Here is a 144,179-nt window from a genome sequence, read left to right as displayed (position 1 = left end):
CATCCGCAAGCAAGTGCGGATGCGGTGCGATTTTCACGCATGGGTTCTAGGTGACAGTCTATTCACTGTATTATTTTCCCTTATAACATGGTTATAAGGGAAAATAATAGCATTCTGACTACAGAATGCATAGTATAATAGTGCTGGAGGGGGTTAAAAAAAATAAAGTTAACTCACCTTATCCTCTTGTTCGCGTAGTTCGTTCCCGGTCTGTTCTTTGCTAGCTGTGGGCTTGGGCTAAAGGACCTTTGATGACGTCAGATCACATGCTCCATCACCATGGTGATGGACCATGTGATTGGAGCATGTGATCTGACGTCACCACAGGTCATTCAGCCCAAGCACACAGCTAGCAAAGAACAGACCGAGAACGAACTACGCGAACAAGAGGATAAGGTGAGTTAACTTTTTTTTTTTTTTTAACCCCCTCCAGCACTATTATACAAAGCATTCTGTAGTCAGAATGCTATTATTTTCCCTTATAACCATGTTATAAGGGAAAATAATACAATCTTCAGAACATCAATCCCAAGCCCGAACTTCTGTGAAGAACTTCGGGTTTGGGTACCAAACATGCGCGATTTTTCTCACGCAAATGCAAAACGCATGACAATGTTTTGCACTTGCGCGGAAAAATCGCGCAGTTTCCCGCAACGCACCCGCCTCTTATCCGGGCAAAAAACATGACGCCCGTGTGAAAGAGGCCTAATGATTTGTAAAGTGGTAGGACTATGTTCTCATCACGGGCATCTATGCCCCTTTTTAAGCAACCCATTATCTTATTGGCCTTGGCAGCAGCTGCCTGACACTGGTTTTTGCAGCTTAGTTTGCTGTTTATTAAAATTCCTAGATCCTTTTCCATGTCAGTGTTACCGAGTATTTTACCATTTAGTATGTACGGGTGACTTGCATTATTCCTTCCCATGTGCATAACTTTACATTTGTCAGTGTTAAACCTTATCTGCCCAAGCCTCCAATCTATCCAGATCCCTCTGTAGTATACTGTCCTCTTCAGTATTAATTACTTTACACAGTTTAGTGTCATCTGCAAAAATTGTTATTTTACTATGCAAGCCTTCTACAAGATCATTAATAAATATATTGAAGAGAATAGGGCCCAATACTGACCCCTGAGGTACTCCACTAGTGACAGTGACCCAATCTGAGTGTGTACCGTTAATAACCACCCTCTGTTTTCTATCACTCCGCCAGTTACTTGCCAACATACAGACGTTTTCTCCCAGTCCGAGCATTCTCATTTTATATACTGACCTTTTATGTGGTACAGTGTCAAATGCTTTGGAGAAGTCCAGATACACGACATCCATTGATTCGATGCTGTCAAGTCTAGAACTTACCTCCTCATAGAAACTGATTAAATTAGTTTGCCATGACCGATCCCTCATGAAGCCATGCTGATATGGCGTTATTTGCTTATTTCCATTGAGATTCTCTAACTTACCATCTCTCGGAAAACCTTCAAACTGTTTACCCACAACAGATGTTAAACTTACCGGCCTATAGTTTCCAGGCTCTGTTTTTGGACCCTTTTTGAATATTGGCACCACATTTGCCATGCGCCAATCCTGTGGGACATTCCCTGTCAGTATAGAGTCTGCAAATATCAGAAATAAGGGTCTGGCTATGACATTACTTAATTCCCTTAGGATACGGGGGTGTATGACATCCAGTCCTGGCGATTTGTCTATTTTAATATTTTTTAAGTCGCTGTGGTAAATACAAGTTGTACATAGGTAATGCAGTATACTGTAAGTGATTACTATACAGTTATATCTACTTACTTACAAGTGACAAACTATATAATGAGAATTATTTCCATTTGCTTTTCTTCTGTATCCAACACAGACCACCATGATGACTTCTTTCAGCCACAACTTCTTCCTTGCTCTCCAGCCCCTCCCCACCTTTTTCCCATACTTGCCATCCATAATGCTCCAAATGGAAATAATGATCCCCTTTTCTGCTCCACACAGTAATAATGCCACTTGTGAGTTCCCCACATGGCAGTGCCTCCCTTTGCAATTTTCCCCAAACACTAGTAATGCATTATTAATGTCCCTCAATGGCTCCTATACAGTAGGGATGTCCCCTTTTTGTGCCCCATACAATAGAAATCCCTCCTGTATTTTTCCACACAGAGTACTAATTTCCCTCTTTATCCTCTTTGTTAAATACATGTGCCCCCTCCTCCATCCTGCTGTTCTTGGCATGGCACAGACAAAATTATGCAATGTCATCTTCTGCATGAGCACAAACTGTGGCATGCAACAGGCCAAAAACAATTGGTTGCTTGCCAGAGGAAGTGGCAGAGTCCAATGGCTCTAACTACTGTGGCACTATATGAGGCATTATAACTAGCGCAGACACTATGATGGGTATTATACAGTAACAGTGAACTGTTTAATTTGAGGGGCACTATAAAGAGGCCTTATTACTACTGGATGCAGTATGGTAGTTAACTGTTTAATTTGAGAGGCACTATAAAGAGGCCTTATTACTACTGGATGCAGTATGGTAGTTAACTGTTTAATTTAAGGGGCACTATAAAGAGGCCTTATTACTACTGGATGCAGTATGGTAGGCATTATCATTGGGCAGAATATGGAGGGCATGAGCAATAGGAGCAGTATTCTTGGAGAGCGTTATCATTATTGAGGCATTGTAGGGGGTACTATTATTAATCAGGGCACTCTGGAAAAGAATGGTGGGGCTTTTATTTTACTATGGGGTTGGTGGGCTATCTGTATGACACTATTATTTTTGCAGTGTAGTATTTGAGGTCATGGGTGAGCACAATGGAGACAGAACTGGGGGTAGGAGCAGGGTAACAGTGCTTGGGTACCAGCAGAGGTGTAACTACCATAGTGGCAGAGCATGTGACTGCTATGGGGCCCAGGGAAGGAGGGGGCCCAGTTGGGATCATCCCCTCTTCTACTGGGGGTGAAAACTTGGTCAGGAATCTACCCTCTAAAGGAACAACTTTTAGCAAATGAGGCAATGGAAAAAATGGCCCACGGGTCATTGAAAGGGGTTTAGACTGTGTGGGGGGCCTGGTTTGATCCTTGCTATGGGGCCCTTACTTCTTTATGTACGCCACTGGATACCACTGTAGGGAGGTTGATGAAAAAAAGTGAGGAACCTGAGATTTCTGTTTGACAAACTCTGCAGAGATGCGGCTAAAATAAGTTGTCATGGCACAAATTGAGAAGTGGAAAAAGAATGTCTAGATCAGAGAAGAGATCACCTGTGAGGCACTGGATGTCATAGGTATGAGGTGCTGTATAGTCCTGTATGTTTGGTAGTGTCCATTCAGCACGTAAAATATGTCTTTCATGCTAGTGTGTGAGTGTGTGAGTGTGTGTGTGTGCGCAGAATGTGGTTACTTCAAGAATCTACCACATAATCATTGGGGATGGGCCCCAGAACTTTTGAGACCCTAGCAACGTCCCTGCTTCGGTTTATTGAGTAAATAGATCAGGGATGCACAACCTTTTCTGGTTGGGGGCTACATTGTCAGACTGAAGGAATCCCAAGGGCCAAAAACTAAATTTAAAGGGGTATTACCAACTGAAATACTGTATTTATGGCATATTATACATGCAGTATATACTAGAAATGTCTGTTTACACCTACAGGATTTCCATCTAATGGAAGAATACATGAAAAATGCATGTGAGCAGCCCCAAGACATAGACATACATGTCTGTCACCACATGGTTGGGGGCCGCACAGAATGATATTTAGGGCCGCATGTGGCCTGGATATAGAGTATGTCTCTGGGCTCTAAAGATTTGTTTGCATTTCTGTGTCCATTTGATGTCCGTGAAAAATCTGTCTGTGTTCCATCCATGAAGAATCTGTGTTTGATCAGTATGTCAATTTTTTGCCCTCATTGCCCTCCCTCACTGTCATCCATATTTTACAGACAATGCTCAGCTGAAAATTTATTTCTAGAGCATCTCCTACCAATGGTCCATGAAATGAACACAGATGCCATCCATGTTGTGTCAGTGGTTTTTCACAGACCCATAGACTTCATAGGGCATGTTTGGTCCACATCATGGACCAAAATAGGGCATGTCTTTTTACATGAATTAATACATTGAAAGTCAATACGTACAGTCTATGATATCCCCTGCACTGCCGGAAGATGCGCCTAATTTATGACAACTGGCACGCTTCATCATAAATTAGGCAGATGGTTGGCAAGGGTGGGCTTGGCATTTCTGGGACTCCAAGCAAAGCTATGTCTAGGGGCTCTAATCAGGACAGCCAGATATCTGTCCACAACTGTATCTGCATCCTTAGGCCGCAGATATAGTTAAAAGTTGTTGCTTGAGCCAATTCTAGCTTTCTGCTGCTTGAGGTAAAAAATAAAATTCCACCCCTACCCCCATGCCAAATTCTCAATCCCACTCCAGCCCAAGACTACTGCTAAATGCATATTTGAATTAGAAAATACACCACATACTTCTTACATCTCTTCTGATGTAGTTGCTCTCTTTTCTCATCTTCTCTAATCGGACAAGACTACCATGATGAAGTTTTTCCAGCCACGTTTCATCTCTGCCAGGTTTGACAGGCAGGCATCTTAGATTCCTTACTTTTCCATCTTCCTCCCCCTCCTGGTTCCCCAACAGTGTTATTCTGGTCCTACCCCCAATACTGTCCCCCTAATAGTGATAATGCTCTAAAGAGTGCCCCCATTAGTAACAATGGTCTCCATATTGTGCCCAATGACAATGCCCCCACAGTGCCCGAGTAGTTATAATGCAGCTATTTATAATGTCCCCCAGCAGTGTCCTCTTTTTCATAATGTCTCCCAGCAGTGCCCTGTTTTTTTATAATGTCCCTCTGCAGTGCCCTCTTTATTTATAATGCCCCCCAGTTACCATTTTAGTTACGTCTTCTCCTCTTCTGTGATAAGAAGTGCTGACCGGAAAAAAAAAGCACTCACCTCACTTGTGTTCCTTCTGGCCTTCTATGTTTCTTTGCCTGTGTCCTGACGTCATTCCGACCACCTATGATGATGCCATCACACCTTTATAGGTAAAAGAACTCTACTCAACCACATGAATCGGCATGACCAGTTACTGTGGGGAAATGGAAGTGAGCATGAGCTACCACAATAAGAATTTCCTCCTTTCTCCGGGTCTCCATTGCGGCAGTCAGGCCGCATCCTCATCCACATGTACCTGGGTGTACTCTTCAATAATAAGCTGGTCTGGGCAGATAACATGGACACACTATACAGAAAGGGACACACCTGCTTAGGCGGCAGAGAGCTTTTGGAGTTTAGAGGGCACTTCTTAGGGCCTTTTTCAACTCTGTGGTGGCATCAGCCATCTTCTTCGAAGTGGCCTGCTGGGGCAGCAGCATCTCAACTAGGGAGAGGAAGAGACTTGACAAATTGATTAGAAGGGCCAGCTCTGTGGGGAGCCCCCTAGATCCAGTGCAGGTAGTAGGTGAGTAGGTGAGGTGGGAGAAGGATACTATCCAAGTTGATCTCCATGCTGGAGAATAACTCCCATTCCATGCATGAGCCTCGCCCCAAGAGTGAGAAGGAGGGATTAAGAACCATCTGGTTCAAAACGCGTAGACCGTATTGGGGCTTGTACCTTGAGGATTTTTCACCGCTGTATATTTGGTTTTGTGGAATAAAACATCGTTAAGCACGAAAAATCGAGGTGCTGGATTTTTTCCTTTCAAGTATATGAGTCTGGGTCTCTTCCCATCCGTGCAACTTCCAAACTACTGATGCAGGTGAGCTGGACTGTTACTATTGAGAAGGAGTGCTATAGGAACTCATTCCTCCCTGCTGCTGTTAGGCTGTACAATAGTCAATAGTAGTCTATGAGGTTATTCACATGTCAGTTTTTTAACATGTTCTAGCCCCCATACAATGCCCATTTCTCAGAAAGGCCTCAGTGAAAAAAAAGTCCATTAAAACTAATAAACTGTCAGTTTTTCATGGCCATTTTGTATTAGTGTGTACATTCATTTTCTGTCAGTCTCACCTTTTTTAACATCCTTTTTACATCCATTTTTAATGTTCGTTAAAATAAGACGTTAATAACTGATGAATTTCATTGGCTTTTTTTAACCCCAACCCCTGCAGTGTTCTCAGTACGCCCCCCACAGTGCCCCCTGGACATATAATGGGCCTCATAGTGCCCCCAGGATAAATTATGCTGCTCAATAGTGCCCCCAGGATAAATTATGCCCATTAATAGTATCCCCAGGATAAATTATACCCCCCATTTGTGCCCCCAGGATCAATTACGACACTCATTTTTTCTCCAATATAGATAATAGAATGTATAAAAAAATTCTCACCTCACTTTGCAATGATAGCAGCAGGACCTGACGTTGCCAGATTAATAATGTGACATCATAACGCTGGGAGAGTCGGGTCCTGTTGCCTCCAGGGGGAGCAAGTGTCGCTGTGTTTGCCTTTGGTAAGGTGAGTACTTTTTTTTTTTTTTGTGTATCCATTTCTAGCAGCTGTTAAATTGGTTCACTTCTGTCTAAACGGCCATTAAAAAGGGGCCCCTTAACTTCAATGGGGTCCTATTTTTGGATGGCTGCTATTCACTGGCCATTATAAAAACATCCATGTGAATAGCCCCATGCAATGGTTCTGAAAATGGCGAGGTGGTGTGAGGACTATTAAAAAAAAATCTAGTGTCAACGCACCCTTAGTCTTCTCTTTAGAAACATATATGATCTGGTAACAAGCAAGTCAAAGCCACTCAAACCCATTGATTTCAAGAGCAGTAGCTGTCAATCTAAAGTTTATTGGGGCAGCCCATCAGTCCACTGATAGAAGAGGATGGGGTAAATCAGGATCAGACATGTTGAATCTAAACATATAGGCCCTGTTTTATCAAGACTGGCTTGTGCTACTCTGCTCTTGATGGGCCCTGCTCTGTTGGAGCAGGCATTTAATTTATGATGAGGTGCAGGCGTCCGCCTAGAATAGTGAGGATAAGCCTGGTACGTCACCGGCAGTAAATAAACAGACTTTTCCCTGCACGATGCAACGGAAGGCAAGGGGGAGCATTGGAGCAAGGAAATGCTCCGACGCTCCACTCATACATAGTAAAAGAATAAAGAAGAGGTCATATCTAACTGTTTAAATGAGAGTTCGTCATTCTACAGTATGTCATTTGTATAGTCATTGGTTTGCAATGACTTCCACACTACGCATATAGTGTTGGTATGGTCGCTATGATAGCTTGCTAGGACTGTATAACATGACTATGCATTGAAAAGTGGAAAATATTTACTATTAAATCTACTGTAATTAGTGGAGGAATAGCAGAATATTACCTGGGAATGAAAGTGTTCAATTATATCTGGTCCTCAACTCGTATACGGATGTAGCTGTCACAACCAGACAGCTGAGAAGCTCTGACAGAAGCCTTTCAGAACCTCCTCCTTGAGTTTTCTTTGTTTTGAATTTCAGTTCCTCATCTCGTTAGCCTCTCTCAGCTGTCATGTAGTTAGACTGATTGCATCCCTTTAAATTCCTCCCCATAATGCATTAGTGTGCGGCTTATACAACTTCCTGGAGTGTGTGTGCATGCTGATCCTATTTTCCAGCCTTCTACAAGATAAGTGCTGTACATTTATTTGTGATTTTCTGTTTGCTGGATCCCAGGTGACCCTGACTCCCTCCGTGTCTAGTGTAGGGAGCCGGTGGTCGTGTCCCCTCACTATTGTAGGGTGTTCAGGTGGTATATAGTCGAGGTACGTGGATATGCGATCATCCACCATTGGGATTTTCGCATAGGCTGAGCAGTCAGGGAGAGTGCCAGGTCTTATGCAGGGGTCTCCCTTTTGTTCCTTAGTTTTGGATCCAGTGAGTGATATATTCATTTTGCATTGTCTTGTTTCCTGTACACCTTCCGTGACAGTAGCAGGGTTAACACACATGCTTTATGAGACTTGTTATCTAAAATAAATGCAACTAAATGTGTTAAGCAAGTGCTTTTCAATAGCTTTTGTTTCAAGATAACGCGGTGAGTTAAGAAATTTGAGTTAAGATTTTGTGTGTTACCCCTGCTACATCTGTATATTACACACTGTTTCATGTCTCCGTAAGTAGAACTAAATCTTTAAAGGCATTGTCCAGCTTTGGGGGCCCTTCTGCCAGACCCTACCACCTCGCCCAACCTGTGGTGGGAAGCATGCTTACCTACTTCCCGCCACTGGGTTGCGACTCCTTGGTTCCCCTGCTACCATTAATGGTGGCTAAAGTGGTGATATTTCCCTCATGCATAATGTTACCCAGTGACGTGATGAACGAGACACATGTGACCCCCATCAAACCTAAAGTTTACAATTGGGGACCAGAGTGTGTCAATGGCAGTAAAGAACCGAAGGCATGCTTACCTCCACAGGTTCGTCAAAGTGTGGGAGGTTGGGGCGTCTTGCAGAAAGGGCCCCAAAGTTGGATAACCCTTTAAAATATTTGGATGCAGAAAAAAGCGTAAACGTTAGAAACAACAGAGAGACAACAGCAGAGCAAGCAGAACCTGTGAATATACTTACAGTATATTATACCATATGTATGACCAGAATACACAGCATAAGCCTGTAATTACTTACCATGTAATCACTTTTATGAAATGTAGAACATCCAAAAATAACTATGTGACAGTTTCTACTTGCAACTGACTTATTCCAGATAAGGCGCTGATACACAGATCTGATTACAATGCATAGTTTCAATTGCTTTGCATTTTCAAAGCACTTTCACAAAGAAACTCATTTTCAACTGTAAATAGATAATGTAGAAAGAAAAGGTGAAAAACATGAAACGTTGCATTACGTCCCACATTTATTTCCCCAGAAAATAGCTCAATTTGCTTTTCTTTTAATGCTAGAATACCATTGAGGTATGTACAGATTTGCTTTCCAAACACCCTGAAAACTCAAATCACACATCAAATGGCTCCATACAATACATGTCCCCGACACTCACATTTCACAAATGGCTGCAGCATCAAGCATTGAATATTGCCTTCAACTCTTGTGACCACTTAAAAGCTTAAGGCCACAGGCTGAACGCATTCATATATAACATCTGGATGTCATATACCTTGACTCTTCCAAAGCATTAGACACTGTACCACATAAAAGGTTAGTATATAAAATGAGAATGCTCAGACTGGGAGAAAACATCTGTATGTGGGTAAGTAACTGGCTGAGTGATAGAAAACAGAGGGTGGTTATTAACGGTACACACTCAGATTGGGTCACTGTCACTAGTGGGGTACCTCAGGGGTCAGTATTGGGCCCTATTCTCTTTAACCCCTTCCCACACAGCGCTGTACTATTATGCTGAGTGCAGTGAGTTAATTCTCAGTGCTCTAATAGTATAGCACTGTAAACAGCATGGGCTCAGGAGCTGTGGCTGCACCATCACTTATAGACGCCAGCTACATTATATAGCTTCACCGCTGGCGTAACTATAGGGGTCGCACCGCCGCAGTTGCAACCGGGCCCCCTTGCCAGTGGTACTGTAATTTTCCCTTTATAAGATGCAGTTTATCTTATAAAGGGAATACTAGTGAGCGCTTCCATAATGGAAGCGCTCACTAGTTTGCACAAGGAGGGGGGTGAGAAGCGCTGTGAGCGCTGTACAGTACTTACCCCTCCTCTTGCTTGCTGTTCTCAGGGCCCTGCTGTGTCCTGGCTGCCTGCAGCGTCGGGACATACAAAGCGCACTCTGAACTGAGCGCAGGCCCTGAGAAGTCAGCCAGGACAGGGAGAGTGGCAGCAGGAAAGGTACAGTTGTGTTCAAAATAATAGCAGTGTGTTTAAAAAAGCTAATAAAGCTCAAAATCCTTCTAATAGCTTTTATTTCAATACACACAAATGCATTGGGAACACTACACATTCTATTCAAAATCAAAATCATGAAGAAAAAGATGTCAAATTTGTGTTGTTCCTCCCAAAACATTGAAGAAAAGGGAATATTAGACTGTTAAAAACAAAAATAGCAGTGTTTGTATTCTTCTTTACAAACTCAAACATTCACTATATAAACTGAAAAATGTTTGAAGATTTTGCTTTCCTTTGAATCACGTAACTAATATTTAGTTGTATAACCACTGTTTCTGAGAACTGCTGTACATCTGTGTTGCATGGAGTCAACCAACTTGTGGCAACTGTGAACAGATTTTCCAGCCCAGGAGGATTGGACTACATTCCACAGTTCTTCTCTATTTCTTGGTTTTGCCTCAGACACAGCATTTTTGATATTACCCCACAAGTTTTCTATTGGATTAAGATCCGGGGATTGGGCTGGCCACTCCATAACGTCAATCTTGTTGGTCTGGAACCAAGATGTTCACGTTTACTGGTGGGTTTGGGGTCGTTGTCTTGTTGGAACACCCATTTCAAGGGCGTTTCCTCTTCAGCATAAGGCAGCATGACCTCTTCAAGTATTCTGATGTATTCAAACTGATCCATGATCCCTGGTATGCGATAAAAAGGCCTAACACCTTAGTATGAGAAACATCCCTATATCATGATGCTTGAGCCACCATGCTTCACTGTCTTCACAGTGTACTGTGGCTTGAATTCGGTGTTTGGGGGTCATCTGACAAAATGTCTCCAGCCAATAGACCCAAAAAGAACAATCTTGCTTTCATCAGTCCACAAAATGTCTCTTTAGGCCAGTCAATGTGCTCTTTGGCAAATTGTAACCTCTTCAGCACATGTCTTTTTTTCAACAGTGGGACTTTGCGGGGGCTTCTTGCAGATAGCTTGGCTTCACATAGGCGTCTTCTAATAACTTCTGACCTGGGGGTCTGGAGTGGTCTAATGGGGGGTCTGGAGGTCTGACTGGGGAGTATGGAAGTCTGACTGGGGGGTCTGGAAGTCTGATTGGGAGGTCTGACTGGGGGTCAGATATGGGGGTCTGGGGTTTGGTCTGAGATGGGAGGGATCTCATTTAGGGTTTTATATGGGGTCTGATCTGAAAGGAAGGGGGTATTTTTTGTACTAGAGCACAATATAAAGGGGTGTGTTTGTACTGACGCTGTGTGGTACCAGTATTTTCAGGGGGACTGTTTCTGCAGGAAAGTATTGGAAAGCACAGTGGGCACAGTATATGGGGTGTTGAGAAGATGGGAGGATGATGGAAAAGTAGGAAAGTAAGATGTCTGTTTGTTAAACTCGGCAGAGACGAGGCACAGCTGAAAGAAGTCACAATGGTGGTCTGGAGGAGACGAAGAGGAAAGAGAACATCTACATCAGAGAAGAGAAGTCACTGGATGTAAGAGGTATGTGGCGCTGTATTATCCTCTATGTTCTGTAGCGCTGTATGCAATGTTTTCCATGTATGTCTTTAAAGGGGTTGTCAGTTTTTATTTTTTTGTGTGAGTGCTGCCTTCTCTGCTCTGTGTACCTGCTCATCACTGCAAATGCTACGGCGAGCAGGTAAACAAAGCAGAGAAAGCAGCTCATATATAAGTGCTGCCCTCTCTTCAAACAGGTGATCGTCGAGAGTGCCAGGAGGACCCCTGCCGATCTGATATTGATGACCTAAAAAGAGGACAGTTAACAGTAGGACTGGAGGGAAGGGGTTAGGTTGAGAATTTGGCATGGGGGTGGGCGTTTCAATTTTTTGCCTCAGGCAGCATAAAAGCTAGGTACACCAGTGCTGAGTAAAGGGAAGGGCCCATGCGCCAGGGCCCATGAGCCTTTAGCTATGCCCCTGAGCTGCACCCTGCTCTCACTACCAGGATCGGAGATAACTTTTTAACCCCTTAGATGCTGCAGTCAATATTGACCCCACCATCTATGTGTTTAGAGAGAGGAAGGCATCTACAGCATTGCTCCTGCCAAGGCATTGCTATGGCAGCCAGGGGACCTAATAATAGCCCCAAGACCTGCCATGCATAGGTGTCTATTGGGCATTATGTAAGTTGTACAGTAACTGACATACTACACAGAAATTTAGTAGTATAAAATAAAAATATTAAATAAATCATCTTTGCAAAGAGACATAATAAATTCTTATTTCCAGAATATCCTATAATGCCAATTTTTTTGCTGTCAAAAATTAATAAAAATACACTTCTACCATACTTGCAGGGCCGGTGCTACCATAAGGCAGACCAAGCGGCTGCCTTAGGGCGCACCCTGGGGGAGGGCGGAAAAATGTGACATGGAGGGGGAGGAATGTGACATGGAGGGCTGATGTGACATAGGGGGGTGATTTGACATGGAGGGGGAGAAATGTGACACGGGGGCTGATGGCTGACATGGGGAAATGATGGCTTACATAGGGGCATGATGGATGGGGGCTGATGGCTGACATGGGGGGGCTAATGGCTGACATTGCGGCATGATGGCTGACATGGGGGGCTGATGGATGGGGGCTGATGTCTGACATGGGGGTCTGATCTGAGGTCTGATTAACATTGGGGGTCTGATTAGGGCTGTGAGCTGAGGTCTGATTAACATTGGGGGTCTGATTGCTGGTCTGACCTGAGGTGTAATGGAAAATATTTTTTCTTATTATCCTCCTCCAAAACCTAGGTGTGCCTTAGAGGATGAAAAATACGGTCCTCAAACCAGCGATTGTCTGAAGCAGAGAGAAGATACCAGGACCACACAGAGGAGAAGCCAGCTGCTGCAGACGGGACCAGGGCCTGGTGATCTGCGAGGGGGGGGGGGGGCGCCAAAATGTAGCTTTGCTTGTGTCGGCAAAAATCCTTGCACCGGCCCTGCATACTTGTGCCCCATTATTGCGGGGTCTGGGTGTCTCAATGAGAGGCTTAGTTCCTGGATGGATGATGTTTTGCAACCCATAGTGCAAAGATTGCCTGGGTATTTAAGGAATGGCAAGGAGGTTTTAATAGTGTTTCCTTGGAAGGATAGTAATTTGTGGCTATTGTGTCATGTTAGTAGCTCATAATCGTGTACCCTCTATCATCTAGCACAGGTTCAGTTGCACATTACAAAAAATTGTTGTATACTAGAGATGAGCAAATTTGTTGAAATCTGTTTCGGGGTACGATTTGACACATTATTTAAGTTCGATTTGGGTACAAATTGATTCTATACAGACAAAATCACAAAATAAATTGGTATAAAAGGCAAAAGATGCTCAAGACCCTCACGTTTGAATGTGCCTTAATTTAGATCTATGGGTAACATTCAGATGCACCTGGGCAGCCTGCGTCACATGAGCCAGTTAAAGGTGGGACTCAAAGACTCCTCCCATTGTATGTGTGATTTCACGCTGGAGGTAACTGGGAGCTGCTGGCTGTGTGTCGGACTTTATGCACCTATCATAAACTGTCCATATGGCATAGGTAGGTTAGCGTTAGGTCCCGTGCCATTTTAAGATACCTTGACGGGGTGTGCTGGCTCCGGTATGTTCTTGATATAAGAATATATTGGCGAAAGTCTAATTTTAATATCAGCATGAGGGTTTAGCCATATATTGTCAATTGCATTTACCATTGTAGTGTACCATTTTCAGTGATTTTCTACAAATTGATTCTACCTAAATCATATATGATCCAATTGTATTTATAGTTGGTATATACTGTAGAGCTTGAGAAAGGCTCTATTGTTGAGCCGAAACGTTGCCATTTTGCCTCATGGGTGAATAAAACTAAGGTTGTTTTTGCTAATTAACCTCTCTGAGAATATTCATATCAGATAACTGTCAAATCCTACAGTATATATAATTGAATCACAGTGAGCATGATTAAAACTTAACTTTTAATATTTAATATTAATAAATCCAACCACTTCAAATAGTAAATATAAACTAATATTCATATAACATCAAATCTTTTTTATCACCTTGATTGAATCTGAGGAAAAAGACTGATGGAGAAGACACGTGGGGGGCCACGCTAACTCTACAGGGACCCTCACTAATGCCGCAACCCACAGGAACACCCTGATGGTGGATGGCCTGTGGTCTCGTGCCTGCCCTAGCTTTCCCTCACGATTGTTTTTGGAGTGCTGTCCCATTTTTCGTCTTTTATATATATATAAAATCTATTGTAAGAAAGTCCAAGGAATCATCGTAAATGATAGGCATGTGTCACCAAGGTTCCTGGCCTCGGTGGAGTAAGAGCCAGTTTTCTGTGTCACCAGCAGTTGCTGTTTGACACCTTAATATCTAGTATTGCTGTAAATAGCTGATCCGTGACTGCTCTTACTGGGAGTAGTCAAAGTGCTGGGTGGGTGACTACTCCCCATGGTCCAGGCCGGGTTTTGACAGGCCTAAAAAAAACGGCCAGCAATGTCAGGTGGGGGGGATTACTCCTCTCTGACACCGAAGCTGTGTGAAACTCTGCTGAGATCTGAGGCGTGTGTGTGGGCTGAAAGCTGAAAACAGTGTGTCAGGCGAGCAGGCCGCCTAAAGCCTGCAGGTGGATTTTCTGAGGCTGAGCATTCAGCCAGGTGTGGATTAAACACCCAGGATCAAAGGTGAATGTTTTTTTCTGTATGAGCTGTTTTGGGTGTGAACCAATACTGAAATTGTCTTTTATTTGTAAATTTTGTGATTTTTTATTTTTTTTGCATATACCATACCACAGGGTGGGAATAAATTCTGGGTGCTGTCATGGGCTCATTGAAAAGGGATTACCGGTAAATTTAATCCAGTATTTCCTTTACACCCATGACAGCACCCTTGAGAGAAAAGATTAAAATAGTAGCAGCCTGCAACACCTTTCTTCCATAGAATAAAAGGTCATTAGAGGCCAGGTGCAATCTATAGTCTCTGAAAAACGTACCAGGTGAGCTCAGGGTGGCTGCCCTACAAATTTGTTCTATACCACCTACTATATCATCCCAAGGATGAGATAAATGTGTGTCAAAATGTTATAAAACAACTAATTAAGACAGAGGACACACATATACAATTATGACATCAATATTTTATTGGGTAATAAATATTACAACAAACCGTAGACAAAGATAAAATAAGTAGCAGCAGTGCAGGCAAGCGCTGCGATCAGCAGCTCTACCGCCAGACTCTGGGTATAAAAAGATCCAATAACAGAAGGAGGAATAGGGCAGTAATGTATGCTGCGTCAAACAGGCAATATAAACCCTACCCCCAATACATATACAAGCCTCCAAACCCCACAAATGAACACACAACTGCAAAAATAAGAGCCAAATGTAAGAGCCAACTGTATGGCACCTATAACTAGCTCATAAGCAGTATGGAGGGTCAACAATAGTAGTAATAGACATTAAATAAACATTAAATAATATGGTATATTACCTAGAGTTGGTAGGAGGCACAATGGATCAGACCTAGGTCTAGCAGAGAGCGCACCCCGACGCACGTTTCGCTCCTCCGCTTTCCCACGAAGCTGATCTAGTGGAGTGAGCCCCGAACCCCGATGGGGGGAACTGTATTTCTATTCAAGGGCTTATTCTGCTTACTGCCCTAAATAAACATTTGACCCGAGAATGGTTAGCAATAGGTTTTTCAAAAAAGGAAATCTGTACTTTAAGAGTGCTTGGTCTCAGGTTCTTATTGAGAGCTTTTTGTAGAAAATCTAGAATTCTAGACATAGGAGGAGAGCCAAGAGGGTCAATAAGGATTTTGGAGAAATTAGGGAAAGCTCTCCAGATTCTAAGCTAAATAGTGTAGGTAACAGATTTTCTACTAGACAACAGCATGCAAATTACTTGATCTTATAAACTAGTCTTTTAAGATTTTTTTTTTTAAGAACCAGGCCGCTAGGTGAAGGTTCTGTAATTCCGGGTGATTCACTGGCCCTTAAGACAGAAGATCCATTCTTAGAAGGATCCAAGGATACGCCAGGGACATTACTCTTTACCACATTAACCACAATCTCTAAGGCCTAAAGGGGCTATTATAATGACCCTTGCTTGTTCTTGTCTCAATTCATGCAAAAATCTGGGGAGAAGACTCAGGAGAGGGAAGGCATAAAGTAGTTGGTTCAGCCACGGAAGGGAAAAGGCATCTATTAACTGAAGGAAGATCTTTGTGTTTCAGGGGAAAATACTTCCTGCACATTTCGTTTTGTCTTGTTGCAAAGAGGTCCAAGGATGAACGACCCCAAAGTCGGGCTATCTGGAGAAAAACGTCCTGATTTAAACACCACTCCTTTTGGTTTAGGCTACTTTTACACTTGCGTTCAGAGCGGATCCGTCTGAGACGGATCCGCTTATATAATGCAGACGATGGATCCGTTCAGAACGGATCCGTCTGCATTATATTGTAAAATAAATTCTAAGTGTGAAAGTAGCCGCAGACGGATCCTTCCAGACTTTACATTGAAAGTCAATGGGGGACGGATCCGTTTGAAAATTGCACCATATTGTGTCACCTTCAAACGGATCCGCCCCCATTGACTTCCATTGTAAGTCTGGACGGATCCGTTTGCCTCCGCACGGCCAGGCGGACATCCGAACGCTGCAAGCTGCGTTCGGGTGTCCGCCTGCTGAGCGGAGCGGAGCCCAAACGCTGCCAGACTGATGCATTCTGAGCGGATCCGCATCCACTCAGAATGCATTAGGGCTGTACAGATGCGTTCGGGGCCGCTTGTGAGAGCCTTCAAACGGAACTCACAAGCGGAGCCCCGAACGCTAGTGTGAAAGTAGCCTTAGGGTGTGACAACTTAAAAAATCTGCTACTCTGTTCTCTGTACCCCTCAGGTGCACTGCCTTGATTGATGGAACTAGAGGCATTACCATAAAAAAAAATCTTTTACGCTAAGGACATCAAACCCTCTGATCTGGTTCCCCCTGTCGCTTCAGATATGCTACCACTGTGGCATTGTCGGACATGATCTTTAAGTTGTTTCCTTCCAACCGGGACCCGAAACCTTTCAGTGTCACGTGAACAGCTCTCATTTCTCTCATGTTCTGCGATTCCTGGCTCTCTGTCAGACTCCATGTTCCCTGGAGTAAACCCCACTGACAGTGCACCCCCCACCCAAAAGGGCTGGTGCAGCGAGCCGGACTGCAGGGGCAACACGTGAGGTACGGTGGGCCGATGGGGATAGTAGTTGTTTGTACTCATGGTTACCAGAGCCTCCCTGGGCCGGCATGCAGTGATGCGGAAGACAGCACTAAATCCTCCTGGGCACTCTCTAGTACAAAGATCATCATCCAGATGGTAGTTGAGGTGCCCTTGATGGTATAGATGTTTAGGGTGCATTAGAGGCTGGGACCCCGGTTGTTCGTGACGCCAGCACCGTCAGGTGCAAAAATTGGTAGTGGTAAAGATGAGGAGTCTGTGGCAGTAAAACAGTTGAACTTTTACTTAGAGCAGTTGTCTTCAGGTAGTCAATACAGTTCATTTGGATGGCAAAACAATACAGGTGAAACTCGAAAAATTTGAATATTGTGCAAAGTTCATTTATTTCAGTAATGCAACTTAAAAGGTGAAACTAACATATGATATAGACTCATTACATGCAAAGCGAGATATTTCAAGCCTTTATTTGGTATAATTTGGATGATTATGCCTTACACCTTTTGAAACCCCAAAGTCTCAATCTCAGGTACCCTTTGCTCAGGGGGTATGGATTAATTATCTGACTAAAGTGTGACACTTTGAGCCTAGAATATTGAACCTTTTCACAAAACTCTAATTTTAAGCTGCATTAATGCGATTCCTTTAATTTGCATTACTGAAATAAATTGACTTTTGCACGAAATTCAAATTTTTCGAGTTTCACCTGTAATATAAATATGGATTTGTCTGTATTCCTTGTAACAGGCTGGGTAATTGCAGCTTGAGGAGATTTCCTTTCTTTCAATATCTGACTAGACTAGGTCCACATTCTACTCAGGTACTGGATATAATAAACTTCTTACTTGTAATTAGCAATCTACAGTGCGGTCTCCCTAACGGCAGGGAAAAACTCTGCTCCATTATTTGTACAGGATGCCTTCAGAAACTCTGATCCATAATGTCCATAGAGGCATGTGGTAAAGGATAATTTTGCGCATTAATCATCCGGCTGTGTCCAGGTACTTTTAGGTTCCTCCTGGTCACTGTTGGTTGTGAAGTCTATTGGCTAACTTAGCTCTAACCTCCACTAGACTTTCTCTATACCAGACGTAGACTTACTGGTCTGTGCTGTGCTACTACAACATTGTTCTTAATCTGTGTGCTCCCTTAGCCTGGCCAGAGCCAAGGGGGTAACATGGCAGCTTGTTCTCCTCCTCTACTTACCAGCTCCACTCAACTACCTCACTGCACTACTCTCTTAACCGCTTGCCGCCACGCTAACGCCGAAAGGCGTCATTGCGGCGGCTCTCCCAGGTCACACTAACGCCGATTGGCGTCATCTCGCGCGAGCCGAGATTTCCTGTGAACGCGCGCACACAGGCGCGCGCGTTCACAGGAACGGAAGGTAAGCGAGTAGATCTCCAGCCTGCCAGCGGCGATCGTTCGCTGGCAGGCTGGAGATGCGATTTTTTTAACCCCTAACAGGTATATTAGACGCTGTTTTGATAACAGCGTCTAATATACCTGCTACCTGGTCCTCTGGTGGTCTCTTTTGTTTGGATCGACCACCAGAGGACACAGGTAGCTGTGTAAAGTAGCACCAAACACCACTACACTACACTACACCCCCCCCTGTCACTTATTAACCCCTTATCACTCCATATAGACTCCCTGATCACCCCCCTGTCATTGATCACCCCCCTGTAAGGCTCCATTCAGATGTCCGTATGTGTTTTACGGATCCACGGATACATGGATCGGATCCGCAAAACGCATACGGACGTCTGAATGGAGCCTTACAGGGGGGTGATCAATGACAGGGGGGTGATCACCTCATATACACTCCCTGATCACCCCCTGTCATTGATCACCCCCCTGTAAAGCTCCATTCAGACGCCCGTATGTGTTTTACGGATCCACACATCCATGGATCGGATCCGCAAATCACATACGGACGTCTGAATGGAGCCTTACAGGGGGGTGATCAGGGAGTCTATATGGGATGATCACCCCCCTGTAAGGCTCCATTCAGACGTCTGTATGTGTTTTACGTATCCACGCATCTATGGATCGGATCCGCAAAACACATACGGACGTCTGAATGGAGCCTTACAGGGGGGTGATCAGTGACAGGGGGGTGATCACCCCATATACACTCCCTGATCACCCCCTGTCATTGATCACCCCCCTGTAAGGCTCCATTCAGACGCCCGTATGTGTTTTACGGATCCACGCATCCATGGATCGGATCCGCAAAACGCATACGGACGTCTGAATGGAGCCTTACAGGGGGGTGATCAATGACAGGGGGGTGATCACCCCATATGCACTCCCTGATCACCCCCCTGTCATTGATCACCCCCCTGTAAGGCTCCATTCAGACGTCCGTATGTGTTTTGCGGATCCGATCCATGTATCTGTGGATCCGTAAAAAACATATGGACGTCTGAATGGAGCCTTTCAGAGGGGTGATCAATGACAGAGGGGTGATCAGTGATGGGGGTGATCACCCCATATACACTCCCTGATCACCCCCCTGTCATTGATCACCCCCCTGTAAGGCTCCATTCAGACATTTTTTTGGCCCAAGTTAGCGGAAATATATATAATTTTTTTATTATTTTTTTTTTCTTACAAAGTCTCATATTCCACTAACTTGTGTCAAAAAATAAAATCTCACATGAACTCACCATACCCCTCACGGAATCCAAATGGGTAACATTTTTTAGACATTTATATTCCAGACTTCTTCTCACGCTTTAGGGCCCCTAAAATGCCAGGGCAGTATAAATACCCCACATGTGACCCCATTTCGGAAAGAAGACACCCCAAGGTATTCCGTGAGGGGCATATTGAGTCCATGAAAGATTGACATTTTTGTCCCAAGTTAGCGGAAAGGGAGACTGTGAGAAAAAAAAAATTAAAAATTTCTGCTAACTTGTGCCCAAAAATTTTTTCTAGGAACTCGCCATGCCCCTCATTGAATACCTTGGGGTGTTTTCTTTCCAAAATGGGGTCACATGTGGGGTATTTATACTGCCCTGGCATTTTAGGGGCCCGAAAGCGTGAGAAGAAGTCTGGGATCCAAATGTCAAAAAATGCCCTCCTAAAAGGAATTTGGGCCCCTTTGCGCATCTAGGCTTCAAAATAGTGTCACACATGTGGTATCGCCGTACTCAGGAGAAGTTGGGCAATGTGTTTTGGGGTGTCATTTTACATATACCCATGCTGGGTGAGATAAAAATCTTGGTCAAATGCCAACTTTGTATAAAAAAATGGGAAAAGTTGTCTTTTGCAGAGATATTTCTCTCACACAGCATAAGTATATGTAAAATGACCCCCTAAAACACATTGCCCAACTTTTCCTGAGTACGGCGATACCAGATGTGTCACACATCTGGTATCGCCGTACTCAGGAAAAGTTGGGCAATGTGTGTGACACTTTGTGACACTTTTTTGCAGCCTAGGTGGGCAAAGGGGCACACATTCCAAAGAGCACCTTTAGGATTTCACAGGTCATTTTTTTACAGATTTTGATTTCAAACTACTTACCACACATTTGGGCCCCTAGAATGCCAGGGCAGTATAACTACCCCACAAGTGACCCCATTTTGGAAAGAAGACACCCCAAGGTATTCCGTGAGGGGTATGGTGAGTTCCTAGAATTTTTTATTTTTTTGTCCCAAGTTAGCGGAAACTGATGATTATTATTTTTTTTTCTTACAAAGTCTCATATTCCAGTAACTTGTGACAAAAAATAAAAAATACCATAAACTCACCATACCCCTCACGAAATACCTTAGGGTATCTTCTTTCCAAAATGGGGTCACTTGTGGGGTAGTTATGCTGCCCTGGCATTCTAGGGGCCCAAATGTGTGGTAAGTAGTTTGAAATCAAAATCTGTAAAAAAAAATGGCCGGTGAAATCCTAAAGGTGCTCTTTGGAATGTGGGCCCATTTGCCCACCTAGGCTGCAAAAAAGTGTCACACATCTGGTATCGCCGTACTCAGGAGAAGTTGGGAAATGTGTTTTGGGGTGTCATTTTACATATACCCATGCTGGGTGAGATAAATATCTCGTCAAAAGACAACTTTTCCCATTTTTTTATACAAAGTTGGCATTTGACCAAGATATTTATCTCACCCAGCATGGGTATATGTAAAATGACAAGGGGTAACAAACTCTAGGTGAAAATCTTCTTTTATTACACCTTTTTTTACACCTTTTATCCAAGGGCTTGCGGTGATGACACCCCAAGCCTGATAAAAAAGAAAAAGTCATCCACACACACAAACACAGGACTGTTTCCGTCATTGCTGACTGGATTTAGTTTTGGACTCAGACTGGGAATTAAAGAGGAAACCTTTGGATTTTTTGTTCCTATTTTCTCTCCAGTTATTTTCTTTCCTGAAGCCTTTACTGAAATCCCTCCTGTTCCTACGGGGAGGGGGAAATAAGCTTTTTAGGTGGCCTAGAAACTGAGAAGCCTTTTTTACTGGCAGAGGCTTTTTCTAAATGGTCATACAGAACTGAGCCAAAAAGAAAATCTTCTTGACAGGGAATAGAGCATCGTTTGTTCTTTGAACCAGTGTCAGCTAACTATCCCTTCAGCCACAAAGCCCTCATAGCTGAAGAGGAAAGGGCATCAGATCTAGCATTCTAGCTTCTGACCGCATCTGCTGAAGCATCCAAAATAAAATCTACTGCCTTAAAAATGGTGGGAAAAACAGACAACAATTGTTCCCTAGATGTTTTGTCTTGGATATGTGACTCTAATTCTTGCAACCAAAGCTTAAGAGATCTAGAAGTGGAGGTAGTAGCTATATTCGGCTTAAAAGCCTGGGTAGATGCTTCCCAGACTTTTTTCAGATAAACTTCTGCCCTACTAACCATAGGATCATTCAGGGCACCTAGGTCTTCAAAGAGTAGAGTAGCTTTTTTAGAGTTCTTGGCAACTGGAGCATCTAACTTGGGAGGCCTATCCCAGGAAGAGGTTTCACCTTCATCAAAAGGGTATTTTCTTTTAACATTACTAGGGATAAAAAACGTATCTGTTTTTTTTCCATTCTTCTCATTTAGGGGAAAAGCTCAAGATTTCTGATGCCCCAGATCTCTGAACATTATGTCCTATATGGATTTTTGTTCTCTGCTCTCATCTAGCATCATCGTGGCTCTTACAGTTTTTAACAGAAAATCGGTATCCTCAGGGGAGAAAAGGGTTCTACCTGCAGATTTTGTCTGAAGATGAGCTGGAATCATTCAAAATGTCTCCCTTTTCATCCTTGCCTGAGGACCCAGAGTCAGAAAAAACATTGGTCTGGTTATATTTGGCCATAGAAATGGATGGGAGGCTTTCATGGAATCAGATACTTTCCATCTTAAGGACAATAGCCTTCATATTCTGCAGAAGTGATGGGGACTCCTCCTCCATAACTCTATTAACACAATGCTGACATAGGCTTTTAGACCAGGAAGGAGGTAGTTTTTTCTTGCACACTCCACATTCCCTCCCTTTAGTCCTAGAACAGAGAAAAAAGGTACATCAGAACCCAAGAGAAGAAAAAAAAGAGTGGGCACTGAACCCCCTTACCCCCGCCAGGGAATACTGGTCTGCCATCATGGTTGTCCGGAATATCAGGATGCTGATTGCCTTCCTCCTCCATATTCACCAAGGGGAGAGAGGTTTCCATCCAGGGTTCACATGCTGGCTGGGCTCCTTCTGCTATTAGCCAAAACTATGCCTAACCAGGCTTATAAATCTACAAAAAGTCCCTGCCGGCATTCCCAGGTGCCCCGCTCCCAAAAGATGCGCAACCACTTTAGTTCCGGTGCACATTCAGGCCAGAGCATTCCAACTACTGGAAGTCCCATTTCACATGTCACGTCCGACATAAACTCACTTCAAGTGCTACCTCCTATGATTGACCCCAGATCTCGTTAACACTGCAAGGAGGATCTAGCGTGCTTGGGTGACCTCTCAGACACCCAGGACCCAGAAGAAGTGTAACAGACTTTGCAAGTGGCTCCTAGTGGAGCCACACAAGGTAACCTCAGACATATACAAACAGAGACCCTGCAGCCTTCCAAAGTTCTCCACAGCAACCGTTCTAGTCCATGGGACAGGAAACAGGAACTGAGCTGGTAGAGAATGCATCCCCTTTTAAAGCTCTCCATGGTAGTTCCTGTTTCCTGTCCTGGATTGGAGTCGGTCTCTCAAGGGTGTTGTCATGGGTGTAAAGGAAATATGTGGAAATATATTAGAAGATTAATCTATGAATCACAAAGAAATAGGTATAAATATACAGTACAGACCAAAAGTTTGGACACCTTCTCATTCAAAGAGTTTTCCTTTTTTTCATGACTTTGAAAATTAACACTGAAGGCATCAAAACTATGAATTAACACATGTGGAATTATATACATAACAAAAAAGTGTGAAACAACTGAAAATATGTAATATTCTAGGTTCTTCAAAGTAGCCACCTTTTGCTTTGATTACTGCTTTGCACACTCTTGGCATTCTCTTGATGAGCTTCAAGAGGTAGTCACCTGAAATGGTTTTCACTTCACAGGTGTGCCCTGTCAGGTTTAATAAGTGGGATTTCTTGCCTTATAAATGGGGTTGGGACCATCAGTTGCGTTGTGGAGAAGTCAGGTGGATACACAGCTGATAGTCCTACTGAATAGACTGTTAGAATTTGTATTATGGCAAGAAAAAAGCAGCTAAGTAAAGAAAAACGAGTGGCCATCATTACTTTAAGAAATGAAAGTCAGTCAGTCTGAAAAATTGGGAAAACTTTGAGAGTGTCCCCAAGTGCAGTCACAAAAACCATCAAGCGCTACAAAGAAACTGGCTCACATGCGGACCGCCCCAGGAAAGGAAGACCAAGAGTCACCTCTGCTGCGGAGGATAAGTTCATCCGAGTCACCAGCCTCAGAAATCGCAGGTTAACAGCAGCTCAGATTCGAGACCAGGTCAATGCCACACAGACTTCTAGCAGCAGACACATCTCTAGAACAACTGTTAAGAGGAGACTGTGTGAATCAGGCCTTCATGGTAGAATATCTGCTAGGAAACCACTGCTAAGGACAGGCAACAAGCAGAAGAGACTTGTTTGGGCTAAAGAACACAAGGAATGGACATTAGACCAGTGGAAATCTGTGCTTTGGTCTGATGAGTCCAAATTTTAGATCTTTGGTTCCAACCACCGTGTCTTTGTGCGACGCAGAAAAGGTGAACAGATGGACTCTACATGCCTGGTTCCCACCGTGAAGCATGGAGGAGGAGGTGTGATGCTGTGGGGGTGCTTTGCTGGTGACACTGTTGGGGATTTATTCAAAATTGAAGGCATACTGAACCAGCATGTCTACCACAGCATCTTGCAGCGGCATGCTATTCCATCCAGTTTGCGTTTAGTTGGACCATCATTTATTTTTCAACAGGACAATGACCCCAAACACACCTCCAGGCTGTGTAAGAGCTATTTGCCGATGAAGGAGAGTGATGGGGTGCTGCGCCAGATGACCTGGCCTCCACAGTCACCGGTCCTGAACCCAATCGAGATGGTTTGGGGTGAGCTGGACCGCAGAGTGAAGGCAAAAGGGCCAACAAGTGCTAAGCATCTCTGGGAACTCCTTCAAGATTGTTGGAAGACCATTTCAGGTGACTACCTCTTGAACAGTAGAAGGAAAAAAGACCGGCACTCGCGATGATGATGAATGTTGCGTTTATTCAGTCACATATTATAAGCATATAGTGACGCGTTTCAGCACAACACGTGCTTTCATCAGACTATACAATATACCCCTATCACATCCCTTTTATACACAGAGGAAAGGAGGAGTAACAGAAAAAAAGAAGGAAATGACATCATAATATATAGCTCCGCCCACTTCAGGGCTGACACAGGTATAATAATGAAAGGTGCAATAAACCAAACAGATCAATGTAAATACATTGATGAAACAATGAAACGGGTAATAACAATTCAGGAATCAAGTCCGCTGAAAGAGACAAATAAAATATATGTTATTATAATATAAATTCTTATAATGGGAATAATATAATCAAGAGACTAGGTGAAACTAGAAATATTGTACTCGCGATTGAGCCCCTTTGGATCCAAAGTTTGTAACCGATGGATCCAATAGGCCTCATTCTTGAGAAGCAAACTATTCCTGTCGCCACCGCGACGAGGTAAAGATACACTCTCGATCACTTGAAACCGCAACTGCGATATCGCATGACGCTTCTCATGAAAATGATATGGGAGGGGTAACAACAAGTTCTCAGTGCGGATGGTGGACTTATGTTTACTTAGCCTATCTTTAATGCGCATTGAGGTTTCCCCTACATAGACCAAACCGCAAGGACATTTCAAAATATAAATGACATTTTTGCTGTCGCATGTGAACATGCCTTTAATAGGAATTTGTTCACCAGAATGAGGGTGGGTGATGGTTGAACCTCTAATCACACTCGAACAGTTGTTACAATTTAAACAGGGAAATGTGCCCTGACGCGGAGTAGTCAGTGTGGTTTGTCTGACTATAGGTTTATTAGTGCCTATGTCTGCTCTAATAATTTTGTCACGAATATTGTCAGCTCTTTTGAAACACATCATCGGAGAATTTTGAAATATCTCCATCTGAGGATATGATCTGGACATGATGTGCCAATGCTTATTGATTATGCCCCTTATTCTCTGTGTCCAAGGATGATACTTCACTATTAATGGAATACGTGGTGGTTTGGTAATCTTCTGTCCCTGCGGTTGATCTAACTTGTTCTTTTGAAATTGTAGTAAATGTAGGGGATAGCCTCTATTAAGGAACTTTTTAGTCATCTCTTGCAACCTAATTTCACAGGTATCAGGATCAGTCACGATCCTTTTAACCCTTTGGTACTGTGAAAAAGGAATCGCTTTCTTGATAGCTGGGGGATGGCTACTAGTGTAGGTAAGTAGACTATTTCGATCTGTATCCTTGATATATAGATCAGTATACACTGTACCATCATCCTTATTTGTCTCTTTCAGCGGACTTGATTCCTGAATTGTTATTACCCGTTTCATTGTTTCATCAATGTATTTACATTGATCTGTTTGGTTTATTGCACCTTTCATTATTATACCTGTGTCAGCCCTGAAGTGGGCGGAGCTATATATTATGATGTCATTTCCTTCTTTTTTTCTTTTTTTCTGTTACTCCTTCTTTCCTCTGTGTATAAAAGGGATGTGATAGGGGTATATTGTATAGTCTGATGAAAGCACGTGTTGTGCTGAAACGCGTCACTATATGCTTATAATATGTGACTGAATAAACGCAACATTCATCATCATCGCGAGTGCCGGTCTTTTTTCCTTCTATTGCAAGTATTGGGACGTCTACCCACTGACTCGTGCACCGCATCCATCCAGCAGTGCCGACCCTTCTCTACACAAGATTACCTCTTGAACAGTGGCGTTGCTAGGGCTGGTGTCACCCGGTGCGGTAGAAAATGGTGTCACCCCCCCTGGGTGACACCTGACAGTGTAGGCTATATGTGTATAACAAACATATTTCATATGAAAACTTACAGTTACTTGGCCCTTGGGGATCTCGGACGCCACTTCCACACTTGGCCGGGGGCTCGGCGGAGCTGATGTGTTTTATCCTAATGAGAAAGATTTCATAATAAGTATTTGGAGAAGGGGCAGAGGGATAGCGGAGCAGGGAGAGGCTGGTGCTGCTACTAGGGGGTCATACCATGGGGGAGTGATAAAGCCCACCATAATGCCCCCCCAGTAGAAATAATTCTCCTTATAATGTGTCAGTGCAAAAAATACCCCCCTGTAATGTCCCCAGTTGAGCTAATGTCCCCATAGTGCCCCCATAATGTGCCAGTATAAAATACCCCTATATAGTGACCCCAGTAAATGCCCCCATAGTGCTCCTCTCCCCCCTAGTGCCCCCATAATGTACCAGTATAAAATGCCCGATATATAGTGCGTCAGTAGATGCCCTCAGTGTCCCCCATAATTTGTAAGCATAAAATACCCCTTCTCAGTGCCCCGTAGTAGTCCTCTCCCCCCTTCCCCATAGTACCCAACACAATGTGTCCCAGTATAAAATGCCCCTATACAGAGCCCCCATATAAAATAACCGTTCTTTGTGGCCTCAGTAGATGCCCCTATAGTGCCACCAATAATGTGCCAGTAAGAAGTGCCCCCATAGATGTCCCCCAATAATGTGCCAGTGAAATGTGCCCTCATAGATGCCCCTTAATCATGTGCCAGTAGCCTAAGCCCCCCATCAACATGTGCCAGTAGCCATAGGCGCCCCCCCTATCATGTGCCAGTAGCCATAGGGCCCCTCTATCATGTGCCAGTAGCCATAGGGCCCCCCTATCATGTGCCAGTAGCCATAGTGCCCCCCTATCATGTGCCACTAGCCATAGGGCCTCTCCCATCATGTGCCACTCGCCATCAGTATTGTACAGAAAAAAAAAAAAAAAAGGAAAAAAACACTTACCTCCTTGGCAGCGATGCGATGCAGGCCTCTTCTGGCCTGTGTCCCGCGCTGTGTACGGCTCAGGGCTCAGGCGGTGCGATGACGTCATCGCGCCGCCTGCGCCGGCCTCTGATAGCAGGGCTCCAGACTAAAAAAAATACCTAGTAGCCATTGGCTCCTGAACTGAAAAATTTAGGAGCCAAATTAAATTTTTAGTCGCCAAATCAAAACCGAATGAAAATTTTGGTATCGTGACAACGCTACGCCGATCAGATCGGCGTAGGGTTGTTTCAATACCAAAATTTTGATTCGCTTTCATCACCATAAAAAAGTATTGCGATACTCAATACCAAGCAAAAAAGGCACGTGCATTTCGCATTTTATGAAACGTTCGGCCCATAATAGAACAGTCCTATCCTATTTTTTGGGGTGACAAGGTGACTAAAAAATGGCGAATGCTCACCGCATAGGAGATATTTTTTAATAATTTAATAGTTTGGACTTTTCGGACGCAGCGCTATGTAATATGTTTATTTATTGTATATATTTTTTATATGTAAAATTGGGAAAGGGGGGATTTAAACTTAATATTTTAGAGTACTTTCACACTAGCGTTTTTCTTTTTCGGCATAGAGTTCCGTCACAGGGGCTCTATACCGGAAAAGAACTGATCAGGCATATCCGCATGCATTCTGAATGGAGAGAAATCCGTCCAGGATGCATCAGGATGTCTTCAGTTCAGTCATTTTGACTGATCAGGCAAAAGATAAAACCGCAGCATGCTACGGTTTTATCTCCGGCGAAAAAAAACTGAAGACTTTCCTGAATGCCAGATCCGGCATTTTTCCCCATAGGAACGTATTAGTGCCAGATCCGGCATTCAAAATACCGGAATGCAGGATCCGTCCTTCCGGTCTGCGCATGCCGGTAAAAAAGACGGATCCGTCTGTCCGCATCACAAGCGGAGACATGGATTCATTCTTGCAATGCATTTGTGAGATGGATCCGCATCCGGATGTATCTCATAAATGCTTTCAGTCACATCAAGATCGGCGGATCTGGCACGCAGTTCTGACAACGGAACTGCTTGCCGCATCACACTGCCGCAAGTGTGAAAGTAGCCTTAGTGTTTGTGTTTTATTTTCACTTACTATTAGCCCCCTTAGGGGCTGGAACCCTTGTCCTATTCACCCTTAGGCCCCTTTTCACATGGGTGAGATTTCTGCGCGGGTGCAATGCGTGAGGTGAACGCATTGCACCCGCACTGAATCCGGACCCATTCACTTCTATGGGGCTGTGCAGATGAGCGGTGATTTTCACGCATCACTTGTGCGCTGTGTGAAAATCGCAACATGCTCTATGTTGTGCGTTTTCATGCAACGCAGGCCCCATAGAAGTTAATGGGGCTGCGTGAAAATCGCATTGTATCCGCAAGCAAGTGTGGATGCGGTGCGATTTTCACGCTTGGTTGCTAAGATGAAAGTCTATTCACTGTGTTATTTTCCCTTATAACATGGTTATAAGGGAAAATAATAGCATTCTTTAATACAGAATGCTAAGTAGAAGGTCAATATAATAAAAATTGAGTGCGCCCCCCCAGTATAATAAACATTGAGTGCACCCCCCAGTATAATAAACATTGAGAGCGCCCCCCCAGTATAATAAACATTGAGTGCGCACCCCCAGTATAATAAACATTGAGAGCACCCCCCCAGTATAATAAACATTGAGAGCGCCCCCCCAGTATAATAAACATTGAGTGCGCCCCCCCAGTATAATAAACATTGAGTGCGCCCCCCCAGTATAATAAACATTGAGAGCGCCCCCCCAGTATAATAAACATTGAGAGCGCCCCCCCCAGTATAATAAACATTGAGTGCGCCCCCCAGTATAATAAACATTGAGAGCGCCCCCCCAGTATAATAAACATTGAGTGCGCCCCCCCAGTATAATAAACATTGAGTGCGCCCCCCCCAGTATAATAACATTGAGAGCACCCCCCCAGTATAATAAACATTGAGAGCGCCCCCCCCCAGTATATCAAACATTGAGAGCGCCCCCCCCCAGTATATCAAACATTGAGAGCGCCCCCCCCCCCCCAGTATAATAAACATTGGTGGCGCAGTGGGCAGTGCCAATGAGGGTTAAAAAAATAAATAAAAATTAACTCACCTCCACCAATTGATCGCAGCTGCCGATCTCCTGTTCTATCTTTAGGACTTGTCAAAGGACCTGTGGTGACATCACTGTGGTCATCACATGGTACATCATATGATCCATCACCATGGTAATGGACCATGTGATTAGCTCAGTGATGTCACCACAGGTCCTGAAGATAGAACAGGAGACCGGCAGCTACGTGATCAACTGGAGGAGGTGAGTTAATTTTTTATTTATTTTTTTAACCCTCATTGGCACTTCCCACTGCGCCACCAATGTTTATTATACTGGGAGGGGGGGGTGCACAAAATGTTTATTATACTGGGGGGGGGGGGCGCACTCAATGTTAATACAAATACAGGAGGCGGGTGCCGGAATGAAATAGCCGGCACCCGACCTCTATGATAGGGGGCTGCGATCAGTGGCAGTTAACCCCTCAGGTGCCGCTCCCTGTCATAGAGGTCGGGTGCCGGCTATTTGATTCCGGCACCCGCCTCCTGTATTTGTATTACAGGTCAGTTTTCTTCATTGGTGGCGCAGTGGCCACAGCCCCTCCCCTCCTCCTCCCATCCCTCTTCTCATTGGCGGAGGCAGCAGCAGCACAGGGGGAGGGAGAGAGCCCCCCCCCCCCTGCCTCTATGGAAGCGCCGGCCCTGCCTAAAGTTAGTTAGTCAAGGAGAACTCCGGCCGCGGCGGCCGGCGGGTGACACCCCATCAGACTGGTGTCACCCGGTGCGGCCCGCACCCCCCTCGCAACGCCACTGCTCTTGAAGCTCAAGCGAATGCCAAGAGTGTGCAAAGCAGTAATCAAAGCAAAAGGTGGCTACTTTGAAGAACCTATAATATGACATATTTTCAGTTGTTTCACACTTTTTGGGGGGGAAATCTTAGGATGAATTACAAAATAGTAGAATGGATTTTCTCATCCTTAATTGTAAGGCTACTTTCACACTTGCGTTCGGAGCGGATTCGTCTGGTGTCTGCACAGGCGGATCCGCACCTATAATGCAAACGCTTAGATCCGTTCAGAACGGATCCGTTTGCATTACCATGAACAAAAAATAATTTTTTTTTTTTTTTTGTTCATGCTAGTGCAAACGGATCCGTTTTGACTTTACATTGAAAGTCAATGGGGGACGGATCCGTTTGAAAATTGAGCCATACTGTGTCAACTTCAAACGGATCCGTCCCCATTGACTTACATTGTAAGTCTGGACGGATGCGTTTGCCTCCGCACAGCCAGGCAGACACCCGAACGCTGTGTCCGCCTGCTGAGCGGAGCGGAGAAAAAACTGAGCCAAACTGATGCATTCTGAGCGGATCCGCATCCACTCAGAATGCATTAGGGCTGGACGGATGCGTTCGGGGCCGCTTGTGAGAGCCTTCAAACGGAACTCACAAGCGAAGCCCCGAACGCTAGTGTGAAAGTAGCCTAATAAACCCAAATATTTTGCAATTCATTTTAGGCAAATGAAGAAACATCCACACATGAAAAACATGTGTAATTCAGTTTACTTTCCAAGAAGATTAAAAAAGCTGAGTGTTTCACAAATACAGCATATCCTTCCAATTATTGCTCAGCCTTTTAAACAGACTTAAAGGAGTTGTTTTAGTTTTCTCAGTATAGGTCATCAATACCAGATTACGATCTGATATTGATGACCTATCCCGAGAAAAGGTGATCAATATAGGAAACCAGACAACCTCCTTAAAGGGGTTAGCCAACCCCTATAATGCCTCCCAAAATACTTACCACCTGCATCGCTCCTAATGCTAGGGAGGCTCGTTCATGTCGCGCCTGTCGACAAAGGTTTTGATCCACACAATGGAGAGATGCAGCTGCAGCCGTGTGGGCATCAGAAGCGCTGCGGGTGCCACGGAGTGGGGTAAGTATGACCAGTATGAAGGACCTGAGTATTTTGGGGGGCATAATAGGGGTTGGATAACCCCTTTAAGAAACAAAACTAAGAAAATAGCTAAGCCAGCCTCACCTTTGCAACTAGCTCTTTCAGAACAAAACATAGATAAAAAAGAGAGAGACAGGAGGCAGCAGCGCTGATTATTCAGTTGCTTCCCTGGTTCTGGATCTGAAGCTATCTGAATCCTGACTTCTTCTGCAGCAGCGCCGTTCCAAAAAAGGTTCATTTCTTCAATCTATCCACTATCCAGAACAAAACATAGAAACATAGAATGTGTCGGCAGATAAGAACCATTTGGCCCATCTAGTCTGCCTAATATACTGAATACTATGAATAGCCCTTAACCCTATCTTATATGAAGGATGGCCGTATGCCTATCCCATGCATGCTTAAACTCCACTGTATTTGCAGCTACCACTTCTGCAGGAAGGCTATTCCATGCATCCACTACTCTCTCAGTAAATTAATACTTCCTGATATTACTTTTAAACCTTTGCCCCTCTAATTTAAAACTATGTCCTCTTGTAGCAGTTTTTCTTCTTTTAAATATTCTCTCCTCTTTTACCTTGCTGATCCCTTTATGTATTTAAAAGTTTCTATCATATCCCCTCTGTCTCGTCTTTCTTCCAAGCTATACATGTTAAGGTCCTTTAATCTTTCCAGGTAAGTTTTATCCTGCAATCCATGTACGAGTTTAGTAGCTCTTCTCTGAACTCTCTCCAAAGTATCAATATCCTTCTGGAGAAATGGTCTCCAGTACTGAGCACAATACTCCAAATGAGGTCTCACTAGTGCTCTGTAGAGCGGCATGAGCACCTCCCTCTTTCTACTGGTAATTCCTCTTGCTATACACCCAAGCATTCTTCTAGCATTTCCTGCTGCTCTATGACATTGTCTGTCTACCTTTAAGTCTTCTGAAATAATGATCCCTAAATCCCTTTCCTCAGATACTGAGGTTAGGACTGTATCACTGATTTTATATTCTGCTCTTGGGTTTTTACGTCCCAGGTGCATTATCTTGCACTTATCAACATTAAATTTTAGTTGCCAGATTTTTGACCATTCCTCTAGTTTTGCTAAATCCTTTTCCATTTGGTGTATCCCTCCAGGAACATCAACCCTGTTACAAATCTTTGTGTCATCAGCAAAAAGACACACGTTATCATCGAGGCCTTCTGCAATTTCGCTGATAAAGATATTAAACAATATGGGTCCCAGAACAGATCCCTGAGGTACCCCACTGGTAACAAGACCATGGTCTGAATATACTCCATTGACTTCAACCCTCTGTTGTCTGTCCCTCAGCCACTGCCTAATCCATTTAACAATATGGGAGTCCAAGCACAAAGACTGCAATTTATTGATAATCCTTCTGTGTGGGACAGTATCAAAAGCCTTACTAAGGTCCAGATAAGCGATGTCTACTGCACCTCCGCCATCTATTATTTTAGTCACCCAATCAAAAAAATAAATAAGATTAGTTTGACATGATCTCCCTGAAGTAAACCCATGCTGTTTTCATCTTTCAATCCATGGGATTTTAGATGCTCCTAAAAGCCTTTTATCAGAGCAAAGCAGATAGAATCAACTTTTCTAGGCCATGCGGAGACCTCTCTATAGGCACTATTTCTATAACAGAGACCAGGTGACTATGGCTAAGAAACGCTCCTTTTGGTTTCTTGGAAAAGGATATGCAAATTAGCATGTCTAACATCAGTTGGCGTCAAAAAAGCTATGCAAATTAGTCTTGCCAGAAACCTAGCACTCTCAGTAACTCTGAGTACCCCCAGACAACGCATATACAGTGGCATTCAAAAGTTTGGTCACCTCTGGTCAAAATTACTGTTACTGCAAACAGATGAAATGATCTCCAGAAGACTTAGAGATGACACACTTCCTTTGCATTTAAGCAAAAACTATTTTTATCTTTTACATTTTCAGAATAACAAAAAAGGGAAAGGGCCCAAAACCAAACTTTGTGCACCGCCTTTGGCAAGTATCACAGCTTGTAAATACTTTTTGTCGGAAGCAAAACGTCTTCCAATTCTTGTTTGAGGGATTTTTATCCATTCTTTCTGGCAAATGTCATCCAGTTCTGTGAGATTCCTGGGCCGACTTGTATGCAATGCTCTTTTGGGGTCTAGCCACAGATTTTGAATGATGGGACTGTGAGGGCCATGGTAAAACCTTCAGCTTGCACTTTTTGGGGTAGTCTATTGTGGATTTTAAGGTGTGTTTAGGATTAGTGTTGGGCGCGAATATTCGAATCGCGAATTTTAATCGGGAATATCGCCACTTCGAGAATTTGCAAAGATTTATAATAAAGTGCCATATATATTCGTATTCTCAAATATTCTAGATTTTTTTTTCATCAGTAACCTCCCTTCTTGCTTGTGGGCCAATGAGAAGGCTGCAATGTCTTTAACTGAGCTTAGCAACATCCCTAGCAACCAATAGGAAAGTTGCCTACCCCTTACTATATAGGAACCTCCCCAGCAGTCATTTTCTGTAGTTTTATGGAGTTCTGAGAGAGACAGCAGTGTCATCGCTGTGCTCTGTGCTTTACTGTGTCATTACATTAGTTAGTTAGTTAGCTTATATATATATAATACAGATAGTTAGTGGGAGATAGTCAGTGTATGTTAGATCATGATAGAGTGTAGCTGATAGGTTCTGGTGTCCATACATACATGCTACAGACATAGTGCTGTGATGTCACAACAATGCTTAGTGCACCAATCAGTGATATGTAGTCAGACCTGCTAAAATGTGAAGTTGCACGTATTGCGCAAAAATATGCGCATCATTAATTGCCGATTTGCGCAATCACTAATATATTGGAGCACTCTATCTGCATATAAAGCTATTGTAGTGTTCTGCCGTGCCAACCATTTTCTCCAGTCTCAGAAAACTTCTAGCAGCTTGAAAAGCAACAGTGACCCACGCCTATATTGCACGCGCAATACATGCATATTACATTGCCGATTTTTGCAATCAAGAAAATAATTGCGAATTCTCAAATATATGATGAATATCCGCACAAATATTTGCGAAATATCGCAAATTCGAATATTGCCCCTGCCGCTCATCAATATTTAGAATCAGTATCCATTTGTAGAAGCCATCCTCTTTTCAACTTCAGCTTTTAGTTTTTTTGTTTTTACAGTTGGTGTTGTTTGCTTCCAGAATTTACTGGAAATTCATTTAAACCATTCTTCCCTCTACCTTTAAAATATTCCCCGTGTCATTGGCTGCAACACAACCCTAAAGCATGATTGATCCATTTCCATGCTTAGTGGTTGGGGAGGTGTTCTTTTCATGAATATTATGTGCCCTTTTTTCTCCAAACATACCTTTCTTCATTGTGGCCAAAAGGTTCTATTTTAACCTTATAGAACTTGTCTCCAAAATGCATCAGGCTTGTTTAGATGTTTTTTTTCCAAACTTCTGATGCTGAATTTTGTGGTGAGCATGCAGGAGAGGTTTTCTTCTAATGATTCTTCCATAAAGACCATATGTGTGCAGGTGTCGCTGAACAGTAGAACAATGTACCACAACTCCAGAGTCTGCTAAATCTTCCAGAAGGTCTTTGGCAGTCAAATGGGGGTTCTGATATGCCTTTCTAGCAATCCTACGACTTTCTCTTGACCTCCACTGTTCCTGTTAACTGCCATTCCTTAATTACATTTTGAACTGACTAAATATCAACCTGAAAAAGCTTTGCTATCTTTTTATAGCATTCTGCTTTGTGGGCCTGAAACATTTTCAGAGTGTTAGGCAGTTGCTTAGAAGAACCCATGGCTGCTGTTTTTTGGGACAATGTTGGAGGAGTCTAGGTAGTTATAAAGCTTTAAAATTTGCATCACTGGGCCTTTGTGTACAAGCCTTAACCCTAGCAGTAATTTTTACCAGGGGTGACCAAACGTTTGCATGCCACTGTATATTGCTAAGAAAGCCAGAGTAGCGTACCAGAATTTCCCCTGCCCCTGCCCCTGCCCCCCCCCCCCCAAAGTCAATAGGCCAGATTTATCACGACTCTGACAGCTCACTCCACTTTCACATATGGCTAAAGTCAGTTTTAGCCAAGTCAGATTTATGATCGGCCCTTTAAGACTGTGATAAATGTGGTTTGACGGTAGCAGTTTATCCGTCAGTAAGCAGCTTTACAAAAGTCGCACGTCTTTACAAAAAAGTTTTTATGAAAAAGTCGCATGTTCTAATAAAAAGTCTCATAAGATAAGCATGGTCCTCACTGTAGTGAAATTGCGACTTTTTTGCGACTTTTTAAATAGTCCCAATAGTAAATCTGTCTAGAGATTCATTTGCATTAGAAAACACGCCCACTTTCAGAAAACTGGCGAGCATAGTGCAGAGCAGGAAAAAGTCGCAAATTTGTGTGCAGTTTTAGTGATTGGGACTTTTTGGGGGACTTTTTCACTCCATTATTCTGACCTGAGCTAATGATAAATCTGGCCCAATGGCTTTATATTGCCAGAGTAGCTTACTAGTCTCTCTCTCCTCAAGTGAACTATATTACAATGCATAGGATACCTTTTGAAACACAATTTATTCAAGTAGAATGAGGGATAATTCTATCTAAATTGACCGCTCCCCCATGTGCTCGTAGTTCTCCCCCACCCTTGTTAATAATATATATTATGATGGAAGGAGAACCAGTCCATCCTATCCTTTTGGGGATAGCATGGACTAGTAAAGACACTACATTGATCTCCTTCTGGTTTGGGATAAGGAGTCAGTTCTGGAATTTCTGTCTTATGTGACCAGTAAGTTACATTTGATTCTAAAGGGCCACTGTCAGCAGATTTTTAACTATGAAATTGGCTGACCTTTGCATGTGCGCTTGGCAGCTGAAGGCCTCTGTGTTGGTCCCATGTTCATATGTGCCTGCATTGCTGAGTAATTTTTTATATATATATATATATATATATGCAAATGAGACTCTAGGAGCAACAGGGGAGTTGCCATTACACATGTGGTTTATGTCATTCAATGTGTAATTGGTGGTTTATCCTGGGATGTGAAATAGGAAAAAATAAAAAAGAATAGCTGAGCATATTGCAGATACAGAACAAAAGAAAAAAGAAAAAAAGGACATGGGAGCAACAAGACACAGTATTACAAGGAATCAGGGAGACAATCTCGTTACCATTTAATGTATGGGAAATTTTATGCATGAAAGGGCGTTAAAACCAACTAGGAGATGGAATTGGAGAAAGTATGTATTGAATCAGGAAGCTTTCTGGATTCTGTGTTTAAGTACAAGCTATCCAGGTGGCATTCATTACGAAAGTTATTTGCTGTGTTAAACCACCACAAATTACACTACCAGAAAATGATTAAAAGAACACCTAGAAGGAGTTAAGATGAAAAGCAGATTTTAAAATATGGCAATGCTGGAGGGTGTTACATATAATGATCAAAGTTCCAAGACCCTTACTTTACATACAAATGCTCCACAGATTTTTTATTTTTTTTGTCTGGTATCAGTGTAGTTGTTCTTTGTCTTTTCTTCTACAGGTCTGTTGACTGGGTGTTAAAGTGTTCACTTTGCCTGCTAGACAAAGGCGTTCACCATTTGTGTTATTAAAAGAACTTTTAAAAAGGACAGAATAGTGGGACTTCAAGAACCTGGATGGTCTATCTGTCAAATCTGAGAGTTGGACAAGAAGTTTCTATAATGCATCAATGGTGTTGGCAGTGGTAAGAGGAGGGCATTCACACACATAGCGATGGTTCTGGATGGTCAAGATAGACAGATGCATGCCAAGATTGTCTTATAAGAAGAGCTGCTGTATTTCAAATGACAGCCTAGACTTTACAAATTGGTTTTATAGTAGACCCTGCAGTGACCTCCCAGACCATGAAAAACCATCTACTTGAAGCAGGACTGTATTCACACACTCCACCAGCTCTCTTGCCACTGACCTCTCACCATCACCAAGAACAACTGCAATGGTGCCATGAAAGTGCCCATTGGAGGCATGATTGGCAAACAATAATGTTGAATGATAAAAGCAGGTTCTGCCTTGGTACTAATGATGGTCACACAGGACCAGTGCCATATGTCAATGTGGGTGCCATTAGCTGTTTCTGCCTGATATTTGTGGAGAGAACATTGACCTGGACATTGTGTAACCAGCCCTACTGCCTATTTTGGCTCAGTTAGGAGACTTGGTGTTCTAAAAAAACAAATATATAATAACACCCACCAACACACTACCCATACTACACAAAGTGTTCTTCAGGGTATCCAGCAGCTCTCCTCTGGCCAGCTTGATCTCCAGATCTCTTCCCCATTGAGAATGTCTGGGACTGGATTGGGTGACAGATCTCCTATGCAGAGCATCCAATAACCACTTTGGTGGAACTATGGGTCCAAGTTTAAAGCGCCCAGAATGACATACCACAGGAGAATATCCAGGATATGTATGACCATTACCATGCCAGAGTGGCAGCCTGTAAAGCAGCAAGGGGAGATGCCACCCATTATTAATGTGACCCTGCATGAACATGAACCTACTGCAGAACAAAAAATAAAATGCACCACCTTGGGGGTGTGATCACCACAAGCAGTTTATACAGCCAAGATCATCCAATTTTTTTATATATATTTTTTCCACTAGTGTATTATACCATGTTGTGAACAAGAATTCTTATGAGTCTGAAATGCGTAGGTGGCATACACATGTATTTGTTATGACTAGGCAGTAAGTCTGAAGTTTTATTTTGAGCTAAACAAAGGAGAATATATTTTTTTTTAACCAAGCACTGGAATGGATTGATAGTAAAAATATTTTTTTTTGCTGACAATACTAGACTGTGTCATGTAATAAACATAAAAGAGGACAGCATGTTGTTACAGATGGATCTTGGCAGGTTGGAAGCTTGGGCAGAGAAGTGGCAAATCCGGTGTAATGCAAATGGGAAGGGAAAATAGAAGTCACCAGAACAAACAAAACACTCGATAAAACAGACATAGAACTTGAACGACTTAGGAATTTTAGTTTGACAGTAAACTTAACTGTAGAAACCAGTGTCTGGGGGCTGCTACTATGGCTAATGAGATAATGGGGGCATCAAAAGGGGCATAGATGCACATGATGAGAACATAGTCCTACCACTTTACAAATAATTAATCAGACCGCACATGGGAGTACTGTGTACAGTTCCGAGCTCCTGTGCACAAGAAAGACATAGCAGAGCTTGAGTAGGTTCAAAGGCAACCAACCAAAGCAAATTGAATGGGTGGACTACAGTATCCAGAAAGATTATAATAATTAGGGTTATGTAGCTTAGAAAGAAAAAAAAAAAAAAAGACAGCTAACGGGAAATCTAATAACTATGTATAAATATATGAAAGGTCAATACAGAAATCTACCCAAGATTGTGACAGGGGTACATTTTCTACATCTAGAGGAAAGAAGGTTTTCTACACAAACATAGAAAGGGGCTTTCTGGAGGGGAATAGGTCATTGATCAAGGATCCAGTGAGTTTTTTTTTTTTTTAAACACAGGGTCAGTTTCCGGACAGGGTCACCCTTGTCAGGGCGGGTGTTCTGTCGTTAGGACATCTAGTGCCAGTTTTAGCACCCCTCCCCCTTTTGGGGTTTAAAAAGGATAGTGAAATTTTCAGTGACTCCTCTCTGAAGGACACCCTCCCATTGCCACTAGATGTGGTAGGACCACATGGTTAAGGGTTCATTCACACATCCATGTGCGTTTTGCGGATTCACAAAACACGGACAGCGGCAATGTGCGTTCCGCATTTTGCGGACCGCACATTGCCGGCACTAATAGAATATGCCTATTCTTGTCCGCAATTGCGGACAAGAATAGGACATGTTCTATTTTTTTCGGAAACAGAATTTCAGAACCGGAATTGTGGGTCCGCAATTCCGCATCCAGGCTGCCTCATAGAAATTAATGGGTCCGCAATTCAGTTCCGCAAAATGCGGAACGAAATTGTAGACGTGTGAATGGACCCTAATTGTCTATTTACGTAAGGTGGGGGCCCCTGTGTTTGTACAGTGTCCCTCCTGGTTACAAATCTTCTAGGAGTAAAAATATATTAAAAATTAAGTTTTATGGTGATTTACCCCTTGTATATAAATTAACAGGTTAACAGGTAAATATCTGTTACAGCAATAGGAGCGGATTGACACTTGTGTTTCAATTGTTGTCACATTAATGACAATTTATCCCCCATCAGCAGATTAAGATGATAAGTTGTCTTAACTCCTTAAGGACACAGCCTTATTTCACCATTTTTTGCAAATCTGACCAGTGTCACTTTAAGTGGTGATAACTTTAAAACGCTTTGACTTATCCAGGCCATTCTGAGACTGTTTTCTCATCACATATTGTACTTCATGACACTGGTAAAATGGAGTAAAAAAAAATTCATTTTTATTTATAGAAAATACAAAATTTGCCCAAAAAATTGAAAATTTTGCAAATTTCCAAGTTTCAATTTCTCTACTTTTATAATACATATTAATACCTACAAAAATAGTTATTACTTTACATTTCCCATATGTCTACTTCATGTTAGGATCATTTTGGGAATGACATTTTATTTTTGGGGGATGTTACAAGGCTTAGAAGTTTAGAAGTAAATCTTGAAATTTCTCAGAAATGAAAAAAAAAAAAATGCTTTTTAAGGACCAGTTCAGGTCTGAAGTCACTTTGTGAGGCTTACATAATAGAAACCACCCAAAAACGACCCCATTCTAGAAACTACACCCCTCAAGGTATTAAAAACGGATTTACAAACATCGTTAACCCTTTAGGTGTTCCACAAGAATTAATGGAAAATAGAGATACAATTTCAAAATTTAACTTTTTTGCCAGATTTTCCATTTTAATATTTTTTTCCAGTTACAAAGCAAGGGTTAACAGCCAAACAAAACTCAATATTTATGGCCCTGACTCTGTAGTTTACAGAAACACCCCATATGTGGTCGTAAACTGCTGTACGGGCACACGGCAGGGCGCAGAAGGAAAGGAATGCCATACGGTTTTTGGAAGGCAGATTTTGCTGGATTGTTTTTTTTTACACCATGTCCCATTTAAAGCCCCCCTGATGCACCCCTAGAGTAGAAACTCCACAAAAGTGACCCCATTTTAGAAACTACGGGATAGGGTGGAAGTTTTGTTGGTACTAGTTTAGGGTACATATGATTTTTGGTTGCTCTATATTACACTTTTTGTGAGGCAAGGTAACAAGAGATAGCAGTTTTGGCACAGTCTTTTTTTTGTTATTTACAACATTTATCTGACAGGTTAGATCATATGGTATTTTTATAGAGCAGGTTGTCACGGACGCGGCAATACCTAATATGTATACAATTTTTTTATTTATGTAAGTTTTACACAATGATTTCATTTTTCAAACAAAAAAATAACAATCATGTTTTAGTGTCTCCATAGTCTAAAAGCCATACTTTTTTCAGTTTTTGGGCGATTATCTTAGGTAGGGTCTCATTTTTGGCGGGATGAGATGACTGTTTGATTGGCACTATTTTGGGGTGCATATGACTTATTGATCGCTTGATATTACAATTTTTGTGATGTAAGATGACAAAAAATAGCTTTTTTTACACCGTTTTTTTTTTTTTTTTTTTACGGTGTTCACCTGAGGGGTTAGGTCATGTGATATTTTTATAGAGCCGGTCGATACGGACGCAGCGATACCTAATATGTATACTTTTTTTTTTATTTACTTAAGTTTTACACAATAACCGCTTTTTTAAAACAAAAAAAAAATTATCTTTTAGTGTCTCCATATTGAGCCATATTTTTTTTTTTTTTTTGGGCGATTGTCTTAGGTAGAGGCTCATTTTTTGCGGGATGAGGTGACGGTTAGATTGGTACTATTTTGGTGGGCATATGCCTTTTTGATTGCTTACTGTTGTACTTTTTGTGATGTAAGGTGACAAAAAAAAGGTTTATTTAGCACAGTTTTTATTTTTTTTATGGTGTTCATCTGAGGGGTTAGGTCATGTGATATGTTTATAGAGCCGGTCAATAGGGATGCGGCGATACCTAATATGTCATTTTTTTTTTTTACTTTAATTGGGGAAAATGACGTTTTTGTTTATTTTTACTTGAAACTAAATTTTTTGGGGGGGGGGGAAACTTTATTTTTTCAACTTTTTTTACTTTATTTTTTGTCCCACTTTGGGACTTCAACTTTTAGGGGTCTAATCCCTTTTACAATGACAATGCGGTTTGTGGCGATCACCGACACGGGGGGGGGAATCACAGGACCCCCCTCACATTTAGCCAAGGTGCCTGCTCAATGATTTGAGCAGGCACCGGGTTCCGATCACCACCTGCCGCGCGGTGGTGATCAGAAATACACAGGGCATACAGGTGCGCCCTGTGTCCTTAAGTACCAGGACATCAGGGCGTACCTGTACGCCCTGTGTCCGTAACAGGTTAAAGGAACAACCCCTTTAAGTGGTTGGACCCCTCACGATCACGAGACTAGAAGCCCATTCTCGGTCATTTGAATGGAGTGGCAGTCATTCATGCGGATTGCTGCTCCCTTCAGCTCTATAGGAGATAGCCAAGTCCTTATACTTAGCTATCTCCAGAGTTGAAAGGAATGGCGGACAAGTATGAGTGTCTGCCTCTCCATTCAAATGCGGAGCATGATCCACAGCAGTTGGAGCCCCGCTGATCGGACGCTTATCTCCTATCCTGTGGGGATACGTTATATGGCACCTCTGTGAGTTTTCCCTTAGTAGCAAAGAGAAAATATCACGTGATGAATTATTCAATTACTTTCCAGTGGTTTCTTGCAAAATTTGTAAAAACAAAAACAGAACAAAACAATAAAAGCTCCCCCCCCCCCTTCCCCCCCAAAATAAAAAAACAAAAAAAAAAACACAACAACAAAACCATTAAATGGTAATTTTGGGAAGTACAGTATCTCCTTGATGAAATGCATGTCCACTGCCCTAAAATGTCAGCAAAACTGCATGCAGTTAGTGACTAAACCCTGTTTAAATAACCGTTGGGAATGCTGGTACCCAAGGTATCAAATAACTGATAAATATGGCATATTAACTTCCTGTCATACCTTCCTACATATTTACTCCTGTCTTTAACAATCACACCAATCTAGAGATAAAACACTATTTAAACACTAAATGGTTCCAAAAAAGCATTCTGAATAGGCAGTTTGTGAAAAGTATGAACTTATTTATTAATTTTTTTGACAAACGCAGTGAACTTTTAGAAATCTTACAATCTTAAAATTCAACAGTGCAATCCGCAAACAGCTTACAACGTGAAAACAACATCAGTAGAAACACAGTAGAAAACTAAAAATTCACATTATTCAGAAATGTATCATATAAAAATCAAGTGTTTAAAGAACATCACGGATAAATATTCGTAAAATTATCTATTTTTATATATTATTTTGAGGAAAGACATATAAAAGGGGTTGTCCAGGAGTCTGATGTTGATGACCTAGCCTCAGGATAGGCCATCAATATTAAATTAGTGAGGCCGGACACTCATCACCCCCACCGATCAGCTGTTACCTTATACCTCTGAAAGTCTGTGCTGGAACTATACAGCTGTGTCCACTACACAATAGACAGTGCTGGCAAGTTCTGATCATGGTAGGTCTGGGATGTCAGACCTCCACCAATCTAATATTGATGGCCTATCCCGAGACAGACCATCCATATCAAAATCCTGGGCAACCCCTTTAAGAAACATATATTCACTATATTCCACGTTTACTTTAATTACATTGTAAAATTATTGCTTGTGAATCTGACCAGATGCTAAACGAACTAGAAAAATAAATCCCACACCACAGCAAAGATTTGAAGTTATGAAACAAACGGTAGTTTTGCCTTGGACAATAGCATGGGTGTATTCACACAGGGCAGTTTTTTTTCACCAAAATTTCTGTGGCTTTGTGATTCATCTAAATAGGGTTTGTAGAAATCAGTGTGCATGCTACAAAAACAACCCCATTCAGGTGAATAGAATAGATTTACGGTTGCAGTCATGTCTACAACAAATCTGCTGCAAGTAAACATGCATATACATGTCATTCTTTCTATGTCTGTGTTGTGCTTTTACTCCGCAGTAAAACTGAGTGCAAATACATTTAAAACTACCCCACTATTCTCAAAGCTATGAATCTAAAGTGACAAATAGGAACAGACTTGATAGGTTCTACTCAAGTCTAATTCACATGCTTCAGGAAGCAAAGATCTGTGCTGTTGCTCACCAGTCTCTTCATATTTAATGCTGCTTAAAGGAATTGGTCACTAGCTTTATGGTTTCCTAACTAAGGACAACATTAACTAGTAACAAATCCCTTTAGCAAAATGCTGGGTCACTTTCTTTAGTTGCCATTTTGTATTGAACAGTTCAAGCACATGCCAACGAGTTCCGATATTCATGAGCTGCTGGCTTTCTCAGCTACTGCCACACTGAATAAGGGTCCATTCACATGTCCGTAAAGTGTTTTGCGGATTCGCAAAACACGGACACGGTAATGTGCGTTCTGCATTTTGCGGACCGCACATCGCCAGTACTAATAGAATATGCCTATTCTTGTCCGCAATTGCGGACAAGAATAGGACATGTTATATTTTTTTCGGGAACGGAATTACGGACCCGGAAGTGCAAAATGCGGAACGAAATTGTGGACGTGTGAATGGACCCTAACAGTTTTTCCAACTGAATTAATCAGTGGCAGGATTCTGAGAAAGCCAGAAGCTCATGAATATCAGGACTCAATTGCATGTGATGGAGCTATTAGAACCTAGCAGCATAAAACTGCTGGCAGCTTCCCTTTAACTGTCCCTGTAGAACGTATATAAGGAAACAAGTCACCAACAAATCTTTTTCCTTTGCTCACAAAACAACCTGCACTCTGACCCTTATTCTTCATGTATGAGACCCTTGGTCAAGGTCAGAGTTGGTACAGTATATTAATAAAGAAATACTCCCAGAAAAAAAATGTTGCCTCCGTTTGTAAATGTAGTGGCATACGTTGTTTCCAAAAAAAAACTACTTCGAGATTAATTGATGTTACTCCAGCCTCTGTTCCATCACGTGACCTCTGATAAAATTTGCTGGATCCAAGACCAACGTTGAGGCTCTCACAGGAAAGAATAAAAAAAACTACTTTGAGATTAATTGATGTTACTCCAGCCTCTGTTCTATCACGTGGCCTCTGATAAAATTTGCTGGATCCTTCACTTTCTGCTCTGTGGACCAGAGGTCAGTTTCCCCATTCATATGAGACCAACGTTGAGGCTCTCACAGGAAAGAATAAAAAAAAAAGAATTCCTGTCAACACAGCTGTGGGATCTGGAGATGGGTTCATGCTGCAAGTAACAGAGGCCAAAATAAAATGATCAATTATGTATACTGCCAGAATTACAAATGAGCGAGAACAAAAAAAATTCTTCTGGAAGTGCATCCTTAAGAAATTAGATTCAGTAGTGACATATCAGTTTGAGGTAGCTGTCCAGTGAGAGAATGCACCAGAGGATGGACCCCTTATTAACATGACCCCTAAAAGGTGGTGTGCACCAATACCAGGGACTATATACCAAACATTGCAAATCTCTCCCATTTTAAACTAAAGGTGAACTTGCTGCTAACTGTTCAAGTATCATCAGAAAAATACAGTAGAACGGCCCTGTATGTAAGATTTATAACCTGCATTGCCTTTATCACATTGGCTACTTCAAGGATAGATCATAATTTATGTAATAGCTATGACAGTAAGTTAGTGTTAAACTCGATCTGTCATAGATTCATTCACTCTTTTTAACATTTCTCTTCCTTGTAGATTCACTGGGTTCTGAACCGCTTGCTCCAGCTACTTGTTCTTTGGAAGGACTCCCTTTGACCTTCGGTTCCTCTTTATCCTTTGTGGTAACTTTTTCTTTAGTTACTTTAGGGTCTTGTTGCAATCCAAACAGCAAGCGGCCTATTACCTCTTCTGCTGGTTGGAATGGAGAGGCAGAGGACCGTGTCAGCATCATTCCTACCTGGAAAACAATACATAGCAGATCATGTAGGACATTCCGACCTCAGACACTATACAGGGTGAGGCAAAACATTGGACACACACTCTTGTGACAGGTGTAATTGGTAGAAACTTCCAGTGGGTAAAAGGCGGTATTATTTGGTGGTGGAACCCTACTGTGCATTATGGTTCACCTGAAATGGCGAATCCTACAGTGCTGTGAAGACGCATCTGGCAGAATGGTGGACACATAGAACATGTCATGTAAAGCAGTTTAGGAAACGTTGACCTCACTTAACTGATAAACAGGTAAAGATAGGTCAAATCTGACACTTCCATTGTGTTTCTAAGTAAATGTTAGCCAAGACTGATATATCACATGACCCCCTTCCCACTGGAAAAAAAACCTGAGCTGAATTCAATATGGCGGATTTAAAAAATGGTGAGCGAAAATGTTTCCTTCACCAAAAAAGTGCAGCTTTCCTCCCGATTAATGCTTTCACAAATTGGAAGTAAATTTTCTATAAATTACACCAGTTAAAAGGGTGTCTCCAGACTTTTGCATCACCCTATATGTTGTTTTGCATAAAGTATTTTTTTTCTGTTCAATGGTTTAAAATGGAAAGTCATCTGTTACTAGATATCGTAAAATACCAATAAAGGGATATAAAGATTACTCTCTAAAAAGATATAGATTTATCATCTCGCTTGAGCCAGAAAACTGGCTAAAAAAGTCGCAAACTGACTTTTGTGACTTTAAATGCAAAAAATAAAAAAATAAAAATAAGTGCCTCTTTTTACGCCACCCTTGCCACTTTTCCAAAAGGGGGCGTGGTGAGGGTGGGAAAGGGGTGTGACCGACAGCTGAGACAAATTTATATCCATTTTGCCAGTTTTCTGGTGCAAATGAAGCCAGAAATCTACGGCAGCTCCTAGTCATCGTAGAGGTTTGTTTAGGTGCACGGACTGCCGGAGGATGCACCTAATTTATTACAGAAATTAGGTACATCCTCCAGCAGCGCAGGACATGATCTGTGACCTCCCAGCCTTCATCTCTCTGCATATCACTGATAATAGTAATCTAATGGCCAGCAGGTAATTGATCACCACGATCTCTGATCAGCATATAGATGAATGCTAGGATAACACAGCTTGTGTTATCCTAGCATCCTCCACCCCTAAGGTAAAAATTTAAATTAATAAATGAATTAAAAAATGTAACTAAAAGTAATAAAATAAAAACTTCCAGGTCCTGCCTGAACTAACCACCACCACCAGGGACTTTCCTCTGTGAAAGACTTGAGTGACCATTGTCCTACCTAATAAACCATAACTATTTCATTTTGCTAAAACACTATTGTGCCTTGTGCTAGTTAATTGGTCAGTCTATGCAGATTTTATGGTCTGACATTACAGAACAAGGTCCGCCCACAAACCATACTGTTTGTGGTGTGTGGCTACAGTCCATATCACTGCATATGGTGATGGCAGGTCCACACTAAGGCTTTTTTCATCAGTGTTCTTAGCTTCAGCAGGCTGTTCCTGCAGAGAAAAGCCTGCTGGAGCTCTATGGATCTGCCAGATGTTACACAGGAAATGGCGGGGATTTTTCAGATAAAATTACTTACAGTACTGTGCATTGAATTGGGAAAAAACTAAACAAAAATGGAATCCTGTATACTGTTGCCCAATTTTTTTCCCATTTACCCCTACAGTATATAAAACATAAAATAGGGGAAAATGGTTCTGTTTGGCTCACTTGAAAACCATATCAGTGCCCCAAAAGGGAAGAAAAAAATGCCTAAAGTATAAAAAAACATTCACCCTTCGAATATGTCAATCTAAGAGGCGACACAAAAAGTGACACCAAGCTGTTCCATTCTTGAGCAAATTTAATCATTTATTATAGATTTACGTAACATTTTCATTACATAAATTATTCAAGTATTTCCAAGATAATGCCGCTAGTTAGACTCGACATAATACATTACATTTTACCTCTTAGGTTTGTTCTGCTTCATGCAACTTGACTAATCCCTCAGCCACAGTTGGTGACCGACACAAAAGTTCAATCATTATTATAAAATGAATAGTAGCAAACAATGTACCCCCAAGTCCAAAAGTTTCGATGTTTAAGAACTTCACAAGATGGGAATTTATCAGGTTCAATTAACATTTTATAAAACATTCCTCTACATTAGCTTATATTAACTTGTGGATGTGGATGTTTCCATTAAAGGAAGACTCCTGGCAAAACGGATATACTGGGGGAGAATTCGAGCTCAATAAGCGCCAAATACCTGGTGTACTTGTCTTACACCACCCTTGTGTTTTAGACACTGTTTGTGCCTCATTCATAATGAAGAGTGGATTATAAGGAAAGAGCGTGGCTCAAAATCAGACAATGGTCTGGATTTACTAATGTGTCTGCGCCTAAATCCATCTAAAGAGTGATGTGATTTGGCACAAGCAGGGTTACTACAATTTTTACCGTCTTGCGCAAAAAGGGAGTGGGGCATTGTGAAAAGAGTGTGGGATAAGATGTGACATTTTGTGTCATCTTGTCTCAAAGTATGCCAACCAACAGCTAGTATACAGTCAGAGAAAAGTGTCTATCCTTGCTCTACATTTGTAATCCACCCTGAGCCACTGTGATAAATCAGGTGCAGGTCTTGACAGCCTGTCTGAGTTTATGCCATCTACAGGTTTCGCAAATCGGCACCAAAGTATGCCAAAATTTCGACAGACAGAAGGTGGAATCAAGATAGAGCAGTGTCTAGTTTCTAGCAAGGTGCACCAAATTTATCATCCAGCATCAGGCACTCTGATAAAATGGCACATCTTTAGCTGCCTAGTCTACACAGGCCGATATTCCCAAAGATTATCGCTAACAAGCATTCATAGGAACTCATTAGCGATTATCTGGAGGTGTAAATATACCGCCAATTACCAGATGAACAAGCAAAACTCTCATTCATTGGGTAAAAGATCAAGTATAAATGCAAATGGCAGCTCTCACCTGCTCCTCTGCTGGATGAGCCCGGATGCCGCACCTGGAAGCGGTAATCTTATAACAAAGACAGAGGAAAATCCAGCTTCGTATCACAGCAGGAATTTTTTTTTTATTCACGGTTAAAATCTTCATGTACAGGACAATTTGTCAGCGCGTTTCAGACCATATAACAATATTCCCCATGATTTGGCATTACAGACGTTACGGTGGTTCTTAAACAGATATAGTGATTACTCGGATGAATTGCAGGAATATATGGGGATTGTGTGCAGGTGTCTGGTGTGTCGATGGAGGCCAAGTTCTCTCCCTCCATTGCAAATATTTTTATGGTATGGTGGGAGGGACACTTTCTCCTAATCGACACCCACCCTTTTTGTGATCAACTACAGCGGTATGGTACCTACATCGATGACCTGCTGTTTGTATGGTCTGGTGATGTGGCGACCATACCACTGTTCTCCAACTATTTAAATTCATGTCTGGATTCTATTTCATTTAGCTTACGGCATGATGTCCATGAGGTCTTTTTTCTTGATTTGTGCCCGAGGGGGGATGTTGCCACTTCCTGGGTTCTGACAGCTACTTTCAGAAAGGAGTTAGCTGGCAATACCATCTTACATGCATCTTCTTGCCACCCGCCTCATACAATACATAACATTCCAAAAGGGAGAGTTATGGTGCATTCACACGACTTTGCGGAACGCGTGCGGACCGATTAATTTCAATGGGTGTGCTGTCCACATCTGTTGTTCTTCCGTGGCCCCGCAAAAAAAGATAGAGCATGTCCTATTCTTGTTCGCAACCACGGACAAGCTTAGGCATTCTCTATATAGCGCTGGCCATGTGCGGTCCGCAAATTGCGGAACGCACGCGCCCGGTATCCGGACTGCAAAACACGGCTGTGTGAATGCACCCTTAATCAGGGCTGGCCGCAACTGTCCAGACTTAGCGTCATTTACTCATGAAGCCACCAGTATAACTAATAGACTCCTGTGTCGATCCCATTCACATAAGCATGTATCCAACTCGGTGCTAGCTATGGATAGAAAATCTTTAGTCTTTCCCCTAGTAAAATCTTCAGGCTATCATACCTATTCCTCCCATCACAAACAAGCGGTGATCCCCTTTGTGACACAGTACAGTGAGGAGTTTTCAGATATTTGTAAAATTATTACAAAGTATTTACCCTTACTGGCCTGTGACAGACAGTGGATGGGCATAGTTTCCAATGGAATAACATGTGCCGCATGGATAAAAATATTCCTAAACAGACTTGGCTTACTAATAAGGGCACTTACAAATGAGGACACCGCAAATGCATATGTTGCGAACACACTAAGGTCAGCAAACATTTCAAATCCACTGCAAACAATAATGAGTATAGCATTCAGTCTTATTTACCAAATTTGCGGTGTATTTGATAACATGTGAGGCTTGCAACCTACAATACGTTGGGTGTACCACTAATGAGATCAAGTCTAGAATCCGTAAGCACATCTCTGACGTTCCTCATTATAAAAGCCGCAATGTGTCTGCGGCCAGCTACATTTTGTGATAGTCCATGGAGGAGATGCATCCAGTTTAGTGGCACAGGGCATCGACAGAGTTAGGATACCTGTTAGAGGGGGTGATCATTGTAGAAAGTTGTTAAATAGGGAAGCTTTCTGTATTTTTCAGTTAGACTCCCGTCAACCCATTGGCTTGAACAAAAGGCATGATCTTATACTACAATACTAAAAGGGTTTTAAGACTTGCTATTTTTATGTGCATTTTGTTGGGATGTTGAGTATGTTTTTCTCATTATTAGGGCTTTTTCACAGTTTTGTGATATTTAGGCCCCTTTCACATGGGCGAGATTTCCGCGCGGGTGCAATGCGCGAGGTAAACGCATTGTACCCGCACTGAATCCGGACCCATCCATTTCTATGGGGCTGTGCAGATGAGCAGCGATTTTCACGCATCACTTGTGCGTTGCGTGAAAATCGCAGCATGCTCCTCTTTGTGCGTTTTCCACGCAACGCAGGCCCCATAGAAGTAAATGGGGTTGCGTGAAAATCGCAAGCATCCGCAAGCAAGTGCGGAGGCGGTGCGATTTTCACGCACGGTTGCTAGGAGACGATCGGGATGGAGACTCTATCATTATTATTTTCCCTTAAAACATAGTTATAAGGGAAAATAATAGCATTCTTAATACAGAATGCATAGTACAATAGGGCTCGAGGGGTTAAAAAAAAAAAAATAATAATAATAATAATTTAACTCCCCTTAATCCACTTGTTCGCGCAGCCGGCATCTCTTCGGTCTTCATCTTTGCTGTGCACAGGAAAAGGACTTGTGGTGACGTCACTACGCTCATCACATGGTCTGTCACATGATCCATCACCTTGGTAAAAAAAGATCATGTGATGGACCATGTGATGAGCGCAGTGATGTCACCAAAGGTCCTTTTCCTGTGCACAGCAAAGATGAAGACAGAATAGAGGCCGGGCTGCGCGAACAAGTGGATTAAGGTGAGTTACATATTTTTTTAACCCCTCCAGCCCTATTGTACTATGCATTCTGTATTAAGAATGCTATTATTTTCCCTTATAACCATGTTATAAGGGAAAATAATACAATCTACATAACCTTGTACCCAAACCTGAACTTCTGCGAAGAAGTTCGGGTCTGGGTACCACATTCAGTTTTTTATCACGCGCGTGCAAAACGCATTGCACCCGCGCGATAAAAAAAAAACGGAACACAATCGCAGTCAAAACTGACTGCAATTGGGTACCTACTTGCGCGGGTTTGCCGCATTGCACTCGGGACGCCTCCGGAGCCAAAACGTGACGCCCGTGTGAAAGAGGCCTTAGTCTTGCACGATTTGTAACTTTTCAGATGGTGACAGCTGTTACTGATTGCACCTTGTATGTCTTTCCGGGCTTTGAGTGCGATTGATTGCACGGCCAGCTGAGTGGGGAGCCTATAAGTTGCAGCCATTTGAAGGTTTTACATGTCATGAAGAAGGTCTGCAATTGTTATATGGTCTGAAACGCATTGACAAATTGTCCTGTACATGAAGATTTTAACCATGAATAAAGAATTTTTTCCTGCTGTGATATGGAGCTGGATTTTCCTCTCTCATTCATGCGGTCCCAAAATGTATTGTTTGCCGGCAGCAGACTGTGCTATGTAAACACGAAATGCTGCCGGCAAACCACTAGTCAGCATGGGGAAGAGCGATAGCATTGGCGATCTCTACTCCCTTTAATGTGGCGATCACTGCATGTAATAGCAGCATTCTTCCTTCCCGACAATCTGCTGCTCATGTAAAGGGATATTTAGGTTATACTGTCTAAATGTAAAACGGAATTAGTAAATCTGCCCCACTGTGCATTGCCAAGTACATCATACGGTACCTTTGTTTCGTTTGTTTTTTTAATCCTCAATTCATAGATTGCCCAATAACGTGTTAGAAAAAAAATAAAAAAATCATGGAGTGGTCCTTTAATAGTTAAGAATGTTAGAATGATCACAAGTAATGAGGCCGATCTGATCACTATATACCCTAGAGAACAGAACATATAATTAAATATATAATTTTGCCTTATAATGATTGGCACGCTGGACATCTCACCCGGCCCTGAGAGTTTTGCACCTGTGCCGTTGCTATGAGTAGTGGTGCAAGCACAGAGGCTCTGCTTCTGCTACTGGAGCAGCGACTGCATATGCGCTGCTACACTTCCAGGTAGCGGAGAATCAACAGTTGCTGCTCCAGTAGAGGAAGCAGTGGCGCAGACTCTCTCAATCAATAGGGTGCTTCTTCACATGTGGGGACAGCCCCTCACAGGTGAAGAACCTTTGCTGAGGAGATGAATCAATTTGTTAAAATCGATTTGCTCATCTTTACTATATATCAATCTGCTCAGCTCCTCCTGCTCTATAAGATGCTGCCTGCAGATTGCACTGCATTTGTTGGTGACCGGTTTTCTAGGAAAGCTATGCTTTGCTGGAGATTCCATATACTCAGCACAGCTTCCCATAGACTGTAGTATTAAACCAAGACTCCTAAAGTGGTGTGCTGGTGGAAGTTTCACGTTGCTGGCATTAAAATAGTGGGTTCAGCTTTCCAAGCATACTGTAAATATATTTAGAAAATGGCTTGCAGTAGCGTATAGTACGTTTCAAGCTTTCAGAAACTTTGGCGTTCTGAGAAAATGTCAATTTTAAATAAAAATCTTACCTTTGCGGTAATAAGAAACATGGTATAGATGAACATGAGGTGGGGTCTTTCAATGGGAAGTAGCTCATTGTGTTGTAATGTGAACAAAATTGATCCCAATAAACTAACTTTTACAGGGCTGTGAACAAAAAGAAAGAGAAGGAAAAAAACTTGTCAGTTAAATTATGCAACACCACAAAGAAGTATACATTTTATAGCGTTCATAGCGGTTGTATGCCTAAAGCCCCTCAGTCAGGTGTTGTAGGCTCCGCTATCTGACTAGGATAGGGAGGGACAAGCTAAGCTCGAGGATATATACTGCTTTGGGGTTTTCCCTGTTTTATTCCATTTCTAAATTCTATGAAGTGCTTGTTGGGTCAAAGCATTCACTTCAACACTCGATCAATTCCTTGAATGGTGTAGTTTCCCAAATAGGGTCACTTTTTGGCTTTACACGAGCATCCTGGATTAGCTCCGGATGCGTCCAGTGAAACCTGCACTACTTTGCAAGCAAGTTCAGTCAGTTTTGTCTGCGATTGCATTCAGTTATTCAGTTTTATTTCCACACGGGTGCAATTTGTTTTGATGCATTTTTCACACGTGTGAAAAAACAAACAAAACTGAAGGTTTACAAACATCTCCTAGCAACCATCAGTGAAAAATGCATTGCACCCGGACTGCATCCGGATCTGATGCGTTTTTCACTGAAGCCCCATTCACTTCTATGGGGCCAGGGATGAGTGAAAAACGCAGAATATAGAACATGCTGCGATTCTCACGCAACGCAGAACTGATACGTGAAAAAAATTACTGGGTCAGGATTCAGTGTGGGTGCTATGCGTTCACTTCACGCATCACACCCGTGGGGAAAACTCGCATGTGTGAAAGGAGCCTTTGGGCTTTCCTTTCTAAGGGTACCTCAGGGTCTCTTGAAATGTGACAGCACCTGAAAACGATTCCAGCAAAATCTGCCCTCTAAAAACTATATTGCGCTCCTTTCCTTCTGCGTCCTGTCGTGTACATATGTAAAGATTTACGACCATATATGGGGTGTTTCTGGAAACTGCAGAGTCCAGGTAATAAATATTGAGGTTTGTTTTTCTGTTAACACTTGTTGTGTTACAAAAAGAACTGATTAAAACTGAAAATCTGCACACAAAAAATGAAATCTTTAAATTTCACCTCCATATTGCTTTAATTCATATGGAACACCTAAAGGGTTAACAAAGTTTGTAAAATCAGTTTTGAATAAATTGAGGGATGTAGTTTCTAAAATTGGGCAATTTTTGGGTGGTTTCTATTATGTAAGCCCCTTAAAGTCATTTCAGACCTGAATTGGTCCTTAAAAACAGTTTTGAAAATTTCTAAAATTGTTTCCAAAATTCTAAGTCATCTAACATCCTAAAAAAAAATTACATTTACTAAATGGAGCCAACATAATTATACATATAGAGAATGTTAATAACCATTTTGCGAGGAATTACTATTTGCTTTAAAAATCTGAGAAATTTAAATTTATAAAATTGCTAATTTTTCGTTAAAATTTTTGGTCATAAAAAGGCAAAACATAGCAACTCAAATTCACCACTAACGTGAAGTACGATGTGTCAAGATAAAACAATCTTAGAATCGCTTGGATCAGTAAAAGCGTTCAAGAATTATTACCAGATAAAGTGACACGTCAGATTTGAAAAACTGGGTTTCAGCATTTCGACTAAACTAACTTTTGCTGGAAGGGGTTAATGGGCACTTATTTTTTTACAAACTTTTGAGGCAATATTACCATAATTATATAAGGCATTTTTAGAACATTAAAGAGTTATATATACAGTACAGACCAAAAGTTTGGACACACCTTCTCATTCAAATAGTTTTCTTTATTTTCATGACTATGAAAATTGTAGATTCACACTGAAGGCATCAAAACTATGAATTAACACATGTGGATTTATATACATAACAAAAAAGTGTGAAACAACTGAACATATGTCATATTCTAGGTTCTTCAAAGTAGCCACCTTTTTCTTTGATTACTGCTTTGCACACTCTTGGCATTCTCTTGATGAGCTTCAAGAGGTAGTCACCTGAAATGGTTTTCACTTCACAGGTGTGCCCTGTCAGGTTTAATAAGTGGGATTTCTTGCCTTATAAATGGGGTTGGGACCATCAGTTGCGTTGTGGAGAAGTCAGGTGGATACACAGCTGATAGTCCTACTGAATAGACTGTTAGAATTTGTATTATGGCAAGAAAAAAGCAGCTAAGTAAAGAAAAACGAGTGGCCATCATTACTTTAAGAAATGAAGGTCAGTCAGTCCGAAAAATTGGGAAAACTTTGAAAGTGTCCCCAAGTGCAGTTACAAAAACCATCAAGCGCTACAAAGAAACTGTCTCACATGAGGACTGCCCCAGGAAAGGAAGACCAAGAGTCACCTCTGCTGCAGAGGATAAGTTCATCCGAGTCACCAGCCTCAGAAATCGCAGGTTAACAGCAGCTCAGATTAGAGACCAGGTCAATGCCACACAGAGTTCTAGCAGCAGACACATCTCTAGAACAACTGTTAAGATGAGACTGTGTGAATCAGGCCTTCATGGTAAAATATCTGCTAGGAAACCACTGCTAAGGACAGGCAACAAGCAGAAGAGACTTGTTTGGGCTAAAGAACACAAGGAATGGACATTAGACCAGTGGAAATCTGTGCTTTGGTCTGATGAGTCCAAATTTGAGATCTTTGGTTCCAACCACCATGTCTTCGTGCGACGCAGAAAAGGTGAACGGATGGACTCTACATGCCTGGTTCCCACTGTGAAGCATGGAGGAGGAGGTGTGATGGTGTGGGGGTGCTTTGCTGGTGACACTGTTGGGGATTAATTCAAAATTGAAGGCATACTGAACCAGCATGGCTACCACAGCATCTTGTAGCGGCATGCTATTCAATCCGGTTTGCGTTTAGTTGGACCATCATTTATTTTTCAACAGGACAATGACCCCAAACACACCTCCAGGCTGTTTAAGGGCTATTTGACCATGAAGGAGAGTGATGGGGTGCTGCGCCTGATGACCTGGCCTCCACAGTCACCGGACCTGAACCCAATCGAGATGGTTTGGGGTAAGCTGGACCGCAGAGTGAAGGCAAAAGGGCCAACAAGTGCTAAGCATCTCTGGGAACTCCTTCAAGACTGTTGGAAGACCATTTCAGGTGACTACCTCTTGAAGCTCATCAAGAGAATGCCAAGAGTGTGCAAAGCAGTAATCAAAGCAAAAGGTGGCTACTTTGAAGAACCTAGAATATGACATATTTTCAGTTGTTTCACACTTTTTTGTTATGTATATAATTCCACATGTGTTGATTCATAGTTTTGATGCCTTCAGTGTGAATCTACAATTTTCATAGTTATGAAAATAAAGAAAACTCTTTGAATGAGAAGGTGTGTCCAAACTTTTGGTCTGTACTGTATATATACATACATACATATATACACACACACACACACACACACACACACTCCAGCAGCAGGACCTGTAGAGAAATCCATACTCACTTGGTCCCCACTGCTTGGTTCTGACTCCTAGGGCCGTCTTCCCTGGACTTCAGGTCACCATCTGTTAACTTCCGCATTGGTTGGGGTCAAGTTCACACTGCAGGCAGTAACTGGCCTCAGTGGTGACATTCCCCCAAACACCATCATTGCTGGGTCACATGCCACTTGGGAATACATCAACTCTGAGGTCAGTGATTGGCTGAAACAGCGCAAGTGACTCTGTTGGTACGGAATTTGACAGATGGAGACCACAAGTCCAGTGAAGACAGCCTGGGGGCCAGAACCAGGTGTGTGGATTTCTCCGCAGTTCCCACAGGGGGATGCTCAGGGGTTATCAGATTAAAAAAATAAAAATAAAAACCTGGACAACCTCTTTATGCATACCACCCTCCATAAACTAAAGTAACAGTACCCTATTATTCTGAATTGAACACATTTAGGCACAGTGTTGATAGATTTTCAGGAGAGAACAAACAGTCACATACTATGACATCTTTAGAAGCTCATTGCTTTCAGGTTTCCAGACACCTCTCACCAGTTGTTCAAAGTTGGAGATCAGGCCACCGCCAGCAGCTGGAAATAAAACAGATCTGTTAGCTACCTCCAAATACACATCATGCAGTATGAATACTTCAAAATATGAGTGGTGGAGTAAGTCTCAGCTACTAGGATACATTTCAGAATATCCTATTTATTCATCTTCAAAGACAACTGAATAAAAATTCAGAACACATTTATGAGACACCTAATGAATGCTCACCTATTATGTAGTTCACAGGGCCAAAATTCTACTCTGGGTAATTTCTTTATAAGGGCTGAGCTCTGTTTCTCTGATACAGAGCTCCATATTTCCTGCATAGACATACTGTACTGTAGGTTTAGATGAAAAAAATCTGTTGGTCTACCACCACTAGAGGGAGCTTATGAGATTACTGTTGTACATTAAAAATAATTAAAATATGCAGCAAGTTTCTAAGTGCCTTATGAAGGCTGCAGGCAGATCATTTTATTTACTTTTAGGTCTATGCAAACTATTTCATGCTCGGTATCAGAAAACCTGTGCTCCAACTACTATACAGATACAATAAGAAATTAATCAGTACAAACATAATCATTTCTTTTGATCTCCATTCATATACAATGCATTCAGAAAATCTTCAGACCCTTTCACTTTTGCAGCCTTGTGCTAAAATAAAAAAATTAATTTAATCTGCACTCAATGCCCCATAATGACAAAGTAAAAACAGAATGGTTTTAAATCTTTGCTAATTTACTGAAAAGGAAAAAATTAAATCTTGCACTGACATTCAGACCCTTTAGGCTCCTTGCAGACGAGCGTGTGCGGATTAGGTCCCGATGTGTTGTGAATGCGTTCCGTGAAAAATGCGCGATTTCGCAAACAAAGTCATTCTGTTTTGTCTGCGATAGCGTTCAGTTGTTTTTTTGTGCGGGTGAAATGCAATTTAATGCGTTTTGCACGCGCGTGATGTAAATGTTTACAAACAACATCTCTTAGCAACCATTAGTGAAAAACGCATCGCACCCACACTTACTTGTGGAATGCGATTTTCACGCAGCCCCATTCACTTCTATGGGGCCAGCGGTGCGTAAAAATTGCAGAATATAGAACATGCTGCTATTTTCACACAACGCACACGTGATGCGTGAAAACCAACGCACATGTACACAGCCCCATTGAAATGAATGGGTCTGGATTCCGTGCGGGCGCAACACGTTCACATCACGCATTGCACCCGCGTGGAATACTCGCTCGTGTGAAAAGGGGCCTTACTCAGGACTTTGAAAGGTTGAAGAACCTTTGGCAGCGATTAAAGCCTCCAGTCTTCTTAGGTATGATGTCACAAGGTTTTCACACCTAGATTTAGGGATTTTGTGCGATTCATCCCTGAAGATTCTCTCAAGCTCTGTCAGGTTGGATAGGGACTGTCAATGGACAGCCATTTTCAGGTATCTCCAGAGATGTACAAATGGGTTCAAGACAGGGTTTTGGCTGGGCCACTCCGGGACATTCACAGTGTTGTCCCTAAACCACTCCTGTGTTGTCTTAGCTGTGTGCTTAGGGTCAGTATCCAGTTGGAAGGTGAACCTCTGGCCCAGTTTTAACGTCCAAATCACTCTGTATTAGGTTTTCATTGTGAATATCTCTGTACTTTGCTCCATTCAACATTCCCTCAACTCTGACTAGTCTCCCTGTCGAACGACCATGCCTCACTGTAGGTATAGTATTAGGCAGTTGATGAGAAGTCCCTGGATTCCTCCAGACATGATGCTTAGCATTAAAGCCAAAAGGTTTCATCTTTGTTTCCTCAGACCAGAAAATCTTTATTCTCACCGTCTGAAACTCATTTAGGTGCTTTTTCACAAACTACAGGGGGACGTTCATGTGTCTTACTGAGAAGAGGCTTTTTTCTGGCCATTGTGCCATAAAGCCCAGATTGGTGCTGCTGTGATGCTTGACCTGAAAGTTTCTCCCATCTGCATACAGGATCAGCTACAGTGACCATTGAGTTCTTGGTCACCTCTCTCACCAAGGCCCTCCCTGATTACTTAGCTTGGTGGTGCAGCCAGCTCTAGGAAGAGTCCTGAAGTCGGTGGACAATTTTAGTCATTTTTTAGAAAAAAAAATTCTGTTTTCACTTTGTCATCCTACAGAATGATGGGGGAAAACTTTTTTTTTACTTTTTAATTTTAGCACAAGAACACAACATAATACAATGCAAAAAAGTGAAGGTGTCTGAAGACTTTCAGAATGCATTGTAGCTACAGTAGATAGTGGCATCTGAATAATCTAATGCTGGGTGAACTGTGCTTGCCTCATCTAACTAGTGATGAGCGAACTTCTGTTTTAAGTTCGGCGTCTAAAGTTCGTCTTCCGGTTAGCGGAGAATCCCGATATGGTTCCCGATATGGATTCCGACTTCCGTTGTGGTCCGTGGTAGCGGAATCAATAATGGCCGATTATTGATTCCGCTACCACGGACCACAACGGAAGTCGGAATCCATATCGGGATTCTCCGCTAACCGGAAGCCGAACTTTAGACGCCGAACTTAAAACAGAAGTTCGCTCATCACTACATCTAACTCATTTTTTCAGGGCTGCAACTCTTTCCATGAAAAAGTACACAAACCGGTATCTCCCAGGGATAGATAACAATCTTGCTAGCGTCACCTTCTGGAAATGCCTGCCTATGAGTCAAAATCTGACTTTTTTTATAATCATTAGTACATGACAAGGTAAAATAGCCAAATATCCACTCAGACAGCTGTTTAGGTGTTCTTGCTCCACATCAGTATGGAGCAGGATTCTGACTGGCTGAGTGTGATGCTTTGAATGCAGATTAGGCAGGCTGCTGCCTTACCTTAAATTGACCAGTTGTGTATGGACAATGCTCCACGGAAAAAAAAGTGAAAATATTCCATAAGGTATCTCCCAGGAAAAAAGACCATCTCGCTAGCACCACATCCTGGAAATGGCTCCACATAAGTCAAAGTCCGACTTTTTAACAAGCCTTGGAACGTGACAAGGATGGATATTTGGCTTGGCTATTTTCCTTAGTCATGTTCCAGGACTCATAGGGATCCATTTCCATAAACTAGCGACAGACCCCCTTAACAAAGTCCTGGGTCACTTTCTTTAGGGCTCTTTCACACTTGCGTTCTTTTCTTCCGGCATAGAGTTCCGTAGTCGGGGCTCTATGCCGGAAGAATCCTGATCAGTTTTATCCTAATGCATTCTGAATGGAGAGAAATCCGTTCAGGATGCATCAGGATGTCTTCAGTTCCGGACCGGAACGTTTTTTGGCCGGAGAAAATACCGCAGCATGCTGCGCTTTTTGCTCCGGCCAAAAATCCTGAAGACTTGCCGCAAGGCCGGATCCGGAATTAATGCCCATTGAAAGGCATTAATCCGGATCCGGCCTTAAAGCGAACCTTTCACCAGGATTTCACATAATAAACTATTACCAGTACCTTATAGATATCCTCATTGTGTTTCAATGCATTATTGTGCCGCTTTCCTGGGATGGATATTCATGAAAAAAAACGAGTTATAAAGTCCTCGTCTCCAGCATCTGAAGTCACGCTCCTGAAGTCAAGGGGGTAGCCCTTCCCTCACTCCGGGCTGTACCTCCCCTGCCCTAACCCAGTCTCTAAGTAGTGTAACTGACACCCGGCTCAGTCGCCAGGACCGCGCTTGTACAGGCGGCGCATGAGCCGTCGGACTCGAGCGCGATCCTGTAACTGAATCGCGCATGCGCCGTCCCCGATGCCTGCCTGTCTTCTCTTCCTCACGCGCGATTCAGTTACAAGATCGCGTTCGAGTTCGACGGCTCATGCGCCGCCTGTACAAGCGCGGTCCCGGCGACTGAGCCGGGTGTCAGTTACACTACTGAGAGACGGGGTTAGGGCAGGGGAGGTACAGCCCGGAGTGAGGGAAGGGCTACCCCCTTGACTTCAGGAGCGTGACTTCAGGAGCTGGAGACGAGGACTTTATAACTCGTTTTTTTTCATGAATATCCATCCCAGGAAAGCCGCACAATAATGCATTGAAACACAATAAGGATATCTATAAGGTACTGGTAATAGTTTATTATGTGAAATCCTGGTGAAAAGGTTCGCTTTAAGCTAAACGTCGTTTCGGCGCATTGCCGGATCCGACGTTTAGCTTTTTCTGAATGGTTACCATGGCTGCCGGGACGCTAAAGTCCTGGCAGCCATGGTAAAGTGTAGCGGGGAGCGGGGGAGCAGTATACTTACCGTCCGTGCGGCTCCCGGGGAGCTCCAGAGTGACGTCAGGGCGCCCCACGCGCATGGATGACGTGATCTCATGGCACGTCATCCATGCGCATGGGGCGCTCTGACGTCATTCTGGAGCGCCCCGGGAGCCGCACGGACTGTAAGTATACTGCTCCCCCGCTCCCCACTACTACTATGGCAACCAGGACTTTAATAGCGTCCTGGCTGCCATAGTAACACTGAACGCATTTTGAAGACGGATCCGTCTTCAAATGCTTTCAGTTCACTTGCGTTTTTCCGGATCCGGCGTGTAATTCCGGCAAGTGGAGTACAGGCCGGATGCGGACAACGCAAGTGTGAAAGAGGCCTTAATTGACTCAGCCGCTTTGATAAACTCTTCTACTGAACAGCTCCAGTGCCTGCTGAGGAGTACTCAATATTCATGAGCTCCTGGCTTTCTCCGCCCCATGCTGCTAATTCAGATGGAAAAAAAAACTGTCAATCAGTGGTAGCAGGGGCGTAGCTATAGGGGGTGCACAGGTAGCAGTCGCTATCGGGTCCAGGAGCCTGAGTGGGCCCAAAGACCCTGGTGCCACATAAGACACTGGTATTATAGAAATTAAATGCTGGTCAAGTTACACCTCTGGCTGGAGGGAAAGGATTAGGTTAAGAATTTGGGGGATTGCCGTTTCAATTTTGCCGCTCGTAGGTTAAGTGTTCCCCTGCCCCTGGACACAAAGCACTAAGAGAAGGGGGCCCAAGATGAACTCTTGAACCAGGGCCCATGAGCCTTTAGCTACGCCCCTAAGTGGTAGTGCTCATAGATTTCCTTTACGGTGAGCCAGAACGCTGCCTAAGCCATGACTTTGGCTATCTCCACAAAGCGGAGTAGCAAAAATAAGAGAGAGTAAAATGGAAAGAGCACAAAAAAAGAAAAAGCTAAAGAAAAGAGCAAAAGAAAGAGCAAGGAAAAAAGCAAAAATGAAATGCAAAGGAAAGAATGAAAAATGAAAGAAACTAAAAGTGTAAAAGACAAATAAAAAAGAGCAAGAAAGAGCACGAAAAACAGAAAAAAAATTATTTCTTTAGTCGAATATGAAGCGAAAATGTCCAGCTGTTCGATAACTTTTCATTGATCAATATATGCACAGTAGGTAGCTCTAGACAACCCAGTTCTCATTAGAAAGACACAAACTCAATCTAAGCAAGTGAATACCTTTGTATCCTGAGGAAAATTTCACAGCAGCTGCCCAGCACAGGTTCAAGTCCTAAATACCTCTATGGTAACAGTTTTCTGGGTTGGTTCGGAACAAAACATATCAAATGTAGTTTATTCTGTCCTCACCTTTTGCCCAGCCATTGGCAACCATGACTAACAAGGATTCTTTGAAGCGACCATGTGCTTGAGTGACTCCAGCCATGATCTTCCAAGTTCTGGTGACTTCCTTCATTGCTGCAGCAATAACGCGTAGAGGTAGGAAACAAAAGCATCTGTAGAACAGATCTAATGGAAAGTAGTAGACCATGTACCTGAAAGATACAGGACAAATGCATAATAAAACTAAACTACATGAAAACCAAAATATAAGAACCAAACCTACATTGCTTAATTGCCAATCTATAGGAATGGAAAGCAGATCAGGCTTAGTAAGTCCTGCTCCGACTCAAATGACAATACTCTCTAAGGCTCTGTTCACAGATGAGCCCCACTGATTTAGAACGGGTTCTGTCAGGTTGATAGTATATTACCCATAAAACTCTACTTTCAGACTGGTAGGCAGCAAGTAAGGAGCACTGGTATTTATATGGAGACTGTTGATTGGTAAATTTTGGCACGCTACAGGTCCATGCTGCTCCCCTCTGAGATTGCGGTGGAGGGGGAAGCTTGTACGTGCGGTGCTGCCGCCATCTTTATCACTTCCAGTGGTCTGGGGTGAATGCACGGCAGGCAGTTATAGCCAAGTGATAAGATACAGAAAAGTCAGATACACTATATTGTGTACCACAGTCCAATATATTGCATATGAGACTTTACTTTAATCACCACAGACCCCACCGAGGGGCTTATTAACCCTAGGCAGTGCACCCCAGGGGCTTAATAACCCTGACCAGCAGAAGAAAGGAGGACAGCAGTGCTTCATAACTGGGACTGTCAGACAAGCTGGTGAGTTTGTAAGTTAGAGATTCTCACCTGAAGGGGTTACACTCGGAGCGCAACACCCAATGGAGCTTGTAGAATTTCTGCAGATACCGATGCAGCTAGGCTTCTCCCTTCATGCACAAGTGTGCAAGGTTCAAAAGATCAGAGAAGATGATGATGATACCGGGAAGGCAGCGGCACAAGCAGGCGAGTCCAGATGAGTAATATTCTTAGAATATGTCTTTATCACAGTTGTTTCTTACAGGTGATGCATTTTGGAGCCAGACCGGCTCCTTTTTCAAGTGAATAACCTGTTGTGTGGTTTGAAAAAGGGGCTGGTCGGCCCTGAAACGCGTCACCTGTAAGAAGCAACTTTAAAAAAGACATATCCTAAAAATATCACTCATCGGGACTTACCTGGTTGTGCTGCTGACTTTCTGGTATCATCATCATCATCATCTTCTCTAAGGGTACTTTCGCACTAGCGTTATTCTTTTCCGGTATTGAAATCCGGTAAAAAGTCTCAATACCGGAAAAAAAAACGCATCAGTTTTGTCCTAATGCATTCTGAATGGAAAGTAATCCGTTTAGTATGCATCAGGATGTCTTCCGTTCAGTCCCTTGTACGGTATTTGACCGGACAAAATACCGCAGCTTGCCGGATCCGGCATTAATTTCCATAAAGATGTATTTATGCCGGATCCGGTACAAAGTGTTCTGGAAATTCCAGCGTTGCCGGATCCGGCTTTCCGGTCTGCGCTGGGATATAGGAGGAGCTAGTTTAGTTTTTGATCTTTGAAAAACTTGAAATACTGGTTTAGTTTACCGGTAAATCCTTTTCCAGGAGTCCGACATGACAGCACCCATGGAGGTTGTCCTATTGGTCTCTGTAGGGACAGGAAGCAAGAGAGATTAAAAGGCCCCCTCCCCTCCCACTCTCCAGTGTTTTTTCAAATTACTACACCGGATAGGATCGAACACCTTTATTAATACAATGTTATATTCACACTGCTTACAAGGCTGGAACCAGCATAACAGGGAGGGTAGTACAGGGTGCTGTCATGTCGGACTCCTGGAAAAGGATTTACCGGTAAACTAAACCAGTATTTCCAGGACGTCCCTCCATGACAGCACCCATGGAGAACTAACAACTGAATCTCCTAGGGGGGGACTACTGCCTGAAGGACTTTTCGCCCAAAGGCCAAGTCCTGTCCGGCCAATACATCAAGCCTATAATGCTTAGCAAAAGTCAGGAAGTTAGACCAGGTTGCAGCCTTGCAAATCTGGTCAATTGTAGCGTCGGCCCTTTCGGCCCAGGAAGTTGCCATCGCTCTCGTGGAATGTGCCTTCAGATTTAAGGGGCAGGTCATTTCCTGCAGTCTGTATGCTTCTCTGATGGTGTCCTTAATCCAACGTGCCAGCGTCTGTTTTGATGCTTTCAAGCCTCTATTCTTCCCACCGAACTGGATGAACAGATTACTTGATCTCCTCCAGGAACTGGTTCTGTCCAGATAGGCTAGGATTGCTCTTCTAACGTCCAGCCTCTGGAATCTTTCCTCCTGTATATTTTTGGGAAAGGAACAAAATGAAGGGAGTGTTAGCTCCTGTTCTCTATGGAAAGTAGAGACCACCTTGGGAAGAAAGGCTGGATCGGGCCTCAAGATTATGCGGTCATCCAGGATCCTTAGATAAGGTTGTTTAATTGATAAGGCCTGGATTTCCCCTATCCTGCGGGCTGTGGTTATAGCCAGAAGAAACACCGCTTTTAGAGACAGAAATTTTTCGGATATCTGCCCAATCGGCTCAAAAGGAGGATCGCATAACCCTTCTAAAACTATATTTAGACTCCAGGGGGGGACCGACTGTCTCAAGGTGGGTCTCAATCTAGAAGCTGCTCTTAGAAAGCTTTTAATCCACCTATGATCTGCAAGGGGAGTATCGAGACAACAGCTGAGAGCCGAAATCTGTACTTTGAGTGTGCTGGGTTTCAGACCTGCATCGAACCCCTCCTGAAGGAACTCTAAAATACAACCCACCGTGGGGGATCTGGAATCTGTATGGTTCTGTGACAACCAGGATGAGAACTTCTTCCAGATCTTGTTGTATATTGCTCTTGTGACAGGTTTGCGGCAGCTCTGTAAAGTTGAAATTACCTTGTCCGAGAGCCCTTTATTCCTTAAGGTCTGCCTCTCAGGATCCATGCTGTAAGGTTCAGTTTGTCCAGGTTGGGGTGAAACAGAGGACCTTGCGATAGAAGATCCTGTCTTTTTGGAAGGGATATTGGATCCCTGATGGACATGGTCTTTAGAACCGAAAACCAGGCTCTCTTGGGCCAAGCTGGGGCTATCAAAATCAGCGTGGATGAGCACCCTCTCAATTTCTTCAGGATCTGCGGTATGAGGAGAAGTGGGGGAAAGGCGTAGGCTAGACTCATGTCCCAAGGTTGGGAAAGAGCATCCACCGCCAGTGGTCCTCCTCTTGGGTCTAGCGAGAAGAAATAGTCCAGCTGAGTATTTCTGCTGGACGCGAATAAATCCACCTGTGGTCTCCCCCACTGCTGGCAAATCAACTGGAATACCTCCTGGTTCAATTTCCATTCCCCTGGCCTGACTAACTGTCGGCTGAGAAAGTCCGCTGTGCGATTGAGAGATCCTTTCAGGTGTGTGGCTGAAATGGATAAGATCTTTTCCTCTGACCAGCTGAAGATGAGATCCGCTAGCTCCTGGAGATGAGGATTCTTCGTCCCACCTTGTCTCTTTATGTAGCAGACTGTTGTTACGTTGTCCGATAGTATTCGGACATGATGGCCTATGAGGAGATGTTCTGCCGCTCTCAGGGACTCCCAGACCGCTTTTAATTCCCGGTAGTTTGAGGATCGTAGGGAGTCTGTGTTGGACCAACTGCCCTGAAAGAACTGATCCTCTACGTGAGCCCCCCAACCCTGGCTGCTTGCGTCCGTGGTTAACGTTCTGAGTGGTAACGTGTTCCAGGAAATCCCCCAGGACAGGTTTTCTGCTAACAACCACCAGGAGAGGGAGCTTACTGCCCTGTCTGAAAGAGATATCCTGGCGTTTAGCGATCTGTGGTCCTTGTCCCAAGAAGAGAGGACCTCCGCCTGGAGAGTTCTTGAATGGAACTGGGCCCAAGGAACTGTTGTGATGCATGAGGTCATCAGACCTAGGACCTGCATGGCTTCCCGTAGAGTCCGTTTTTTCTTTAGTTTGAAGGCTCTTATTCTTTCCCTTATACTGACCTGCTTGTCCTGGGGAAGAAGAGAATATTGGGTCACGGAGTTTAGGAGGGTTCCTAGGAACTTCTTTTGTGTTGCTGGGTGTAGGTCTGATTTCTCCAGGTTTATTTTCCATCCTAGACGTGTGAGTAAAGATAGAGTCCTTTCTTTGTGAAGCTCTAACTCCTCCTCTGAGTCTGCCACAAGCAGAAAATCGTCTAGGTAGGGAATTATAGTTACCTGTCTCTGTCTTAGATAGGCAACTATCTCCGCCACTACCTTTGTAAAGATGCGTGGGGCTGATGAGATCCCAAACGGGAGACATTGGAACTGGAAATGCATAATCCTGCCGTCTTTCTTGATTGCGAACCTCAAGTATTGTTGGTATTGAGGGTGAATGGGGACGTGGTAATAAGCGTCCTTTAGATCCAGGGTGCATAGGAACGCCCCTGGGCTTATCAACGGAATTGCGGATTTTATTGATTCCATCTTGAAGTGGTGGTGTGTTATCCATTTGTTTAGGAATTTCAGGTTGATGATGGTTCTCTTGGAGCCATCCGGTTTGGTTATGAGGAAGAGTTTTGAATAGTGACCCTTGAATTCTTCTGAAGGAGGGACTTGTACTATTGCGCCCAAACTCAGAAGTTTTTGGATGTCCGCTAGAAGTTGATTCTGCAGGGAGGTCGACTGAAATATTGTGGCCTGAAAGAGATGCGGAGGGGGAAGGCGAAACTCTATCTTGAACCCTCTCTGGATGGATTCCAGGATGTATTGGTTCTTGGTTATCCGGGTCCATTCTTCCCAAAAGAACTGGAGTCTGCCCCCTACTGGTCTGGCGTCATTGTTTCTCAGGCCTGGAGTTGGGATTAAAGAGGAAACCCCGACCTTTTCCTCCTTTGGGGTAGCTCCACCTTCCCGTTTTCCCTTTACCTCTGGGAGTGCCCTGGAAGCTGCTGGTCGTCTTACGAAAGGGCAAGGGTTTCTTGCCTTTTTCCTCCGGAAAACCCTTCTTTCTGTCCGCTGTTTTCTCCAGGATCTCGTCCAGTACTGGACCAAAGAGGTGAGAACCTTTAAGAGGTAAGGCGCATAATTTATTCTTGGAGGCTATATCCCCTGACCAGGGTTTTAGCCACAGGGCTCTCCTCGCCGTATTGGTTAGGGAGTCTGTTTTTGCTGCAAACCTTATGGACTCTGCCGAGGCGTCTGCTACAAAGGATGCGGCCATCTTAAAGAGAGGTAGTGATGCCAGAATTTCTTCCTTAGGGGTGTCCCGCTTAAGATGTTCCTCCAGCTGGTTCACCCATAAACACAGAGATCTGGCCACGGAGGTAGCAGCAATATTGGTATTTATGCTGTTGGCCGAAACTTCCAATGCTCTTTTGAGCAAACCGTCGATCTTCCGATCCATTGGTTCCTTTAGCTGGGCTGAGTCTTCAAAGGGGAGAGTGGTTCTCTTTACCACCTTTGCCACTTGAATGTCAACTTTAGGAACTATATCCCACAGTTTTGTGTCCTCTGAGTTGAACAATAGTCTGTTCTTAAACTCCCGTGGAATGTACAATTTTCTATCAGCATCTGCCCACTCGTCTATGACTAGGTCCTTTAAGGTCTCGTTTACCGGGAACAATTTTCTCTTCTTAGCTTTTAAGCCGCCAAACATCTCGTCCTGTATCGAGCGAGTCTGTTCTTCCTCCTCTATATCCATTGTCTGCCTTACGGCCGACAGGAGGGGATCTAGATCTTCTTGCGAGAAGAGATATCTTCTCTGGTCGTCGGCCATATAAGACGAGCCCTGGTCGTCATCTCCCTTTGAAGTTTCCCCTTCTGACAGATATAAACCTTCTTCCTCAGAATCTGACTCCCTAAGAACACGGGGTCTCTTGGGGGGAGGGGAGACGGCACAGGGTTTCTGTGCTATACTAGAGCTGGCCGCTTGGATCTCCTCTTTCACAATCACTCTCAGATCAGCCAAAAGGGAGGATTGTTCTTCTCTGAGAATCTTTGCCAGGCAGTCACTACACAGGGCTTTTACATGTGCGTCCCCCAGTCTCTTTGAGCATAGAGCACATCTTCTGGGTTTCTTTCTGGGTTCTCCCAGCGTTTTAACCGTGGTGTCTTTCTCTCCCTGGTATGGAAGAGAGAGAGACCATTAGTCCAGTGCAAAGAAGAGAGAGAGGGACCGGAATACAAGCCTCACTTTACTTACATGACTCGGGGTAGGGATGTCTGCGCTAGTGTCCTGCATAGCTGACATCTGGACCTCCATACCACGTTTGGACAACAAACTGACACACAATTTATGTCCTACCTGGTCCACCCGTTGCCGCGCGGCTCCGCCTCCTTCAATCCAGGTGGGGGGGGACTCATTCAAACGAAGAGTCGACCCCCCCTTGCGTGCATTCCGCCGGGCTCAGCGTTCCCTGGGCGCCGCCATCTTTCTTCCGCCCATGTGACCCGCACTTCCGGTCACATGGGCTGCACGTCAAACGGGAGGAGCGCCGAGCGCAGGAGCCGCAGCCGATCCCAGAGCTCCCGAACCCGGAAGAAGCGGCCTCGGCTCCCTGATACCGCGGCCACCCACAGAGCTTGATGCGGGAAAGAACAGGTATCGGGGGAAGCTAGGGGACCCCTACCCAGAGAGGTGCTAGCCCCAGGGCCCTCCAGAGCCTGAAGAGGAGAGGGAGACCCCCCCGACCAGGCTCGGCCCTGAAATAGATTCCCAGGGTAGGGAAAGATTCTCTCTGCTCCGATCCCTGTAGGGACAGGAAGAACACTGGAGAGTGGGAGGGGAGGGGGCCTTTTAATCTCTCTTGCTTCCTGTCCCTACAGAGACCAATAGGACAACCTCCATGGGTGCTGTCATGGAGGGACGTCCTGGAAATACCGGATCCGTTATTCCGTGTGAAATCGGATGAGACAGATCCGGTATATTACCGTATCCATCTAATGGATCTGAAAAAATATATATAAGATATCCGTTTGCATACAGTTTGCCGGATCTGGCAGGCAGTTCCCGCAACGGAACTGCCTGCCGGATTCTAACAACACTAGTGTAAAAGTAGCCTTACCCTAAACAGTGGCACCAAGGGTCTTTATTAACTTGAGTGAACCCCTGTTTGTTACAAAAGATGCCAGGTGTCTCCACAAATTGCTCAGGGACAGGCATATTCAGAAGGTGCAGTGAAGTTGCAGTCTTTATTGTTACTGCCATCAAAAAAACTAACAAAAAATACACCATTTTTAAAGATTTCAATAGTTGCAGTAAAATATTTATGGCAGTCACAGTAAAAAACTGTGACTTGACTGTACCATCTGAATATACCCCCAACAGATGTTTGTCCCTGGCTAGTGAAGCAACTAGGGGCTTGGGGGTATGGCATTAGGTACTCTGCTGCTCGTCAGTGTAGGTGAACCGTTATTGCTACTGCTTTCGCTCATCCTCATACAGCTGCAGTGTTCCTCGCCAGCAGAGTGCTGTTTGGATGGCCCAGAAATGATGATTGAAGTGTCTGTGCCTGAGATGACTTGACCCGATGAACGAGCATAATGTGATCTGCAGGGAACCCTAATAATCGTTCCCAATAATCTGCCCGACAATTGGGCAATCTAAACAAGACTGTAGGATTCAGTCATATCTTTATTTATGCATGGAAGACAGCTATAGAGGAGACTAGTAATGGCTTTCCGACATAAACCTCTTAACGTTATGTGTGCCTACTTATTATTTATTTGAATTACCACAATTTTCCTACTTCTCCTCGGCTAAAAGTACTCCTCAAAAATGCTAAAAGGAGGATTTTTACTCTTCTGGAAAACACGCTGTGAAAACTCTGATAGAAAGGCTACAGGCCCATCTTGATTCTTTCTTCTACAGCGAGAAGAGAGAGGGTGCTATGGGAGCGCTTTTCTCTCCTCATTCTTGAGACTGGTGGTGGGCAGCACTCAGACGCCACTAAAAATGAAACGGTTTTCGGAAAACTCAGTGACCCTGTAAAGGGGTTTTCCCAGATTTTGATACCGATGACTAGTGATGAAGATGACATTGTTCAAAACCTTGGATTAATAATGTATGGAGATCTGTCCATGTACAGTATTAAAATGTATGGGCTCGGAACCAAAGCCGATTTCAGTTTCAAGTTTTAAAGTGGTTTTCCACTTTTAAAATCAACTACCGAAATGATTCAATGAAGTCAAGCGCGACTTAGCGAATCACTAACTTCGGCTCATCGGAACCCATACATTGTAATACTGTATGCAGAGTGAATCTGAAGTTCTGAACCAAGCCTTTATCAATTGTCGATCTATGGGCCTGGTATATTTAATTACCTGTGAGTGCGGGTTACAATACAGGGAGTGCAGAATTATTAGGCAAATGAGTATTTTGACCACATCATCCTCTTTATGCATGTTGTCTTACTCCAAGCTGTATAGGCTCGAAAGCCTACTACCAATTAAGCATATTAGGTGATGTGCATCTCTGTAATGAGAAGGGGTGTGGTCTAATGACATCAACACCCTATATCAGGTGTGCATAATTATTAGGCAACTTCCTTTCCTTTGGCAAAATGGGTCAAAAGAAGGACTTGACAGGCTCAGAAAAGTCTAAAATAGTGAGATATCTTGCAGAGGGATGCAGCACTCTTAAAATTGCAAAGCTTCTGAAGCGTGATCATCGAACAATCAAGCGTTTCATTCAAAATAGTCAACAGGGTCGCAAGAAGCGTGTGGAAAAACCAAGGCGCAAAATAACTGCCCATGAACTGAGAAAAGTCAAGCGTGCAGCTGCCAAGATGCCACTTGCCACCAGTTTGGCCATATTTCAGAGCTGCAATATCACTGGAGTGCCCAAAAGCACAAGGTGTGCAATACTCGGAGACATGGCCAAGGTAAGAAAGGCTGAAAGACGACCACCACTGAACAAGACACACAAGCTGAAACGTCAAGACTGGGCCAAGAAATATCTCAAGACTGATTTTTCTAAGGTTTTATGGACTGATGAAATGAGAGTGAGTCTTGATGGGCCAGATGGCTGGATTGGTAAAGGGCAGAGAGCTCCAGTCCGACTCAGACGCCAGCAAGGTGGAGGTGGAGTACTGGTTTGGGCTGGTATCATCAAAGATGAGCTTGTGGGGCCTTTTCGGGTTGAGGATGGAGTCAAGCTCAACTCCCAGTCCTACTGCCAGTTTCTGGAAGACACCTTCTTCAAGCAGTGGTACAGGAAGAAGTCTGCATCCTTCAAGAAAAACATGATTTTCATGCAGGACAATGCTCCATCACACGCGTCCAAGTACTCCACAGCGTGGCTGGCAAGAAAGGGTATAAAAGAAGAAAATCTAATGACATGGCCTCCTTGTTCACCTGATCTGAACCCCATTGAGAACCTGTGGTCCATCATCAAATGTGAGATTTACAAGGAGGGAAAACAGTACACCTCTCTGAACAGTGTCTGGGAGGCTGTGGTTGCTGCTGCACGCAATGTTGATGGTGAACAGATCAAAACACTGACAGAATCCATGGATGGCAGGCTTTTGAGTGTCCTTGCAAATAAAGGTGGCTATATTGGTCACTGATTTGTTTTTGTTTTGTTTTTGAATGTCAGAAATGTATATTTGTGAATGTTGAGATGTTATATCGGTTTCACTGGTAAAAATAAATAATTGAAATGGGTATATATTTGTTTTTTGTTAAGTTGCCTAATAATTATGCACAGTAATAGTCACCTGCACACACAGATATCCCCCTAAAATAGCTAAAACTAAAAACAAACTAAAAACTACTTCCAAAAATATTCAGCTTTGATATTAATGAGTTTTTTGGGTTCATTGAGAACATGGTTGTTGTTCAATAATAAAATTAATCCTCAAAAATACAACTTGCCTAATAATTCTGCACTCCCTGTACGTAGGCAAAACTGTGAGGGAGTTCAGGAGGCGTATTGGTGAACATCTCAATGATATCAAAAAGAAAGCAGATACCCCAGTAGCAAGACACGTTGCTGAATGTCATGCAAATGATCAAAATGCCTTGGAAGCAAATGACATTTAAATCATTAAACCATCCCCCCGGGGAGGTAATTTTGATAAACGAGTGTTTAAGAGGCACAGTGGATTTTCCGTCTTGCTACGGTGCATCCCAGGGGTTTGAATGACTACATTTCATATTTATGCTTTTTGTAGCATCTCCCCTTGTTGCCCATTTACGCTGCATCATTCATTTTGATGATCGGCACAATTGATATATTTGTGCCAGGTATATTGTAATATCTGATGGGATACTGTGTATTTGCCTTTCTGCTATATCTGATTTATATATTGATGGCTGTCATCATGCACTTGCTATTTAGTGATTTTTCTTTAATTCCATAGGGCACATCTTTATATATTTAGTGAAATGGCCGATTCTTCTTAGATACTTAATCTACCTCATTCTATCTTACTAAGGGTCCATTCACACGTCCGTTGTTTCTTTCCTGATCTGTTCCGTTTTTTGCCGAACAGATCTGGACCAGTTCTGTACCCATTCATTTTCAATGGGTCCTGAAAAAAAATAAAAAAAAAAAAAAAAATAAAAAAAAATCGGACAGCACAATGTCCGATTTTTTTTCAGGACCCATTGAAAATGAATGGGTACAGAACTGGTCCAGATCTGTTCGGCAAAAAACGGAACAGATCAGGAAAGAAACAACGGACGTGTGAATGGACCCTTACACTGTACCTCAGTGTTCATACCCCAAAGTGACCGCTAGAGGTCTCTGTAGTACACTGAGAGTGGAATACTATCTGTGGTACCGCCCTCCTGTGACATCAGCGCTGACTCTGGGCGGGGCACGTGACTTTCCGTGCTCTCTGCACTACGGGTCCAGCGCTGGAAAGGGCGGCCCACGTCTGAATCAGGGTAGGTGGGGCCTTCCCTTCATAGGGATTCTGTCACCTCGTTTTCGGTTATAGAGATGCAGACATGCACGGCTAGATCGCTGCTAGCATGTCCGCAATATACCTGTCCCATAGCACTGTGTCCTTTTATTTTGTTTAAAAAATGATTTTAGAGATATGTAAATGAGCCTTGTAAGGTGCCCAAGGGGCTGTACGAACCTTCCTGGTGCCCAGCACCGCCTATGTCCTCCGAATCTCCTCCTTTCGTCACAGTTAGGCTACTTTCACACTAGCGTTCGGGGCTCCGCTTGTGAGTTCCATTTGAAGGCTCTCACAAGTGGCCCCGAACAGATCCGTACTGCCCTAATGCATTCTGAGTGGATGTGGATCCGCTCAGAATGCATCAGTCTGGCACCGTTTGTCCTCCGCTCCGCTCAACGGATCCGTTTAAAGTTGACACAATATAGCTCAATTTTCTGACGGATCCGTCCCCCATTGACTTTCAATGTAAAGTCAAAACGGATCCGTTTGCATTATCATGAACAAAAAAAAAAACACCAGACAGATCCGCACCTAAACGCAGGTGTGAAAGTAGCCTTAGATTGCCGTAATCTCGTGAGCTCGCACATGCGCAGTTCCTTCCCTGAGGCTGATGCCAGCACAGGGAAGGAACACTACACCGACACTGAGCAATGCGCAAGCTCGCGCATCGCGAGATTACGGCAATCTAACTATGACGAAAGGAGGAGATTCAGAGGACATAGGCGGTGCTGGGCTCCTTCACAGGCAGGCGGTGCTGGGCACCAGGAAGGTTAGTCCAGCCCCTTGGGCACCTTACAAGGCTCATTTACATATCTCTAAAATCATTTTTTAAACAAAATAAAAGGACACAGCACTATGGGACCGGTATATTGCGGACATCCTAGCAGCGATCTAACCGTGCATGTCCGTATCTCTATAACCGAAAACTAGGTGACAGAAATCCTTTAGTAGCTGTGGCGGCCGTTTCATGGCCATCATCGCGCCGGATCGAATCCCCTGTGAGGATGGGGCTGCGCGTTGCTCATGCCTAATTAACAAACAATAGCTCTTTTATGCTACCCACCTTACAGTCTCCTGATGAGGCAGATAGGGGTTTCAGTCAAGTAGCTTTGTAAGGGCTTATTAGGCAATCTTGATTAATATTTAGCAACTATTGTCTGAGACATTAGGGTCACGAGCAATCAGCTGCACAACTGGCAGAAAAAGTGGGGCCGCCATTATGCTCAAGTTGTAATTAAGAGACAACGGAGCTACTTTTCACCTTAGTAGTCTCGGGCATAGTTGCTCTTATTTAGTTGTAGGTCTTGGGTGTTTGATCAGCTGCTTTGACAACTGCACACCCACCCTGCAATTTTGGCACACTGCATTCACCTGCTTGGGATATCTCTGTCCTGGGGACCATCTCTGTTGGCTCCCAGTATATATGGCCAATTGATCCCTTGCAGGTAGTTGTTATTGGTGCAGTTGCATGTGGTGCTAATAATGAGTGCGTTTTACTTTCACCTACCTCACTTTTTTTTTTTTTTCTCCTTTGGCTTTGAACACAAAAAAATTAATATTTTTTGAGCTTTTAGCATCCCCAATTGCTATATTATTGTTTAAGTATTTAGGGGTTGCATAGCTGCTTGTGACAGAACCAACTAGTGGGCTAGTACCATATATACTTGCAAAATCCAATGTATTTACATGGTACACTCCTCTCAATAAATGTATGCTGCCTGTTATACCATCAACATGCCAGTAGATGGAGCAAGATGTAAAAGAATGATATCCAGCAGATTTAGGAGTTCTCACATATATACCACATTTTCTTATCAATACTGACACTAAATAGCAGGAAAATTGGATCACTTTGTGAACGAGATAACATTCTGAGCTTCAAATGAAACTAGATCCAAATTAGGAGAAAAGGTTCCTAATTTGAAGCCAGACTAGGGAATTGCATGCATAACAGAATACTAGAATGCCATTTCTAACTAGAGAAACTGCCGAGTGTGTTTCATCTCTAGATAAAGGGGCCATTTATTATTTCATTAAAGGGGATGTCCAGTTTCAGGAGTAAACCCCCAGATCCTCCTGAAATAAAAGATAAGGTAACTAATTAAAAGGAAAAGTTCCAGCATGTCGTATTCCGGTTATTGCTTCGTCTTTATTTCATTATTGGTTGCAGACTACACCCCACCACCGCAACAGGTTACCATATAGATAATACCAGTGTATTACTGTACTGCAGCGGCGGCACGAAGCGCACGGCGTCATAGCAACCAGCAGGATGCCAGGCCGGGATACCACGGACAGCCGTGTGCATGAGGCCTTAATCATAACCCTGATCTGCAACCAATAATGAAATAAAGACAAAGCAATAACCGGAATACCAAGTGCTGGAACTTTTCCTTTTATTTTGTATGCGGAGAGGACTTGTCCGGTTCGTTCCGTGCATAGGGAGGATTTGGCGAGCTGGAATTTACCTTTTTTAAGGTAACTAATTACCTCACCGATCCAGCTACCGCTCTGGTTCTCCTGGCCAAGCTCTACTTACCCAGCTGCAACAGAGAGTCTGGCCAGGAGAACTGGAGCAGCGGGATCTGTGAGGCAAGGACTCACCTGTACTTTTCAGGGGGGATCCTGGGGGGTTGTCCGGTTTACTGACTAAACTTGACTACCCCTTTAAAGTACAACCAAGCAGTCAGTGCCATATGCAGAATTCATTATTTATAACAGACACACCTGTGCAAAATGTGCGTCAAATCAAAAGCTGCAGGAGTTACACATTTTTTTTCTCATTTGGCCGAAGATTTGCCACAGATTTTATCCTCTGCATAAGGCCTCTTTCACACGACCGTTTTTTTTTTCCGTTTTGCGGGCCGTTTTTTGCGGTCCGTATACGGTCCGTATACGGAACCATTCATTTCAATGGTTCCGCAAAAAAAACGGAATGTACTCCGTGTGCATTCCGTTTCCGTATTTCCGTTTTTCCGTTCCGTTTAAAGATAGAACATGTCCTATATTTGGCCGCAAATCACGTTCCGTGGCTCCATTAAAGTCTATGGGTCCGCAAAAAAACGGAATGCATACGGAAATGCATCCGTATGTCTTCCGTATCCGTTCCGTTTTTTGCGGAACCATCTATTGAAAATGTTATGCCCAGCCCAATTTTTAATATGAAATTACTGTATACTGTATTTGCCATACGGAAAAACGGAACGGAACAACGGAACGGAAACGGAAGCACAACGGAAACAAAAAACGGAACAACGGATCCGCGAAAAACGGACCGCAAAACACTGAAATGGACATACTGTCGTGTGAAAGAGGCCTTACAAGGGGTGAAATCCACACAAGAAATAAAGTTACACTTAATGGATAAAACCATTGGGACACCTTCACGTTACATCTACATCGCTTTCCAAATCTATAGAGATTAATATGAAATTGGTTTTCCCTTTACAGATAAGGTTTTCTATAAGATTTTGAGAGTGTGTCAGAATTTTTTCCCATTCGTCCAGAAGAACATTTGTGAGGTCAAACACGGATGTTGGATGAGAGGGCCTGGCTCGCATTCTCCATTCTAATTCATCCCAAAGGTGTTTGATGAGGTGGAGGTCAAGGCTCTGTGAGGGCCAGTCAAGTTCTTCTGCACCAAACTCCCCAGAGGTCGCACTACATTTTTTCCAAAATACCCCTCTTACCATTTTTAACCAAGGAGGAGTAGGAAAGTTGCAGTAATACAAATACATAATACGTAGGCCTATACTTCCTCACATCTGTGTTGGAGGCTCTCTTTGGGGAGTCTGTCACAAATTCTGTCAAAAAGACCAGACAAAAAAGCCTCACATGTAGGATTTTTTTGCCTGTTAAAAAAACAAGATCCTGAACGGACTTCATTATAGTCAGTGGAGTCTGTTCAGCTCTGTTCCTGTCAGTTAGGTGCCCGATCCAGCACTTATGTTATGTTTGTTGTTCTGCTCATCTAACAAAGCAGAACAACAGAAACAAATAGTGGCGGTGTGAATAGACCTTTCCATCAGCTTCTCCAACATACAGTCCCATGTAAATAACATTGCCTCCACCCCTCCAGGATAGTGTTAATAAGCCCCTGGGGGTGTCTGGAGCAAAAGCACAGCAGGTTATCATATCCAAGTAGTAAAGTACAGGGAAGATCCACTATATTGGACTGTACCTTATCACTTGGCTATAATTATTATTATTAATATTTATTATTAAAGCGCCATTCATTCCATAGCGCTGTACATATGAAAAAGGAGTATACATACATAATACAGACAATTGCACTAAGCATGAACAAGACGAGTTACAGACTGGTACAGAAGGAGAGAGGGCCTACAATCTGCATGGTATGGGAGTAAAATGGCCTGAACAGGTGTACGTTATTGCGACCTCTGCACCCAACCATGCCTTTATGGACCTTGATTTATACACTGGGCACAGTCATGCTGGAACAGAAAAAGTCCATCCACAAAGTTGGAAGCATACCATTGTCCAAAATGTCTTGGTATGCTGAAGAAATACGATTTCCTTTTACTGAAACTAAGGGGCATGGCCAACCCCTGAAAAACTACCCATAACATCATCTCTCCTCCACCAAAAACAATGCAGTCAGGCATGGTTGGATGAGTATGGTGTGGAAGATCTCTCAGAGCTCTGACCTGCATCAGTCATGAACTAGAACGGAGATTGTGAGCCAGCAACTCTCGTGCAACATCAGTGTCTGACCTCACAAATGCTCTTCTGGGCAAATTGGCAAAAATTCCCAGATACACTCCAAAATTTTGTAGAAAGCTTTCCCAAAAGAGCGGAATCTGTTTCAACTGCAAAGGGGAAAAATAATTCCGCATTAATGGCTATGGATTTAGAATGGGATGTAGGGGGTAATGTATAGGTGTGCCAATAGTTCTGTTCATATAGAATATACAGTATTTTTACTCTTACACATCAGTTAAGAAGGTAACAACTTACCAAACAACTGTTGCATAAATAATGTTAGTGCTATTTGTAAGGATTGCAACAGGAGGCTCAGCAAGCAATAAAGAGGACAAAATTCCACCTCCAAAGCAGCACAGCATGGCGCTGAACCAGGAAGCAAAAGGACTCCGAGATGCCACGTCCACCGCTCCTACAATTACAACCAGAAAGTGCCAGCATTGTATCAGTTAATATTAGTGGTTCACATTTACGTACAGTACATTGTAACTCTGCTTATATCTAACAGGTAATTACATATTTCTCCACGATTTTACCCCTTTCCCATTGAATTCAACGAGGAAAGCGCATAATATACACTTGGCCCTTCTAAAGCGTATGGGGGTCATTTATCAAACAGAAATAAGCCTGAATTAGTCGTATTTCTGGTGCAGATTGCGACTTCATCCCACTCACGGCAGGTCTAAAAATGTCGGTGGGTAAGGAGACGGGCCAGCAGGCCCACCTCATGTACCATTTTCTACGCTTGTTTTAGGCGTAAAAAATGGTCTAAATGTAAGACAGCTCGCAAGATGTCTTAGGCTACTTTCACACTAGCGTTCGGGGCTCCGCTTGTGAGTTCCGTTTGAAGGCTCTCACAAGCGGCCCCGAACGGATCCGTCCAGCCCCAATGCATTCTGAGTGGATGCGGATCCGCTCAGAATGCATCAGTTTGGCACCGTTTGGCCTCCGCTCCGCTCAGCAGGCGGACACCCGAACGCAGCTTGCAGCGTTTTCGTGTCCGCCTGGCCGTGCGGAGCCAAACTGATCCGTCCAGACTTACAATGCAAGTCAATGGGGACGGATCCGTTTGACGTTGACACAATATGGTGCAATTTCAAACGGATCCGTCCCCCATTGACTTTCAATGTAAAGTCAGGAGTCCCTATTAATATACCATCAGATCGGAGTTTTCTCCAATCCGATAGTATATTTTAACTTGAAGCGTCCCCATCACCATGGGAACGCCTCTATGTTAGAATATACCATCGGATTTGAGTTACATCGTGAATCTCAGATCCGACAGTATATTCTAACACAGAGGCGTTCCCATGGTGATGGGGACGCTTCAAGTTAGAATATACTGAGAACTGTGTACATGACTGCCCCCTGCTGCCTGGCAGATGATGCCAGGCAGCAGGGGGCAGACCCCCCCCCCCCCCTCCTGTATTTAACTTATTGGTGGCCAGTGCGGCCCCCCCTCCCTCCCCAGTATTAATTGTAACCAGTGCGGCCCCCCTCCCTCCCCAGTATTAATTGTAACCAGTGCAGCCCCCCTCCCTCTATATTCATCTGTGGCCAGTGCGGATTCCCAGTATTAAATATGACCAGTGCGGCCTCCCCCTCCCCCCCTCCCCCCCCAGTATTAAATATGACCAGTGCAGCCTCCCCCCCCCAATCATTGGTGGCAGCGGAGAGTACCGATCGGAGTCCCAGTTTAAATCGCTGGGGCTCCGATCGGTTACCATGGCAGCCAAGACGCTATTGCAGTCTTGGCTGCGATGGTTACTTAGCAATCTTGAGCTGCGATGTCTGTGTCCGGCCGGGAGCTCCTCCTACTGGTAAGTGAAAGGTCTGTGCGGCGCATTGCCTATAGCACAGACCTGCGGGGAGGCCGCACTGGTCACAATACTTGGAATCCGCACTGGCCACCAATAAATATAGAGGGAGGGGGAGGCCGCACTGGTCATATTTAATACTGGGGAGGGAGGGGGAGGCCGCACTGGTCATATTTAATACTGGGAATCCGCACTGGCCACAGATGAATATAGAGGGAGGGGGGCCGCACTGGTTACAATTAATACTGGGGAGGGAGGGGGGGCAGCACTGGCCACCAATAAGTTAAATACAGGAGGGGGGGGGGGGTCTGCCCCCTGCTGCCTGGCAGCATCTGCCAGGCAGCAGGGGGCAGTCATGTACACAGTTCTCAGTATATTCTAACTTGAAGCGTCCCCATCACCATGGGAACGCTTCTTTGTTTAGAATATACTGTCGGATCTGAGTTTTCCGAAGTGAAAAATCAGATCTGAAATAAACCGTTATGCAGACGGATCCGTTCTGAACAGATGCAAGCGTTTGCATTATAGGAGCGGATCCGTCTGTGCAGACACCAGACGGATCCGCTCCTAACGCAAGTGTGAAAGTAGCCTTACATTTACAAGTGGCAGAGGATCCGCCAAAGTTATGTAGAGCCCAGCACCTCTTCATAATTCTAGCTGATCCACCGCCAGGTATAGGGCTTATTAAGACCAGAGTCTAAAAGGTCAGACTTAATAAATGTTCCCCTTTGTTTTCAAAAAGGCATAAGGATCCATGGCCATGTGTATTAGTATTACCTATTGAAATCAATGGGACATCATGTAGAATTTTGAACACATATTACACTGTCTACAATGCATGCGGTAATACACAGCCTTATTATATACATAAAAGGGATGTCCTGGCTACAGATATTGATGACCTATCCTCATGATAGGTCATCAACATCAACTGATTGAAGGGATTGTGGGCTAGTGTGAGCTCTGTATCCTCCTCACAATGTCTAGATTGCAGAGGTGGTGCTGTGTAATTACAGCTCTTAATCCCATTCAAGTGAATAGGAGAGGAAACTGCTCAATTTAGATGCAAGAAAGTGCTGCCTCCTCTAACACCTGATCGGTTGGGGTGCCAGGAGTCGGGCCCCTGCCAATCTGAAATTGATTAACTATCCTGAGGTTAGGTCATCAATACCTGTAGCCTGGAGAATCAATTTCAAGAGAACCGGTCATCAGGTTTTCACAGTCCTTATGACAGATCTATGTAGTACTCTGAAACGATGCAACATTTCAGCTAAAACAGTCCAAAACAAGCCAGGAATGGGTAGAGAAAGCCGCTGTGTGGCACCTTCACACCCTGTTATTTCCCCACACACAAAACAGGGAGACAAGGGAGCATCTATTTTCGCCGGCCCAATAGAAAAGGAGTAGAGGTCGGCCGCGCATGCGCAGTGCGCCCTCCTTCACTTTCGGGGCTCCGTTCTCTATATAGGTGTGAGACCCACACCTATAAAACAATGGGGGCATATCCTAGCGATATGCCCCCATTGGCATATCTCATCAACATGCTGTAAAAACAACCCCTTTTAACTGATAGAAAGATTGCATGTCTGTTAGGATTAAAACTAAAGGAATGCAGACTAACGTCAAAAGAATCCTAGAGATCTGAATATCAGCACCTGTCCAGCCAGTCACTGATTTATATTTAGAGAAATGAGGAACCACCTCACACCCTTTCTTAGAAAACTGTTTTCTGTGACAGTTTTATTTCACATAGCAAACTGATGGCATCAATATACCATGAATATTCAACCACAGGAGATTGGATACTGTGCGAACCAAACCATCAGTATGTCCAGATAAGGTACTGTGCACACGTCACTCTGGCGCAGATTTACTAAATGTGTCTGAGCCTAGAATCGGTCTAAAAAGTGGCAAAACTAAGGTTCCTACAATATTCCCCTGATCTGCTTGAAAGGGGGGTTTGGCATACTGGGAAGAGGCACAGCTTCACAGGAAGGGGGGGGGGGGGGCTAAGATTTGTGTCAAAATTGCTTTAAAATTCTTGAGCTAAAATTCCATTTAAAGAAAGCCAACCAATAGTTGGTATAGAGAGTCAGAGAGAAATGTCTGTCCCTGCACCAGATTTATCATCCAGCCTGAGCCCCTGTGATGAATCTGCTGAAGGTGCAGGTTGCATCAGAAATCCCACGGAAATCAACAAGGACACAAAAGGAAACCATTCAGATTATGTAAAAATGGGGAACATGGAGACAAGGAAAAAGCAATAGTGTAAACATAGCTTTTAGGCTTTCACAAGCTGATCCTCTAACATCTGCCCATCGACGATACAAAAGTAAATCAGCGCTCGTTTAATTGGGCTTTTACATAGCCCAATCGAAAACTATTATAGTTATTACGATCGTTCAAACCTATCCACTTGGCAGAATGTCGACACCACAACCACTGTTTATGCAGGGCGATGTGCCATCGACAAATGGAGAATATGGGTCCTGAACGAGAGATGTGAATTACTAATTTGTTTGGTGATCGGCGGCACCTTTACACAGGGTAATTATTGGGATCGAACAATCATATGAACACGTGCCTAATTATTGGGCCAATCCTCAGCATATGTAAAATGGTGCAAATGGCATTGGTAACGGTTTTCCATCAGTTGGATGCTACACTCTGGAAAGGTCATCAGTATCTGAGTGACGGAGATTCCAGGTGTCAGACCCCCGCCAATTAGCCATTTGAGAAGCCAGTGGTGCTTGCAGTAGCGCTGTGGCCTCCTTACAGCTTACTAAGCACAGTGCCATCCATTTGATAGTGGCGGTGCTTGGTATCGCAGTTCAACCCCATTCACTTCAATAGGGGTGAGCTGTAGCTAGGCCATGGGACATCACGTTCAAAGTTCACATGGCCTAGACACAGGCAAAGCTGTGAGAAGCTTGTGGCGCTACTGCGAGTGCCGGTGCCTTCACAAACAGCTGATCAATGGGAGTCCTGGGTGTCAAAACCCTACCGATCAGATACTTAAGACCTATCCAGTGGATAAGTCATCAGTAGAAAAGTCTCAGAAAACTGCTTTAATTTACACGGCATCTGGATAACATGTCTTAAATCTCATCCACACTGCTGGCACTGTAAAATGCTGCGGATCTGCTGCACACAAAGCCACAGCTTTTCATCCCCGTGTAGAATACCATAAAAGCTAACATTCAAAGAGTACAGTATTCAGGTCAGCCCTGCTTCTGCTGCAAAATTTGCAAAGTCATGGATGGATAGAGGGTTCAGAGATGTTCCACATTTTTTTCATACCCCTAAAGCATCATCTAATAGACCTTTACTGGAACTAGCCACTCAAACTATTCTAAGCTACAGCTCAGTCACGGACTCATAATAGCAGAAGGCAATATGAAATACGATCCAAGTAACTGACTCAAAGCCAAATATGAAAATAGATCGCCGAGGAGCTCCTACTGTGTAGTATTAAAGGTTATATCACATAAATGCATGCATAAAACAGCAATTCCCTAAGAAACAAATCATATGACCCTGATGGCAATACTACCAAGTATTCCTAATCTGCCATCAGCACAAAAACTATTTATTGGACGTTTCATGGATTAGGTCTCCATGGTTGACTAGCCGCCAGTTCACCATGAGAATTTCCATGTGTCAATTGAACTGGTACAGAACTGACCATCCGAAGACTCCTGATGAACCACACTTTGCAAGGTCTAAAGGATTCTGAGTCCGCACTGGACAGGGAACATTTTCCCGACAGCTTCCACCATGCCCATTGTGAGGTTTAGTGAAAGAGGAAAAAAATAATCTGGAGTGAATGAGTTTCTGGTCTCACTATGATGATGCATCTATGCACATCTGTTATTTTGCTGGGACTGAACAGGGCTCTGGCCACAACCTATGGTTCACTTTCAGAATTAAACCACCAGAGGTATAAGGGTAGTCACTTTGATCAGTACTAGCCTCGCTGATGCTCCTCAAATCCAAAGTGTTCCTATAAATGTGGAGGAAGAGAAATCAATCATCCATGTTTTAAAGAGCTGCTAGCATAGAAGGCGCGGATGGAGATCTAAGCATCTACTGATGCATTCCAGTCAATGTATTGATATAGTCTGTGACCGGTGGTGTCCATGAGACACAACTAGTAGGACATCATCTGGAGCAGTAGCAGGCACCTTACAGAAAAACAAGTGCAATCACGTTAAATTACATGTTTTATCTGCTGATGGTCCAGGGTCCCACCCCCGTAATTTTTTTTATGATGTGTCAATGTTGTTAAGAACAGCTCAGCCAAGATGGCCGCCCCTATAATCATGTTTAGGAATTAAAAAGGGATATGTGTTACTATGTTATCTTAACTGGCAGATAACATTTTTGGTGACCCAAATCTCTAGCCTGCATTGCCTCCCTAAAGACTCATACCTACCTGATACTCACCGCTCCAGGCTTGTTGTCTTCAGGCCAGTGCATAGGCCACGTGCTCTGCTGCAGCCAATGGGATGACAGCCCCAGCCGGAAGACAACAAGAAACCAGAGCCAGCATGCAGAACCAGAACTGCAGGGAGCAGGTAAGCGGGAATCTTTACTGTAGAGAGGTTGCATAGGCTAGAGGCCTTTCCTTAACAGTTCATCCATGTTCCCAGAAAAATCCTTTAGTTGCCCTCAAAAACAAAAAATTCCATCAGTATAATATGTGATTGTTCTTGCCTGTAAATGTTCTAATAAAAACTATTCAAGGCATCAGAGTTTTGAGCTGTTCTAAAGAGTAATACAAGTGTCTCTTTATCCACTTATCAGCCTCCTCTTTGCTCGCTCCTGTACACCAATAAATGAGGGCATAGTTGCTGCCCATATAAGTTCATGTACATATGTCACAGATGGGGTGCCCACTCTGGATGCCCTCCGAGCCATAGCACCTCTTGCTCTAGCAGACCCAGCCAATCCATGTGCAATATGATCAGCTATTCATCTGACTGCTGGGATGATTTCAATTGTGAAATGGGTTGTCTCCATGAAGAAACTTCTGAGAATTGTACCTTCCCAGGCGGGTGTGACAATGGGCCCAAGAGATAACCCTGCAGCCCCTGTTTCCACTGCAACTGTCAAAAAACTTTGATCCCAACAGTTTTCTCTCTTTAGATGCAAGGGTTAACAGCCCAATCAATGGCACTTGTGCCAATGGGTTACCACGACAGGTGTAAACGAATGGAAGACAATAATGAAAAGCATTACAAAGGATATCAAAAGATTGCAGGTTCAGTTCCATAGTAGATTAAAAAACCTCCATAAAAAGTTAGTCTGCTATTTTTCTTGTCTGCAGGATTTACTAGAGAAAATACAGCGGTGCCTCTGAGCACACCAGATGTTGGCCCTCTCCAGACGCTTTTGATGATTGAGTCTGGAGACCAAATGCAACTTTTCTGAAATCAAATGACGTGTAGGATCTCCACAGTGCGGCAGCATTCTGTCAGCGCAGTCACTTCCAGTCCACGGATCTATTTCTGTCAAGTGACAGTGGTGGAGGAATCGTTTTCACACAGAAGCTATTTAAGCAGACCATGTGGAACTGCTTCATTTTGGAAAGTCACACATTGAGCTCTAGAATGTAAATGATGCTCTCATATTGGAAAGATGTGATTGAGCCCGTACTCAAATGCTCATGGCCTAAAATAACTTACCTGTAGTATGAAGCGCACTTCAAAGACTTAGAAAAGGCCTCAATCTCACAGGAACTTGGAGTGCATTTCAGAAATACACCATGCAGCTTCATGAATCTAAAATTTTCCTACTGTGGCATCCATTGTGCCTACAAACTGAAAGGGGTTGCCTCTGACGAGATAACCGTTTTAAGACAATTTTCAGGAAATGTTATTTTGGGGCGAATTAAAAGGTTGTTTGATTCTCAATAAGTCCAAAGGATGGACCTTTAATCATGATTTTACCTGAAAAACTGTGTATGCCATAATGTCAGATAAGTGGAGGTCCCACCAATCTCAATAAAAGAGGTTCCTCGAACCCCCATCTTGCAGCTGTTGTGAACAGAAAGGGGGTTGAATAATAGCCAAGCATGCTTACTGTAATGTAGAGGGTGCAGACCCACCTACTCCTGAGGGTATTGTCATGGTGGTCCCCTGGTATTCACCCTTTGGAGGTATCTGGACTCCACTGCAGGGTCCAGCAGGCCCCTACCTTTAGGAGTGTACTTTGTTCAGAGGTTGCTACCCCAGCCACCAAGAGGACAGGCAGAAGCGTGGTCAGAAGGACAAGTCAAGATCAGGACAGGCAGAGTTCATGCAATATGGTTAAACAGGCGGTACAGGATAAAGACAGTAGTCAGGCAAGGGTCAGGACAGACAGTAAAGGGTCAATAGGCAGAGGTCAGGCATAGGAGTTCAGAATACACCTTTACAGATACTAGATAAGCTAGGGATGCTATTCTTCAGGTTCCTTTATGGCTACTAAGGTCAAAGCCATACAGCCTCCATATGCTGCTATACAGGCTATGCCAGGTTCTGTCTCAACAAGCAATGCTTCCTACTACAGAATCCGAACAGAAAACTTCTGGGTGAAATCGGAGGTGCAGTGGAGCTCTCATGAACCTTAGGCCTCATGCAAATTGCGGATCTGCAAAACACGGATGGCGTCAGGGTACAGCCGTTAATATAACTGCCTATTCTTGTCCGCAAAACGAACAAGAATAGGACAGGTTATATTTTTTTTGCGGACCACGGAACGGAGCAACGGATTCGGAAAGCACACGGAGTGCTGTCCGCATCTTTTGCGGCCCCATTGAAGTGAATGGGTCCGCATCCAAGCCGCAAAAACTGCGGCTCGGATGCAGACCAAAACAACGGTCATGTGCATGAGGCCTTAATCAGAGAACTATTTACAGCTATTATGCCTATAACATAGAAGAGGAGGGACCCCGTGTGGACAGCGACTACTGCACTTCACCGCTGGGTACACATCTATATTAGATTGTATTTAAAATGAGTTTGAGACACCAGGTGTAGATGTAAGTGTGGAAAACCATGACATGCGTGAACTTGGCCTTATAAGTAAGGAGGTTGTCCAGGATTAGGATTTTTTCCTTTTTCCCCCCAGAAACACATCTCTCCATGGGCTTCTGTGGGGCAGGTCCTGCTCCAATCACCTGCAATACCAAGCAGTCCATAGACATACGAGGATCTGTTCATGAAAAAGCAAGCACCCCCGCCCTTTTGTCTAATTGTGTATAGCCCTGTTTAAGCCGATCTGACGACGCGGTGCACTGGCCATTGCTTGTCATGTTACGGTTAGAAACACTACAAGCAGAAACGCTGTTGTATATACATTGAAGGCACACTACTGGTGCTTGTTGTGCCAACAGTAGTGTGTATATATGATACAAGCAGTGTACAATGCAGGACTATATACTGAGGATATACTGCTCTTCTAAAAGAAACGTTTGTAATGCTGGGTGATCTCCGAGGTTAGGCTCTGTTCACATGTGCAGCAGAATTTCCATCATAGGAACAGAAAAACAAAAATGATGGCAGTGACTGAAATGGGTTCCTGCAAGTTTCCTCACGGGGTCTGTCATTTTACCCGAGAAAACATTGCTGCATGCTGCGTTATTTATTATTGATGCCGTTTGTCAGGCACATATCATGTGACGATATCTAGCGGATCTGAGGGCAGAACTGTTCTTCAGACATATGCATTACATAGACTCAGCGGACACTGAACTTGCTGGGTAACCTGTGGCAAAACCATGACTCCCAGCATGGGATAACTGCTTGACAAGGCATCCCTTAAAAGGGGTTTCCAGGACTTTAATACTGATGATCAATCCTCAGGAGCTATAAACTAGCTGGGTGTTAGGGGAGAGTCTATGTAACTAGCTGGTGGGGGGAGCTATAAACTAGCTGGGTGTTAGGGGAGTGTCTATGTAACTAGCTGGTGGGGGGAGCTATAAACTAGCTGGGTGTTAGGGGAGCGTCTACAGTATGTAACTAGCTGGTGGGGGGAGCTATAAACTAGCTGGGTGTTAGGGGAGTGTCTATGTAACTAGCTGGTGGGGGGAGCTATAAACTAGCTGGGTGTTAGGGGAGTGTCTATGTAACTAGCTGGTGGGGGGAGCTATAAACTAGCTGGGTGTTAGGGGAGCGTCTACAGTATGTAACTAGCTGGTGGGGGGAGCTATAAACTAGCTGGGTGTTAGGGGAGTGTCTATGTAACTAGCTGGTGGGAGGAGCTATAAACTAGCTGGGTGTTAGGGGAGCGTCTACAGTATGTAACTAGCTGGTGGGGGGAGCTATAAACTAGCTGGGTGTTAGGGGAGTGTCTATGTAACTAGCTGGTGGGAGGAGCTATAAACTAGCTGGGTGTTAGGGGAGCGTCTACAGTATGTAACTAGCTGGTAGGAGGAGCTATAAACTAGCTGCGTGGTGTTAGGGGAGTGTCTATGCAACTAGCTGGTGGGAGGAGCTATAAACTAGCCGGGTGTTAGGGGCGGTGATAGGGGAGTGTGTATGTAACTAGCTGGTGGGAGGAGCTATAAACTAGCTGGGTGTTAGGGGCAGTGATAGGTTGAGTGTCTATGTAACTAGCTGGTGGGAGGAACTAGCTGGGTGTTAGGGGTGGTGATAGGGGAGTGTCTATGTAACTAGCTGGTGGGGGGAGCTATAAACTAGCTGGGTGTTAGGGGAGTGTCTATGTAACTAGCTGGTGGGAGGAGCTATAAACTAGCTGGGTGTTAGGGGTGGTGATAGGGGAGTGTCTATGTAACTAGCTGGTGGGGGGAGCTATAAACTAGCTGGGTGTTAGGGTCAGTGATAGGGGAGTGTCTATGTAACTAGCTGGTAGGAGGAGCTATAAACTAGCTGGGTGTTAGGGTCAGTGATAGGGGAGTGTCTATGTAACTAGCTGGTAGGAGGAGCTATAAACTAGCTGGGTGATGTTAGGGACAGTGATAGGGGAGTGTCTATGTAACTAGCTGGTAGGAGGAGCTATAAAGTACCTGGGTGTTGTTAGGGGCAGTTATAGGGGAGTGTCTATGTAACTAGCTGGTGGGAGGAGCTATAAACTAGCTGGGTGTTATTAGGGGCAGTGATGGGGGAGTGTCTATGTAACTAGCTGGTGGGAGGAGCTATAAACTAGCTGGGTGTTATTGGGGCAGTGATGAGGGAGTGTCTACGTAACTAGCTGGGTGGGAGGAGCTATAAACTAGCTGGGTGTTATTAGGGGCAGTGATGGGGGAGTGTCTATGTAACTAGCTGGTGGGAGGAGCTATAAACTAGCTGGGTGTTATTAGGGGCAGTGATAGGGGAGAGTCTATGTAACTAGCTGGTAGGAGGAGCTATAAACTAGCTGGGTGTTAGGGGTGGTGATAGGGGAGTGTCTATGCAACTAGCTGGTGGGAGGAGCTATAAACTAGCTGGGTGTTATCACGGGCAGTGATAGGGGAGTGTCTATGTAACTAGCTGGGTGTTATTAGGGGCAGTGATGGGGGAGAGTCTATGTAACTAGCTGGTGGGAGGAGCTATAAACTATCTGGGTGTTAGGGGCAGTGATAGGGGAGTGTCTATGCAACTAGCTGGTGGGAGGAGCTATAAACTAGCTGGGTGTTATCACGGGCAGTGATAGGGGAGTGTCTATGTAACTAGCTGGGTGTTATTAGGGGCAGTGATGGGGGAGTGTCTATGTAACTAGCTGGTGGGAGGAGCTATAAACTAGCTGGGTGTTAGGGGCAGTGATAGGTGAGTGTCTATGTAACTAGCTGGTGGGAGGAGCTATAAACTAGCTGGGTGTTATTACGGGCAGTGATAGGGGAGTGTCTATGTAACTAGCTGGTGGGAGGAGCTATAAACTAGCTGGGTGTTATTAGGGGCAGTGATAGCGGAGTGTCTATGTAACTAGCTGGTGGGAGGAGCTATAAACTAGCTGGGCGTTGTTAGGGGCAGTGATAGGGAAGTGTCTAAAAAAAACGGGGTGCAGTGAGGGCGAGGACAGCGGCTCCAGCATAGTTATCTTCTTTTACGCCAGTTTTCAGGTGTAGAAGACGACTGAGATTTTCAGTTCAGGCGCACGGACTACCAGAGCTGCATCTAATTTTTGACTAGGTGTGTGTCTCTTCATAAATTTGATGCCACCTTCGGCAAAGCACAGGCATCTCATAGACCAGCGTAAAAGGCTGGTCTATGTTAAATTCCCCCAATTATCTGGAGATTCCAGGACTTTAATACTGATGATCTATCCTCAGGAGCTATAAACTAGCTGGGTGTTAGGGGAGCGTCTACAGTATGTAACTAGCTGGTGGGGGGAGCTATAAACTAGCTGGGTGTTAGGGGAGCGTCTACAGTATGTAACTAGCTGGTGGGGGGAGCTATAAACTAGCTGGGTGTTAGGGGAGTGTCTATGTAACTAGCTGGTGGGAGGAGCTATAAACTAGCTGGGTGTTAGGGGAGCGTCTACAGTATGTAACTAGCTGGTAGGAGGAGCTATAAACTAGCTGCGTGGTGTTAGGGGAGTGTCTATGCAACTAGCTGGTAGGAGGAGCTATAAACTAGCTGCGTGGTGTTAGGGGAGTGTCTATGCAACTAGCTGGTGGGAGGAGCTATAAACTAGCCGGGTGTTAGGGGCGGTGATAGGGGAGTGTGTATGTAACTAGCTGGTGGGAGGAGCTATAAACTAGCTGGGTGTTAGGGTCAGTGATAGGGGAGTGTCTATGTAACTAGCTGGTAGGAGGAGCTATAAACTAGCTGGGTGATGTTAGGGACAGTGATAGGGGAGTGTCTATGTAACTAGCTGGTAGGAGGAGCTATAAAGTACCTGGGTGTTGTTAGGGGCAGTTATAGGGGAGTGTCTATGTAACTAGCTGGTGGGAGGAGCTATAAACTAGCTGGGTGTTATTGGGGCAGTGATGAGGGAGTGTCTACGTAACTAGCTGGGTGGGAGGAGCTATAAACTAGCTGGGTGTTATTAGGGGCAGTGATGGGGGAGTGTCTATGTAACTAGCTGGTGGGAGGAGCTATAAACTAGCTGGGTGTTATTAGGGGCAGTGATAGGGGAGAGTCTATGTAACTAGCTGGGTGTTATTAGGGGCAGTGATGGGGGAGTGTCTATGCAACTAGCTGGTGGGAGGAGCTATAAACTAGCTGGGTGTTATCACGGGCAGTGATAGGGGAGTGTCTATGTAACTAGCTGGTGGGAGGAGCTATAAAATAGCTGGGTGTTAGGGGCAGTGATAGGGGAGTGTCTATGCAACTAGCTGGTGGGAGGAGCTATAAACTAGCTGGGTGTTATTACGGGCAGTGATAGGGGAGTGTCTATGTAACTAGCTGGTGGGAGGAGCTATAAACTAGCTGGGTGTTATCACGGGCAGTGATAGGGGAGTGTCTATGTAACTAGCTGGTGGGAGGAGCTATAAACTAGCTGGGTGTTATTAGGGGCAGTGATAGCGGAGTGTCTATGTAACTAGCTGGTGGGAGGAGCTATAAACTAGCTGGGCGTTGTTAGGGGCAGTGATAGGGAAGTGTCTAAAAAAAACGGGGTGCAGTGAGGGCGAGGACAGCGGCTCCAGCATAGTTATCTTCTTTTACGCCAGTTTTCAGGTGTAGAAGACGACTGAGATTTTCAGTTCAGGCGCACGGACTACCAGAGCTGCATCTAATTTTTGACTAGGTGTGTGTCTCTTCATAAATTTGATGCCACCTTCGGCAAAGCACAGGCATCTCATAGACCAGCGTAAAAGGCTGGTCTATGTTAAATTCCCCCAATTATCTGGAGATTTTCTGTCTTTTCTTTCTGGGGAAGGTAAGAGGAAGCAGCTCATCAAGCACCTGCCTCTGAGGAGTGCATTATAATTAGCTCTTGCTAACCCCTTCCTCCCCTGTAAATAAAATAGTCCCTCACATATAGTGCACAGAAGTTCGGGTTTGGGTTAGGTGTTGTTAGGTGTCCCTTATAACCATGTTATAAGGGAAAATAATAGCATTCTTAATACAGAATGCTTAGTACAATAGGGCTGGAGGGGTTAAAATAAAAAAATCATTTAACTCACCTCATCCACTTGTTCGCGCAGCCCGGCTTCTCTTCCGTCTTCATCTGTGAGGAAAAGGACCTGTGGTGACGTCACTGTGCTCATCACATGGTCCATCACCATGTGATGGACCATGTGATGAGCGCAGTGACGTCACCACAGGTCCTTTTCCTACTGCACAGCAAAGATGAAGACAGAAGAGAATCCGGGCTGCGCGAACAAGTGCATTAAGGTGAGTTTAATATATATATTTTTTAACCCCTCCAGCCCTATTGTACTAAGCATTCTGTATTAAGAATGCTATTATTTTCCCTTATAACCATGTTATAAGGGAAAATAATAATGATCGTGTCCCCATCCCGATCGTCTCCTAGCAACCGTGCGTGACAAAATTGCACCACATCCGCACTTGCTTGCGGATGCTTGCGATTTTCACGCAGCCCCATTCACTTCTATGGCGCCTGCGTTGTGTGAAAAACGCACAAAATAGAGCATGCTGCGATTTTAACGCAACGCACAAGTGATGCGTGACAATCACTGCTCATGTGCACAGCCCCATAGAAGTGAATGGGTCCGGATTCAGTGAGGGTGCAATGCGTTCACCTCACTCATTGCACCCGCGCGGAAATCTTGCCCGTGTGAAAGAGGCCTAAGCCATTCTGTTGTTGATTTACTTCTATGCTTTGGGTCATTGTCCTGTTGCAACACCCATCTTCTGTTGAGCTTCAGCTGGTGGACAGATGGCCTTAAGTTCTCCTGCAAAATGTCTTTATAAACTTGGGAATTTATTTTTCCTTCGATGATAGCAATCCGTCCAGGCCCTGATGCAGCAAAGCAGCCCCAAACCATGATGCCCCCACCACCATACTTCACAGCTGGGATGAGGTTTTGATGTTTGTGTGCTGTGCGTCTTTTTGTCCACACATTGTGTTGTGCGTTTCTTCCAAATAACTAAACTTTGGTTTCATCTGTCCACAGAATATTTGCCAGTACTGCTGTGGAACATCCAGGTGCTCTTGTATAAACTGTAAACGTGCAGCAATGGGTTTTTTGGACAGCAATGGCTTCCTCTGTGAAATCCTCCCCCCATGACATCCATTCTTGTTTAGCGTTTTACGTATCGTAGATTCGCTAACAGGGATGTTAGCATATGCCAGAGACTTTTGTAAGTCTTTAGCTGACACTCTAGGATTCTTCTTCACCTCATTGAGCAGTCTGCACTGTGCTCTTGCAGTCATCTTTTACAACCCTACTAGGGTTGCTGTGGGTATCGAATTTTCGATACTTTTGTCCGGTATCGACCTCGATACCAGGATTTGACAAATTTTCAATACTAGGCTTCGATATTACGCAACCTAATATCACAGCATGGAGTGCGCTGCTGTCAGCGCGCTCCGTGTTCTTCTCAGCAGCACAGGGGAGAAGGAGTCACTCTCTCCCTCCCCCCTGTGCCGTCGCTGCCACCAGTGAGGAGAGAGGGGGCAGAGGAGGGGCAGGCGCACTGCGCCACCAATGAAAGTTAAATAGGACCTTTCATCGGTCCGAACATTGTAAAGTAACCATCAGGCTGTGTGAGCGGCGCCCAGGGATCTCACTGCACTTACTATTATTCCGGGGCCACTCAGTTAGCCCGCTGTGTCCCTCTGTATTTTTGGTCTCTTGGTACAACTGGGAGGAACCTGCCCTTTTTCTCCCAGGCTGTGAGCAACGTCCAGGGAGAAAAAGGGCAGGCTCCTCCCAGTTTTACAGAGAGACCAAAAATACAGAGGGAGACAGCGGGCTAACTGAGTGGCCCCGGAATAATAGTAAGTGCAGCGAGATCCCTGGGTGCCGCTCTATGTAGCCTGCTACTTAAAGTCCGGACCCATGAAAGGTCGTCTAACTTTTAATACAGGAGGCAGGTGCCAGCAGCAGAATCACATAGCCGGCATCCTGCCTCTGACAGGGAGCTGCGATCATCGGCAGTTAACCCCTCAGGTACGGCACCTGAGGGGTTAACTGCTGCTGATCTGCTGCCGGCACCCGCCTCCAGTATTAAAATCATTGGTGGCAGTGGCCACAGGGTCCCCTCCCCTCCTCCTCATTGGTGGCAGTGGCAGCTTCTGATCGGAGCTCCAGCAGTGCAATCCTGGGGCTACGATTGGTTACCATGGCAGCCAGGACGCTACTCAAGCCCTGACTGCCATGGTAAGCTCCATGCTGCTGTGTGTACTATGCACAGGGCAGCAGGGAGAGTGTGAGATCCTATTCACCCTAATAGAGATCTATCAGGGTGAATAGGACAAGGGATGAAAAGATCCCAGGTTCTAGCCCCTAAGTTATTAAATAAAAGTAAAAGAAAAACACCAAAATATTAAGTATAAGTCACCCCATTTGACAATTTTCCATATAAAATATAAATAAATAAACATATTGCCACCTCCAAAAAATAAAAAAAAAAATCTATGTGGTTAACGCCGGAACAGAAAAATAAATAAAACCTGTGCGATTCGCCATTTTCTTTAAAATGCGGAATGCACGTAGTGTTTTATTTTTTTCACGTGGTATCGAATGGTATTGAGTATCGCAATACTTTTTTATGGTATCGAAACCGTTTAAAAAATTCTGTATCACAACAACTCTAGTGGCTACTCGCATGATTTTCCCTGAACGCACCTGCATCGCATCGGGCCCTCACCCACAATGTGCAGAGCAGATACCGATAATCTGTGAACTTTCAGGCCAATAGCCAATAATTTATACCGATATTCTGTGCATTTTCATTTTTGAAAAAAAATTAAATTCTACACAAATCTGCTGAAAATGAACATGTTCATTGTCAACGTTTAGCTTTATTTCGTAAATCTTTTTCATTTATACTTAATATTTTGTTTGTTTTTTCCATTTTTTTTTTTTTTTACTAACCTTTATCCCCCTTAGGGGCTAGAACCCTTGTCCTATTCACCCCGATAGATCTCTATCAGGTTGAATAGGACTTTACACTCTCCCTGCTGCCCTGGGCTTTGTGCACACGGCAGCAGGGAGCTGACTATGGCAGCCAGGGCTTCAGTAGCGTCCTGGCTGCCATAGTAACCGATCGGAGCCCCAGGAATACACTGCTGGGGCTCCGATCAGAAGCTGCCAGTGCACCACCATTGAGGAGGAGGAAAGGGGAAGACCCTGTGGCCACTGCCACCAATGACTAATACTGGGGGGTGCACTGCGCCACCAATGAAGATAACTCACCCATTAATTCATATACATGAGTTGGGTGCTGGCTGCAGAATCATATAGCCGCACCCAACCTCTATAAGCGGTAGCTGCGATCCACTGCAGTTAACCCCTCAGGTGCGGCAGTTAACCCGCGGATCGCAGCTACTTGTCATAGAGGTCAGGTGCGGCTATATGATTCTGCAGCCAGCTCCCGCCTCCTGTTGAATTCAAATGAATGAGTGAGTCAACATCATTGGTGGCGCAGTGGCCACAGCCCCTCCCATTCTCTTCTCCTCTAATTGGTGGCAGCGGCGGCACAGGGGGGAGGGAGACACTTTTTCCTTCTCCCCTGTGCTGCTGACTTTTTGGTGACATTTAAAAAAAAAGTCTCATTGATAAATCTGGAGTGAAACTCATTAACATAGCTAACCACGCCCACATTTCAAACTGGAGTGAGTAGTGTAGAAATGCAATCCAGTAGAATCCTGGAGTGAAGGCATGATAAATCAGGGCCACAAAGTCAGAAAATGTTTGTGCACCACCAAATATGTACATTTTTTTAATGCCAAAAACCTGATGTAAAGGCTTGGTAAACGCCCCGCACAGAGTAAAGGAAGTGACAGCATTCCTCCAGGAGCACAAATATGAAGCCAAAAGCTCATCATCCCACCATGGCCACCATGAAAAGTCTCAACCCACAGGGGTCTTTCTCAAGATCCCACCTGCTTGGTTGGCATCCGAGAGTAAAAAAAATAAAAATCAAGTAGATTTTTCTAGAAGAATGCTGTCACTTCCTCTACATTATGGGGCGTTTCATATGCCAAATACACAGAGCTTGTGCCTTTTATAAGCCAGAAAACCGAGCACCGCATTGATAAATTCCACCCTATGGTTTTCTAACACTATAAAAACACCTGGATTTGTGGTAAAGGTAACATGCTGAACATCTGGGACCTAGAAAGATGGAGCAATGTGAAACCGCAACACAACTTGTCCCGCCCCGAGAACCAGAAGAGCACCCGTGATTGTGCCGCTTCCATCAGGAGACGTGCTGACGATTTTTATGTCTCCATAAAACGACAAACGAGCACCCATGTAAGAGGGCCACAAAGGGATGAGCTTACTATCCATGACCTGTCCATCCATACGACCCGAAGTCTGACTCCCGGCATCCTAAATACGAGCAGCTCTGCAGTAACAGGCACGGCCACTAGGGTACCGTAGAGCTCTGGTGTTTGGTTCCAGCCACAGCAGCTCCAGAGGTGGGGGCAGGGTGCCAGGAGTTATGTCATCAACTGAAACGCCCAGAAAACTTTTCAAAGAGAATGTGCCACCACAGTAGTATGTGAGTAGCCCTGCAGATATGGGATCCAGATCACTAATTCTTATTTTCCTACTGCCTCTGGTTCCCCCGCTGTAAGGAGTAAAAGCTGTGTTGAAATACAGTGTCAGGACTGCTGCGCATGCGCACAGGAGTCCTCTCCATTATGTTAGCACTGCACAGTAGTCTGCACAGCTCTGAGTGAGGACAAAGAGGTAATGGGGGGCAGTAGGAAAATAAAAAATAGTGATCTGGACTCCTTATGTGCAGTACAACTCATGTACTTCTGTGGATAATAGTCCAGATTCCCTTTAAAGAGAGTATTCTGGTTCAGTGATGGTCAGTTCGCAGTGTCCGCCAGTGAACACATGCGGGCTGCCATCTTGACTCACCCGTCCGGCGATGCACAGGTAAGGCTACTTTCACACTAGCGTTCGATCGGATCCGTTCTGAACGGATCCGCTCATATTAATGCAGACGGTGGCTCCGTTCAGAACGGATCCGTTTGCATTACCATGAACAAAAAAAAAAAAAATGTTTTATTTTTTTTTTGTTCATGATAGTGCAAACGGATCCGTTTTGACTTTACATTGAAAGTCAATGGGGGACGGATCCGTTTGAAAATTGAGCCATACTGTGTCAACTTCAAACGGATCCGTCCCCATTGACTTACATTGTAAGTCTGGACGGATCCGTTTGCCTCCGCACGGCCAGGCGGACACCCGAACGCTGCAAGCAGCGTTCAGGTGTCCGCCTGCTGAGCGGAGCGGAGGACAAACGGTGCCAGACTGATGCATTCTGAGCGGATCCGCATCCACTCAGAATGCATTAGGGCTGGACGGATCCGTTCGGAGACGCTTGTGAGAGCCTTCAAACGGAACTCACAAGCGGAGCCCCGAACGCTAGTGTGAAAGTAGCCTAAGCCTTTACCTGTGCCTGTTCCGGGAGCTGGTCTGAAATCAAATGTGGTCACCGGGAGCAGGCAGTACCGAGAACAGCCGCCGGGGGCCTTCATCGGGCTGTTCTCGGAACTGCCTGCTCCCGGTGACCGCATTTGCTTCAGACCGGCTCCCGGCACAGGTAAGGGCTTACCTGTGCATCGTCGGACGGGTGAGTCAATATGGCAGCCCGCATGTGTTCGTTGGCGAACACTGCGAACTGACCATCACTGGTCTGGTTATCTGAAGCCCCCCCCTCCCTTATCCACAGGATAGCATTGGTGGAGTTCCAGCAGTTGGACCCCTACTGATCTGACAATTATCCCCAATCCTGTGGCTTGGATGCACACGAACGTCTTTTCATTCTGTTTCCGTTTTTTTTTTTTTTGCAGACCGTATACGGAACCATTCATTTCAATGGGTCCACAAAAAAAAAAGGAAGGTACTCCGTGTGCATTCCGTTTGCATATTTCCGTTCTGCAAAATAAATAGACCATGTCCTATTATTGTCCGCATTACGGACAAGGATAGTTCTGTTCTATTAAGGGGCCAGCTGTTCTGTTCCGCAAAATACGGAATGCACACGGACATCATAGTGTGCAAGAGGCCTAACTAAGATACCCTTTTAAAGGAATTTTCCCAAAAACTTTTATACTGATGACCTATTCTTTGGTATCTGACACCTGGGACCCCCCATCCATCAGCTGTTTACGAAGGCACTGTCCTCACCATAGCGCTGAGGCCTTCTCTCACAGTGACATCCCATTCATCGGTCACGTGGCCTAGGTGCAGCTCAGCCCCATTTAAGTGAATGGGGCTGAGCACGATATCGCGCACAGTCGCAATGCAGCGGACGGCTTGGTAAGCACGGGGAAGGCAGGGGCGCTGCTGATTGGCAGGACCCCCACTGATCAGATACTGGTGACATCCAGAGGATGGGTTATCAGCAGCTCCTGGAAAACCCCTTTAAGACTAAGCAGAGAGTGCGCTGCGGCAGCATGACAGTCCAGGAGTTTATTGTTCTTTTGGACATACACATGTTCTATATCCATGGAGCAGCAGTATAGTAATATTACAGACAACCCCCTGCTGCCCCCATGTCAAGGGCTGGCAGTTTGGGGGCACTATTATTTTGAGTAAGGGCTGCACAGATGACACGAGGCAGTGAGGAGCAGCAGCACACCCCTGTCACGCCATATTGGGTGTCACTAGTGCAGCCTATCACACAGGAGCATGTCCCGATGGAATCCCAGCCTGTCAGCTGTCAAATGCAGAACTGATGAACCCCTGTCAGAGCCGAACACTACATCCGCACAGCAGAGTCTACTCACCTGCCTGCTCCCGGGCTGACAGGACAGACACCAAGTAATGGGCGCCATCGAAGTAAGGAAACATGGAGAGGCGGGAGAAGTGCCCGGCAGCCTCCGAGATCAGCTCCATGCTGCCAGCCTGCTGCTGCCCCTTCTCCTCACACAGCTGTGTGCGCCGGGGAAAGTGGGGCTGTGAAGGGCCTTACGTGACGTCACGTGTGGGAGGAGTCAGGCTCCAGTGTACTGAGTCTGCTGTGCGGGTCACACACTGTGCACGGACACAGGCGGCCAGAGGCTGTATTGTCACATGACTTATAGGTGACCATTCCATGGGCTCGTTTTATATAAAAGATATAATTAGAAAGGTTCTAGGGGATTTACATATTGATGACCTAGTCTCAGGATAGGCTATCCATACGTGATTGGTGGGGGTCTCAGTACCCCTGCCCATCAGCTATTTATTAAAGTGGTTCTGCAGCATCTGATCGGTGGGGGTCCGTGACCCTTGGCGATCAGATGTTTGAGAAGGCAGTGGCGCTGGCAGTAGTTCCGCAGCCTTCTCGCTGTTTACCGCAGGCCCAGTGATGTCACGACTAGTATAACTTTCCTCCCTTCAAGTGAACAGAGCTTAGCCGCGCCCAGGCCAGTGATACTAATCGTGATGTCACTGGGCCTGCGGTAAACAGTGAGAATGCCGCGGCGCTACTGCCAGTGCCGCTGCCTTCTCAAACAGCTGATCGGCAGGGGTCCCGGGTGTCGGACCCCCGTCAATCAGATGCTGATGATCTCTCCAGAGGATGGATCATCAGTTAAAAAAAACTGCAGAACCCCTTTAAGGAAGCTGGCAGCTTACCAAGCACATCGCCGTCCATTTGATACCGGCTGCGCATAGCCCATGTGACCAATAAATGTGACGTCACATGACCTGGGAAGAGGCCTAAGCGCCTCATTGTACAGCTGATCAGCGAGGGTCCTGGGAGTTGGACCCCCACTATCAGATATAGATGACCTTTCCCAGTGATGGTGAACTTTTTAGAGACCGAGTGCCCAAACTCCAACCCAAAACCCATTTATTTATCGAAAGCACGGCAATTTAACCTGAATACTGAAAAATACCGTCCAACTTAAGCTGTGGAGGCGTGGCTTAACACACACCAGTAAAATGAGTGCTCCTGCTGGCGCCCCCTAGTATTAAAAAGTCCCATTAGTGGCCCCTAGTTTTAATAATCCCGCAGTGGTTGCCTCCATTAGTGGCCCCCAGTATTAATAATCCCGCAGTAGTTGCCTCCATTAGTGGCCCCCAGTATTAATAATCCCGCAGTAGTTGCCACCATTAGTGGCCCCCAGTATTAATAATCCCGCAGTAGTTGCCTCCATTAGTGGCCCCCAGTATTAATAATCCCGCAGTAGTTGCCACCATTAGTGGCCCCCAGTATTAATAATCCCGCAGTGGTTGCCTCCATTAGTGGCCCCCAGTATTAATAATCCTGCAGTAGTTGCCACCATTAGTGGCCCCCAGTATTAATAATCCCGCAGTAGTTGCCTCCATTAGTGGCCCCCAGTATTAATAATCCTGCAGTAGTTGCCACCATTAGTGGCCCCCAGTATTAATAATCCCGCAGTGGTTGCCTCTATTAGTGGCTCCCAGTATTAATAATGCACACATTAGTGGCCCCAAGTAGTAATAAGGCCCCTATTAATAGCCTCCAGTAAAATAAATGCCCCCAGTAGTCTCCATTAGAGGCCACAGTATAATTAAGGCCCTCTTCTCCTCTTCTTGTACAAAAAAAACCTCACCTCATCCAATTGATCATGCCGCAGTGAACACTCTCGCTGCTCACTGGATGCGCAGGACAAGACCTGCGCTCCAACATGATGACATTTCGCACTACTTCCAGTCAATGCTGTGAAACGAGTGCAGGTCTTGTCCTTCATATCCAGTTAGCAGTGAGTGTTCACCGCGGCGCGGTCAAATGGATGAGGTCATTTCATTTTTTTAACACAAGCAGAAGAGGGGGGCAAAGGCTGTACTAATGAGCGCTCCACAATGGAGGGGCTCAGTAGTAATAGTGCACAGGTGGCAACCCTACGCACGGTCCACACAGAGCCGCATGCCCACAGAGAGGGCTCTGAGTGCCCCCTCTGGCACGTGTGCCATAGGATCGCCACCACTGACCTATCCTATAGATAGGTCATCTATATATAAATCCCGGAAAACAATGGGGTTGATTCTGCTGGCATTTCTAAAGCATACCCGCTCCAAAATATGCAACGTCTAAGCAGGTTTTTTGTGTGCAGATTAGATGCCGTTTTGCCGCAGATCTCACCCTTCCATTGAAAAGGGTGAAATCCACAACAAAAACCACAAACATAAGTAACATGCCGTGGATTTGGAAATCCTCACTGCAGAACAATTTCCGCACAATTTTTTTTTCACAAAGTGTAAAAAGGAATTGTGTAATCTCATACACTTTGCAGGTACTGTACTAGGCTGCGGTTTTTCCTCCACCTGTGCAGGTGCCTTAAAGGGTTTCTACCACCAGATTTGGTCCTATTTAGCTGACTGACACTAGCGATGTGCTAGTGTCAGCAGTCCATAACAGTGTTCTTACTTATCATCTGTCTGCTGCCGTTCACCTTAAAAACGTACTTTTATAGATATGCTAATGAGCCCCTAGGTGCTATGTGGGCGTCATTAGCACCTAGAGGGCTCCGTTCACTAACCATTTCAGCCGCCCATCGCGTCCCTCCAGCCCGCCCCACTCCTGTTGATTGACTTGAAACTTCTCAGTATCTCGTACCAATTCCCGCGCCTGCGCCATGCGCTTCTATATTCGGCGCAGGCGCAGTGAGTGAATGCCGCGCTCCTGGTGCCGACTTCCTCACTGTAACGTAGTTGGCGCAGGCGCAGTGAGGAAGCCGGCGCCGGGAGAATACAGAAGCGCACGGCGCTTCTGTAGAGAGAGGGGGCGTCAGGAGCAGTCTGTGTGAGAGTGCGGACATGGGTCGCAGTCTGAGAGAGATGGGCCATGGAGAGCAGTCTGTGTGAGAGGGGTGAACATGGGGGCAATCTGTGAGAGTGAGAGGGGCACAAGGAGCTGTATGTGTGAGAGGTGGGATGTCTGTCCATTCTGGTCTCAGTGTCACGGATGAGAATGGGGGAAACCCTCAACCGTGCGATGTCAATAGGATAAGGGTAGCTGCTAGGCCAGGACGACAGGATCAGGGAGCAGGTCACCTCCCAGCGCGTCCCTAAGTCTGACCCTGACTCCTAACCGTATGAGCCAACCCAGATGGTAGGAGGGCTCATACTCCGGAACCTAGGGTCCCTACTAGCCCTCAGGAAATCCCTGGACTAGGAGCAGGGTAAGACGACCTATTCCTCCTAGACACGGATAAACAGGAGTCTCACTGGCCAAGGAGAAAGGAGAGGAGAAACATATACAGCATATGGATATGGCAGGTGAGTTAAACCAATACCACACCTACCTGCCACAGACACGCTGACTGGAACCCGTGCAAACCAAACATGGAAAGTGAACACATACAAACACACGTTGCTAGATGCAACCGCATGCCTTGACAGCGAGCCGCCTGGCAACCAGCTCAGGCTGCTACACTGCCAACAACAACATGTTGCCAGCGGCAACCACACGTGAGACAACATACTAACTGCCCTCACCTGCGGTAGACAACAAGCAGACCGCTGACAAGTGCATGCGACACAAAGAGTCACTACCAAACATATAGTTTGGTCCTACCACGGGGACAACACCGGAGTCTGGAGGGATGAATAATCCACTGGACATCAGGTATGCAACATTTCATCACTTTCGTTTTTCCCCTCTTCATCTTTTTAACTTTTCTGTTCACATATTCACTGAAAAACTAGCTGTTTTTTGCTGGATAAGTTTTATTTTTTAATGATACAATTTAATTTACCATATCATATTTGCATGCGGACCCATTCAACTCAATAGGGCCGCAAAAGATGCAGACAGCTGTGTACTGTACGCATGTGGAAGGGCGGTCCGCTGCATGTTTGCCAGGTTGCAGCCGGATCTCAGCCAGTCCCCATTATAGTGAATGGGGCCGGTGGGTGTCAGCTAGCATCCAGCACCCCCCTGTCGGAGATACCTAACGCTAGTGTGAAAAAAGCCTTAAAGGGGAATCAAATGTTATGTTCCCTTCAGCATGCTATTGTCATACTATCATATATGCTTGTATTACCTTTTCAGCCTCTTTTGCTCACTTTACAAACCAGTCACGTGACCTGGTTTGTTGTCTTGCTGACGTCACTTCGATGGGTCACATGCTCAAAATGGCGGATCTCTTCTTCTGACGGATCAGAGGAATGGGAAGCTAAACGGTAATGTGAACTCAGCCTTAGTAGCTTTCAGGAGAACTTGTGATATCATAAGATATAATTCCACAACACACAATAATTATCAAGCCCTACTCTCCAGAATTCTGGCTTCAAAAATTTGCAAAATTAAACTATGCAACTTTTGGGGCTTATTTTCAGGGTGACATCTCAAAACGGAAGTGGTACATGCACACGTTCAGGATTCATGTGCGGAGAATCCGCACTGAAATCCGCAGGCAAATCTGTGCGGTCAATCCGCATCAATTGGTGCGGATTCAATGCGGATTTTCCGCATGCATATTTTACTAAGTGAATGAAGAAAATCCAATCAGGAAAAATAAAAATAAATTGACATGCTGCGGATTTTAAAATCCGCACCGCAGGTCGAAATCCGCGTTGAAAAAATCTGCATCATGTGCATTGAGAATTTCAAATTTTCATAGAATACAATGTACATGACCCACAGTGTGCATTTTACACACGCAAATCGGGGCGGAAAATCCGCACGCAATCCTGATCCGGACTATAAAAACTTCTCTGGGTTTCCCAGGCACATACAGTGAAAAAGCAGTTTGTTTATTCTTCATTCAAACCATATAGAAAGATGAAGGTGATGTAACCTAATAGACAATAACACATTGGCTATTCAGTAATGTAATAAGAAGAAACACAAGTCTCCTGGTTCATTGCAATGATCGCTACTTTCCACTAGGTGGCAGCAAAGGTATTACTATGGTATAAATGCTTCCTACAAAGCGAAAAAAGAACAAGGTCTCCACAACTCTGTGCTTGAAATATATTACTTTGCAGAGTGTTGTGTTTGTTAGTTTTCAGTTAACTTCCAAGAAGCTATGGCAGCACCAGGAACTCGAGATCCAAACACCAGATGTCCACAGGTCCAACTGAAGCTATAAACCGCACAGCATTGTGGGAGAAACAGCTTTAGGCCTCTTTCACACAAGCGTGTCCGGATTAGGTCCGAATGCGTCCCGGTGCATTGCGGCAAACCCACGCGAGTAGGTACGCAATTGCAGTCAGTTTTGACTGCGATTGCGTTCCGTTGTTCAGTCTTTATCACGCGGGTGCAATGCGTTTTGCACGCGTGTGATAAAAAACTGAATGTGGTACCTACCCCCAGACCCGATCTTCTTCACAGAAGTTCAGGCTTGGGATCGGTGTTCTGTAGATTGTATTATTTCCCCTTATAACATGGTTATAAGGGAAAATAATAGCATTCTGAATACTGAATGCATAGTAAAATAGCGCTGAGGGGTTTAAAAAAAAAATAATAATAATTTTTTAACTCACCTTAATTCACTTGTTCGCGCAGCCCGGCTTCTCTTCTGTCTTGTTCTGTGAGGAATAAGACCTTTGATGACATCACTACGCTCATCACATGGTCCATCACCTGATTCATCACCGTACGTGATTTTCTGCGGACCCACAATGGGTCCGTTGAAAACTCGGCTAATGCACCATTTGCCATCCGCGTCTGTGATCCGTGTTTCCAGTCCGTCAAAAAAATATAACCTGTCCTATTATTTTCGCGGAAAACGGTTCGCGGACCCATTCAAGTCAATGGGACCGCTAAAAAACGTGGAGGCACACAAGATTGTCATGCGCGTCCTGTTTATACCCTATCATTTGCATGGCAAACCTGTCTTAGACTTTTTTTTACTTTCCTTTATGTCTGGTGGTCCTCTAAAAATAAAGGAAGACACACGGAAACAAAAACAGATCACGGAACAACGGAACCCCATTTTGCGGAACAGAACACAACAACGGTCGTGTGCATGGGACCTTTCCTGGCTACCTTCCAGCTGGTCTTTGAAAAGCCTAGCCGCACATCCTCCGCTGCATCAGCACTGCTGCGTCTACGACAGGGTTCCTCTGTGGGTCAGTACTCCATCCAGTTTCGTACTTGCATAGAACAATAAGGCACAACTGGCAGTGTTCTGGGAGGGCCTTTATGAGCGGATTAAGGATGAATTAGCTGGTCGCGACCGTCCGTCTACTCTGAATGACCTGATCACCTTGGCCACAAGGATAGATATGCGTTTCAGGGAATGTTCTAGGGAGGTCACAGGCACCAGAAGACAACCCTGTTTTTTCGCTCCATCCTTCCAGAGGCCAGTTCTTCCTCTAGTGTCTAGTGTCCATCCCATCTGAAGAGCCCATGCAAATAGAGCACCTTCGATTGTCTGCCCAGGAACGTTTACGCCGCAAAGCAGAGAACCTGTGTCTGTATTGTGGAGGCAAGGCCCACTTTGTGCGTAATTGTCCACAGAAGCCGGGAAACGCCAATGTCTAGGGTCAATTGGAGAGGTGGTTCTAGACAAGGAGAAGTCCTCTCCGAAACTTTCAGTTCCGGTGACTCTCTCACAAGTGAGTCACACTGTCTGTGTCTGCATTCTTGGACTTTGGGTCAGCCAGTAACTTCATTCAGCAAGCTCTGGTCCATCAGTACCGGCTTCCTACCATCTGTCTAGAAAGGCGTCAGTCAGTGGCTTCCGTAAATGGCCTGCCACTTCTCGAACCTGTGCTTTCTGTTACTATGCCCCTTAAAGGGGTTGTCCGGGATTGGGGACATTTGTCTAATGGTAATCTAATAGCATAAACATTACAAACATGCATGTGGTACCTTTAGAACATATTGCTGAAGCCCCGTTTTCCTCTTTTCAACTCTTGGCCGGAAGTGAGTGTTTTCTTATCTTCAGTGACATACCGGGTCCCTGGCAGGCGAGCAACGCCTCCTCTTCCTCTGCTCAGGGAGCCCGGTGACGTCACTGGCAGTCTAGATAATTATGCAGAGAAGTTGGAGGGGCGGTAACTTGTCCGGTCGGCTTCGCGCTAAGCCCCGCCCACAGTCGGTGACGTCACCGGGCCTTCAGCATTACAATGAATGGAGCAGGATAACTATGCTTGTTAGCATAGAAAACTCCTCCCACCTGAATTACTAGCTAATGGGGCAGAAGGCTTTAGAAAGGAGGAATTCCTTTCATCACAGGATGACATGGCCATGCTAATTGCATATATTGCAGTTAGACAATGGCATGTTGATTGTGTAAAAAAAAAAGATAATGAAACAAAGGTTCAGTTGAAAGAAAAGGTAATAATATTAGTGTAATCAGTCTGCTTTTTTTTTTTTGTTTATTTGAAATAAACGGATTATCCTATTTATGTAATGAGGCCGCTTTTGTCTAGTTGAAACTTGTGTTTTGGACTGAATCTTTTTTGCACATTCTACTTTTGGAGTTGCAGTGTGTGCATTTCCCTTTCCTGTGCTTATACATCGGTTTCAACTGATTGCCAGGTCAGTATATAAGGTTTACTTTGAAATATGTATATATACAGTACAGCCCAAAAGTTTGGACACACCTTCTCATTCAAAGAGTTTTCTTTATTTTCATGACTGTGAAAATTGGAGATTCACACTGAAGGCATCAAAACTATGAATCAACACATGTGGAATTATATGCATAACAAAAAAGTGTGAAACAACTGAAAATATGTCATATTCTAGGTTCTTCAAAGTAGCCACCTTTTGCTTTGATTACTGCTTTGCACACTCTTGGCATTCTCTTGATGAGCTTCAAGAGGTAGTCACCTGAAATGGTTTTCACTTCACAGGTGTGCCCTGTCAGGTTTAATAAGTGGGATTTCTTGCCTTATAAATGGGGTTGGGACCATCAGTGGCGTTGAGGAGAAGTCAGGTGGATACACAGCTGATAGTCCTACTGAATAGACTGTTAGAATTTGTATTATGGCAAGAAAAAAGCAGCCAAGTAAAGAAAAACGAGTGGCCATCATTAATTTAACCACCTCCCGACCGCTGTACGCACGGATGCGTCCGGGAGGTGGTTGCTTTACTCCTCCTGGAGGCATATACGCGTCCTCTCGCGAGACGCGCGCGCTCACAGGAACGGAAGGTAAGCGAGTGGATCTCCAGCCTGCCAGCGGCGATCGCTCGCTGGCAGGCTGGAGATGTGATTTTTTTAACCCCTAACAGGTATATTAGACGCTGTTTTGATAACAGCGTCTAATATACCTGCTACCTGGTCCTCTGGTGGTCCCTTTTGTTAGGATCGACCACCAGAGGACACAGGTAGCTGTGTAAAGTAGCACCAAACACCACACTACACTACACCCCCCCCCCCCTGTCACTTATTAACCCTTTATGAACCACTGATCACCCCATATAGACTCCCTAATCACCCCCCCTGTCATTGATTTTTACGGATCCACAGATACATGGATCGGATCCGCAAAACGCATACGGACGTCTGAATGGAGCCTTACAGGGGGGTGATCAATGACAAGGGGGTGATCACGCATATAGACTTCCTGATCACCCCCTGTCATTGATCACCCCCCTGTAAGGCTCCATTCAGACGTCCGTATGTGTTTTGCGGATCCGATCCATGTATCAGTGGATCCGTAAAAATCATACGGACGTCTGAATGGAGCCTTACAGGGGGGTGATCAATGACAGGGGGGTGATCAATGACAGGGAAGTGATCAGGAAGTCTATATGCGTGATCACCCCCTTGTCATTGATCACCCCCCTGGAAGGCTCCATTCAGACGTCCGTATGCGTTTTGCGGATCCGATCCATGTATCAGTGGATCCGTAAAAATCATACGGACGTCTGAATGGAGCCTTACAGGGGGGTGATCAATGACAGGGGGGTGATCAGGGAGTCTATATGGGTGATCACCCCCCTGTCATTGATCACCCCCCTGTCATTGATCACCCCCCCTGTAAGGCTCCATTCAGACATTTTTTTGGCCCAAGTTAGCGGAAATTATTATTTTTTTTTTTCTCATATTCCACTAACTTGTGTCAAAAAATTAAATCTCACATGAACTCACCATACCCCTCACGGAATCCAAATGCGTAACATTTTTTAGACATTTATATTCCAGACTTCTTCTCACGCTTTAGGGCCCCTAAAATGCCAGGGCAGTATAAATACCCCACATGTGACCCCATTTCGGAAAGAAGACACCCCAAGGTATTCCGTGAGGGGCATATTGGGTCCATGAAAGATTTACATTTTTGTCCCAAGTTAGCGGAAAGGGAGAATTTGTGAGAAAAAACAAACAAAAAAAAAATTTCCGCTAACTTGTGCCCAAAAAAAAAAATTCGATGAACTTGCCAGGCCCCTCATTGAATACTTTGGGGTGTCTTCTTTCCAAAGTGGGGTCACATGTGGGGTATTTATACTGCCCTGGCTTTTTAGGGGCCCTAAAGCGTGAGAAGAAGTCTGGGATCCAAATGTCTAATAATGCCCTCCTAAAAGGAATTTGGGCCCCTTTGCGCATCTAGGCTGCAAAAAAGTGTCACACATGTGGTATCGCCGTACTCAGGAGAAGTTGGGGAATGTGTTTTGGGGTGTCATTTTACATATACCCATGCTGGGTGAGAGAAATATCTTGGTCAAATGCCAACTTTGTATAAAAAAATTGGAAAAGTTGTCTTTTGCCAAGATATTTCTCTCACCCAGCATGGTTATATGTAAAATGACACCCCAAATCACATTCCCCAACTTCTCCTGAGTACGGCGATACCACATGTGTGACACTTTTTTGCAGCCAAGGTGGGCAAAGGGGCACATATTCCAAAGTGCACCTTTCGGATTTCGCAGGCCATTTTTTACACATTTTGATTGCAAAGTTCTTCTCACACATTTGGGCCCCTAAATTGCCAGGGCAGTATAACTACCCCACAAGTGACCCCATTTTGGAAAGAAGACACCCCAAGGTATTCCGTGAGGGGCACGGCGAGTTCCTAGAATTTTTATTTTTTGTCGCAAGTTAGTGGAATATGAGACTTTGTAAGGAAAAAAGAAAAAAAAAATCATCAATTTCCGCTAACTTGTGACAAAAAATAAAAAATTCTAGGAACTCGCCATGCCCCTCACAGAATACCTTGGGGTGTCTTCTTTCCAAAATGGGGTCACTTGTGGCGTAGTTATACTGCCCTGGCAATTTAGGGGCCCAAATGTGTGAGAAGTACTTTGCAATCAAAATGTGTAAAAAATGGCCTGCGAAATCCGAAAGGTGCACTTTGGAATATGTGCCCCTTTGCCCACCTTGGCTGCAAAAAAATGTCACACATCTGGTATCGCCGTACTCAGGAGAAGTTGGGGAATGTGTTTTGGGGTGTCATTTTAGGCTACTTTCACACTAGCGTTCGGGCGGATCCGTTCTGAACGGATCCGATCATAATAATGCAGACGGAGGCTCCGTTCAGTACGGATCCGTCTGCATTATTTTAGCATATAACAGCTAAGTGTGAAAATAGCCTCGTACGGATCCGTCCAGACTTTCAATGTAAAGTCAATGGGGGACGGATCCGCCTGAAGATTGAGCCATATTGTGGCATCTTCAAACGGATCCGTCCCCATTGACTTACATTGTAAGTCTGGACGGATCCGCACGCCTCCGCACGGCCAGGCGGACACCCGAACGCTGCAAGCAGCGTTCAGCTGTCCGCCTGTCCGTGCGGAGGCGAGCGGAGCGGAGGCTGAACGCCGCCAGACTAATGCAGTCTGAGCGGATCCGCTCCATTCAGACTGCATCAGGGCTGGACGGCTGCGTTCGGGTCCGCTCGTGAGCCCCTTCAAACGGAACTCACGAGCGGACCGACGAACGCTAGTGTGAAAGTAGCCTTACATATACCCATGCTGGGTGAGAAAAATATCTTGGTCAAATGCCAACTTTGTATAAAAAAATGGGCAAAGTTGTCTTTTGCCAAGATATTTCTCTCACCCAGCATGGGTATATGTAAAATGACACCCCAAAACACATTCCCCAACTTCTCCTGAGTACGGCGATACCAGATGTGTGACACTTTTTTGCTGCCAAGGTGGGCAAAGGGGCACATATTCCAAAGTGCACCTTTCGGATTTCACCGGTCATTTTTTACACATTTTGATTGCAAAGTTCTTCTCACACATTTGGGCCCCTAAATTGCCAGGGCAGTATAACTACCCCACAAGTGACCCCATTTTGGAAAGAAGACACCCCAAGGTATTCCGTGAGGGGCATGGCGAGTTCCTTGAATTTTTATTTTTTGTCACAAGTTAGTGGAATATGAGACTTTGTAAGAAAAAAAAAAAGAAAAAAATCATCATTTTCCGCTAACTTGTGACAAAAAATAAAAAGTTCTATGAACTCACTATGCCCATCAGCGAATACCTTAGGGTGTCTACTTTCCGAAATGGGGTCATTTGTGGGGTTTTTCTACTGTTTGGGCATTGTAGAACCTCAGGAATCATGACAGGTGCTCAGAAAGTCAGAGCTGCTTCAAAAAGCGGAAATTCACATTTTTGTACCATAGTTTGTAAACGCTATAACTTTTACCCAAACCATTTTTTTTTTTTGCCCAAACATTTTTTTTTTATCAAAGACATGTAGAACAATAAATTTAGCGAAAAATTTATATATGGATGTCGTTTTTTTTGCAAAATTTTACAGCTGAAAGTGAAAAATTTCATTTTTGGGCAAAAAAAACGTTAAATTTCGATTAATAACAAAAAATGTCAGCAGCAATGAAATACCACCAAATGAAAGCTCTATTAGTGAGAAGAAAAGGAGGTCAAATTCATTTGGGTGGTAAGTTGCATGACCGAGCGATAAACGGTGAAAGTAGTGTAGTGCAGAAGTGTAAAAAGTGGCCTGGTCATTAAGGGGGTTTCAGCTAGCAGGGTTGAAGTGGTTAAGAAATGAAGGTCAGTCAGTCAGCTGAAAAAATGGGAAAACTTTGAAAGTAAGGGCTATTTGACCATGAAGGAGAGTGATGGGGTGCTGCGCCAGATGACCTGGCCTCCACAGTCACCGGACCTGAGCCCAATCGAGATGGTTTGGGGTGAGCTGGACCGCAGAGTGAAGGCAAAAGGGCCGACAAGTGCTAAGCATCTCTGGGAACTCCTTCAAGACTGATGGAAGACCATTTCAGGTGACTACCTCTTGAAGCTCATCAAGAGAATGCCAAGAGTGTGCAAAGCAGTAATCAAAGCAAAAGGTGGCTACTTTGAAGAACCTAGAATATGACATAATCTCAGTTGTTTCACACTTGTTTGTTATGTATATAATTCCATATGTGTTAATTCATAGTTTTGATGCCTCCATAGTCATGAAAATAAAGAAAACTCTTTGAATGAGAAGGTGTGTCCAAACTTTTGGTCTGTACTGTATATATATATATATATATATGGGAGTGTGCCCCTTACAGTGTGACGCTGTCCGGTATGTTTATGGATACATGTGGGATCGTGCCCCTTACAGTGTGACGCTGTCCGGTATGTTTATGTATGCATGTGGGAGTTTGCCCCTTACAGTGTGATGTTGTCCGGTATGTTTATGTATGCATGTGGGAGCGTGCCCCTTACAGTGTGACTGTGTCCGGTATGTTTATGGATACATGTGGGAGCGTTCCCCTTACAGTGTCCAGTATGTTTATGTATGCATGTGGGAGTGTACCCCTTACAGTGTGACGCTGTCCGGTATGTTTATGTATGCATGTGGGAGCGTGCCCCTTACAGTGTGATGTTGTCCGGTATGTTTATGTATGCATGTGGGAGTGTGCCCCTTACAGTGTGACGCTGTCCGGTATGTTTATGTATGCATGTGGGAGTGTGCCCCTTACAGTGTGATGTTGTCCGGTATGTTTATGTATGCATGTGGGAGCGTGCCCCTTACAGTGTGACTGTGTCCGGTATGTTTATGTATGCATGTGGGAGCGTTCCCCTTACAGTGTGACTGTGTCCGGTATGTTTATGTATGCATTTGGGAGCGTTCCCCTTACAGTGTGATGCTGTCAGATATGTTTATATATGCATGTGGGAGCGTGCCCCTTACAGTGTGACTGTGTCCGGTATGTTTATGGATGCATGTGGGAGCATGCCCCTTACAGTGTGACAGTGTCCAGTATGTTTATGTATACATGTGGGAGCGTTCCTCTTACAGTGTGGCGGTGTCCGGTATGTTTATGGATACATGTGGGAGCGTTCCCCTTACAGTGTGACGGTGTCCGTTATGTTTATGGATACATGTGGGAGCGTTCCCCTTACAGTGTGATGCTGTCAGATATGTTTATGGATACATATGGGAGCGTGCCCCTTACAGTGTGACTGTGTCCGGTATGTTTATGGATACATGTGGGAGCATTCCCCTTACAATGTGATGCTGTCAGATATGTTTATGTATACATGTTGGAGCGTTCCCCTTACAGTGTGACGCTGTCCGGTATGTTTATGGATACATGTGGGAGCGTTCCCCTTACAGTGTGACGCTGTCCGGTATGTTTATGTATGCATGTGGGAGCGTTCCCCTTACAGTGTGACGCTGTCCGGTATGTTTATGTATGCATGTGGGAGTTTGCCCCTTACAGTGTGATGTTGTCCGGTATGTTTATGTATGCATGTGGGAGCGTGCCCCTTACAGTGTGACTGTGTCCGGTATGTTTATGTATGCATGTGGGAGCGTTCCCCTTACAGTGTGACTGTGTCCGGTATGTTTATGGATACATGTGGGAGCGTTCCCCTTACAGTGTCCAGTATGTTTATGTATGCATGTGGGAGTGTACCCCTTACAGTGTGACGCTGTCCGGTATGTTTATGGATACATGTGGGATCGTGCCCCTTACAGTGTGACTGTGTCCAGTATGTTTATGTATGCATGTGGGAGGGTGCCCCTTACAGTGTGACGCTGTCCGGTATGTTTATGTATGCATGTGGGAGCGTGCCCCTTACAGTGTGATGTTGTCCGGTATGTTTATGTATGCATGTGGGAGTGTGCCCCTTACAGTGTGATGTTGTCCGGTATGTTTATGTATGCATGTGGGAGCGTGCCCCTTACAGTGTGACTGTGTCCGGTATGTTTATGTATGCATGTAGGAGCGTTCCCCTTACAGTGTGACTGTGTCCGGTATGTTTATGTATGCATTTGGGAGCGTTCCCCTTACAGTGTGATGCTGTCAGATATGTTTATATATGCATGTGGGAGCGTGCCCCTTACAGTGTGACTGTGTCCGGTATGTTTATGGATGCATGTGGGAGCGTGCCCCTTACAGTGTGACAGTGTCCAGTATGTTTATGGATACATGTGGGAGCGTTCCTCTTACAGTGTGGCGGTGTCCGGTATGTTTATGGATACATGTGGGAGCGTTCCCCTTACAGTGTGACGGTGTCCGTTATGTTTATGGATACATGTGGGAGCGTTCCCCTTACAGTGTGATGCTGTCAGATATGTTTATGGATACATATGGGAGCGTGCCCCTTTCAGTGTGACTGTGTCCGGTATGTTTATGTATGCATGTGGGAGCGTTCCCCTTACAGTGTGATGCTGTCAGATATGTTTATATATGCATGTGGGAGCGTTCCCCTTACAGTGTGACTGTGTCCGGTATGTTTATGGATACATGTGGGAGCGTTCCCCTTACAGTGTCCAGTATGTTTATGTATGCATGTGGGAGTGTACCCCTTACAGTGTGACGCTGTCCGGTATGTTTATGGATACATGTGGGATCGTGCCCCTTACAGTGTGACTGTGTCCAGTATGTTTATGTATGCATGTGGGAGGGTGCCCCTTACAGTGTGACGCTGTCCGGTATGTTTATGTATGCATGTGGGAGCGTGCCCCTTACAGTGTGATGTTGTCCGGTATGTTTATGTATGCATGTGGGAGTGTGCCCCTTACAGTGTGATGTTGTCCGGTATGTTTATGTATACATGTGGGAGCGTGCCCCTTACAGTGTGACTGTGTCCGGTATGTTTATGTATGCATGTAGGAGCGTTCCCCTTACAGTGTGACTGTGTCCGGTATGTTTATGGATGCATGTGGGAGCGTGCCCCTTACAGTGTGACTGTGTCCGGTATGTTTATGGATGCATGTGGGAGCATGCCCCTTACAGTGTGACAGTGTCCAGTATGTTTATGGATACATGTGGGAGCGTTCCTCTTACAGTGTGGCGGTGTCCGGTATGTTTATGGATACATGTGGGAGCGTTCCCCTTACAGTGTGACGGTGTCCGTTATGTTTATGGATACATGTGGGAGCATTCCCCTTACAGTGTGATGCTGTCAGATATGTTTATGGATACATATGGGAGCGTGCCCCTTACAGTGTGACTGTGTCCGGTATGTTTATGGATACATGTGGGAGCGTTCCCCTTACAGTGTGATGCTGTCAGATATGTTTATGGATACATATGGGAGCGTGCCCCTTACACTGTGACTGTGTCCGGTATGTTTATGTATGCATGTGGGAGAGTTCCCCTTACAGTGTGACTGTGTCCGGTATGTTTATGGATACATATGGGAGCGTGCCCCTTACAGTGTGACTGTGTCCGGTATGTTTATGGATACATGTGGGAGCATTCCCCTTACAATGTGATGCTGTCAGATATGTTTATGTATACATGTGGGAGCGTTCCCCTTACAGTGTGACGCTGTCCGGTATGTTTATGGATACATGTGGGAGCGTTCCCCTTACAGTGTGACGCTGTCAGATATGTTTATGTATACATGTGGGAGCGTGCCCCTTACAGTGTGATGTTGTCCGGTATGTTTATGGATACATGTGGGAGCGTTCCCCTTACAGTGTGACTGTGTCCGGTATGTTTATGTATGCATGTGGGAGCGTTCCCCCTTACAGTGTGACTGTGTCCGGTATGTTTATGTATGCATGTGGGAGCGTTCCCCTTACAGTGTGACGCTGTCCGGTATGTTTATGTATGCATGTGGGAGCGTTCCCCCTTACAGTGTGACTGTGTCCGGTATGTTTATGTATGCATGTGGGAGCGTTCCCCCTTACAGTGTGACTGTGTCCGGTATGTTTATGTATGCATGTGGGAGCGTTCCCCTTACAGTGTGACGCTGTCCGGTATGTTTATGTATGCATGTGGGAGCGTGCCCCTTACAGTGTGACTGTGTCCAGTATGTTTATGTATGCATGTGGGAGCGTTCCCCTTACAGTGTGACTGTGTCCGGTATGTTTATGTATGCATGTGGGAGCGTGCCCCTTACAGTGTGACGCTGTCCGGTATGTTTATGTATGCATGTGGGAGCGTTCCCCCTTACAGTGTGACTGTGTCCGGTATGTTTATGTATGCATGTGGGAGCGTTCCCCTTACAGTGTGACTGTGTCCGGTATGTTTATGTATGCATGTGGGAGCGTGCCCCTTACAGTGTGACTGTGTCCAGTATGTTTATGTATGCATGTGGGAGCGTTCCCCTTACAGTGTGACTGTGTCCGGTATGTTTATGTATGCATGTGGGAGCGTGCCCCTTACAGTGTGACGCTGTCCGGTATGTTTATGTATGCATGTGGGAGCGTTCCCCCTTACAGTGTGACTGTGTCCGGTATGTTTATGTATGCATGTGGGAGCGTTCCCCTTACAGTGTGACTGTGTCCGGTATGTTTATGTATGCATGTGGGAGCGTTCCCCTTACAGTGTGACTGTGTCCGGTATGTTTATGTATGCATGTGGGATCGTGCCCCTTACAGTGTGACGCTGTCCGGTATGTTTATGTATGCATGTGGGAGCGTTCCCCTTACAGTGTGACTGTGTCCGGTATGTTTATGTATGCATGTGGGAGCGTTCCCCCTTACAGTGTGACTGTGTCCGGTATGTTTATGTATGCATGTGGGAGCGTTCCCCTTACAGTGTGACTGTGTCCGGTATGTTTATGGATACATGTGGGAGCGTTCCCCTTACAGTGTGACTGTGTCCGGTATGTTTATGGATACATGTGGGAGCGTTCCCCTTACAGTGTCCAGTATGTTTATGTATGCATGTGGGAGTGTACCCCTTACAGTGTGACGCTGTCCGGTATGTTTATGTATGCATGTGGGAGCGTGCCCCTTACAGTGTGATGTTGTCCGGTATGTTTATGTATGCATGTGGGAGTGTGCCCCTTACAGTGTGACGCTGTCCGGTATGTTTATGTATGCATGTGGGAGTGTGCCCCTTACAGTGTGATGTTGTCCGGTATGTTTATGTATGCATGTGGGAGCGTGCCCCTTACAGTGTGACTGTGTCCGGTATGTTTATGTATGCATGTGGGAGCGTTCCCCTTACAGTGTGACTGTGTCCGGTATGTTTATGTATGCATTTGGGAGCGTTCCCCTTACAGTGTGATGCTGTCAGATATGTTTATATATGCATGTGGGAGCGTGCCCCTTACAGTGTGACTGTGTCCGGTATGTTTATGGATGCATGTGGGAGCATGCCCCTTACAGTGTGACAGTGTCCAGTATGTTTATGGATACATGTGGGAGCGTTCCTCTTACAGTGTGGCGGTGTCCGGTATGTTTATGGATACATGTGGGAGCGTTCCCCTTACAGTGTGACGGTGTCCGATATGTTTATGGATACATGTGGGAGCGTTCCCCTTACAGTGTGATGCTGTCAGATATGTTTATGGATACATATGGGAGCGTGCCCCTTTCAGTGTGACTGTGTCCGGTATGTTTATGGATACATGTGGGAGCGTTCCCCTTACAGTGTGATGCTGTCAGATATGTTTATGGATACATATGGGAGCGTGCCCCTTACACTGTGACTGTGTCCGGTATGTTTATGTATGCATGTGGGAGCGTTCCCCTTACAGTGTGACTGTGTCCGGTATGTTTATGGATACATGTGGGAGCGTTCCCCTTACAGTGTGACGCTGTTAGCTATGTTTATGTATGCATGTGGGAGCGTGCCCCTTACAGTGTGACTGTGTCCTGTATGTTTATGTATGCATGTGGGAGCGTTCCCCTTACAGTGTGACTGTGTCCGGTATGTTTATGTATGCATGTGGGAGCGTGCCCCTTACAGTGTGACGCTGTCCGGTATGTTTATGTATGCATGTGGGAGCGTTCCCCCTTACAGTGTGATGTTGTCCGGTATGTTTATGTATGCATGTGGGAGCGTTCCCCTTACAGTGTGACGCTGTCCGGTATGTTTATGTATGCATGTGGGAGCGTTCCCCTTACAGTGTGACGCTGTCCGGTATGTTTATGTATGCATGTGGGAGCGTTCCCCTTACAGTGTGACGCTGTCCGGTATGTTTATGTATGCATGTGGGAGCGTTCCCCCTTACAGTGTGACTGTGTCCGGTATGTTTATGTATGCATGTGGGAGCGTTCCCCTTACAGTGTGACGCTGTCCGATTGTCTCTCTGCTCTGCAAACACTGAGCACATGACAGATGCCAGAGATTAGAGCAAGGAGGAGTTTATGGGTGTACATATGGGGGAGGAATATGAGGCAGGAGGATGAATATGTATGAGGGGGCGGATCAAAGGAGGAGTGGAGGCTGTGCAGGATGCATGAATATGTATGAGGGGGGATATCAAACAAACAAAAAAAAGACCGGCACTTCACTTCTTGTGAAATTCTTTTTATTAAATTTTTTTATAAACAAACAAATAGAACAAAAATTGTTTTCTAAGTCGCGTGGAAGATATGAGAAAATAAACATAGAAAGTTTTCACAATGTCAAAGGAGAAACATATTATAAGCGATTAGTATAATAGCTTGCATTGTGAAGAAACGATTGTAACCAAGAAGTATTGATTATCAGTAAACATTCTTCCTATAAAAATTGTATCTAACCTAGGGATATGAAAACAGAAAAACAAACAAATAACATAACTAACACATCAAAACTGAACTATGCAGGAGTATCTCTCAAGATTGAGAGGGATAATAATTACTGTTTAACCATCTGTCCCACCTATAATGAAACGTTGGAGTTTTGTCCTGGATCCTTGCAATCGTCTGTTCAAATGAACAGGTGGTGTTTACAGCTTGCCATACAGATAGGGTACCCTTACCACATATGATCATGGTTACAACGCTGTTTAAGAAAAAGAAAGGTATTTCCACATTCTACACTCAATTGACAGACTCGCTTAATGCATCTACCAATAAACACATAGACAAATGGCAGCAAGATCTGCAGATCAAAATAGAACTGTCAGACTGGCATACTTCTTTTTCCAACATACATACATTTTTCCATAGTACCAACCACAAAGAGGTGCTATATAAAACATATCTAAGGTGGTATCATACACCAAGCAAATTACATTTGATATTTCCTGATACATCTGACAGATGCTGGAGACAGTGCGGAGCCAAAGGCACGCTTATACACACACTTTGGGAATGTGCCACTATACGGCCACTTTGGAAAGTAGCGGAAATTGTCTTAAATTCCATCCTAAACATACGTCTTAGGCTACTTTCACACTAGCGTTCGGGTTTCCGTTCGTGAGCTCCGTTTGAAGGGGCTCACGAGCGGACCCGAACGCAGCCGTCCAGCCCTGATGCAGTCTGAATGGAGGCGGATCCGCTCAGACTGCATCAGTCTGGCGGCGTTCAGCCTCCGCTCCGCTCGCCTCCGCACGGACAGGCGGACAGCTGAACGCTGCTTGCAGCGTTCGGGTGTCCGCCTGGCCGTTCGGAGGCGTGCGGATCCGTCCAGACTTTCAATGTAAGTCAATGGGGACGGATCCGTTTGAAGATGCCACAATGTGGCTCAATCTTCAAGCGGATCCGTCCCCCATTGACTTTACATTGAAAGTCTGGACGGATCCGTCCCAGGCTATTTTCACACTTAGCTTTTTTTTGCTAATATAATGCAGACGGATCCGTTCTGAACGGAGCCTCCGTCTGCATTATTATGAGCGGATCCGTTCAGAACGGATCCGCCCGAACGCTAGTGTGAAAGTAGCCTAACATTGACACCACAACTGGCTTTGTTATTACTAGGACTTGAAGATCTTCCGAACGACTTCAGGTCAATAGTGGCTCATGTAGTTATGGCTACGAAACTAGTAATAACGAGACACTGGAAGTCAAAAGATACCCCACATATAAAAGAAGTATGGCACTTCACTTCTTGTTAGAAATTATTCTGCTTTATTCAAGCATGGAGGAGACACAGCGCGGATGCGACACGTGTTTCGGCTCGAATGCGAGCCTATTTCAAGCATGTTAAATTGCTGCATGAAACACATTTAAATAGTGCTCCCATACCGGCGTCGAACGTAATGAGGTCACATCACCATAGAAACAGAAATACACAAAACATCAAGCGCAACAATTACAAACATTGTTGCAACAAAGTTACAATGCTGATAGACATTTAATAAAATCTTGTAGCTTTAGGGCTCTTTCACACCTGCGTTCTTTTCTTCCGGCATAGAGTTCGGTCGTCGGGGCTCTATGCCGGAAGAATCCTGATCAGTTTTATCCTAATGGATTCTGAATGGAGTGAAATCCTTTCAGGATGCATCAGGATGTCTTCAGTTCAGGACCGGAACGTTTTTTAGCCGGAGAAAATACCGCAGCATGCTGTGCTTTTTGCTCCGGCCAAAAATCCTGAAGACTTGCTGCAAGGCCGGATCCGGAATGAATGCCCATTGAAAGGCATTGATCTGGATCCGGCCTTAAGCTAAACGTCGTTTCGGCGCATTGCCGGATACGACGTTTAGCTTTTTCTGAATGGTTACCATGGCTGCCGGGACGCTAAAGTCCTGGCAGCCATGGTAAAGTGTAGTGGGGAGCGGGGGAGCAGCATACTTACCGTCCGTGCGGCTCCCGGGGCGCTCCAGAGTGACGTCAGGGCGTCCCAGGCGCATGGATGACGTGATCGCATGGCACGTCATCCATGCGCATGGGGCGCTCTGACGTCATTCTGGAGCGCCCCGGGAGCCGCACGGACTGTAAGTATACCGCTCCCCCGCTCCCCACTACTACTATGGCAACCAGGACTTTAATAGCGTCCTGGCTGCCATAGTAACACTGAACGCATTTTGAAGACGGCTCCGTCTTCAAATGCTTTCAGTTCACTTGCGTTTTTCCAGATCCGGCGTGTAATTCCGGCAAATGGAGTACACGCCGGATCCGGCCAACGCAAGTGTGAAAGAGGCCTTAGATAGATTGGGCTGTGAGAAAAAAAGGGAAAAGAGTCAGCAGATAGCATGAGATGCAAAAATACCACATACCGTATTTTTCGCCCCATAAGACGCACTTTTTCTTCCCCCAAAATGGGGGAGAAATGCCCCTGCGTCTTATGGGGCGAATGCAAGCTGCGATGTACGAGCGAGCGGGCACACGGGGAGGGACTGGGAGGAGGATCTGGGGGCCGGCAATAGTGGCGGGGCGGTTTAGTCAGTGTAGTATCCCCGCCCCGCCGCTCTGGTATACTAAAATAAGATGTCATATCCATGTAATACTTATTAAACATGCCCCCTCAGTCCTATTACTACCTTACATCCTAATCGCTGCTGTAGAATTCAGGCCGGGCGGGCGGGCGGCAGCATAACTCTTGTCACGTGCCTGCGCCGCCTACTTTATGAATGAAGCAGGCGGCGCAGGCAAGTGACGTCAGTGAGAGACGCGCCGGCCGCCCGGCCTGCCTGCCTGAATTCTACACAAGCGATTAGGATGTAAGGTAGTAATAGGACTGAGGGGGCATGTTTAATAAGTATTACTTGAATATGACATCTTATTTTAGTATACTGGCGGCGGCGATCTGTGGATGGCACAGTTATGGGCTAGGGGGGTCTGTGGATGGCACTGTTATGGGCTGGGGGGGTCTGTGGATGGCACTGTTATGGGTTGGGGGGTCTGTGGATGACACTGTTATGGGCTGGGGGGTCTGTGGATGGCACATATATAACAGTGCCACCCACAGATCCCCCCCAGCCCATAACAGTGCCATCCACAGATCCCCCCCCTGTAACAGTGCCATCCACAGATCCCCCTGTAACAGTGCCATCCACAGATCCCCCTGTAACAGTGCAAGCCACAGATCCCCCCCATAACAGTGTCCGTCATCCACAGATCCCCCCATAACAGTGTCCGTCATCCACAGATCCCCCCCATAACAGTGTCCGTCATCCACAGATCCCCCCCATAACAGAGTCCGTCATCCACAGATCCCCCCCATAACAGTGTCTGTCATCCACAGATCTCCCCCATAACAGTGTCCGTCATCCACAGATCCCCCCCATAACAGTGTCCGTCATCCACAGATCCCCCCCATAACAGTGTCCGTCATCCACAGATCCCCCACATAACAGTGTCCGTCATCCACAGATCCCCCCCCATAACAGTGTCCGTCATCCACAGATCCCCCCCATAACAGTGTCCGTCATCCACAGATCCCCCCCATAACAGTGTCCGTCATCCACAGATCCCCCCCATCACAGTGTCCGTCATCCACAGATCCCCCCCATAACAGTGTCCGTCATACACAGATCCCCCACATAACAGTGTCCGTCATCCACAGATCCCCCACATAACAGTGTCTGTCATCCACAGATCCCCCATAACAGTGTCCGTCATCCACAGATCCCCCCCCATAACAGTGTCCGTCATCCACAGATCCCCCCATAACAGTGTCCGTCATCCACAGATCCCCCCCATAACAGTGTCCGTCATCCACAGATCCCCCCCATAACAGTGTCCGTCATACACAGATCCCCCACATAACAGTGTCCGTCATCCACAGATCCCCCACATAACAGTGTCTGTCATCCACAGATCCCCCATAACAGTGTCTGTCATCCACAGATCCCCCCATAACAGTGTCCGTCATCCACAGTTCCCCCCATAACAGTGTCCATCATCCACAGATCCCCCACATAACAGTGTCCGTCATCCACAGATCCCCCACATAACAGTGTCCGTCATCCACAGATCCCCCACATAACAGTGTCAGTCATCCACAGATCCCAGTAATAGTGCCATCCACAGACCACCATTAGTTCCAAACCCACCAAACACACAGCACACCTTTTGGTTAAAAATATTTTTTTTCTTATTTTCCTCCCCAAAAACCTAGGTGCGTCTAAGGCTAGTTTCACACTAGCGGCAGGACGGATCTGACAGGCTGTTCACCATGTCGGATCCGTCCTGCGGCTATTTCGCCGTGCCCGCGGACCGCCGCTCCGTCCCCATTGACTACAATGGGGACGGGGGCGGAGCTCAGGCGCAGCACGGCGGTGCACGGAGAAAGCCGCCGGACTAAAAAGCCTGACATGCAGTAATTTTAGTCCGGCGGCCTTTCTCCGTGCAGCGCCGTGCAATGGGGACGGAGCGGCGGTCCGCGGGCACGGCGAAATAGCCGCAGGACGGATCCGACATGGTGAACAGCCTGTCGGATCCGTCCTGCCGCAAGTGTGAAAGTACCCTTATGGGCCGGTGCGTCTTATAGGGCGAAAAATACGGTATATTAATATTGAAATAATTACCCTGAGATATAAATCTCATACAGGCTACACATAACTTAGGGACATCAAATCTCGGCATTTTTTCTGTAACTAGATAAATACAAAAATATGTATTAAAATACAATGACATTTGTTGTCTATTGCAAAAAAGACAAAAAGAAAAACATTTATTTATCTTACAAGAATGCACTCAATTCGTATTCCCGATTTAAACCTCTTAGTTCAATAGTTTTTGAACCAAGAGGTTTAAATCGGGAATACGAATTAAGTGCATCTTTTTTTTTGTTTGATATTCGAGTGGGTTATTCTTACCCTGGACACGAGCACTACAATTCCGGAAGAGGAGTGCCGACTGTTTCCATTTCATTCTATGTATGAGGGGGGCGGGTGCAGGGACACGATGTTAGACAGGAGAAATCAGCAGATGCCGCCCTGCACTGGGACCCACAGCGCAGTGCAGCAGGAAGTGAAGGAACAGACAAACAGATATGTAAACAATCTGTTCAGGACTGTAGGAGCCATGCTCCAGTGTAAAAGATACCTGAAACCACCTTGGGAACATAGACTTGGCTACTAAGGGTGAGTAAGATGTTTTAAAAATAATAAGTTTGATCCCGGACAACCCCTTTAAGTTGCAAATAGGGGTTCTGCATTATGAGATCATCTCCTTCTATGTGTTGCCAGCGTTCGTGGATCCGGTTATCCTTGGTCTTCCCTGGCTGCATCAGCACACTCCAGTTCTGGACTAGCACTCGGGTCAGATTCAGCGTTAGGGATCATCCTGCCAGTCCACCTGCTTATCAGAGGTCCGACCTGCTTCCTCGCCTACTGTACCTGTAGACCTGCCTGGACTTCCGCAGCAGTATGCAGTTTTGCAGATGTCTTCAGTAAGAAAGAGACCCTGCTTCCTCATCGTCCTTATGATTGTCCGATTGATCTTCTGCCTGGTGCCACTCCTCCTCGTGGTTGAGTCCACCCACTCTCACTTCCTGAGACCCAAGCGATGTATGATTACATCAAGGACAATCTCGAGAGGGGGTTTATCCGGAAATCTACTTCACCTGCCGGGGCCCAGTTCTTCTTTGTGCAGGAAAAAAATGGATCCTTACGGCCCTGTATCGACTATCGAGGTCTGAATAAGGTCATAGTCAAGAATCGATACCCTTTTCCACTAATCTCAGAACTCTTTGACAGGATCCAGGGAGCTAAGGTCTTCACAAAATTTGACCTGCGCGGCGCATACAACCTTATCTGCTTTCAAAAGGGCGATGAGTGGAAGACTGCTTTCAACACTCGTGATGGACACTGCGAGTATCTTGTTATGCCCTTCGGTCTGTGCAATGCTGCCGCAGTATTCCAGAAGTTGGTAAACAATATCTTCTGGGACCTGCTCTATGTCTGCGTGATAGTGTACCTGGATGATATACTGATCTATTCTCCAGATTTGACCAATCACCTGAAGAATGTACAGTACAGACCAAAAGTTTGGTCACACCTTCTCATTCAAAGAGTTTTCTTTATTTTCATGACTATGAAAATTGTAGATTCACACTGAAGGCATCAAAACTATGAATTAACACATGTGGAATTATATACATAACAAAAAAAGTGTGAAACAACTGAAAATATGTCATATTCTAGGTTCTTCAAAGTAGCCACCTTTTGCTTTGATTACTGCTTTGCACACTCTTGGCATTCTCTTGATGAGCTTCAAGAGGTAGTCACCTGAAATGGTTTTCACTTCACAGGTGTGCCCTGTCAGGTTTAATAAGTGGGATTTCTTATGGCCTTATAAATTGGGTTGGGACCATCAGTTGCGTTGTGGAGAAGTCAGGTGGATACACAGCTGATAGTCCTACTGAATAGACTGTTAGAATTTGTATTATGGCAAGAAAAAAGCAGCTAAGTAAAGAAAAACGAGTGGCCATCATTACTTTAAGAAATGAAGGTCAGTCAGTCCGAAAAATTGGGAAAACTTTGAAAGTGTCCCCAAGTGCAGTCACAAAAACCATCAAGCGCTACAAAGAAACTGGCTCACATGCGGACCGCCCCAGGAAAGGAAGACCAAGAGTCACCTCTGCTGCGGAGGATAAGTTCATCCGAGTCACCAGCCTCAGAAATCGCAGGTTAACAGCAGCTCAGATTAGAGACCAGGTCAATGCCACACAGAGTTCTAGCAGCAGACACATCTCTAGAACAACTGTTAAGAGGAGACTGTGTGAATCAGGCCTTCATGGTAGAATATCTGCTAGGAAACCACTGCTAAGGACAGGCAACAAGCAGAAGAGACTTGTTTGGGCTAAAGAACACAAGGAATGGACATTAGACCAGTGGAAATCTGTGCTTTGGTCTGATGAGTCCAAATTTGAGATCTTTGGTTCCAACCACTGTGTCTTTGTGCGACGCAGAAAAGGTGAACGGATGGACTCTACATGCCTTGGTTCCACCGTGAAGCATGGAGGAGGAGGTGTGATGGTGTGGGGGTGCTTTGCTGGTGACACTGTTGGGGATTTATTCAAAATTGAAGGCATACTGAACCAGCATGGCTATCACAGCATCTTGCAGCGGCATGCTATTCCATCCGGTTTGCGTTTAGTTGGACCATCATTTATTTTTACACAGGACAATGACCCCAAACACACCTCCAGGCTGTTTAAGGGCTATTTGACCATGAAGGAGAGTGATGGGGTGCTGCGCCAGATGACCTGGCCCCCTCAGTCACCGGACCTGAACCCAATCGAGATGGTTTGGGGTGAGCTGGACCGCAGAGTAAAGGCAAAAGGGCCAACAAGTGCTAAGCATCTCTGGGAACTCCTTCAAGACTGTTGGAAGACCATTTCAGGTGACTACCTCTTGAAGCTCATCAAGAGAATGCCAAGAGTGTGCAAAGCAGTAATCAAAGCAAAAGGTGGCTACTTTGAAGAACCTAGAATATGACATATTTTCAGTTGTTTCACACTTTTTTGTTATGTATATAATTCCACATGTGTTAATTCATAGTTTTGATGCCTTCAGTGTGAATCTACAATTTTCATAGTCATGAAAATAAAGAAAACTCTGAATGAGAAGGTGTGTCCAAACTTTTGGTCTGTACTGTATGTTTGGTTTTACAGCGGTTGAGAGAAAATTGACTTTATGCCAAACTCGAGAAATGCATCTTTGAAAAATCTACCGTACCATTCCTCGGATGCATAATCTCGGATGCCGGGTTGCAGATCGATCCTGAAAAATTGAATGCAGTAATGGACTGGCCCCGCCCACAGGGTCTTCATTCTATACAGCGCTTCCTTGGATTTGCTAATTTCTATAATCAGTTTATCCCAAATTTTATCTCTTATATCTCCGATCTCCGCTCTTACTAAGAAAGGGGTGAATGCCAAAGTCTGGACTCCTGAGACGGAGGCCGCCTTCGTCCAATTAAAAAGGTCCTTTGCTTCTGCACCTGTTCTGCATCATCCCGATGTCTCCTGCCAATTCTTTTTAGAAGTGGGCGCCTCCTCCATAGGAGCCGGGTCTATTTTACTACAGAAAGGTTCCAAGGGTAAGATGTTTACATGTGGATTTTTCTCCAAGCTCTTATCCCCTGCTGAGAGGAATTACTGTATAGAAGACAGAGAACTTCTGACCATAAAACTTGCCTTGGAGGAGTGGCGTTATCCATTGGACGGGGCCCAGCATTCAGTGATAATCTTCACCGACCACAAGAACCTTACATATCTGCAGACGTCCCAGCGTCTGAACCCTCGCCAAGCCAGATGAGCACTCTTCTTCTCCCGCTTTCATTTTGAGCTTCACTTTCACCTGGCCGAGAAGAACATCAAGGCGGATGCTCTGTCTCGGTCATTTGACTTCTCCGAACCAGCAGGAGGAGCCCCAGTACATTATAGTTCCTGCTCGCTTGATCACAGTGGCTCCTGTCCTGGTAAAAGACAGCCTTCCCGGGAAGAAATTGGTGCCATCTGCCAAGAGAAAACGTATTCTAGCTTGGGGGCACAACTCCAAACTGACTGGTCACCCAGGGATCTGCAAGACCATAGAACTTTTGTCTCGCCACTACTGCTGGCCAACACTGTTTAAGAATGTGCGTGATTATGTGTCTGCCTGCACCGTCTGTGCTCAGATTAAAATCTACAGGACAAAACCACCCAGGCTGTTGTTACCTCTTCTTGTTTCTGATGCCACATGGCAACACATTGCCATGGACTTTGTTACAGATCTGCCCTCTTCTGCCAGATGTACAGCTATCTGTGTGGTCGTGGACCGGTTCTCCAAGATAGCGCACTTCGTTCCTTTGGCTGGACTGCCTTTGGCTGCTGAACTTGCTAAACTGTTTGTGAGACACGTATTCCGCTTGCATGGTCTACCTTGGCATCTTGTTTCCGATCGCGGAGTCCAGTTTACCTCTAAGCTCTGGAGAGCTCTTTGCCAGCTGCTCAAAATTGAGCTGGAGTTCTCTTCCAGTTATCATCCCCAGACCAATGCGCAAGTAGAGCGGGTCAATGAAATATTAGAGAACTATCTCCAGACTTTTTTTCAGCCCAACACAACAACTGGGTACAGTTGCAACCTTGGGCTGAATTCTACTGGATCCTCTCCATTCTTTGTCATTTATAGACAACACCCTCGTACTCCTCTCCCTGTTCCTACATCTTCTGGGGTACCAGCTGTGGATTCCTCTTTTAGGGCTATTTTGAAGATTTGGTGTGACACCAAGGACAGACAAGAGAAGAAGAAAACCGCCTCAGTTCTCATCTGGAGATAAGGTAAGGCTCTCCTCTAAAAACATCTGCTTAGGGGTTCCCAGTTTCAAGTTTGCTCCTAGGTCCCTTGGACTCTTTGAAGTATTGAGGAGGATCAACAAAGTGACATATAAGTTACGTCTGCCTCTCTCTCTGCGTATTCCTAATGCCTTCCACGTGTCCTTACTAAAACCAGTAGTTCTTAGGGCTCTTTCACACCTGTGTTATTGTCTTCCGGCATAGAGTTCCGTCGTCGGGGCTCTATGCCGGAAGAATCCTGATCAGGATTATCCTAATGCATTCTAAATGGAGTGAAATCCGTTCAGGATGCATCAGGATGTCTTCAGTTCCGGAACGGAACGTTTTTTGGCCGGAGAAAATACTGCAGCATGCTGCGCTTTTTGCTCCGGCCCAAAAAACTGAAGACTTGCCGCAAGGCCGGATCCGGAATGAATGCCCATTGAAAGGCATTGATCCGGATCCGGCCTTAAGCCAAACGTCGTTTCGGCGCATTGCCGGATCCGACGTTTAGCTTTTCTAGAGTGGTTACCATGGCTGCCGGGACGCTAAAGTCCTGGCAGCCATGGTAAAGTGTAGCGGGGAGCGGGGGAGCAGCATACTTACCATCCGTGCGGCTCCCGGGGCGCTCCAGAATGACGTCAGGGCGCCCCATGGCACGTCATCCATGCGCATGGGGCGCTCTGACGTAATTCTGGAGCGCCCCGGGAGCCGCACGGATGGTAAGTATACCGCTCCCCCGCTCCCCGCTCCTACTATGGCAACCAGGACTTTAATAGCGTCCTGGGTGCCATAGTAACACTGAAAGCATTTTGAATACGGATCCGTCTTCAAATGCTTTCAGTACACTTGCGTTTTTCCGGATCCGGCGTGTAATTCCGGCAAGTGGAGTACACGCCGGATCCGGACAACGCAAGTGTGAAAGAGGCCTAAATCACTTCTCGACGGCTCCTTCTACTCCAACTCCGGTATCTGAAGATTCTGACGAGATATTTGAGGTCAAAGACATTCTGGACATCAAGAAGCGTGGCAAAAAGACCTACTATCTTGTAGACTGGAAGGGCTTTGGTCCTGAGGAGAGGTCTTGGGAACCAGAAGAGAACATTTATGCTCCGAACTTGATAAAAAGGTTTCTGTCTCGTTGTGAACTCAAGAAGAGGGGGCATAAGGATGGGGGGTTCTGTAAGAGGGACAGCTGTGCGCCGCTGTTCCCCTGGTTACCGCCACGGTCTCGGGTGCCCTGTTCATCGGTGATCTGTTGCCAGTGTTTCTGTCACAGGTTAAGGGGAAGGGAAAACACCAAATACACACCACAACGAATAGACAACCATCTAGGCCTCAAAAGCTAAAGAAGAGGGATGGTGACCTCCTAGTAATCCCTAGGCCTTTCCCTAACTCCTGCCAGTATGAGCAGATTCTGATGGTGGAAATGCTAATACACCGGATACCTAAATCCCTGCTAAAACTGACGAGCCCTAGGATAGGTAGCAGGGGATGAGACATCTGGTTCCTTCCAGAATGAAGGAACCTACGTCTCCCTGAGGCCTAGAAACAACACACACCAGATAATAAGAAACAGTGAAGGCAACAAGTACTTAGCTTAGAGATGTATGGAGAAGCAGGAGATCCAAGACAAACCAGCACTAGCATCTCCAAGCAGAAACTATCAACCGCGTGGTCAGCAGTGTGAGGCGGATATAAATAGAGCCTCATCACTGATAACGACCGGCACCTGAGGAGAGGTGAGATCCTGCCAAACAACAACATACATAGAGGAAAACAAAGAGACCTGTCAGCCTCACGTGCAGTAAGTCTACCCGATCTTCTCACTTCTCTCACAGAAGTTCCTTTCAGCCCTGGCCACAGCATGCTTGCTGCTTGTTTCCTGCAGCATTTCCTTAAGTGCCGGCGCATGTCACTTCCTGTGTTTTATGGGTTGGATCATGTGACCTCACCAACCAACCCTAGCCCTTCTGCACATATATAAGTGGCTCAGCCCCCTTCCCAGATGCCTCGGTGTCAAGGTTCTTGTGTCCTGCTTAGGTTCCTGATATCCACTCATGCTCCTGTGTTCCTGACTCGCACTTGTGTTCTTGGACTCTGCTACCTGTTTGATCCATGCCTGCCTGGCTTGACTCTCCTGTTGCCGACCCGGATTGCCTGACCTGTACCTGTGCCGCCTGCCCTGACCTATTGCCTGTCTGACTTCGCCTCTGCCTCATCGTTAGGTCCTGCACTGTTGCTCCTAGAAATGGCTCAGCCTGCTGACAATGCCTGTACCTCTGGTACCTTTTTCAGGTATCTCCTGGTCCATCTGGACCAGCTGCCTCGTGTACCTATCCTCCTCAAGAGGTAGCGACCTGTTGTTCCCCTCGGGAAAGTCTATCCCCACAATCTGGGGTACTGTGAAGATCGAGGGGTTCACTTAGACAACGCCTATAGAGGAGGTATGACACGTGGCACAGTGGGTTCACACCCGCTGGTTCTTGACACAGACCTCACTGTGTATTAAAAATCCTCTGCTTGCTGCAGCTACAACACAGACTATCTTTAATATCGCTATCTGAATCAGGATTTATGCTTTAAAAGTATCTAAAATGCTAGTCTCCAGCAGTGATAAACTACATAATGTACATTCACTGACAAATAAAATAATGCACCCAGACAGAAATGTCGAATTACTGCAAAAGTCTGCATGCAGTCATGTCTCAGGCAGATATGTAAATGATTACAGTTATGGTTTAATTAGACACTGGGACTTGCCACAAGAAGGTGTAAAAGTGCTTCCATTGGTTGCCTTTTAAAAAGGCTCTAATAGGCTACTTTTGGGTGTACCTCTTGGTGAGAGATCGTTGACTGCTAGACATGCCTCTATTATGCACCTGACAGACTTTGAGAAGGGGGTGCATCATTTAACTTAGAGAAGCAGTATGGTTGTTTCAATGAATTACCCGACATGTAGGCCATTCTGACCTAGCTGTTAGGAGTAGTGTTGATCGAGCACCAAAGTGCTCGGGTACTCGAGTAGAACACTTTGGAATGCCTTGGTGCTCTATAGAGCAACCAAGCCCAATGGAAGTCAATGGGAGTACCCAAGCATTAAACCAGGCACAAAAAAGAGGGCCTCATTCACATTGTGGTACAATTGTTCAGGTTGTGGAACTCCTACACTCATAAAGCTTATGCACTAAGTGAAAGGGTTGACAAAAATTACAAGGAACCGGCACTACAATACACTTTTTATTACACATAAACGAGGGCATCATACACACCCTTGAAAAATTATGATTGTTGGCCTGCTAATGACCCTCTAAAACATTAGGGGCGAGGGCCTGTTGCTGATCTGACCACCTAAAACATTAGGGGTGAGGGTCTGCTGCTGAGCTGACCCTCTAAAACATTAGGGGCGAGGGCCTGTTGCTGATCTGACCATCTAAAACATTAGGGGTGAGGGTCTGCTGCTGAGCTGACACTCTAAAACATTAGGGGCAAGTGCCTGCTGCTGATCTGCCCATCTAAAACATTATGGGCGAGGGTCTGCTGGTGACCCTCTAAAATATTAGGGGGAGGGTCTGCTGCTGAGCTGACCCTCTAAAACATTAAGAGCTGGGGCAGCCTAATAAGAATGTTGATATGATGGAGGAGGAGGACGAGAAAAGGCAGATTGAGCCATATACCCTTTTTTGTGGTGGAAGGGGTGCATGGGAACACAGTGTATTCAATACACCATACAAGCCACATTTAAATTGCCTTTATGTTCAGCCGCATTCCTCTGGTGGAGTAGAAAAGTCAGTGGCAATCCAGGCCTTGTTCATTTTGATAAGAGTCAACCTGTAAGCAGTATCAGTTATTATGCCCCCAGCAGCACTATATATATATATATATATATATATATATACTGTATATATACATATATATATATATATATATATATATATAAATCAAGGAATGGTAATGAAAAGAGCTTCTCTGAATATCCGAGTGTGGGATCAGTTGTTTGCCAAGACTCTCCATGGTGGGAGGAAGGAGGATCAGGGTGAGGAATCTGTTGACCAGACTCTTGGCTACTGAGACTGGACTTTGTGAAGACAGGGTGGTGCTTAACCAACTGGAAGCATTATCTGCTGCAATCCAACCGACCACCTGGTCGCACTGGTGTGACTTTGAGAGTGGTGTCCTGCGCCGCCCTGCAAACTGGGACATGAAGCTAGGTATTGTGGATGAGTATGTTTCTTGTGCTCTGGCAGCAGGCACAGTTTCACTGCGCCCAGGGCCACGGCCTCTGCGTGCACCATCAGCAGCACTGCCACTTCCCCGTCCCTTACTGCTCGCCTTGAGCATATTAAATGGTATATATGCTTACAAGTATGTCACACATACAGTAGCGCAGGTTTAGTAAGTGTATGCGCAAATAAATTAGACTAAATGTCACAGATATTTAGGATGCGCAAATGTTATACAGGAGATGTAGCGCAGGTAATGTCGCTGTCACCAGCAGTGAAAAAATTTGACTGAATGTCACAGATATTTAGCATGCGCAAACGTTATATAGGAGATGTAGCACAGATAATGTCGCTGTCACAAGCAGTGAAAATTTTTTACTGAATGTCACAGATATTTAGGATGCGCTAATGTAACACAACAGAAGTAGCAGAGGTTGTGTCACTGTCAGCAGCGGCCAAACAATTGCACGCAATTTAGCGCAGGTTGAGCTAATAATATATATTGTAGCCAAATAAAACAATAGTCTTTAAAAGGACTTTTGGGTTTCTAACACCTTTCAACACTAAACATTTCCTGTCCCTACACTATCTGTCCCTTCTGCTTCAGCTCTCGCTGACTAAGACTGAGACAAACCACGTGTCATTGGGTGCTATATAGCACCCGATGGCGCGCTCCGGCCAGCCAATCACTGTAATGCCAGTAACCAACATGGCTATGGCATGACAGTGAGGGCCAGTACTCCCCCGCACATTTATTGGCTGCGTAGCAGCGAACAAACGTGCGTGGAGGAGACTCGAGCATTGAGCTCGAGCACACGCAGTGTTCGGCTGAACACCACAATGTGCCGAGCATCGCGATTCTCGAGTGAAAATGGTGTTCGGCCGAGCATGCTCTCCCAACACTAGTTAGGAGATGTTGGGAGCATTGCTTAAGTGAGGACACGCACACAAATGGCGAACAGTCTCCAGATGGCGCAGACAGAGCGCCATTAGAGAGGATTGTTTGATCTGCTGATAAGCACAAACAGCTTCCACAGTTTCATTGTCCACCATCCAGACATAGGTAAGGTGATACTTTGCCTTTGCCTGACCATTTCCAGGTGCTTAGAAGAAGAAACTTTGGTGTCACAGTGCCCATTACATATAGAAAAAATGGAAGGCCACGGCAGCGTCTCACCAATAATCTTCTTTATTCAGAAACACACCTCACAACAGGGCATAAAAAATCTTTGCGGCAACGTTTCGGCTAGAGATAGCCTTTGTCAAGCATGTTAACAATTAAAATCACAGCCTTTAAATAGCACATGATAAGACCACCCACACCGCTAAGCCTTAGCGGTGTGGGTGGTCTTATCATGTGCTATTTAAAGGCTGTGATTTTAATCATGTGCTAAAGCTTGCTGGAGTTCATCGTATACGACATAGCTGAAATGGGTCAGAGCACCCCAAGGTGCCATTGAGTATATTGAGACCTGGCCTGCGTCCAGCATTGGTGCCGGGATTTGGCTGGACAAAAATGATGCTTGCAGCTGTAAACAGCCCAGCAGTATAACTGCTGTATTACTGCTACTACTACAGTAATAATCTTTATTTAAATAGCTCCACCATATTGTTTTACTAACTTTACAAACAGTAGTGTGAAACTAGCCTTATCCAGACACACTTTAAATCATCTGCAAAGTTTCCTTGTCTACATTGTTCCCAATGCTCAAGTGTGATCAGAGGCAATCAGATCAGGCACCAGTACACGAGTCACTGTTTTACCATTGAAGACTATTTTACCTGTGAATAATCTTATGTCATATACCCTCTAAAATGCCCATGTGGTCTTGTGTGTGTTGGTGAGACTAACCAACATATAGGTGATACTCAAAAAATTAGAATATCGTGCAAAAGTCCATTTATTTCCTTGAGACCTCTGGAGAGAGGGAGTAGGTTGGGGGTTGTTGAAAGGGGGCCATGGAACAGATCCTAAAGGCATAAATGTGGGATTTGTGTGGTGCCTCCTCCCGCCCCCCCCCCCCCCCCCCCCTCTCCTCTGATGGTCTGCAAAAAAGTGGTGGAGAACTTCTCAAAGCAATTGAGCTACAGAAAGCGACGGCTACTGACTACCACTAGCTGTACTATACTAACAGTATGAGCTGCTAACATTGCAAGTATTGGAGCCTGATACTGAGTATACAGCTCAAAGTGAAGTGTCTGGATAAAAGGAGGGGCTGAACTAACTGGATTAATATGGTATATGAAGTGAGCCCCATCGGACGACTTACCCTGGGTTCACACCTGAGCGTTTTACAGCGCGTTCAAACGCGCTGTAAAACGCTTAAGACATGAAAACCAATGCTTCCCTATGGGAAGGGTTCACACCTGGGCGTTTTACAGCGCGTACGAACGCGCTGTAAAACGCCCGACGCTCAAACAAGTACTTGAGCTTCTTTGGGGCGTTTTGACGCGCGTTTGTGGCCATAGGACACTGCAGTCAATGACACAAACGCGCGTCAAACGCGCGTTTACTATTACAAAAAACGCGCATAAAAACGGGCGACAAAAACGCGCGTAAACCGCGCGTTTGAGGAACGCTCAGGTGTGAACCCAGGGTCAGGGTTTGAACTAATCCAACTAACCTTGTTAATGAAATTGAGCTAATTGAGAGTCCACCACTGATTATTGTGTTAGTACTGCTCAGGGCTGGGGCTGAATATGTAGTGACGGGATGGATGGACGGTTCAAGTTTATCTAACAATTTACAAATATAATTGAGTCGTGGCTGATGTTTTTTTAGGTCATTAACTGTGTGAGCTCTAAAATAGTACAATTGCTAATTAAGTTTTGCAGTATAATGGGGTAGGGGAAAAAGGAAACTCTAGCGATGGCTAGACAGGGGGCAGGGAAAAGGGCTAAGGGCCAAGTGGAGTTAAATACTTTAATTTCCCCAATGACAAAAAAAACTGATAAAACTAGGCAATTACTTTTGACCACTATGCGAGTACAAAGTAGCCCCCCAAACAAGAAAAGGGAGGAGCTGACCCGCTCTCAGGAGGTGGAATCTATCTTAGAGGAAAATTCTGTAGTGAGGGTGACGGAGGTGAGTTTCCAGTCTGGAGATAGGGGAGGGCAGCAGGGGAGGGTGGGTGAGGAGAGTAAGGAGACAATAGAGGGGGAGCAGGTTCCTAGCCTACAAGATATATTTCAAGAAATTAAAAAATGTAGCCTGGCAATACAGGACCTCTCTCTCCAGACTGGAAATATCAGGGAGTCAGTGGGATTACTCAGAGCGGACGTTCAAAAATATAAAGAAAGATTAACAGAAATAGAGAAAAGAACGTCTGACTCTGAGAACCTTTTACAGACAATTAGGGTAGAAAAAGACTCCTTGAAGGAGGAGAATAGGGAATTGAAAAGCAGAGTATTAGAGTTGGAAAATAGGTCCAGGAGACATAATCTTAGATGTCTGGGGATCCCAGAGGGGGGGGGGGGGGTGAGGGGCAAGACCTCACCACTCTTCTACAGTCTTGTCTGAGGGAACAGCTGGGCCAGGACATCTCGGATTATAAAAACTTTGTGGACCAAGCCTATAGATTCCCGTCAAAGAAACCCCCACCTGAAGCGAGACCAAGACCCATAATCCTCAATTTACTATCAGTTAGGGATAAGGATGAGATAATGCGTAGATCTAGGAAGAGAGGGCAATTGGAATATTTAGGTGCAACGGTAAAGAAGGAAAGAAGTCGGTTTATAGAGGTGAATTTTTTTTTACGCCTGAATAATGTTAAATACTCAATGATGTTCCCAGCCAAATTGAGGGTTGAATGGGAAAATAAAAACAGGGTTTTCGATACAGCGGAGGCGGCTGGAGTTTGGGTTAGAGAAACAATAAGGAGCTGAGGGGTATTGGGCCGGGGTTCGGTTGGGAGGGGGTAATGCCAAGATAGAGAACCAGGACAGGAGTTCTGGCTCATCAAAGGGGGGGGGGTGGGGGGGTCAAAAATATGAAGTGTGTGTTGTTTTTTTTTTTTTTTCTCTGTTCCTCTTCTCTCCTCCGCCCTTGCCTCCTTCCCCTCCTGGGGGCCTTTTAAGCATATTCTTGAGATGGGCAGATTTATAAATAGTCCTCTATGAGAATGATATCTTGGAATATTAGGCAGTTTTTGATGCAATACACAGATTTTTACCGGCGATAGTTTGCTTACAATAAACGCATCTGACAGGTGAAATGACAGATGGATTGGCTAGACCGTGGATACAGCACTCCTTTCACTCAGTCCACTCATCATATGCCAGAGAGGTGAGTGTATTAATACACCGGGATGTCGATATTAAAATAGGGGAATTAGACATAGATGGGGAGGGGCGATATGTTTTGATTGACTGTCTCTTGGAAGGAAGACCATGGGTAATTGCAAATGTGTATATACCGCCACCTTTCAAGTTGGAGGTTTTAGTAAAAATTCACCATTTTTTACTTAAGGTAGGGGACAAACCACTTGTAGTAATGGGGGATTTCAATAATGTTATGGAGAGTAAAATGGATAGATGTAGATTTGGGAATGTTCAAATCGCTAGCACAGGATCAAAATTAAAAAATATCACAGAAGAATTGGGCTGGATAGATATTTGGAGGGTAATGCACCCGAAATTCAAAAAGTATTCATGTTTTTCAAAAACTCATAAAAGTCTATCACGAATTGATTTAGTTTTCACCAATGATAGGGGTTCGTCTGAAATTGAAAAGGTCAAATATGGACAGCGTGGGATCTCGGATCATAACTAGAGTTGAGCGAACACCTGGATGTTCGGGTTCGAGAAGTTCGGCCGAACTTCCCGGAAATGTTCGGGTTCGGGATCCGAACCCGATCCGAACTTCGTCCCGAACCCGAACCCCATTGAAGTCAATGGGGACCCGAACTTTTCGGCACTAAAACGGCTGTAAAACAGCCCAGGAAAGGGCTAGAGGGCTGCAAAAGGCAGCAACATGTAGGTAAATCCCCTGCAAACAAATGTGGATAGGGAAATGAATTAAAATAAAAATTAACCAAAATCAATTGGAGAGAGGTCCCATAGCAGAGAATCTGGCTTCCCGTCACCCACCACTGCAACAGTCCATTCTCAGATATTTAGGCCCCGGAACCCAGGCAGAGGAGAGAGGTCCCGTAACAGAGAATCTGGCTTCATGTCAGCAGAGAATTAGTCTGCATGTCATAGCAGAGAATGAGGCTTCACGTCAGCCACCACTGCAACAGTCCATTGGCATATATTTAGGCCCAGCACACAGGCAGAGGAGAGAGGTCCCGTAACAATCTGGCTTCATGTCAGCAGAGAATCAGTCTTCATGTCATAGCAGAGAATCAGGCTTCACGTCAGCCACCACTGCAACAGTCCATTGGCATATATTTAGGCCCAGCACACACACAGGCAGAGGAGAGAGGTCCCGTAACAGACAATCTGGCTTCATGTCAGCAGAGAATCAGTCTGCATGTCATAGCAGAGAATCAGGCTTCACGTCAGCCACCACTGCAACAGTCCATTGTCATATATTTAGGCCCAGCACCCAGGCAGAGGAGAGAGGTCCCGTAACAGACAATCTGGCTTCATGTCAGCAGAGAATTAGTCTGCATGTCATAGCAGAGAATGAGGCTTCACGTCAGCCACCACTGCAACAGTCCATTGGCATATATTTAGGCCCAGCACACAGGCAGAGGAGAGAGGTCCCGTAACAGACAATCTGGCTTCATGTCAGCAGAGAATTAGTCTGCATGTCATAGCAGAGAATGAGGCTTCACGTCAGCCACCACTGCAACAGTCCATTGGCATATATTTTGGCCCAGCACCCAGGCAGAGGAGAGAGGTCCCGTAACAGACAATCTGGCTTCATGTCAGCATAGAATCAGTCTGCATGTCATAGCAGAGAATCAGTCTGCATGTCATAGCAGAGAATGAGGCTTCACGTCAGCCACCACTGCAACAGTCCATTGGCATATATTTAGGCCCAGCACACAGGCAGAGGAGAGAGGTCCCGTAACAGAGAATCTGGCTTCATGTCAGCAGAGAATTAGTCTGCATGTCATAGCAGAGAATGAGGCTTCACGTCAGCCACCACTGCAACAGTCCATTGGCATATATTTAGGCCCAGCACACAGGCAGAGGAGAGAGGTCCCGTAACAGACAATCTGGCTTCATGTCAGCAGAGAATCAGTCTGCATGTCATAGCAGAGAATCAGGCTTCACGTCACCCACCACTGCAACAGTCCATTGTCATAAATTTAGGCCCAGCACCCAGGCAGAGGAGAGAGGTCCCGTAACAGACAATCTGGCTTCATGTCAGCAGAGAATTAGTCTGCATGTCATAGCAGAGAATGAGGCTTCACGTCACCCACTACTGTAAGAGTCCATTTTCATAAGTTTAGGCCCAGCACCCAGGCAGAGGAGAGAGGTCCCGTAACAGAGGATCTGACTTCATGTCAGCAGAGAATTAGTCTGCATGTCATAGCAGAGAATGAGGCTTCACGTCAGCCACCACTGCAACAGTCCATTGGCATATATTTAGGCCCAGCACCCAGGCAGAGGAGAGAGGTCCCGTAACAGACAATCTGGCTTCATGTCAGCAGAGAATCAGTCTTCATATCATAGCAGAGAATCAGGCTTCACGTCACCCACCACTGTAAGAGTCCATTTTCATAAATTTAGGCCCAGCACCCAGGCAGAGGAGAGAGGTCCCGTAACAGAGGATCTGGCTTCTGGCCGGCGGTCGCTCCTTCTCATAGGTCTGTGCGGCGCATTGCTAATGCTGTAAGCATTAGCAATGCGCCGCACAGACAGAAGAAGGAGCGACCGGCGGCCACAGCGCACGTGAGTAATGCGCTGCTCTCTGCTCACTAACATACCATGGCAGCCAGGGCTTCAGTAGCGTGACTCCTGGCTGCCATGGTAACCGATCGGAGCCCCAGCATTACACTGCTGGGGCTCCGATCGGAACTGACACTGCCACCAATGATGGGGGGGAGGAGGGGGACCCTGTGGCCACTGCCACCAATGATTAATACTGGGGGGGGGGTTGCGTTACCAGAGGGGGCAGATCAGAGGCTGGGGGGAGGGGGGGAGGCAGATCAGAGGCTGGGGGGAGGGGGGGAGGCAGATCAGAGGCTGGGGGGAGGCAGATGATCAGAGGCTGGGGGGAGGCAGATGATCAGAGGCTGGGGGGAGGCAGATGATCAGAGGCTGGGGGGAGGCAGATGATCAGAGGCTGGGGGGAGGCAGATGATCAGAGGCTGGGGGGAGGCAGATGATCAGAGGCTGGGGGGAGGGTGGGAGGCAGATGATCAGAGGCTGGGGGGAGGGTGGGAGGCAGATCAGAGGCTGGGGGGAGGCAGATCAGAGGCTGGGGGGCAGGCAGATCAGAGGCTGGGGGGCAGGCAGATCAGAGGCTGGGGGGCAGGCAGATCAGAGGCTGGGGGGGGGCAGGCAGATCAGAGGCTGGGGGGGAGAGGCAGATCAGAGGCTGGGGGGGAGAGGCAGATCAGAGGCTGGGGGGGAGAGGCAGATCAGAGGCTGGGGGGGGAGAGGCAGATCAGAGGCTGGGGGGGAGGCAGATCAGAGGCTGGGGGGGGGAGGCAGATCAGAGGCTGGGGGGGGAGGCAGATCAGAGGCTGGGGGGGGAGGCAGATCAGAGGCTGGGGGGGGAGGCAGATCAGAGGCTGGGGGGGAGGCAGATCAGAGGCTGGGGGGGGGAGGCAGATCAGAGGCTGGGAGGGGGAGCCAGATCAGAGGCGGGGGCAAACAGATCAGAGGCTGGGGCAAACAGATCAGAGGCTGGGGCAAGCAGATCAGAGGCTGGGGGGAGGCAGATGGAGAGAGAGTGGTTAATGGAGGCTGCAAGCACCACCTTGGCATGTATAAAGTTATTGGTTTAGAGAGGGGTTAATGAAGGCACCTCCAAGGTGCTTTCATTAACCTCTTCAGACCAATAACTTTATACATGCCTAATGCCAAGGTGCTTCCATTAACCCCTCCAAACCCAATGGGCATGTATAAAGTTATTGGTTTGAAGGGGTTAATGGAAGCACCTTGGCATTAGGCATGTATAAAGTTATTAACCCCTTCAAACCAATAACTTTATACATACCTAATTGCGTACGTTATTTTAAGTAGCTTTTTCTTATTAGATTACTCGATGAATCGAGAAATATAATCGATAGAATACTCGATTACAAAAATATTCGTTTACTGCAGCCCTAGGCCCAATGTATTGTATTCAAATTCAGCGGGATATAAATTTGAGGCCTAGTATTTAGGCGCTGGGTGACCGGTATGGATTTACTAACAGAATTGGACTTGGAAATGCACAGTAGCGTGTGTGTGAAGTTATTCTGAATGACCCTATGTGCACCTTGAATATTATATACCCTTTTAGGGATAGATTTCAAATAGCTCTGATATAGCAGAAACCACTAAATTATGAAATTGCTAAATTGGGAATTGTATTTCAACCCAGAACAAAAAATGTGCTTTGACGGACACTAAATAACTTTCCCAGCCACAACAGGACAGCGGTAACGAGAGATTTAGCGGGATATAAATTTGAGGCCTAGTATTTAGTCGCTGGGTGACCGGTATGGATTTACTAACAGAATTGGACTTGGAAATGCACAGTAGCGTGTGTGTGAAGTTATTCTGAATGACCCTATGTGCACCTTGAATATTATATACCCTTTTAGGGATAGATTTCAAATAGCTCTGATATAGCAGAAACCACTAAATTATGAAATTGCTAAATTGGGAATTGTATTTCAACCCAGAACAAAAAATGTGCTTTGACGGACACTAAATAACTTTCCCAGCCACAACAGGACAGCGGTAACGAGAGATTTAGCGGGATATAAATTTGAGGCCTAGTATTTAGGCGCTGGGTGACCGGTATGGATTTACTAACAGAATTAGACTTGGAAATGCACAGTAGCGTGTGTGTGAAGTTATTCTGAATGACCCTATGTGCACCTTGAATCTGATATACCCTTTTAGGGATAGATTTCAAATAGCTCTGATATAGCAGAAACCACTAAATTATGAAATTGCTAAATTGGGAATTGTATTTCAACCCAGAACAAAAAATGTGCTTTGACGGACACTAAATAACTTTCCCAGCCACAACAGGACAGCGGTAACGAGAGATTTAGCGGGATATAAATTTGAGGCCTAGTATTTAGGCGCTGGGTGACCGGTATGGATTTAGTGACAGAATTAGACTGGGAAATGCACAGTAGCGTGTGTGTGAAGTTATTCTGAATGACCCTATGTGCACCTTGAATATTATATACCCTTTTAGGGATAGATTTCAAATAGCTCTGATATAGCAGAAACCACTAAATTATGAAATTGCTAAATTGGGAATTGTATTTCAACCCAGAACAAAAAATGTGCTTTGACGGACACTAAATAACTTTCCCAGCCACAACAGGACAGCGGTAACGAGAGATTTAGCGGGATATAAATTTGAGGCCTAGTATTTAGGCGCTGGGTGACCGGTATGCATTTACTGACAGAATTGGACTTGGAAATGCACAGTAGCGTGTGTGTGAAGTTATTCTGAATGACCCTATGTGCACCTTGAATATTATATACCCTTTTAGGGATAGATTTCAAATAGCTCTGATATAGCAGAAACCACTAAATTATGAAATTGCTAAATTGGGAATTGTATTTCAACCCAGAACACAAAATGTGCTTTGACGGACACTAAATAACTTGCCCAGCCACAACAGGACAGCGGTAACGAGAGATTTAGCGGGATATAAATTTGAGGCCTAGTATTTAGGCGCTGGGTGACCGGTATGGATTTACTAACAGAATTGGACTTGGAAATGCACAGTAGCGTGTGTGTGAAGTTATTCTGAATGACCCTATGTGCACCTTGAATATTATATACCCTTTTAGGGATAGATTTCAAATAGCTCTGATATAGCAGAAACCACTAAATTATGAAATTGCTAAATTGGGAATTGTATTTCAACCCAGAACAAAAAATGTGCTTTGACGGACACTAAATAACTTTCCCAGCCACAACAGGACAGCGGTAACGAGAGATTTAGCGGGATATAAATTTGAGGCCTAGTATTTAGGCGCTGGGTGACCGGTATGGATTTAGTGACAGAATTAGACTGGGATATGGCCAAAAAATAACCACACTATTGCTGGTTAAATGCACTTGGTGTGACAGCTTGACCAACCACACTACTGAGGGTTAAATGCACTTGGTGACGGGCGCAGCTTGCCCCTGATGTAGTATATGGCCAAAAAATGAACAGACTATTGCTGGTTAAATGCACTTGGTGACGGGCGCAGCTTGCCCCTGATTTAGTATATGGCCAAAAAATGAACAGACTATTGCTGGTTAAATGCACTTGGTGTGATAGCTTGACCAACCACACTACTGAGGGTTAAATGCACTTGGTGACGGGCGCAGCTTGCCCCTGATGTAGTATATGGCCAAAAATGAACAGACTATTGCTGGTTAAATGCACTTGGTGTCACAGCTTGACCAACCACACTACTGAGGGTTAAATGCACTTGGTGACGGGCGCAGCTTGCCCCTGATGTAGTATATGGCCAAAAAATGAACAGACTATTGCTGGTTAAATGCACTTGGTGACGGCTGCAGCTTGCCCCTGATTTAGTATATGGCCAAAAAATGAACAGACTATTGCTGGTTAAATGCACTTGGTGTGATAGCTTGACCAACCACACTACTGAGGGTTAAATGCACTTGGTGACGGGCGCAGCTTGCCCCTGATGTAGTATATGGCCAAAAAATGAACAGACTATTGCTGGTTAAATGCACTTGGTGTGACAGCTTGACCAACCACACTACTGAGGGTTAAATGCACTTGGTGACGGGCGCAGCTTGCCCCTGATGTAGTATATGGCCAAAAAATGAACAGACTATTGCTGGTTAAATGCACTTGGTGACGGGCGCAGCTTGCCCCTGATTTAGTATATGGCCAAAAAATGAACAGACTATTGCTGGTTAAATGCACTTGGTGTGATAGCTTGACCAACCACACTACTGAGGGTTAAATGCACTTGGTGACGGGCGCAGCTTGCCCCTGATGTAGTATATGGCCAAAAAATGAACAGACTATTGCTGGTTAAATGCACTTGGTGTCACAGCTTGACCAACCACACTACTGAGGGTTAAATGCACTTGGTGACGGGCGCAGCTTGCCCCTGATGTAGTATATAGCCAAAAAATGAACAGACTATTGCTGGTTAAATGCACTTGGTGACGGGCGCAGCTTGCCCCTGATTTAGTATATGGCCAAAAAATGAACAGACTATTGCTGGTTAAATGCACTTGGTGTGATAGCTTGACCAACCACACTACTGAGGGTTAAATGCACTTGGTGACGGGCGCAGCTTGCCCCTGATGTAGTATATGGCCAAAAAATGAACAGACTATTGCTGGTTAAATGCACTTGGTGTCACAGCTTGACCAACCACACTACTGAGGGTTAAATGCACTTGGTGACAGGCGCAGCTTGCCCCTGATGTAGTATATGGCCAAAAAATGAACAGACTATTGCTGGTTAAATGCACTTGGTGACGGGCGCAGCTTGCCCCTGATTTAGTATATGGCCAAAAAATGAACAGACTATTGCTGGTTAAATGCACTTGGTGTCACAGCTTGACCAACCACACTACTGAGGGTTAAATGCACTTGGTGACGGGCGCAGCTTGCCCCTGACGTAGTATATGGCCAAAAAATGAACAGACTATTGCTGGTTAAATGCACTTGGTGTGACAGCTTCACCCTGATGTAGGCTTTAGCCAAAAAACAACCACACCATTGAGGGTTAAATGCACTTGGTGACAGGCGCAGCTTGCCCCTGATTTAGTATATGGCCAAAAAATAAACAGACTATTGCTGGTTAAATGCACTTGGTGTGACAGCTTCACCCTGATGTAGGCTTTAGCCAAAAAACAACCACACCATTGAGGGTTAAATGCACTTGGTCGCAGCTTGTGCTGGCGCACCACAAGACACAAAATGGCCGCCGATCACCCCAGAAAAATGTGACTGACAAACGGTCTGGGCAGCCTAAAAACAGTGAGCAATTGAGGATCAGCAGCTCAATGATCCACAGCTGCAGATCGATCAGTTAATCAAGTCCTTTGGAGGAGTTAATCTGCCTAATCTCGCCCTACTGTCGCAGCCGCAACCTCTCCCTACGCTGATCAGAGCAGAGTGACGGGCGGCGCTATGTGACTCCAGCTTAAATAGAGGCTGGGTCACATGGTGCTCTGACCAATCACAGCCATGCCAATAGTAGGCATGGCTGTGATGGCCTCTTGGGGCAAGTAGTATGACGCTTGTTGATTGGCTGCTTTGCAGCCTTTCAAAAAGCGCCAAGAAAGCGTCACAAAAGCGCCAAGAAAGCGACGAACACCGAACCCGAACCCGGACTTTTACGAAAATGTCCGGGTTCGGGTCCGTGTCACGGACACCCCAAAATTCGGTACGAACCCGAACTATACAGTTCGAGTTCGCTCATCCCTAATCATAACCTAATCATTACAAATATAAAAACAAATAAAAAAGGTAGTAGACAGATGCACATACAATTTGGATGGATAAATATAATGGGTGTACACGAAAAAGTTTTGAAAGAGATAACAGAGTTTTTTGATTGGAACGAAGGTTCAGCAGCAACTAATATAGTTTGGGAGGCCGCAAAGGTATATATCAGAGGGATTTTCACAAAATATACAGCAGGGTATAAAAAAGGGCTAAGGAAAAAAATATCGGATATGGAACACGAGGTGGAAAGATATGAAGATAAGTATATTGGAAACCCCACAG

General features: G+C 44.9%; 1 protein-coding gene across 1 annotated transcript; it reads right to left on the bottom strand.

Moving 5' to 3' along the window:
* Positions 1-42,790: 42,790 nt before the first annotated feature.
* Positions 42,791-98,954, bottom strand: LOC122927388 (trimeric intracellular cation channel type B-A-like). The gene is made up of 6 exons (XM_044279189.1): positions 98,765-98,954; positions 78,390-78,546; positions 62,475-62,659; positions 56,860-56,947; positions 52,855-52,972; positions 42,791-45,638 (listed from the first exon to the last, which is right to left on the bottom strand). The coding sequence occupies exons 1-6, from the start codon at positions 98,871-98,873 to the stop codon at positions 45,402-45,404; spliced, it is 894 nt and encodes a 297-aa protein (XP_044135124.1). The 5' UTR covers positions 98,874-98,954; the 3' UTR covers positions 42,791-45,401.
* Between the last annotated feature and the right edge of the window lie 45,225 nt (positions 98,955-144,179).

This window comes from Bufo gargarizans, chromosome 2 (genome assembly GCF_014858855.1).
Source record: "Bufo gargarizans isolate SCDJY-AF-19 chromosome 2, ASM1485885v1, whole genome shotgun sequence".
Classification (NCBI taxonomy): domain Eukaryota; kingdom Metazoa; phylum Chordata; class Amphibia; order Anura; family Bufonidae; genus Bufo; species Bufo gargarizans.
The sequence above is the reverse complement of the archived record's forward strand: the minus strand, read 5'-3'. Positions and strand labels throughout refer to the sequence as shown.

Excerpts from the sequence above, each read along its gene's own strand:
- LOC122927388 (XM_044279189.1), bottom strand. The coding sequence starts at position 98,873 with ATGGAGCTGATCTCGGAGGCTGCCGGGCACTTCTCCCGCCTCTCCATG. Across the intron at positions 78,547-98,764 it reads GTCAGCCCGGGAGCAGGCAG|GAGCGGTGGACGTGGCATCT; the intron begins GTGAGTAGACTC and ends TTGTAATTGTAG. Across the intron at positions 52,973-56,859 it reads GAGCTTCTAAAGATGTCATA|CCCTGTAAAAGTTAGTTTAT; the intron begins GTATGTGACTGT and ends TTTTGTTCACAG.